The sequence below is a fragment of the Chanos chanos genome, chromosome 11, assembly GCF_902362185.1.
Source record: "Chanos chanos chromosome 11, fChaCha1.1, whole genome shotgun sequence".
Taxonomy (NCBI): Eukaryota; Metazoa; Chordata; class Actinopteri; order Gonorynchiformes; family Chanidae; genus Chanos; species Chanos chanos.
The window spans coordinates 3,674,809-3,785,282 of record NC_044505.1 but is presented as its reverse complement, the minus strand read 5'-3'; the positions used below and the strand labels follow the sequence as shown (position 1 = coordinate 3,785,282).

At 41.5% G+C, this 110,474-nt stretch overlaps 8 protein-coding genes across 9 annotated transcripts; 6 read left to right on the top strand and 2 right to left on the bottom strand.

The window, feature by feature from the left end:
* Nucleotides 1–17,431: 17,431 nt before the first annotated feature.
* Nucleotides 17,432–30,166, top strand: psip1a (PC4 and SFRS1 interacting protein 1a). The gene is made up of 16 exons (XM_030788211.1): nucleotides 17,432–17,510; nucleotides 17,729–17,805; nucleotides 18,043–18,181; nucleotides 18,390–18,485; nucleotides 18,750–18,857; nucleotides 21,590–21,652; nucleotides 21,959–22,022; nucleotides 23,319–23,430; nucleotides 23,721–23,919; nucleotides 24,643–24,722; nucleotides 26,380–26,432; nucleotides 27,779–27,849; nucleotides 28,427–28,528; nucleotides 28,777–28,978; nucleotides 29,790–29,886; nucleotides 30,088–30,166. The coding sequence occupies exons 1-16, from the start codon at nucleotides 17,439–17,441 to the stop codon at nucleotides 30,116–30,118; spliced, it is 1,566 nt and encodes a 521-aa protein (XP_030644071.1). The 5' UTR covers nucleotides 17,432–17,438; the 3' UTR covers nucleotides 30,119–30,166.
* Nucleotides 30,167–31,744: 1,578 nt separating this feature from the next.
* On the bottom strand, nucleotides 31,745–35,112 carry snapc3 (small nuclear RNA activating complex, polypeptide 3). The gene is made up of 9 exons (XM_030788213.1): nucleotides 34,883–35,112; nucleotides 34,650–34,733; nucleotides 34,455–34,536; nucleotides 34,124–34,228; nucleotides 33,766–33,915; nucleotides 33,479–33,561; nucleotides 32,791–32,949; nucleotides 32,139–32,246; nucleotides 31,745–31,989 (listed from the first exon to the last, which is right to left on the bottom strand). The coding sequence occupies exons 1-9, from the start codon at nucleotides 35,110–35,112 to the stop codon at nucleotides 31,842–31,844; spliced, it is 1,149 nt and encodes a 382-aa protein (XP_030644073.1). The 3' UTR covers nucleotides 31,745–31,841.
* A 680-nt stretch (nucleotides 35,113–35,792) lies between these two features.
* Nucleotides 35,793–45,055, top strand: LOC115824173 (tetratricopeptide repeat protein 39B-like). The gene is made up of 19 exons (XM_030788279.1): nucleotides 35,793–35,828; nucleotides 36,536–36,570; nucleotides 37,749–37,853; nucleotides 38,141–38,272; nucleotides 38,382–38,458; nucleotides 38,631–38,698; nucleotides 38,916–38,980; nucleotides 39,310–39,415; nucleotides 39,601–39,666; nucleotides 41,231–41,339; nucleotides 41,821–41,888; nucleotides 41,998–42,057; nucleotides 42,191–42,352; nucleotides 42,813–42,904; nucleotides 43,254–43,374; nucleotides 43,616–43,727; nucleotides 43,956–44,073; nucleotides 44,258–44,374; nucleotides 44,941–45,055. Exons 1-19 carry the CDS (start codon nucleotides 35,793–35,795, stop codon nucleotides 45,053–45,055), a joined length of 1,764 nt encoding a protein of 587 aa, XP_030644139.1.
* A 1,781-nt stretch (nucleotides 45,056–46,836) lies between these two features.
* Nucleotides 46,837–60,274, top strand: dnajb14 (DnaJ heat shock protein family (Hsp40) member B14). The gene is made up of 8 exons (XM_030788021.1): nucleotides 46,837–46,980; nucleotides 49,796–49,976; nucleotides 57,373–57,518; nucleotides 57,667–57,852; nucleotides 58,941–59,029; nucleotides 59,411–59,520; nucleotides 59,729–59,901; nucleotides 60,119–60,274. The coding sequence occupies exons 1-8, from the start codon at nucleotides 46,848–46,850 to the stop codon at nucleotides 60,241–60,243; spliced, it is 1,143 nt and encodes a 380-aa protein (XP_030643881.1). The 5' UTR covers nucleotides 46,837–46,847; the 3' UTR covers nucleotides 60,244–60,274.
* A 1,927-nt stretch (nucleotides 60,275–62,201) lies between these two features.
* pla2g12a (phospholipase A2, group XIIA) lies at nucleotides 62,202–64,538 on the top strand. The gene is made up of 4 exons (XM_030788078.1): nucleotides 62,202–62,615; nucleotides 62,995–63,071; nucleotides 63,210–63,375; nucleotides 63,667–64,538. The coding sequence occupies exons 1-4, from the start codon at nucleotides 62,399–62,401 to the stop codon at nucleotides 63,783–63,785; spliced, it is 579 nt and encodes a 192-aa protein (XP_030643938.1). The 5' UTR covers nucleotides 62,202–62,398; the 3' UTR covers nucleotides 63,786–64,538.
* A 361-nt stretch (nucleotides 64,539–64,899) lies between these two features.
* On the top strand, nucleotides 64,900–68,668 carry LOC115824172 (caspase-6-like). Its single transcript, XM_030788278.1, has 7 exons — nucleotides 64,900–64,927; nucleotides 65,967–66,009; nucleotides 66,100–66,249; nucleotides 66,520–66,596; nucleotides 66,716–66,891; nucleotides 67,215–67,368; nucleotides 68,405–68,668. The coding sequence occupies exons 1-7, from the start codon at nucleotides 64,900–64,902 to the stop codon at nucleotides 68,641–68,643; spliced, it is 867 nt and encodes a 288-aa protein (XP_030644138.1). The 3' UTR covers nucleotides 68,644–68,668.
* Nucleotides 68,669–71,616: 2,948 nt separating this feature from the next.
* On the top strand, nucleotides 71,617–75,787 carry LOC115824171 (caspase-6-like). Its single transcript, XM_030788276.1, has 7 exons — nucleotides 71,617–71,644; nucleotides 72,745–72,787; nucleotides 72,939–73,088; nucleotides 73,359–73,435; nucleotides 73,555–73,730; nucleotides 74,054–74,207; nucleotides 75,549–75,787. The coding sequence occupies exons 1-7, from the start codon at nucleotides 71,617–71,619 to the stop codon at nucleotides 75,785–75,787; spliced, it is 867 nt and encodes a 288-aa protein (XP_030644136.1).
* A 2,604-nt stretch (nucleotides 75,788–78,391) lies between these two features.
* On the bottom strand, nucleotides 78,392–94,073 carry LOC115823932 (calcium uniporter protein, mitochondrial). 2 transcript variants are annotated; one of them, XM_030787977.1, is made up of 8 exons: nucleotides 93,776–94,073; nucleotides 83,012–83,087; nucleotides 82,525–82,695; nucleotides 82,207–82,311; nucleotides 81,738–81,898; nucleotides 79,409–79,612; nucleotides 78,788–78,904; nucleotides 78,392–78,678 (listed from the first exon to the last, which is right to left on the bottom strand). In XM_030787977.1, exons 1-8 carry the CDS (start codon nucleotides 93,884–93,886, stop codon nucleotides 78,601–78,603), a joined length of 1,023 nt encoding a protein of 340 aa, XP_030643837.1. In that variant the 5' UTR covers nucleotides 93,887–94,073; the 3' UTR covers nucleotides 78,392–78,600. The 2 variants fall into 2 exon arrangements, with proteins under 2 accessions (XP_030643837.1, XP_030643838.1); XM_030787978.1 differs by having other exon boundaries at nucleotides 83,012–83,081.
* Between the last annotated feature and the right edge of the window lie 16,401 nt (nucleotides 94,074–110,474).

Below are 110,474 nucleotides of genomic sequence, written 5' to 3'. Positions count from 1 at the left end.
TTCGCACCAAAGGCGGTCAAGGCATACTTAAGAAGATGACTAAACTCGGGATGAGCAAACTCACAGAAAACGTCGATGAATACGTCACAGATCGCTAATCCGTCGCAGCGGCAGACATACCAGCCCTGGTCGGTGAATATTACTGAGGATACGGTTAGGGAGTGGTCTCTCTCATTGACCGCTTCAAGAGAAAATGTGGCTCTTTTCTCATGTGAAATACAATTCCTGAGGGTACATTGTGCAACTACCTGTGAAATATCTGTCTTCTCCCATTCAGTGCTAGTGCACTGGGCGTTGCTCTGACAGAAGAGAGTAGCCGAGGAGCCGAGTCGCGCGGGGGTAACGTTTACAGGAACTGCACTTATGGGAAACGACTCTGTGAAAAAGACGATACCAAGTGAATTTTTAAAATTACCTTTAAATTCGGTAGTTTCACAAGCGCACTTTTTGAGCGCAGAGGAATGAAGCCTGTGTACATACATCAGACACACTTCACATCGACACATAGAACACATGTGCATGAGAGCCACCACAAATCACACCACACACGCAAACACATAGCCTATACATCACACTTCAGACCCACTTCTCTCGCCTCATTTCATCCATTTTAACCCAGTGAACCATACGCATTTGAAATATCTCCTAAAAGTTCAAAGCTACAAGCTATACATTTGGGACTTAAATTTTTTTTGCGAACAGTTGACTTGTGACCACTGAGTCTCCAGGATACAGCTCTGACCCAGACTATTCACAATGCCGTTATCAAGACGCAGGCCTGGCTTTAAATCCGCATAAAGTTAACAAAAATGCCGCTTTTAAGCAAATGCTAAATTATTAAATTATTTTTAAATAGGGCTGGTAGATTAACAGATATTAAATAGCCTAGTTTTTCTTATGCATTATTTATTACATTTATGCAGACTATTTTATGTGAAATTCAAAGAGATTGTCGGTGAAAATGACTTACCTATGAAAAAGATGATAAACTTCCAAACGGTCCTCATTGGAACAAATTCATACCACTAAAATAAACATTTATTTTCGGGTCTTATTAGCTATGCACTCCGTGACACTGGTGAGAAAACCACCGATAACGCCAACTCCCTCGGAATAACACGGAATCGACTTCTTACTCACTGATGTGTGGTCATGTGATCCAACTCGCGGTTGGCAGTAACTGCTTTAAAATCCAGGTTTAAGGAAGTGTTCCTTGCCGATTTACTGTTTTCTTATACCTCAAGCAACTTTCAGTACTGCTGGACGTGCTGACAAAAAACATTAAAAAGGCGCAAACACACAGACAAAGACAGAGAGAGGGCGAAAGAGAGAGAGAGAGAGAGAGAGAGAGATGGTGACAGAAAGAAGTAGATCAGCTCAGATTTTTAGATAACCGGGCACAGAGATTACAAAACTCTTTTTCAGGATAGAACTGGTGAATGGTGCAGCATAAAAGCGAGACAGAGAAAAGAGAAACGGAAAAAACCTGCAGCTATGAGGAGCGACTGTGGAATGACGCCGCTCTCCAGTGGCTCTTCCTGAAAATGGAATTTGTTGTTAACATTCGGGTTCCTTCTGAGCACAGATTTATTGGGTGGTATTCCTGCTTTTCCCTCTGAACTATAAAAACTTTTTTATGGTTCATCGCTTAGGCATGGATCATACAGTTATATACATTTGCATCGTCTTCTGGTTCGTAAATCTACCCAAATTGTCACAACAAACATGAAGGAACAAGGCCGTCAGAAAGGTTTCAAACGGACAGAATGAATTCACGGTAATCACCCTTGCACAGTTATCTCTGCCTAAATAATATATTTGTAAAGGCCGATTTTAGGATAAGTCACTGTATTCTCAATATATAAAGATTATGGAAAGAACCACTACATTCCTGTTCCTGTCTAGTTTCCCAGCCTCTTTTTGTTTTCAAACATCTTTATATTCAGATTGATTTTTGATTACGTTAAGCCTTAGCATTCCGCGGAGCTATCAAGTGACGTCAGCGCTCATTTCAGTGGCGTTGGATCGGCCTCTGTCAGTTCATTGTTTGACACATCAAATTTTAACCGCCACATATCAGTTAACTGCACCCAGGCTCCTTGTTTTAACTTATTCCAAGACAAAAAATAAACTTAATTAACCAATCATTCCACATGTTATTCACATATATTAATATAATTTTACCTTACGCCTCAGAGCAACAAATGACAGAAGTCAAAAATAACACTTTTTTGCCACTTTAATCATTACCAACTGTTTCATTTAACTGTTTAATCATTTAAAGAATTTTACTCTCGAAATATGAGAGTTGTCATGACTGTGGGGTGTAATTCCTTTTTTTTTGCCATAGGGGTCCTCAGTCTTTTTGTTTTGTCCTTGTCATATGTTCAGTTTCCCTTTTGTTAATCATTGATGTATGTGTATCACCCGTGTCTTGTCTTGGCTGTTTATTTAAACCATGGTCTTTTGTTCACCTGTTGCTTAGTCTTTGAGCCATTTTCCCTGTGTTCCTGAGTCCTGGTTCACGTAAGATTTCTGAGTTCTTGTTTTTGGTAGGACTGTGTAGTGTTTTGCTTTTTGGAGAAAAGTTTTTGTTTGCCTTTTTGGATTGTGCCTGTTTTTAACTTTTTGACTTTCTTTGCTTGTTTTTTGAAAAGGCCTTTTTGCCTAAGTTTTACCCTATTTGATCTCATTTTCTTTTTTCCCCTTTTTGGATTGAGCTGCTTTCTGGACTTTTGAGATTTTGTGTTCCATTAAAAACCCTTTTTGAGATCTACCTTCTCTCCTGTGTCTGACTCTGCAACTGGGTTCACTCTAATCCTGGGTGGAGCATTTATTGGTGGTTCGTCTTCTACCCTGGCAAACCCGGGTTCGAAGCCCACCAGGTCTAGCCCTGTGACAAGAGTAAAATGGGATTATATATAGATGTTCAAGACTGAGCAAACTATAACTTTGTTTTTATTTAGTTAGTTTTTATTAATTGTGGCCACAACAGCTCTGATTTATAAGTGTTTGGGCTGTAATTTTTTTTTTAAATAAAAAATGCCTGAAGAGGCATGAGGATGCTGTTGAAGGGGGCGACTCTCTTGGGAAGACAGACAAGGCAACGGTGTCACTCCCATTTACAGGCTTGTCTTTTTTTTTTTTTAAAGCAGCCTGATAATCAGGCCTATCACATTCAGTGAGGAACAGCAGCTCTGACGCATCGTCTTCCAGCCCTTAGCTGAGGGGTCCAGAGGAACATATAGGCCGTAGTATATGCTGTAAATGTAGTTTTCAATGAAGGAGTTTGTGTATTTTCACATCGGTTTCTTCAGTTTATCGGCAGGAACACAGGAGTCAGAAACTTTACGCAGTTTACACTCACAAGGAGTCGGAAATGACGTTAGAGCAGTTGTGAAGACGACCGTGAGCAGTAATAAAAGTACTACCCTGTGCTCACGTAATACTTTCCTTCAGACTTTACGTCAAATGCCAAACGTCTTCTCGCATTGTTTGAGTGCGAAGTCTGTGTGCCGGGCTTTTAAAATCCTGTGTTTAGCCTTAGGAGGTTTACTACTTGTTCTGAGTTAACTAACTCAGTTTTCACTAAAGCTGCTCTCTGGAATACCCCCCAGGACGCTTCTTAAAGGGCTTCTTGAAATCTTATCTTAATATTCTTAATATCCCACCAACAACTTTTCTACCTCAGCTGTGTTTCATAAAGTGTGTCGTTTGTTAAAGTCACACAAACAAACTTCGAAGTTTAAAGAAAAGGCCTCCACTCCGTAATTTTACAGTTCACTCTTCAACTAAACCTCCACAGTAAGACAAGCCATGCAAAGTGATTCTACAGGTCAAAGGCTGGATACACAGCCGAACCAAGCTTTAAAGGGGGAAATTATAAGCCATATGCAGTGTTTCTTAAAAATTAGTAACATAGCTTATTACATAATAATAAGGTATATTACTAATTTTGATTGAACCGTAGTCCCTAAATATCATTGGTAAGTGCAGGTAGTCCTTGGTCATAGGGTTGCTGCCGTCTACTTTGTGCGCGAGTGTTAAATGTTTTCTTAATTTTGTACATGTATTATAAGGGGTGTGTGTGTGTGTGTGTGTACATGTTTTACACGTATTTGAATACAGCTGTATTGTTCTGTGAGCTTGGTAATTGCTGATTTTCTCTTTGATTTTTGCGTAGTTGTTTAGACTTGTTGCTCCTCTAAGGTTTAAAAAGTGTTACAGAGATATTTAGTATAATACTATTTGAACGGTAATACATGACATCTAACAACATGTTATTGACTCCATACAAAAAGGTATCTAAAAGATCGGTTACGGTCCAGATCCTGTCTTGTCTTCATGATGACTAGTCCCTGTTTTTTCCCAGACATATTTGCAGGTTAATGTTTTACAGTGTTAACCCTTAGTGTTCTTGGAAACTATTCAGTGATGTCATTGGTCTGTCTGGTTACGTGTGGTGGACCGCTGTCAGTTCTTGTCTGACGCACTGGTTTTTAAGAGCCGAGTCTGAACCTACTGCTCTGAAGTTCCTTGTTTTATTAATTCCACAACCAGACAAATAAAGTTATTAGAAACAGAAATTAACATGTTATTCTAAATTTGACTTGCATTGGAGCCGCATCTGCTCTTCAGTCACCTTGGCTCTCAAAACCACAAATGACAGAATACAAAAATGACACATTTGGACATTTTGTTTTATTTACTTATGAATAATTGTCTCTATAATTATGAAAATATAAAAAGATCATATGTGTGCGTGTGTGTGTGTGTGTGTGTATGTGTGTGTGTGTGTGTGTGTGTGTGTGTAAATCAGAGTCAAAATGCTGTTTTGACATGCCCATGGGGCATATAGCCTTAATCTCTATGATACACTAACCTATTACACAAAGTATTCAGACTGCTGTTCATCATTATCAAAAATGCCTGAGTACAGGAACTCTTGAAGCTTCTCTCTGTGGTTTCTAGGGGTGTCCCAGACTAAAAATTAACATAGTTGAATCTGATTGGTTGAGTGTTGCCTATTGTCAACCCATCGTCGAATGTTTTGGCGTTTTTTTTTTTTATTATTTGCTTATTAATCCATATTATCATTTGCGACAGTGGCCTCTTGACTTGGCACAAGAATTTATTATATAATGGGACGCCTTCCATCCTTTTTCTCACTCATTATTTGAAAAGTCTGCATTATGGTGACTTTACAATGATAATAAATATGCCCACTTAGAATATAGAAGACCCATAGCTTACAGTAAAAAAGAAGCCAGAATAAGTAGGTACAAAACTTCTATTTTTGTTTTCACACACAGAAACAATTTGATAATGGAACAACCAAAACTGAATCACTGAAGCCACTGTCAAGTGTCGCCATGTCAAACATCACACACAGTGGCATATAAAAAATGACTATAACAAAATACAGGTTTAAATAACAAACAGGGTAACACATGCGAGATTGCCTTGGATTTTTGTCTTTTTAAGTTAAGGTGAATTGCTCCAAGCTATAAATTAAAGGCAGCATGGAATAAACATTCGTTCAACAATTCCTTAACATTAACATAAAATTAACATTCTAATGCCATGAAGTGCAGAACAGCATCAACGTGAAGTAGAATAAAATGTACAACAGCATTTTGGATTGAATAGAATTGGATAAACCTAATAAATAACAAATAAATAATCTATTAGCTAGCTACAAAGATTTGAAGCCCAAAGATTTGAAGATGCGGCTCTAATGGTCCCGTAAAACTGGATAATGCAACTTAGTCTACTGTGGTGATTTAGTCACACACACTAAAGAGACTGATTAAAAACACATGAGTTATTTTCACATTTTTATACAGGCCGATATTTATACCAAAACAGACTATATATTATAATTTATTGGAAGAAACCAAGCTACTCTATGTAAAATCAGACATTCAGCACCCCCATATAGCCAGAATGGAAAGATCCTTGTTTCATAACCACATTTTGCGACGATTCAACTGAGAGACTGGCGGTCGAATCAGGCTCCTTTGGTTGAACCGTCATCTAGTCGACTGTTCGGGGTCACCCCTAGCGGCTGCACCAGCACATTGTGGAAGTAGACGGCTCATTTGGCAAGGCAGGTGAGGTTGAGGCTGTTGCCTTTTACAGGCCTGTTTTTTCATCAACCAAAAAATCAGACCTGTCACTGCAAGGAGAAATGTAGCTCCAGTGATGGCAGCAGCATCTTTGCACAGAGTTGTTTCCCCTTCCTTAACTGAGTGGCACTCTGAGAGAGAAATGAGGAGGGAGATATGAAGACATGAGGAACAGATCAAACCTAGGCTTAAACCATGTTAAAACTTTACCAAATCACCATATGACTAGTGCTTGGCCTTACTACTCAATTGCCTTTAGAGAAACAATCCATTTAGACATTACTAAATTCAAAACTTGCCCCACTGCATGGGGAACCAGCAAATAATGGTTAACAAAAACAGTTAACATTCCATAGTTTGAAATCCATACTGCCTGTCTTTTCTGACTAGGCTACGACACTTGCCACCAACAGTGACGGTTATGGTGCTATACACCTGTCTGGTTGTGTTGTCTAGTACAGTGTAAGTTCCGCAGTCAGAGAGGGTCACGTCAGACAACAAAAGAGAGTCATTCTTGATGGATGCTCTCTTCTCATAACCTGGACTACAGTAAAGTTGGTTTCCCCTCACACTGCAGACTGACACTGTGGAGTTCCCAGAGTCTGTCCTGGTGACCATCACAGCCACGTGTCGGAGAGAAAGACTCACCAGCCACGACTCTAGATGTCCACTGAGGAACTACAGGGGAAAAAAAACAGACATACAGAATTAACACCACATCATTTACTGCATATCTATCTCCACTTCATGTAATGCTCAACAACAGAAATGTACTTTCAACCAAAGCTGTGGAATCTAGGGCCATCTCAGTACCAGAGTGCCATAGTTATAATACAGTTAATACACATTAACACTGATACACAATAACACTTTGATCATTTAATATTTTTGTTAACTCAGAGTGCGGAGGTAAAACTAGACTCACCTTCCACATTGAGAATAACACCGTCAGGTTTTCCTCTCTCCATTTTATCATTGATGCGGCAGGTATAAAGCCCCTGGTCTGACTGTAGCACTGAAGTGAGGTTTAGTGAAAGGTCGCCCTCTCTGTAGCGGTCTTCTGACAGGAATGCTCTGCCCTCAAAATCTGGACTGTACCTCCTTATTCCATGTTTCATCTGCAGTACCAGTCGTCCATCTTTCTCCCATACAATGTCACCAGTCTGTTCTCGAGTGTTCCAGTAGCATGGGAGCAGGACATCACCCAAGACCTTTACTGTCACTTCTGTGGGAACTGAGGGAAGAATGAAATTAGAATAGACTGCTTAATATATGACATTTAGAGCATTAACTGCATACAATACACAGCATTAACACCCACACTGGAAAATACCTAGTTCATTAAGAATATTGTTTTTGCTGTTGTTGTTGTTGTTGTGCTGTTCTTGTTGTAGTGTGGTACTTCAAGATAATAAAAGACTTGTTACACACTATTTATGATCAAGCAAGGCATTAAAACGCAACAGAAAAGTTCAAAATTTAAAATACAACAGCTAAAAGAACAGCAATAACAGTAAGAAAACAACTAGAAAAATGGATTGAAGGAACACTGGGAAGAAGTTTCTGATAGGGCAACCAGGCAATTAAATCAACGAGAGAGTCGAGACAGCGACAACGTCCACATCGCTTAGGCCAAGCTCAGGTTTTACTAGATCAGCTCAGTCAAAGACAAAGTTAGGGGTAAACGCGTTAGTGAGTGTGACGTAATTTAACTCTCATAATATTACTATTTCAGTTACTATTATTAACACATAATACTTTTTCAGGTAGCATGGTATTATAAAAGTTAATGTTTACATTTATGGAACGAAATGACTTTTCAATCTCGAAGTGAACAACGACAACAACTGCAGCGTTTTTCGTAACGCGAGTCACGTGACTCAACTCGTAGCTCACTAATACTCAAATGATTCTAAAGGCTTGACACTCTTAAATCAATCCAACAAATCATTACTTATCCTACGTTAGAGGCAGGCCCATTCCTCTTTTTATTTGACGATATTTCTTGTTTCATTTATTAACTGGAAAGAGCTTAGCATGTCCAAACAAGCTGACATGGTAAAGATTTCAAGATTTTTCCAAGTGTTTGTCTTGCCTGTTTTACGTTCAGTTCTAAGTTAAAGGCGGCGGCGCTCAGCGCTTTCTGCTCCAGCTCTTAACGCGCAGAGAAGCAGTCATCTGCCCGGGAACAGCTCTCAGCGCTTTACACAATACATACACAGTAGACTAAACCAATTATGACAGGGTACTCTGGTCGTAACGACTGATTTGTACAGCATTGTGTAGCGTGAAACAGACAATACAATGCGTGAAAGAGCGCTCCTTTTAATTCATGATAAAGTCATTTACGTTAAATTATCAAGGCGCGTACGGAACCCTTACCCTCTGTATGGGTTGAGGAGAGGAAATGAGGCATGCGCCAGACTCCTGCTCCTGCTTTTAGTTGCACGGAGTACAGAATATACACCACAAGAGCTCCCAAAACTAGTTATGTGTATCCAAGCTCTCTATTTGTTACTCGATATATTTCTTGAACTATAACAAGATCAATGATGATGCATAATCATAGATATATTTACCTATAACTTCGAGCTTTACGTCACAGATGACATCATCATCACAGATGCACTCGTACCAACCACTGTCAGTATACACAGTTGATCTGATCATGAATGACAGGTCCCCGCCGGTTGCTTCACTGAAAAAAGTGACCCTTTTCTTCAGGTTCTCCCGCACACTGCAAAGACCTTGGTGACACTGCGCTACGTTCTGGTCTGGGTGTTTCCTCATCCACTTCACAGAGTTGAGGCACCGTAACTCAGTCTGACAGGGCAAAGTGACGGAGCGACCCTTCGGTACTGGTAAAACACTAAGCGACGCAGAGGACTCCAGAATAAACGCTGAAAGGGGGGAAACGTCAGCAAATTAGTGTTTTGTTGTTGAGTCGACAGTTTACTTTTGATGTGAAACAGACAGATAAGCTCAAGCACTGGAATTTCTGGAACACCAGAAGCAATGTCTACCTTAAATTTGAAAAATCAAAGTAAAACTAGGATAGGTGCGAAAACCAATAGAGTGCGCACATGGACGCACAGAACCGTGTACACAAAATAAAACAGTGAGCTTAGAGCTGGCCGCGAACTACGGGGAAAATCTGGCCCAACTCTACAAGTACTTTCACAGTGCTCTGGCTAACTACGATGGGCTAGGCTAAAGAACAAAACATTTATAATTATGGCATTCAGATTAACAGGCATCACGTAGCATATTCTCGATTTTACCAATATACTTGTAGAAACGCCACTGGATTACGGATTAAAGAACTACGACAAGAAAGATGACAAAACAGGGGGCAGTCTAAAACGCGTATACCGACTCGACGTGAAAAACGCTTAACGCGTTTTAAAGTACCAAATATGACAAGTAGACACTCAAACTGCTCACATTTATAGCTATTCCATAGTACTAAATACAGTATATTCCAAAGTTTGAGAACATAGTCAGGGGGGAAATATTTTAAATATGGATTAAGCGTTTTGTCTGCGCATAACACGCAAGCGTTTATATCTGTTGTGTGTTAACGTTAAGCGGATGTGCGCAAAGAAGACGCTAAATGAGTATTTAAAGTGTTTCCCTTCTAACTACATTCTCAGGCTTTTAGAAATAGTTAGCACTGAAGGACTGCTATAATTTTGTAAGATTTTGAGTCTCTGGTTATCATTTAGGTATGTTTGCGCTCGTTAAGCAGATCTGGGCAAAAAAAAAAAAAACTCTTAATCAATATTTAAAACATTTGTCCTCTGACTACGTTCTCAACCTTTTGAAGATATTTAGTACTATGTAATAGCTATACATCTGAGCATTTTGGAGTGTCTACCTGTCATATTTGGGACTTTAAAGCGCGTTAAGCATTTTTCAAGTTACGCGTTTTAGACTCACAAAAGAGAGTCCACTGAGAGACAACTAAAGAACACTATGATACGTAAATAGAAGATGTACTTACCTATGAGAAACCATACAGTTTCTCTAATAGTCTTCATTGTGAGGAACCAGTTCTATGAAAACATCAGATTACTGTTCCTTGGTCTGCGTTGCTCTTGGTTGAGTGTCTCCTGTACGGGGCAGGTGTAATTTCTTATGATACGCGCCTCGATTACTCCGCGGTGTCCGCCATAGGAATGAATGACGTTCCCCTGTGCAGTTAAGAAAACTCATCAATCGATTATCCTCCATTCAAGGGAGCGCATCAATATATTGATTTTTATGTATTACTGCTGTAAATCACTTTATAAAACGTAATGTATGTAATACCTTGACTGTAGCCTAATTTGCTTGTTGGCACTAGTTTTCGATATGTTCCGCTCCGACTTTGCGTCGCGGACCTTTTTTTCACTGTGCGCCCAATCAGATATCCGGAAGCATGTGCAAGACATGAAATATGGGCCAGCCCCCTTTAGGGATACGAGTTTAATTTAAGACCCGTAAAGCCGCAGTTTCTTAGGCATAGGAGCCTTTTTGGTTGTTCGAAAAGTCGAGGGAGCACAAGGTGAATTTAACAACACATACAGGAAGCTGTCACTGCTGAAGCGTGCGATAAAATTTGAATCCTTATTTTCTGAGCTACTTTTTCTAGCTAAGTAGACCTGCCTTACTTTGTAGTGTGACGTTCGAGTGACTCCCGACCCCCGCACTCTTCGCCCAGGCCATACTGTATGATGGGATTTTAAATGCTTACTGTATTTGGAGAGGATTTATTAAATGGGGATGACTACAGTACGTTCATGTTTTTGTATATAGATTGTATTTTCTTGTCAGCTATTTTTGCGCCTCTACTCCCTCTGTTGCTTTCCGTCTGGACACGTCTAGTGCTAAGTTCCTTGCACGTTTGAGATGTTTGCGATGAAATTTTAAACAGACAAATTTTGTCTCTTTGAATTTGTGTTGAACTGTGGTGTTGATGCTTAAATATTTATTCTGATTTACAAATTTAGTTTACAATATTGTCTGTTCTCTGTAGAGTATATAAGTTCTTGCTGACTTTACCACTTTCTCTGAGTATTTTTTGTGGCCACTGATGTAGCATATCTAGATAACTTTTGTATCGTTTTACTGGGTCTCCCACCTCTTAATTTAGAGTAGCATAATATATCAGCGTCTCATTCATATATCAGGCGAACATAGTGTCACTCCCACTATGCATAATGATAAGCAACAAACCTACACGGCTGTCAACGGAGCCCCGCTGTTGTCAGTTAAGCTTGAATCGCTAAAATGCAATGGAACTACTAATTTGCTAGCGACATTTTGAAAAACAAGCAGTAACATATTATCGCAGAAATAGGGATGCAGGACTAGACTGACCAGTGTTAGTTAACGTAAAGATAATATTAAACAATTTCACGCCGTAGCTTTCGCTATAATACACAAGCATCAGACAATCCGCGGTGTTTCGTGAGCATTTAAACGGCAGAATCTTGCAAATCAGACGAGCGTATTTGACATGAATATTTCCTGACTTCGGGCAGAGAGCGAAAAGTACAAGTATCCACAAATTAAAAGAACGTGTGGGTGTAACAAATGCAACACAGTTCAATGAAGAGAAATAATATTATCACGAAATGGCATTGGTAATTATTTTGTGAATCGTTAGTCATTGATAATCAAGGCAGATTAACGGGAACAGGTTGAAACTAATGATAGATTTAAAGGGGATGTTCGTTCCTTCTTTGTTTCCAGCTCACCAGCCACCATTGGTTCTTTTACTCCATTGCTGATAAATAATGACATTGTACTGGCGTGTGTACGGTAGCAAAGAGAGAGCCATACCCTAAGTCACTAAAACCACTGGAGTGGCTCTTTATTGGCAGCGCTACAAATCCTTAAAGGGACATACGCAGTATCATACAGAGAACACTAAGTCCAACACACAATTGGGGCATAAGCTCGTGAGATGATCATTTTGGAAGGTAAGCACGATGTCGATGATGCAAGGAGCCTCCGACTCTGACTGACGATCGCAGTTCAATGTAAATGTAAATCTCCGTGATTGCACACACACACACACACTGTGAACAGTGAATTTGTCTCTGCATTTAACCCATCCAACACACCAGTAGTGAACACACACAACAGACGCAGGAGCTGTGGGCAGAATTCCTCTGTGCCCAGGGAGCATTAGGGTTAAGTGCCTTGCTCAAGGGCACAAAGCCGTGGATGTTGGGCCTGGGAATCGAACCCTCCAGTCACAAGCCTGGTACTCTAACCTTTAGACCACGGCTGCCCAAAGTTCCTCGCTGGTTTATTCCTCTGTTTGATTAGTGGCAGTTGGTCCTGTTGGACCACTACAGCGCACCTCCTCAGCCCAGTCTGCACTTTGTAACCCACATCAGAGAGCTGCTACAGCACAATGCAAGGTCCCATCCAGCTGCCTGTGAGTTTCAGACACAATCCTTCCTTGCACTGCGGGCAGAGCAGCCACAGCTATGGCAACTCCCCCAGCGGTGCACCCTTGCCCTGGGCATCATATGCTCATTTCTAACAGCCGCCATCATATTGGAGAAGGAGGCATCAACATTGGGGGCATTCACCAGGAGATTGTCCAGGTAGATGATGCAGCAGCCTACATGGCACACCAGCAAACGCTCACTCTACCAGTCTTTTGAAGGTGACTGAGGTTTTACAGAGACTGAAGGGCTATCATCCTAAACTGACATAAGCCCTGGCCCAGGGTGAACACACGTCGCATGTAGCCTAAACGGCTCTGATATATCAAAAGTGTTTGGACTGTCATTTGTTTTCATCAAAAAATGTGTGAACACAGGGAAGTGTCTCTCTGCACATTGACCAGGATCCTGTTGAAGTGGGTAGCTCTCTTGGCAAGGCAGGTGAGGCTGCGGTTGGGCTCAGGCTGCAGCTTGTTTTTTTTTGTTTTTAACTAATCAGATAATTAACTAGATAATCATATTCCCAATGAGAACTAATCCTCTAATAACTGTCTACGACATTGTCTTCTAATCCTCAACTGAGTGGCACACTAAGAGAGAGAGAAAGGAGAGCGACGAAGACAAGAAGAATGGATCGAACTTTGGGATAAATCGTGCAAAACGTTACGATTTTCTGGCATCTTTCACATATTAAAGACCTCTCTAGTTCCACAATGAGCAGGGTATTCAATAACTGTAACACCATATGACCAGCACTTTGTCTTACTTTAATAGAGGTTCTCCATTCAGACATTATTAAATTCAGATCTAGTCCCTTTGAATGTGAAACCAGCAAGTAATGTTTTAGAAAAACAGTATGAATTCCATAGCTTGAAAGACTTACTGACTGTCCATTTCTGACTAGGCTACGACACTTACCACCAACAGTAACGGTGAATATGTTACAGACCTCTCTGGTTGTGTTGTCTGCAATGTAAGTTCCATGATCAGAGGGTCATGTCAGACAACAAAAGAGAGTCATTCTTGATGGATGCTCTCTTCTCATAACCTGGACTGCAGTAAAGTTGGTTTCCCCTCACACTGCAGACTGGCACGGTGGAGTTCCCAGAGTCTGTTCTGGTGACCATCACAGCCACGTGTTGGAGATCTGGCAGAGTCAGAGAGAGAGAGAGACCCACCAGCCAGGACTCTAACTATAGGCCCATTCTGGGGAACTGTGTGGAGAAAAAGGATTGAGAATTTTCCACTAAGATCATTCTATATTGGCTTTAATACACATCTATTATATCTATCAGTTCAGTATCATATCAGTGTCTACCAGTAGCTGTATTTGACTAGACTTCAACACAAACACAGATTGAAATACTGAATTTCTTAAACCTGTTTTGAATTGCTGATACCACACAAATTTGATTATTTGTTGAACTCAGTTTTGAGGAGATTACACTGAATGTAGAAGAAATGTCACCTTCCAGACAAATATTGAAAACATTATCCAGTTTGTCCTTGCTTCCTTTGATATAACAGTGGTACAGTCCTTGGTAAGATTTGAAACCTGATGTAAGGGCTAAAGACAGACCACCTTCTCTGGAGCCCTCTGACAGGACGACTTGGACCTTGAAGAGAGAGCTGCAGGAAATTTTTCCATTTTCAATCTGCAAATGATGTTGTCTGTCTCTTTTCAAGTGTTCCTGAAACTTGGAAGTGGTTTCTTTTCAAACTCGTTTGCAGTGACTTGTCTGGGAACTAAAACGTGGGACAAGTTATTCAGCTCATCATTTGTACAACAGTAGAATTTTGAAAGATGACTGAAAAGTTCATTGAAAACGATGAGTTAAATCACTGACTCCTTTTGGCTCAAGCTCAAGCTCAAGCCTTGAGTCTTTGTTCCCCTGAGGACTTGCTCCCCTACCCTTTGGGGAACAAGTCCGATGTGAATCTAATCACCATCACTTTATGAACCTGCTGGCTCGTCAAGCGCACGTTACTGCCACTAGACGGCACCCACGTTTTACATGAATTTTTGTCCAAAACCATTACATATAATTTAAACACGTATATTTTAATATACTCTAACGCATTACGTTACTACGATATCTGTGGCGTTACTTAATTTCTTGCGAACTTACCAAAAAACATCTAGTTTGTTGTTCCATTACATCGGCGAAAGTACCAAACCTTTTCGTTGTACACAGTTCGCTATTCTCCCATCTGCTTTCACTCCAGAACTGCACTCTTTGCCTCAGGGCCACTGTTACAGTGCAGTTCCCTCCGAGGTGCTGCGCGACACTTTGATTAGGATACTGTATATTCTCACCGACTTGTTACAGTGGAAGTCACACGGCAGGGTGACATACTGGTACAGCGGTACCTCCTAAAAGACGGGCGAAGACTGGCATGCGAAGAACGCTGAGAGAAACAGTATTTCAATCTAATGATCAACGGAACGCTGAATTAATTAATAAATAATAACGAGTCGCTCATATCACGGTAGCTTATTGATGGAAACAGAGCTTACCTGAAAGAAAGAGAATTTGCCCTTTAATCTTCATCGGGACAGTTTAATCATAAAATAGCCTGTAAACAGTTCTCTAGTGTCGTTACAACATCGTAGTTCCTCGATAGCTAAAACAAATATTGCAGGTAGACATCAGGCCATGTAATGTGGTAAAATATGACTGTAGACGTTAAACAACGGAGTCAAGGACTTACTGCATTTTAGACGATCTTAAGGTAGTAAGGACGATCTTATGGAAATTATTAACACGTTGTACAGAACTTTTTGGGGATACGTTACTCCCCCAAGAATTGGGACTGTTTACTAATACGTGACGACGTCAGGTGCCATGTGGGCTGGGCATTTTGGATTCGCGCCAATAGATAGATAACTCACGTTTGCACCATCTGACAGGTAACATCTGTTTGTGTCAAACTGGTTGTGTAATTTACTCATAGAAAGATCTCGCGAAGAAACTTGACGCCGCGTGAGTAACTTGGGTGAATTTTTACGAGGGGAGACTGATGTGAGACTAAGTTCTGATGTCTAATGAATATAACATTTTCCTGGGAGCGACACTGGATCCGTTCCCATAACTTCGAAACAACTTTAAATGTTTACGAATACCTGCCACACATATTTTACAGACTGTATCATTTCAGCTGTCAAACTGTTCAAAGTCGTTTTTTCTCATTTCCGTGCTAACGTGGCAATTAAATGGAAATCATGAAAGTTAATAATTAAAACACGAGTGTGCGAGACTTATTCAGATCAAGAAGACGAATAAAACTGTAAACGGGCAATATCTGCTGTAAACTCTGTAACGCTTCTGTTATTGAAGCATCAGACTTAAGACTTTTCACGTGCATCAAGGAGTCACGGGGCCACCTTTCGGTGAAATTATTGCACACAACTCGTGGGTATGCTTGAATCTCAGAGTCTTAAAATATCTCCTGTCTTCTAAAACTATCGCAACAGCTTTTAGAAAGAGTATTGTGGTAGCTCCACCGACATCAACACGAAAGGTCCTTATTTCACTGAGGGACATCGGCATCACGACTCGTCAATAGATGGGAGTCTTATTTAAAGCCAAACGATCTATTGCCGTTATCAAGCACGCCTGAAGGAAAAGCTACGGTGTGCAGCAAAACGCTTAACCTGACCCTCACTATCACTACCCCTGACCCTCACTAATGGGAGGCAGTATCACTACCCCTAACCCTCACTAATGGGAGGCAGTACTGCACAGGATTGTTGGTTTCCTCCTTGGTTTGTAGATAATTTTCAAATGTCACGAAAAGACGCAGAAACAAGACAAGATAAAAAAAAAACCCTTATCTGCCGTTGTCATGCACCAATGACGACAACAGTAAGATAATATTTTAACACCAGCCAACAAACAACGTAACTTCAATAAAACAATGCAGATCCTTCGCACTGCGCAAGCACCCTTGCTGTGTCCATGAGCATTCCTCATCTTGAAAACATAGGTGGACAAAATAGCAAGCGAAATAGCACACGTGCAATGACAGGATATACAGGCCATGACGTTGAATACATGCTTCATAAAAGACTTAAATAATAACAAACACATTTTTGTCAAGAGGGTCAAGTCTCCACGTTTCCTAAAATGGATTGGTAGTTGCGTACCAAACACCCCCATTTAGAGGCTTCTTGGTATAATCCCTGGGTACCCTGCGCGGGAGTCAGAGAAGGCGTGTTAGTTTTGTTGCTAACGAGTAGCTCTGATTCTGGTAAGCGTGGACTTAAATTATTGGATCTTTTAAATATTTGCATTATACATGTTTCCAGTACCAATAGATATGTCTACCATCTGCTGATTGTCTTTCGATGAATCGCTCTACTTTTGCTTGCCACGTAAAGGTCATGAACAGTCCAATAGCATATCTGTGTGTCTCCGGAAAATGAAAGCCTGGCAAACTGTAGAGACATTCTTTGAAAAGAAGGATTTAGTCTGCGTCGAGGCAAAGTAATTTAATTTCGTAATTTTCATCTATCTCACTCGCACAGTAACTGAGCATAAAATATTAGCATTCGCCTTGGCACAAAGGAATTGCGAGTGACCATTTCCTGACCACGTTTCTGTTTGTTTGTGTCCATTGAGGACTGAATGGTGGGAATGTTGACACTTAATTGAAGTTGAATGCGATGTGAAAGAGTATCTTCGGGTGTTATCCATATGCAATCACTGTTTTTAAGTCCTAAATACATGTCAATTAGTGTAAATTACTTTGTTGCCTAGCTGTTATGTTAATGTAACCTACGTGTATCTAAACCTTAACTTATTCCCAGTCCAGAGTGTAGGTTGGTAATCGTACATTGCCTTACAGGTGTCAGGAAAATCCAGAAATGGCTCGGGACTTCAAACCTGGTGACCTTATCTTCGCCAAGATGAAGGGATATCCTCACTGGCCAGCACGGGTAAGCGTCAAAGTAGCACTGGCTTCCGCCAGTCCAGTAAGTCACATGCCGATTGTTTGTATGGGTTGTCATTTTTCCTCTGTCTGTTTTTTTTTTTCTTGGACTATTTTCGTCTTGTTTATTAGCGCTGAGAACAAAGTACACACTTCAATTCGGGAGTGACTACTAAGCTGCGTTTTAATTTGCTCACTTTCTCCGTTGGTGTTTTGGTTTGCCAGATTGATGAGGTCCCGGACGGTGCAGTCAAGCCGTCCAACATCAAATTTCCCATATTCTTCTTTGGAACCCATGAGACGTAAGTAAGCTGCTTGTCGCCCTTCCTTTGACAGCTGCTTTAAGGCCCACAGCGGGGCCGCTGGCAACTTGGCATTGGAAATAAGTTTTTGTGATTGTGTCCATACCCCTACATGCTTAAGATGTTTGACATGTTCTTATTTGTCAGTGTTCTCCCTCTAAAACAGTTTCAAGCGGTTTCGTGTTAATGAAAACAGATGGTTTAGTTTTGATATTATTTTTATGTGTCATGTTCAAGGGCATTCTTGGGTCCCAAAGACATCTTCCCTTATCTGCCGAACAAAGAAAAATATGGAAAACCCAACAAAAGGAAAGGTTTCAACGAGGGATTGTGGGAAATCGAAAACAACCCCACCGTTGAACTGAACGGACAAAAAGTATGTTTAATTTCTCTTTTCTTCCACTCATTTCTCTCCACAGACAAGTCAAACTCAAAATGGCTTATTGGAGCCCATCTCGAGTTAGCCAGATATTTATAACGTTAATATTTGAGTTCTTCTAAAGCAATAAATAACTGAAGCAGAGTTTTAGTGAAGTGGCAGCGTTTGGCCTGTCCAGTTCTGATGTGTCTGTCTTTGTACACAGGCAGCCGGTCCAGGAACAGAGAAAGATTCAGATAGCAGTCCTGAAGGAGACGAAGAGGGTGATGACAAAACAGAGGAGAGAAAAAGAAAAACAAAAGTAGGCCTTTTATTTTTTGTCGGTGGTGGTGTTGTTCTTCTTCTTTTTTTGTTTTGTGCTGGCGGAACGATGAAGGGCACGTAGTCAATGTGTCTGGTCCCATAAAAAAAGAAAAAGAAAAAAATCTAGCATGGGCCTCCTCACGCAGCTGGAAAGCTGAGTGCTATGTTATCCCAGCCCATAGACTGGGCTCTGTGAGTGAGCTGGGCCGGTCTTTTTAATTCCTGCGCCGTGGGGCCCTCCTTTGTCTTTGGTGTTACCCAGGTGGCAGGTGAGGAAGAGCATGAGGAGGAGGATGAGGAGGAGGAGGAGGAGGAGGAGGAGGAGGAAGGTGACATGGAGGTATCTGAACAGGGCCCCCTGGTGGAGAAAGTATGTACTGTACTCTGCATGAGGGAGCAATGGCCCTGTAGCTGGAAATGTATTTTTATATATATATATATTTACATACATATTTCTATATTTCTGTGTGGGGTTTTTTTTCTTTTTGGTGGTGATAGGCGTTGGAATGATTGTGGCATTGGGTTGCATGCAGTACAGGGCGATGATTCCGACAGTTCGATTTCAGTTTCGCTGTCATAATCATCGTCCGCACAAACTACAGATTTCAGTCAACCGCCGGGGGTGTAACGATGCCTGAGTTCAGACCGTACCACGTGGTGGATTTGAAATAAAATCATGTGTTAATCACACGGTAAAATATTAAGCTCAGCGTTTTACTCACACACAAAGCATACAGATTTTGTTCCTTGATTCTTATAGCTGAGAATAATATTGGAGGTTGTTGTATAACTAAAGTAATGCAACATCACCCCTGATCAATTCAAACAGGATTGATTCGTCAGACGAACTAAGCTTAGCAGAACAGAGATGTCAGTCTTTGTGAGTTGAGAAGATGAAGCCTGAGGAACCTTAGCCAGTTGTTCAAATCAAAGCTTCAGATTCCTTCTGTCCTTTTGAGTAGTTTGTCTGAATAGACCAGCTAGTTTTCTAAAACTAAATCGTCCATATAGCCATTCATTTCTCTACTCTAGATATTAAAAAAAAAAAAAGTTGACCCAAAATGCAAGCGACGGTCTGAGTCGTGAATTTTGTTACACCCCTTTGCCTTTTCAAATACATATTTGACCAATCACGTCCCAGTTACTCTTCAGCATCCTCAATTTGCATTTCATCCTCTCATCCAATGAAATTTGGTCTCAGAGAAATCAAAACTTGAAGAACACTGTTGAAATTGTTTTTAGGGACAGAGTCAATACTTTTTGTACTGTAAAAAAAAAAAGTATGTATTTGAACTATGGCTGGTGGCTTGTGTATGGGTTTGGAAATGTTTGGGTTGCTGTGGTGAGAAGCTCTGTGCCCATGGCCCTGCTCTGCCGCTGATTCTGGACTTCTGATTGGTCCGAGAAGTTTTTATTTGACAGACACCGATGACCAAACTAAATGTAAACGCAAAACCTATTCTGTCGACAGCCCGAAGAGGGCGCTCTTCGCTAAAGTCAGAGCTCGTGTTTTTGTCAGACACGCGGGTTCTCGCGCGATGAACATTTGAAATGTCCGTGTGAAAGGAGTGACGTGTTTCAGTTTCCGTCTGAATGAAAAGATTTTTATGTTGAGGTTGGTTATTTTGATTCTGTTGTCTCTGTTCTGGGGATTTACGTGTTGAATCCGGAGTTGGAATGGGTTCCGTTTCCATCCAGGGCCTGAAGTGAACTTCAGACGATTCCTTATCAATCTCTCTTAAACCAATATACATGTGTTTCCTTATACTGATTTGAATTTTGATTCAGTTCCATGATTGATGGGAGTCAAATCGATGTGAACCTAACTGCAGAAGTGTTTAGGACCGCTTTCCAGAGAATGCTGGGTATTTTTCATTTTATGTCCCGTCGTCTCTGAGCATATCTGTTCCTTTGTGGCGTGTGTGTTAAATCCAGGAATAGCGTTTCTGAAACATGTTAAAAGCCTGTCGTGTTTACATGGGAATCAGAGAAGAAGAAAGGAGGGACTGCAATATCAGAAATGATGAGAGAATTTGTGGAGGTTCTCTCCTGTCATAACCCATTAAATGAGAACATTTTTTTTTTCTCTCTTTTTTTTGTTTTAAGAATTTTTCTTCCATTGTTTCTGTGCCTCTGTCCACGTTCCATGTAATACATAATTATTGTTTTTACCTGAAAGTTTTGACTTAAACTACAGGGATTTTTTTTCTGTCAAATGTTAGTATGACTGATACTCGTCAGTTTATGTTTTGTCATATTGCTTGTTTTACCATTTTTCTTTTTGGGCTTTTTGCTGAGGTAAGTTTTAGAGTAAAGGTAAGCGATCTCATTATTGACGGTTTAGCAGAATCTCAGTTGCTCAATGAGCAACACACTCACACGTACACAAGGCCAAATTCAGCAAACTGCCCATCTGCCAGTGCACTCAAAATTTTTATTATCTTCTTTGTGGATGATAAACTGCATCTAGAATCCACTTCCCTTCATTCTGGCCTGTAGTTCAGCCTCTTTTTGGTGCTCTTGTCTTTTGATTGGCCGGTTAGGTGTCAGTCAATGGCTTTCTGGATTGGGTAGGAGGCACTGTGGCAGTTTGTTGAATCTGAGCTGTAGTGTTCGGAGACGGGGCTCCAGTCGGAAATTTAGGCGGCATATGAGTGAGACATCGAGAAATTCCTGACCTTGCCGATTTTAACACCTCACTAATGTCTCGTTCGGTCCTCTGGGGAGACGCCGTCAGCCCTGCCACCTCTCAGAGACAGGGCAGACTGTGAACGCAGGTGTGGTGGCTTTTGGGGTCTAACTGTCAGACGTTTGTGGCGGAACCCGGGGACTGTTATTTAAACGGCAGGTTCTCGCAAAGTTCAAAATTTAATACAGACGGTGGGTGGTCGACAGCCTATAGAAAACAAGTCACATACTGACACTGGGGGATTTGTCAGGTTATTGAATTGTCTTTCTAAGGCTGAGGATCCAAATTACCGGTTTAAAAAAAAAGAGTGAAAAAGGTCAGGCTTTTCTCTTGTCTCTCCAAGAGTTGTTTTAGTGTTGATAGAATTTGTTTGTTTGTTTTTTTTAAATTTTATGTGCTATTTTGTTTTTCAGGACTCCACACACAAAGATTCGCTTGACGGCTCAGCCAAACCGAAAAGAGGGCGAAAGAAAAAGGTAAACGGGGGAGAGGGGGATTGCCACTCACAAAGACGAAACGGGAAAATATCTCTGACCCCCAGGATATTAATCTGTTTGTTCTCTTCACATCAGTGTGCATGGTTAAACAGGTCATCAGTGATGTTCTTTGCCTCCTGTTACCATGTTTGACCAGCAGTAGGGAGCCCTGGTAGAACTGCTCATCTCAGACGTTTTGTGTGTGTGTGTGTGTGTGTGTATAGTCTTAATAATGCTCAGGCCAGTTTTGAGCTGTCTGTCTTTGTGACCTTTGTTTTGTTTTGTGTTGTTTTTGTCTGTTTTCAGAGTGAAGGTGAACAGGACTCAGAAAAAGAGGACAATGCCACCAGTCCCATGTCCACTCCTCCAGGTCCAACTTCTTATGGCAACTCCTGCTGATACATGATTTTAAAGATTTACCGAACACAAGTTCTGCCCCTAGAGATTTACATCACTCACCCACATACATACACACACACACACACACACACACACAAACACACAATCTCTCTCTCATACTCACTCACTCACTCACTCACACACACACTCACTCTCTCTCACTGTCATACTCACTCACTCACATACACACACTCACTCAAACACACATACGCACACTCACTCACATACACACACACGCACACTCAAACACACAATCTCTATCACACTCACTCAATCACTCACATATACACACACTCACTCAAACACACAATCTCTCTCTCTCTCTCATACTCACTCACTCACTTACTCACATACACACACACACACACACACACTCACTCAAACACACAATCTCTCTCACTGTCATACTCACTAATTCTCACTCGCATACACACTCACTCTCTCTCACATACACACACTCACTCAAACACACAATCTCTCTCTTTCTCATACACACTCACTCAATCACTCACATACACACACACACACACACACACACTCACTCAAACACACAATCTCTCTCTCACACTCACTCACTCACATACACACACATACACTCAAACAGACAATCTCTCTCACTCACTCACATACATACATACATACATACATATACTCAAACTCACTCTCTCTCTCACATATACACACACTCACTCAAACACACAATCTCTCTCTCACACTCACTCACTCACATACACACACATACACTCAAACACACAATCTCTCTCACTCACTCACATACATACATACATATACTCAAACTCACTCTCTCTCTCTCTCTCTCTCTCTCTCACATATACACACACTCACTCAAACACATAATCAATCTCTCTCTCTCTCATGCTCACTCACTCACTCACATACACACACACACGTACACTCAAACACGCTCGCTCACTCTCTCTCTTACATGCATAAGATGCACTGAGGCTGTATGGCTGTATTTAAACCATAACAGAGGAGATTCATTTGCCCTTAATTACTATTATAGCTCTGCCACAGGCTTTCTTTTCCCACTGATACGTATGCTGCATTTTATAAAAAAGTTTAGGAACACATATTTGAATGACTGGATACTTGGGCCAGTATCTGCATTGATGTGAAGGGTGGATATGGTTGAAGATGTTTTCCCTGTATTGGCTGTCAGTAGTGCTGCGTTGTGTCCGTGGAGAGAGGGTGTGCAGGTGGAGGTGGTGGATGAGATGAGATGGTGTTTTTATATCTCTTTCAGGCGGAGACGCTCCCGTCCCAAAACGGCGAGGCCGCAAGTCAAACGCGGAGAGACTCCTCCTCCTACAGCAGCAGCAGGCTTCCCATGAGCCTCTGGGAACAGGCAACGAGATGTAATAAAAGCCCACATACACCTGTCATCCTGTCACTCTCTCTGTGTGCGTGTGTGTGCGCGCGCGCGTGTATGTGCGCGCGCGCGTGTATGTGTGTGTGCGTGTGTATGTGTGTGTGCACGTGTATGTGTATATGTGTGTGCGTGTCCGTGTGTGTCTCTCTGCACATGTATAACCTATGTGCAAGACTGCAGGTGTGTGTGTGTGTGTTTCTTCTGTGTATACTTGGGCTGCTCTTCCTCATGACTTTTTTCATCCTAAATCCCCCCCCCCCTCCTCTGCTAACCCAGGGACTCGGCTGGCGATTCAGAGCGCAAACGAAAGAGAGGCACAGAGGACAAAAGCAGAGCGGCTGACGACAGGGAGGAGGAGAGGAGAATGGAGGGAAGGAAACGGAAGGACGAGGGCAAAGACGGGAAGAAAGAGCCAGAGCCCAAGAGGAGGCGAAACACCAAAGAGGAGAGCTCCTCGGATTCAGAGGATGAGGAGGTGCTGGCAGATTTCCGTCTTAAGCCTTTTAACTCACAAACCTGAACGTTACACATAAGCCCTAATGACAGATCTTAAACGAACCCCAAATCCAAGAATGAACAGCGCTTTCCAGTGTGTGCTCACTGCCCCCCAGCGTGTGTGTGTGTGTGTGCCTTCTGCTCATTGCTCTTCGTGTGTGTGTTCACCACCCCCTCAGATGGGTTAAAACGCAGAAGTCAAGTTTCCCCATTGTGGGACCAATAAAGGGATTAAACTTAGACTCACTGAACCTTAACATATCGCCTGGCGTTTGAGTCACTGGGTCTGTTCTGACTTGATTCTGTTATGTTCAGTGCCCTGTGGCGTCACGTTCAGTGTTATGTTCAGTGCCCTGTGGCGTCACGTTCAGTGAAATGTTCAGTGCCCTGTGGTGTTACGTTCAGTGTTATGTTCAGTGCCCTGTGGCGTCACGTTCAGTGAAATGTTCAGTGCCCTGTGGTGTTACGTTCAGTGTTATGTTCAGTGCCCTGTGGTGTTACGTTCAGTGTTATGTTCAGTGCCCTGTGGTGTTACGTTCAGTGTTATGTTCAGTGCCCTGTGGTGTTACGTTCAGTGTTATGTTCAGTGCCCTGTGGCGACATCCTGTTTTGTGAATTTAACCTTTATTTGAAGTAAAAATGAAGTAATAAGACTAAATGTGGGAAAATGTGTCCTCAGAAACGCAGTGGACCCGGGAGGAAGAGGAATTCCCTGAAGTTCCAGCAGCCTGTGGGGGACGCGGACAGAGAAGATCGACGGCGTAAACCCGAAGAGCAGAAAGAGTGAGTGCCCCCCCCCATCCCCGTCTCACCCCCCCCCTTCCCCCCCAAGTCCCCCCTCTCTCCGTTCACTCAGCCCTTCCTCTCCAACTGGACTTTTTCTCCATCATAAAACTACAAAACATTGCTTTCCAAGCTTTGATCACACACAGTACAAACATAAAGGGTTTTTCACGTTATTACCAATATTTCTTTGTTTTGTTTTTAATTATTTATTTCATTATTTTTTTTAGAGCTGTCAAGCGATTTAAATAATTAATTGCGATTAATCGCATGAGTGTGTGTAGTTAATCACAATTAATCACACACTTTTTTTATCTACTCAAATTTTACCCTAAGGAAAGATTATGGAAGTGTAGTGTCAGATTATGTCTCTAAACTTGAATGGACAAAATATGCTTCATCCCGATTGTGTTTATTATTTTCCAGTAGTTCACAGAAAACCTACCCCACCAACAGGAGTTTACCGCAGCGGTTTAACATAAGACAATTCAAAATCAAGCTGCCAGCATTATTTAGTCTGCTCAATACAAACAACTGTCCCAGTCACATTCATTAACTCCGCCTCACAGCAGGTTGGCCATTTTGGATTTTGTGCATTTTCACAGATTCCTCTTACACGTTATTGATGCGGCAGGTGACTTAGTCAGCTGGCCAGCTAACCTAGCTCTCATTGAACCGCGGGAGAGTCAAGGGGTCATATTAGGATTTGCGTTAAAGACGTTAAAAAAACATTAGTAGCGTTAAAAAAAAAAGTCACGTTAACGTGTTAATTAACATGTTAATTAACATGTTAACTGTGCCAGCCCCGTTATTTTTTTTAAATTAATACTTAAAATCAGTGCCATGCTAAGTGGCAGAGGGGTAAAAACACAGAGTCGCTAAACTGAAACGCAAATGAGCTAGGGTTGAATTCCCTCTCTGACCGCGTGGGCTCGTGTTTTGTCAGGTGATGTTGGCATTTCCACCTGCAGTGTCGTTAAAAGCTTGGCATGATTAACAGCGAGCCCACTGGGATACCCGGGGACATGGCTCTCCGTGTTCCAGGAACACAAACCGCACTCTTAAAAATCTGGTGACAGAATTGACATCTCGAGGTGTTTCTCTGAAAGATCATTATTCTGTCAGACATGAAGTTTTTGGTTTTTGTTTTTTTTTCTCCAAGTATCAGAGATTTTCGTACACTTTTGCATCTTTAGTTCTCTAATCCTATCTGTTGGGTTCTAATAAAAAGGTGCTTTTTAAAGCCTGCGTTTGTCTTGTGTCACAAGGTGGTTCAGTGTTAAGAGTCTCATTCATCTGAACCTGCGCCTGACACACTCTCTACCCTATTTCCACCTGCTTTAAATCAAAGCCCATACCTCACATAGCTCACAGACATGTTCAGTCCCTCTGTTGGTCTAAACAGCTATTAAACAGTCATGAACTGAATGAAGATTTGATTAATCACCTGTTTGAGCTATGGCGCTCTCTCTTCTTCTTTTTTCTTTTCTTTTTTTTTTTTTTTTTAAATCATGGAAGGATCTCCAAATATGTTTGAAAAATGACACATCTTGAACTTTGAACAAGTAATTGTTTGTTTTTCTTTGACATTTGGCTACACGTGTATTTCTTTTTTCCTGTCTTGTTGACATGATTGATTTTGTTTTCTGGTTTTCAGTTTAGGAAAGGAGGATGGAAAGAGAGATGAGAGAAAAGGAGAGAAGAAGAAAGGTAAGAAAAGACCCGACTGAGTGAAGAGTGAAATAACACCTTGCATTTCATCGTTATCGTAGACTCTGGGGATTCCACGCCACAAGATTTGATCTTTTTCTTTTTTAACCTTCAGTCCTCAACTCGCCCTCATCCTGTCATGTGGCAGACACATAGCAGTCAAAGCATTTAAAGCACTGGGTTTATGGTCAGCTACCTGACCATGAAAGATGAAAAAAGCACATCATGATCTTCTCCAGAGAAAGATCATATCTTTAGAGTTCAAAAAAAAAATTTTAACTCAAAGACCCCCTGGGAGAACGTGGACAGAGATGGATCGTAAATGTGTGTTGTGCACAGAGATGGATCGTAAATGTGTGTTGTGCACAGAGATGGATCGTAAATGTGTGTTGTGCACAGAGATGGATTGTAAATGTGTGTTGTAGACAGAGATGGATCGTAAATGTGTGTTGTGCACAGAGATGGATCGTAAATGTGTGTTGCGCACAGAGATGGATCGTAAATGTGTGTTGTAGACAGAGATGGATCGTAAATGTGTGTTGTAGACAGAGATGGATCGTAAATGTGCGTTGTAGACAGAGATGGATCGTAAATGTGTGTTGTGCACAGAGATGGATCGTAAATGTGCGTTGTAGACAGAGATGGATCGTAAATGTGTGTTGTAGACAGAGATGGATCGTAAATGTGTGTTGTAGACAGAGATGGATCGTAAATGTGTGTTGTAGACAGAGATGGATCGTAAATGTGTGTTGTAGACAGAGATGGATCGTAAATGTGTGTTCTGCGCAAGTTGTTGTAAAATCACCTCACGCACAGTCACGTTGTTCGCGGATCTAAGTCATCGAACGCAGTCGTGATCGAGACGACGCGACTTCATCCAGCGCAGTTTTATTCTTGCTTCATTCTCTGAAGTGGAGTGAGAGAACTGTTGAGAAGGTGGTTGAAGACAAAAAAAAAAAGTTTGCATCAGCGTCTTAATGTCAAAGGACTGATTTCCGTCAGCGGGTAAAACACGTCGCGGGAAAACGGACGCTCTGTTATGGGAAGAGTTTCACGCACGGCAACGACAGGGTTATTCCACAGATAATTTCCATGATGCTTACGCTCTCTCATCATCTCCGTATTTATAAATGGGATTGAACTGTTTTTGTTTTTGTTTATCATGATGCACATTATTGCTTTCTTACTTTAAGTAAAATTTGAGCTGTCTGTAAAATGAAGTGTTGGCTGTCTGATGCGTGTGTGTGTGTGTGTTGCGCTCAGATATTCGTTTAATTAATTAAATAATTTATTTAAATATTTTCTTTTAATTATGCGTTTGTTTTTTGTAAATCTCTATATTTCAGAAGTATCCACAGAGTCTAGGCTGCAGAGACTACACGGAGAGATAAAAATATCACTGAAGATTGATAACCCGGTAAAAACATGTCCATTCATCTCAGAATTCTTCTTCTTTTTTTTTTTTCCCTGCCCTGGTTTGTCCAAATGCATTCACTACAGAAGTTTGACTCAGTGTAGTACATTCACTTGAATAACACTCATGGAATTCATATGTAAAAAGCCCTGGAGGAGATCCAGCCGGTCTGTGGAGTTCTGTTACACTGTAACCCACTGAGGTTCTGCCCAAATTCAACTTAATGTTGTTTTGCATTTCAATGCGTGTTTGAGAGGAAGAGCTCTCAGGAACCTGATTAGTTAAGGGCTGTTGTCTGTAGGATTGTGTTCTTAAGTTCTTGGAATTGAATGCTCATTGCTCTGTGGGTTTAGTAAAACTGAAACGCACACAGACAGGCTGTTGATGTGTTACATTTATGTAAGGGTTTTACTCTGAGTCTGAATTCCCGAGGGACCTTAAATGGTTTGACATGGCGGCTGCTTCGTTTTATCAGCTGAGGCTCGCAGTTCTTCGGAAATGTCGGCCGTGATACTCATCCCTTGAGGTGACGGATTTCTCTCTTTCTTTCTTTCTTTCTTTCTTTCTCTCCCTCTCTCAGGATGTGAAGAAGTGTCTTGTAGCGTTAGATGAGCTGGGCTCCTTGCAGGTCACTACACAACACCTTCAGAAACACAGTGAGCTGATAGCCACGCTCAAAAAGGTGTGTGTCTCCTCCATCTCCTTACACAAAAACACTTAGCAACCATAGTCACCGTTCAACAAATAGAGTGAATTCTTTCATTCTGACTGTCTTTGTGTTTAACAGTTAAACTTCTCAGCTTAACACATCTGGCCCTGAATTGAGCTGGCTGATTTTAAGGTCCTGTGCGTGTGCGCTTGTGTGTGTGTGTGTGTGCATGTGTGTGTGTGTGTGACACCCTGCATGTCTGTGCGTGTGCGCTCTGTCAGATCCGCAGGTTTAAGGCCAGCCAGGACGTGATGGATAAAGCCACCATGCTGTATAACAAATTTAAGACCATGTTCCTGGTGGGAGAGGGAGAGACTGTACTCAGCCAGGTCCTCAATAAATCGCTGGCCGAGCAGAGGCAGTACGAGGAGGCGAAAAAAGGAGCGATGAAGAAGGCGGAGCAGGCGAAGGAGCAGACCACAGGTGAGGAGCACATCTTATGCACCGTCGCTCTGTCCGATCCCAGTACTCCACACTGGCCTTTTCTAGAGCTGACTCTAGAGAGGTCTAGATTAGCCTTTCTCTTTTTTAAAAAGAAAATGTTAACATTTGTTGTTGGCATGTGCTGCCTGAGCAATTTGACCGTTAAAGCCCTGTAGTTTGTGAGAGATGTGTTTAAAATGTGTTAAAAGGTTCAGATTGTTGATTACCATTTTTATCTGCGAGTCCAGAGCAAAGCTGCTTCTCAGTTGGTTATCTAGAAAAGTATAAGAGTAAACTGTTTGGGACAGTTAAAACATTGTTCAGAAATCTAAGTGATTCAAAAAGCAGAAGTTTCGTTAAGAAAAAAGAGAGTGTTGAAGGCCAGCGCATGTTTGTTGGGTGTTGGTTTTCAGTGAACTGATTTGTCACTGGTACAAAATGATCTGTGTGTCTGTGTTTGACATTGTGGTTAGTTCTCACAATTTGCATAAGTGTGTTTTTTTTCATATGTTTTTATATGTTTTTTTTTTTTTTATATTATTTCTGTGTGAACAGCCTCTCTGACACACACACACAGACACACACACACACTGAGGGTAAAAATGTAGAATGGCATTTTTCTCACTTAAGGTTCTGACGCTGAGTTTGTGCATCACATGCTTGGCAATCAGAAGCCTCTGTCTTTGTCTTCCGCAGAGAAATGAAAACTGTTACATACACCCAAATCCAAATGGATGCTGTTGGGTATTAAGTGTGTGTGTGTGTGTTTGTGTGTGTGTGTGTGTGTTTGTGTGCGTGTGCACTTTCTCAGATAAGGTCATGAACGGAGACGCCAATTCTGAAGATAAGAACGGGGAAACGGAGAGGGAAAGGTCAGGAGAGGACACAGCAGCCTTGGATACCAACAAGTGAGAAGTTGCTTGCTTTTTGTTTTTTTGTTTTTTTAACCCCTCACTTTCTCTCATAGTTCAAGAATCTGAAGACCAGATAAAGCCACTGGTTTTACTGTTTGGTTTAATCTTTGTCAATTTGATCAAGTGTCACTCGTCAGGGAAATACACCTCAGTTATCTTTAGGATGTTTTGTGGTAACACACTTTTTGCTCGCAGTGTGACGAAACCCCTGGAAGAATCGGCCTGAGGCATTGGGGAGACGCTTAAAAGAATCCCTCCGGTTTAGAGCGGCCTGTCCAGCCCGCCCGACACAGCGCGAGACCCCCAACACCCCCCCACCCCCACCCGAGAGTCCGCAACATTTCAACTCACTGAGCACCAGGCAAGACTAGACAAACTTCTCTTTCGGGTTTCTCATCCTTCTCACACGCCCATTCCCATTCTCTGTGTGAAACAAATCGGAGAGACACTAGGGAATCAGGCCATGTTTTAAGATGTAGAATGTTTTAAAGCCCAAACTAAACTTGTCTGACATGTATTTTTTTAAATGGAGGAGTGCTTTTACAAATGGACACTCATCAAACTCATTCTCCTCTTGCCGACATATCTTACTGCCTTAAAGGGCTGAAGTTACCACAGCAACGGTGGGGACTCCCCCCCCCCGAAATATTTTAATACACCAAGTATAGACATGGTGGATGGAGTCTAGTCAGATGTTTCTGAAAATTCTCCATCTCTTGTCTATTATCCGTCAGTCATCAACCAAGACATTCCCAGTTAGCTAGTTCAGAGAGCCATCTTTCCACGGGAGGACGGATTGTTCACCTCGAGTACCTCAAGTTAACCAGGTCTTCCCCCCCCCCCCCCCCAACTCTGCCAACATTCAGTAAGCAATAGTTAACATTTGTGGGTTTTGTCTTTATGTACCCTAACTTTTCACTCTGTAGTAAAAGATGTATATATTTCTGAATAGTGAGTAAAAGTACTGTTACGCTGCTCAGATAGTGTTTTTAGATAGATGTGCCAAAATTTACCGTGCTTACGATGTTTCTCTCACTTTTTTTTTTTTTTCTTTATCAGTTTTACTCGTCTCTGAGCGTCTCTTGCTTTTAAAGATGTCCCTTTTGTGTGTAAATAAGATAACTGTATTTTTGGTGCCTGTCTTAAACTTTTGTTTTGGCCTCATAAATAAAGCGGCGGTTTTACCTCAGAAATGAACGTTTGTTATTTGTCGTTCAAGCATAAAAACAACAGCATACAACGTCGGTTCTGTCGACGGGTGCGTTTGCACGCCGACGTTTAGCGTATTCTCTAACGTGTTCGTGTATTATTTTCACGCGAAGTAGCTAATAACATTTTGGGTTTTGTCTTCCTGAGAATGACTGAAATACCCGGCGAGTCACAATGCTTCGCTAATCCTGATATGTGTTTTAGCGCTACTGAAGAGGATGGAAGGGCAAGTCCCCATACTGACTGTGCAAACCATACCTTGTCCTGTCTGTGGTTATCGCTTAATCTGACGTTAAGTGTCTGACGTTAAGCTCAACAGTGCATACCTCTCTAATGGGTGGCAATCCACAGGTCATTTAAAAAGAGGCTATAATTTAACGTTGGCCTAGGGCAGTTGTGGTCACGGAAAAAACTGCCAAGAATGGTTAGCAGGGCGCGGCCTCTCTCCATTAGAGACAAGAACGCCTAGTTATTGTTCTTTAACAATCTCTTACTTTTACCTTTAAAGGGCAAAAGTCACTCAATCACTCTGAAATCACAGCATTACTGAAGTTTAATTCAAAACAATTTAAACTGAACTCAAGGGACAAACAGTAGGCACAGGCCGTGATACAAAGCAAACACAAGAGTATGAGTGCAAAACAAAACTCATTTTATGACACCAGGTGTGACACACAACTGTGACATTCCCCAATACTGCACAGCAGTCAATGAGATCCCCTTGACCCGGGTACGAGGTTTCAGTTAAACGCTCCCGGGTCTACGTAGGAGTACGCTTTGAAGTCGCCCAGTTTATTCCCATCTTTGTCATAGTGGAACATGCGGAAGCACTGGTCACAGAACAGACAAGGGTTCATCGGGGCTAGCGCGTCATTGGTCGTTACCCATCTGGACAAAAAAAAAAAAAAAAAAAGTTAGTCATTATGTTATCAGAGATAAAATCAACCATGTTCGTTAATCAAATCCATATTTGATTCGATGATATAATTTAAGACAGACAGACAGATAGGCAGGCTATGCAGGATTGTCACGCTCACCTGCTGATGTAGAGATGACACACGGAGCACTTGCGGGTCACGACCCTGTGCTTGTGGGTAAGGAGAGGATAATGTTTGCTGTCCAGGCAATCATCCCGATGGGCCAGTCTGAACATTTCAAACAAACAAACAATAAATTTAAAAAAATGAAACCGTACTTCACCGCGAAAACCCCTCATATGTCAGACTGTGAAACTTGTTTCTGTCCTGCAGCCTCTTAATCATGGCAGGGCCTGACCATGTTTGCCCCCTCCCCCTTTTTTTAAGGCTGACAAGCAGCTAGGGTGTAAGGACAGACATGTTTGAGGCATAAAGGCAGTGACAAGAGGAAAGGTTTGGCTCATGGGAACCTGCGTCCGTGTCAGTTCCTAAATAAAAGTCCTTCTGTACCACATGTTGTATTCATACCAAGCAGCTCTCCAGGTCTTAAACCACAACTCGCTGAGAATCACTGCTGTCGCCAACCGTGTCAGAAAAACCTGACGACGCTTCTGTAACTTTTTTTTAACAACTTGTCGCGACTTTGTGTTTAGCACCTCCCGCGTCTGAGAGGTCTTCACACAATGTTCGAGTTGGTATGATTAAAATGACAGTTCTTCTAATCGTCATCAAAATAGCATTAATCACTTGAACAAAAAGACAAAGAGCTCACCTGACATCCGTGAGGATGACGATGTGTTCGCAGTCGCCTTGGTGACAGTAGAGGTACGGATAGCCCACCTTCACCTTCAGGTCGTAGAAAACCGTATCCTCCATCCTGGCTGTGTGGAACTCTGGGAAATCATAGGTTTTCGCCCACTCTCTCGTCGTCCTTCAAAGTTAAAAAAAAAAAAAAGTTCTTTAAACTTTAGGCTGTGAATCCATGGTAACGGGCAAACTCCTATTTATCAATGAAGCCCTTCCCTCTCCCCTCTCCCGGTGGCATAACAGTCACACGCTATCAATGACTGCGCTTTGAGACCGAGTGCTAATTAAAGAATTTGGTATTTGGGATTTGATAGGATTTGTTCATGGGCGTTTAAGCTTTCACGCTAGCCTTGTGATGTAAAATTCGATATTTTAAGTACAGAGAAATGGAAGGAAACTATGACCAAAACCAGACAGGGCATCGTCAAATCAATTCCGCTAAACGCTCACAAGACCAAGCCAAGCGCGTATAACGGCAAACCCTCCGAGGCATGCGTGACGCGCTTCTAACATGGATAAGGTGTTCTGGATTAACCCCCCCCCCCCAGGACGTCCCCTTTGTAACAGTGGCATGACTGGCCTGAGGAAGGGGTGTGATGACCATAATTATGTCATGCTTATTAAAATGCAGTATCGAGAAGGGAGGCTTTTACTCGCTGATGTCCCGACACTCTGGGAATCGCATGTCGTTGAAAAAGGTTCCCTCAAAGAAGAAGAAAGCAGATTTGTAGTGATCCTGGAGAGGGAGAGAGAGAGATACATTAAATATGGTAGTGCACAGCACATTGTCCCCACCAATGGATTTGTAGGAAAAAAACCCCAAAAAAACCCTTGCATGTGCTGGCATAAGAACGATTTGTTTGCTTGCAAGAGAGAAACAAAGAGGAAAGGGGAGTGAATGAGAAAGTGAGTGAGCGCTAAGCTTCACTGGCCCTCATACCTTGCTAATGAACTGAGGAACCATGTTAGGTGTTTCGCTGAATTCTCCAAAAACCTGCAGATCATTGACGCAACAGATGGCGTCTCTCAGATCTGTCAGCTTCTGACTGCCCAAGACATGATGCGTCTGATGAGGTCTCACATATTTAAACTGTAAGAACATGCAATAAAAAAAAAATGGTTTCAAACAACAGATATATTAGCCTCTCTCACAACGTTAGTAAAGGTAGCAATGCTTGTAGTCATCCAAAGGAGGACCAAGAGCAGAAACAGGTTGCCAGATGAATTTCTTCCATCGGCTGTGCACTAACCCCTGTACATTCTCCGACAGTGTTTTTGTCTTGGGTAAAATGTCTTACCCTCTCGAATATGACTGGGTACAGAACGTTGAAAGTCAGAATGAGCTCTCCCTCAGGGACCAAATCCTGAGGATCCTTGGGCTTTCTTCCTACGGCGAGAACCTCCTATGGTATTTACGGCAGGGAAAATCAGAAATCAGGTTTCGCTCTCTGTCTCTCACACACACACACACACACACACACACACACCAATGGGTTTGTGGGAGATAGATGGCACATCTACATATGTTGCACATGTCCATGAAATCTGCAGTTGGTACATTCTTGAGCATCACAGATGAATGGTGACTTTAGCCAAGAGGTCTAAGAATCCAAAAGAGGTCCAACTGACCATTTCATTGGCGTAAGCGTCGTGTCTTCCTACGTGGTCCCTCAAAAGAGTCTTTTTGTAATCCTGTCGTCTCTTCCGAAGTCTGATTGAAATAGACAAAATCAAATGAGGTAAACGATAATGACATGTCATGGTTGTGTACATTTCAACACAATGGTGATGTCCCCGAAACCTCCAGTATAATTCCTCACTTACTTTAAGGTCGCAAGTTTGGGCTCTGCGGGAATTTCGTCTGTGTCAGGAGGGTTATTCTCAGAATGGCATCTTAACCGTTCGACACTAGAAACAGAACGAGGGATGAGGTGAATATGACGTTAATGGATGTCAAAATCTGATCATATGTACAAGTCTTGTTATTTGTTTAAAGTTACATTTAAAAGAAAACTATGAACATGTCAGCAAAGTTTGTTAGAAATTAGTTAGTGAACCTGCAAATAGTTTTAAGCTCGTCTAGCGTCTCCTCGTCTATTCTCATCTCCTCAATAAATTCGATGTCTTGTATCTCCTGCGGAGTTTCAGTGTATGAGTAATAATCGGGTTTCAGAGCATCTAACCACAGCTTTCTAAAGGAACCAATATGAAAAGGTTTAGAGTTTACATCTATGTATTCATAAACCGGGACATTCTCCAGCGCCTCAGCACCTCCACTTTCCGCCATGTCTGCTTGATGTTTCAAGATGGCGTCATCGACGAAGGGTTATATGGGAAATGTAGTATGGAATCCAATCCTACCTCACACATATAGACACGCACATATATTTATATTTATGTATATTCGATTTTTCTGTATATTCGATCTAATCAGTACTATTTAATCATTCATAGATCGAATATACATACATACATACATATATCTGTGTGTGTGTATATATATATATTTCTTTTTTCCCCCTCAATTCTAAAACTGAACAATTAAAAATTGTTTTTTTTCCCCCCAGAATGACATGTTTAAATCGTCGCCCCCTCCCCAAAAAGAAATATTTTCTGTTTCGGTTTCTGTTTCCTTATTTATATGGAAAGTGTATTACATGCACGCTATTTAAATATGAAGTTGGGGAGGTGTCAATATCGGTGGGTGTGCCTTTGTCCGCCGGCAAGTCACCGTAAATAAATTCGAGTGTGATGGAGGGCGCCAATAGTACTAAAACTCCACACCAGAAGGTTCTCTGGTATTTATTGGAAGTCATATCTCTGTTATAATATATCACTATAATTTCTTAGATATTTCCCCAAGGGCATGTTTGATTTCAAACGGCGGATAACTGGTATTGGTTACCTTAATTTGTTTGCTTAATTTGCTTGTTACTTTTAATTTGCTTGTGTTTTCAAGTTCGCAGCATGGCTTCTGTGGCGACTGAGGAGCGCGGTATGGAGGTTCGTCCCATCATATTTTCAATCTGCGTTTAAAAAACGAGTATAATATGAAACAACTTTTTCTATTTTAGTCAAAATTAAATCACTTTGAACTTAAATAATAAAACTGGGATTGTAATGTTCTCTTTTATCATTTCATACTGATTATTTGTTATTTCTTATGGCGTTTAATCAGTCACAGACAACCCTAAATGAGATCACCGTAGACGAGAAAATCTCCTGGAATTCTGATGAAGTAAGTCATAAACATTTTTTACCAAAATGAAAAGACAAGAAAACAACATCATTTCAACTTAATAGCATCGTTTTCAGTGTAACGCATTTCCCACGGGGGCAACCAATATTGAGGATAACGAAATTGGTCTTTTAGAATTATCTTTCGTCCGTGACCAAATTTAACCTCCCTCGCTTTAACACGGTCACAGAACTCGGGGTTTAAATTTCTTGCTGCACTTGATTTAATTAGACCTACTCGGCTCTTAATGTGTGGGCAATGGTTTGCAACGTCATTACTTAAATATTTATTGAATTTTGGTCACGGACAATGTATTTTTTCGCGGTTCTGACATAACCCCATACATGTGTCGAGAGAAACACAGATCGCCGCACGGACTTTAGTAAAATCTAACTTAAATCTATTGCCGTATAAGTGGAGTGCTGTTCTGTGAGGTGAGACGTACTGATTTTGTTCATGATTGGTCTCGTAGGACGGTATTGGAGATGCAACGAACGGGGGTTCTGAGTAAGTACAAGATTGTGATGTTTGTGACCTTTCATGTGACATTGGTTCCCTCGCGTTTCTACAACCACATCTTTGAAAGAATTTACAGAAGCCTTTTCATGCCATTTTAAATAAAATTGCAAAACACTAGCTCTAGAGGCAACAAATGGATCAACATAAACAATGTTATCTCCCTCGTCCTTTGAAGACCTCTGGAGGTCATAGACCTGTAATTTGGGCCTCGCCAGGACAGTGGGTTCTGTCTTTTGATGTATCTGTTTGTGCAATGATTAGTTCACATGATATAGCAGAGATCATGCCCTGAATGTTTGAAGTAGAAGTACGTTGTTTGTCACACACATACTGAGCAGTGATCAGTGAAATGCAACCTCCGCATTTAAGCCATCCTAACACCAGTGAGCACTCGCACACACTACAGCAGTGAGACACGCTGCCGCAGCCAGCCCCAGGGAACAACTTCAGGTCTTTTTTTCTGGTGCCTTGGTCAGTGTCACTGACAGGAGTAGTAATCCTAGCATGCATGTATTTGTGTTTGGAAGGTCAGGTGACCCGATGTCCTGTTAGAACAGGTCCTCATTGCACTGCTGAACCTTTTACGGCCTTCGACGGCTCTGCTGGTCGATACAACCTTTTTTTTTTATTGGTTCATGACTCGTTCCTTTACCCTTTGTTGTATCCACTGCCATTGTTGCCTTCTCTGTTTTGTTTCTATTTTCCCCACGCCTAATTTCAAACGTGACACAACATAAATACAATGAATTTTTTTTTTTTTAAGAAGAACAATATTACCAGTCTCTCCAGAGCCACATTAAGGATTTGTGCTGTACGTAGACATTGAAATGTGAGAAAGTAAAATGTAAGAAAAAGGTTTCTTTATGTTTTTTTTTTTTTTTTTTAATTTTAGTTAGACCTCTGTGGACGCTGTCAGCTCCAGGACTGATAAAGTGCATATAAAATAGAAACTCAGTGCGTCGCGGGGCTTGGTTTTGTCCCAGTCATTGGTTCTGTTGACGAAACCTGCCTGTTAACAACTGTGTGGCATTAGCTCTTCCTTGTTCCAGTCACGCTGCGAGCTTTGGGAGCTATTGTCTCGATAATCATAAAATTGCTATATTGGAAATGTGTGCAGCTGGCTTATTTTTTTTAAAAAAGGTTGTGTTCCCTGCCTGTTAATGCAGGATATCTCGGATAGACCTGAGGACAGCTCTAAAGGACTGCTCCACCTCACTTTATCTTTTCCTCAACAACCGATTCTCTGAAGCACTGGATATCCTCAGCCCCTGGTAAGTTACCACACACACACACACACACACACGGACGCATTTAAAACTGGTTCCTAAGAGAAGGATTAACCCTTTATTCTTGACGAAACTGCTATCTGAACCTGGACAGGTCCTATTTTTTTGCACAGTGAAACAAGAGACAGACATATCTATCCCTTTGTAGTCTTTACCGTTGAAGAATGGTAGAACGCACCAAAATTTTGAGCTCCAAATTCTGTTGTGTTTAGAGGAACGAGGGAATCTTCTTGCACCTGCTGTAACTGGTGTGTTCTGTTGTGATGTCACAGGAGGTATGAGAGTGTCTACCATGCCATGGGATACAGCAGTATCTTGCTCATGCAGGCTGGCATGACCTTTGAACCCAAAGACATAGAAACAGCCACGGTGGCTTTAAAGGAAGCCCTCGATACCTGCCAAAAGTTCGTCACTTTTCTTTCATTATTGAAGTGATTGAAGTGTATTTGTGTGTGTGTGTGTGTGTTTAGATGGTTTACTAATTTTCCTTTTTGCTCTCTCTCTTTTTGACAGATTTAGGAAAAGGACCAGTGTTTTTGAGACACTCACTAACATGTTGACCATGAGAACTTCAGAGCAAATGTCAGAAGGTGTGTGTGTGTGCACGCGTGTGTGCATTTGTATGTGCGGAAGTATATGCGCACATATGAATGTGTGTATGTGCCCATGGACTGTGCATGTGTGTGATGGCACGTGCGAATATGTGAACTCTTGCTTTATGCCTTATTGTCTTTTTTTTTTTTTTTTTTTTCAATCCTCTAGAGGAAATGCATGCTGAGCTGTGCTATGCTGAAACGCTTCTCTTCAAGGCTGCCCTCACCTTCATAGAGGTACAGTGAAATGGCCTAACACACACGTACACACTCAGAACATTGTGGCATATGAAGACATTGTGTTAAAGAAGGCACAACTGATCCAAGTATTTTTTTTTTCTTTTGAAGTTTGTCTCAAAGAAACGTATATTTCCACGTTTGTGAGATGTTTTAAATGATTTGTTGATAAATGTGCGATATTGTCATGATTTTCATATTGTTTCAAATGAATTAGGATGAAAGCATGATTGGCTTCATCAAAGGAGGAATCAAGATGCGTACGAGTTATCAGATTTTTGTGTAAGGACATTTTTAAAACACACACACAAACATACATACATATACCGATCTTGGCCATGTGTAGCCTACTCCTCACACTTGCAATTAATTATTTTTTTTAATCAATTGGATTTTGTGTTATATTAATCAGAAATTTTGTTTGTCTGTAATAATGTCATACATGGCTTCATTTTACTATTCCTTTTATTTTGTGATTATATTTCTGTTTGTTTCCTTTTCACAGACTACCTAGATTCAGTCTACCCTCACTCTCATATTGTTTGCATTATGTATGTGCTACATGTTCCCCCAAACACACAGCCACACAACACACTATTCTTTTTACACAGGGAGTGCCAAAACATGCTAGCCTCTAAACAGAGCAAAGGGGAGGAAAGCGACACGCTCGTTCATTTTGCTGGAGGCGTCTGCATGGGAATCGGTTCTTTTAACCTGGTAATGTAATCTATATAGCTTTTAAACACTCCATTTATGTATTTATAACGTCGTAGACTTGACATGAATGCTGATCAATATTAAGTGTGATTGAAGAGTAAATGAGCTGAATAGGTTTATTTGACGTGGTTCATATGGAGAGGGTCCGTGGGTGATCAGGTTTTTTTTTTTTTTTTGTCTTCTAGATGTTGTCTCTCTTTCCCGCAAGAGTCCTCAGGTTATTGGAATTCATGGGTTTCTCTGGGGACCGAGTAAGTTTCACCGCATACAGTTTGGGGTTGGCAACATGACAATATTATACCTGGATTTTACATGTATACACGTCATGCTTTTATGAAACATCGAAAGTACCGTGAAAGAGAGCTGCTGCGCATTGTTTTATGTTAAGAAAAGGTATGATACGCTCACACGCTGTCCCCAGACATAGGCTACATATTTATTGCTCAGGATGACTCCAGAGAACACTAACTCGTCCCACTTCATACCAATAAACCAACAGAATGTATTGTAGGTGGTAGGCCTACCTTTAAAAAAATCTATTTGTTGGACGTGTACTTGACAGTACTTTTGTCCTCGCACACGCGCTAACTTGAATGAAACGAGCGCGCAGCGTGGCTGAAACAGAAGAATTGGTTCCACTTCTATGTGGTAGTGTTTTGGATTTGCCAAATCCGATCAAACTACTTTGATTTGCAAGGTTTGCAAAGAAACCCTTCGTACCGCGGCTGGTAACGCAACAATTGTCTTAGACTCCTTTTAATGCACTCCCAAGGGCATGTGCAATGGTGAGTGTTTTGTCCAGAGCTACAGTTCAACGCAGTGGTTCTCAGTCCTTCTCCGGGGGGACCCCTGCTCTGCATATCTTCTATGTATCCTCTATCTAGCTCAGAACACACCTGATTAGTGTGATTAAGATGCTCTTGATTAAATCAGGTGTGCATAGCCAATCAAAAAATGCTACTGATGAGTTCAGTCGAGTACGTAGAGCAGGGAAAGATGGAAAACGTGGAGAGCAGCGGTTCCTCAGGAGCAGGATTGAGAACCACTGGTTTAACGCACACAGAGGCATCAACAAGAATTACGACCGCTTTTCAATGACACGACATCATGTTATCACTCAGCCAAACGCTGGAGGGAGGTAACAGAAGCAGTAATTTTTTACTTAGCTAAAGATGTGGTCGCAATTAGAACAGTGAAAACCAGAGCCGTGCCCCAACTGTACGCCGAATGCCTCGAAAATATTACGGGTAAAATTCAGAACGTCAACTTTTTTTCCCATGACGAGAGATTTATGGTCAAGTCATACATCGGATCCCAGTTTGAGTCCCACATCCATCTAATTTACGACTGGAAACGCTGCGGTGCAGGCCGTCCTTCAGTTATTCGCTGACTTGTGTTTTAATTACTGCAATGGTGTTTTCTTTTAGTGATAGATGGTCTTGAAGGGTGAAAATGGAGTACTACATAATTTCTAGCTTAGTTGTAGTGTACAGTAAATTGTTTTAAAAAGTCGTGATGCATATCATGGATTGTGATACTCGGAAAAAATGACCTTGACAGAATATTTGGGCTGTGTTGCCCACCTCTATAAACAGTTGAGTCAGAAACGCACAAGTCCTTATTTTTCGGTTCCCTTTCAAACAATTTAAAATCATAAGCATTACTGCAGAAAATAAAATGCGTTCCAACATACCCTTGGTCTAAGGGCTCCCCCATTCCAACTCGTACATCAAAGTCAATTTCAAAATAACGTTAAAGAGTAACATCAACGTCAAAGTAACCCTCGCTGACAGCCCTTTCTCTGTTGTCGGTCAGGAGGTCGGACTCACTCAGCTTCGCCAGGGGGCAAGCAGCGCCAGCCTCCGCTCCATCCTCAACACCCTAACCTTGCTCATGTTCCACACCTACGTCTCTGTTATTCTGGGTAAGTGGCAGCTCAACTCCGACTTTGGCAGTAGGAAAAATTTTTAACACGGTTTAGTGACGTCTGTCAGTTAAACAAACGGCACACTCTCTGGCCTCTATGCAAAAAAAAAAAAGTGAGAAAATGTGCAAAGGACTTATCGGAGTGAAGATGTATAGTTTGACATGCTCAGCCTGTAACACAGCTACATTTCTCCAAAACATGGATTTGACTGTTTTAACTGTGTGAGTAGATTATTCGAGCTTTATTTTATTACTGAAACATAATCTGATAGGTATATCAAGTACTTGATGGTGTTGTGGCGCTAGGTTTTTACTTGAGGCCACAAAGGGCCAGTGTGATTGTCGCCTCGCCGTCTCCCTCTTGTGGCGATCATTAGAATTGCATCCCAGTCATCTGGCATGTAAGCTGTTGTGACATACGGTCTAAGAGTGCAGAGAATCTTTGTAGAGATATGTTCTCTTGGGGCTTTCATTCTTAGGTACTGGTGAGGGTAACCTCAGTGAGGCAGAAGCTCTACTGGAACCATACATTGATCAATTCCCCAATGTGAGTTAGTACTTCTAAATATTTTTTTACATATCTTTACACACATCTGTTTGAAAGGTGCCCTACTCCTAACGTGTGTGTGTGTGTGTGTGCGTGTGCTTTCCTCTAGGGTTCACTGATTCTCTTCTACGTAGCCCGGATTGCAGTCCTGAAGGGAAACTTTGAGATGGTGGGTGCTGCAGCTGCTGCCCTGCCCTCCAATAGCCTTATTCAACAGAGAGTGATTTGTATAAGTTTAGACTATCAACCAACAAAACACGATCACATTGCACTATTTGTGTGTTTGTGTTTGCTTCATGCAGGCCCAGAGCAAGTTCCTGGAATGTATCGCGGCCCAGCAGGAATGGCGACAGATTCACCACCTGTGTTACTGGGAACTGATGTGGACTTACTCGTTCCAGCAGGACTGGTTAGAGGCGTACCGCTACGCTGACCTGCTCTGCAAGGAGAGCAAATGGTCCCAGGTGCTGTCCTTCTCTTCACCAGAGTTTGAACTTAACAGACGGCCTCAGCCTTCCAAACCTCATGATGTAAACTCTGAAAGTGTGACTTTACGTCACGCTAAAGATTAAAAAACATGCAACAAAAACCCCAGTGCAGCACTAATGAAATAATGTAGTTAATATATATGATGCTTCATAGTTGAGCGTTAAATAAGTAAAATGAAGTAAATTTTCTAAACATGATAGTTTAGTAGTATAATAGAATCCACATTACACACATGAAATATTAACAAATCTGAATTAGTGATCATTTCTGCACACACTGTGGCGTAACTAGATTAGGTAGCGGGCTGATATGAGTAGGTCCCCTTGTTGAGAAGAACAAATGAGATGATTTTTTTTTTTTTTTTACAGACATTTGACTGTGCTTTGAGCTGTGTGTGTTCTCTGCCCTGTGCTCATGTATTTGCTTTGTTTGTAGGCTATCTACGTGTTCCAGAAAGCCTCCATTCTCTGCATGCTCCCTGAGGAGGAGGTGAAGAAGACAGGTGAAGATGTGGTGGAGCTGTACAGGTGAGTGGATGGAGTGAGGCCTTTGTTTGGCTTTTTTTTTCTTTACCCAATCATTCACTCATTCATACACACACACACACACACACAACTCTCAACTGCTTATCAATACTAGTTCTAACAGAATCAACACTGAACTCACGAGGACCTTTAGGTTTTGCAGGAGCAGCATATAAAGGCATTGACTTGGCTCAAATTTACATTCATCACATTTCGCCCCTCTGATTTTTTACTTCTGTAGTACACCGCATGCTGGAGAGTGATTGTAAATTGAACAGAGCTTCTATGTAAAGGGGTTCACACATGGAGGTGTTTTTGTGTGACCGTGGGGTTCTCCTCTTCACTCCTGCAGAAAGGTGGAGAGTCTCAGACTGAGGTTCGCTGGGAAGTCTGTGCCGACAGAAAAGTTTGCTGCGAGGAAAGCTCGACGTTACTGCTCCCCAAATCCTGTCAAATTAGTCGTCCCGGCCCTGGTGAGACCCCTCACACACACACACACTCACACACACACACACTTAAATGATGAATTCCTTTTTAATGGATGTGTTTGGGTTTTCGTGATCCTATTGCAGCCGAGTAAAGTAAATAATCAGCTGAACTAAAACTTAGCTATAAGCAGAACAGCCATCAAGAATAACTTGCACATCACTCTCTCTCTCTCTCTCTCTCTCACTCTCTCTCTCTCTCTCCCACTCTCCCATGTTCTGATTGCAGGAGATGATGTATGTGTGGAATGGCTTCACTACAGTGGGGAAGAGACCAGAACTGAATGAGAACATTCTCAGGACCATAGAACATGCTGAAGAGGAGCTGAAAAACGACTCCAGTGAGTCTAAAACTGCCACCTCCTCTACTACTCCCAAACACAGTCTGTAACCGATCATAAATATATTTTATGCCGTTTCTGAATCTTATCAAGCACTCCCTGGACAGTGTACAAATCGGTGGAGTTTCCTGAGTTACCAGAGCGGATTCAAAATGTGTCCTTTTTCACGTTTTTGTGTGTGTTTGTAAACCTTGTTTTAACCTGTGTTTGATTTTTTTTAAATTTTAGACCCATCAGAGTACCACATTGATGATCAGTGCCTTGTGCAGATGCTGAAGGGACTCTGTCTCAGGCATCTAGGGCGCCACCTAGAGGCAGAAGCCTGCTTCAGCCACGTCATATCTAGGTTAGAGCAACAAAAGAACAATAATTACTATCAGTCTGAGAGACAAACCTGTACCTGCTTTTCCAGTAGATTTTCAAGACTAATGAAAGACTGTGTAATTTGAGTGGAGAATCTGTACTCATAGTTAAACGTTGTCTTAGACTTAAATAACGGTTTCTGCAACATGAATTGACTGTGTTAACAGGGAGAAGAGTATCAGCTATGACCTGTACTTAGTTCCCTTCAGTATGTATGAACTGGGCCTTCTTTACCAACAGCAGGGAGACATCGAGAAGGCCATCAAACACTTTGAAAATGCCAAGTGAGTGAGGTTTTTTTCCAAGCTGAGAGATATTCCAACAGGCAGGATTTCTCAGTTAGTCACAAAAAGGTTAGCCAGTCCCTGACACTGTCCAACAGAAAAAATAGCTTAAAAAAAAAATTCTGATTGGACCGTCTTGACTTTTGGCTGGAGTTGTCTGTCAGAAATCCTATATTTGCAGAGTACTCAACTGCTTAGTCTTGTGTATGGTGGACATGCCTCTTAAACTGGAATAAACATCTATTTTACAAAGGGCAGTCTGAAGCAATTAGAGATGCAATGGCCAATAGTCTAAAACTGTTGCTGTTCTATAAAGCTTATATTGGTACTGTTCTTTATTAATGACTGATCCAGGACCTGTTATCATAGATTATATTGCAGTTATATTTCCTTTATGCTCACAATGGTGTCATTTTAAACTGGCTGCAGATCAGAGCTATTTGAATCCTGTTCAAGATCATGAGGGTCAATGGTGGTATGAGACTGGGCATTATGTTTCAGTGTTTTTTTAGAATTTATATATGTTAACCTTGTTCCTGTATGTGTGTGTGAATCTCCTTTCACAGAGTGAACTATAAGGACTACTCCATGGAATCCAGACTGCACTTCCGTATCCACGCGGCCTTAAGCAGCCTGGACGCTGCTGCAAACAAGGGCCAGCAGAACCACAGTGCTGCTTAACAATGACCTGCCCTGCTAGCAGTACCTGCCCTGTGTAAATTAGTATTACATTTCAAGGTCACTGGCCCAAGGGCAAATCCCTGGGCCTAGTTGAGTGTGACAGCAACTTTATTGAATGGTTTTTTGTTTTGTTTGCCATTTCAGGGTTTTTAGATCAGATTTGATAATGCACTAATGATGATGTAACATGATGTAATAAGATCTAAAGATCACTACACAGCCAAGATATATTAACCTTAATTATTAGGCTTGTTTCTGAGCTTTGTGTGTGTGTATATGTGTGTATGTGTGTGTGTGTGTTGGGGGTGGGGTGCCAAAGGAGTTGGGCTGGCTAGCTGGTCACAATGAATGAATGAACCAATAAATAAATAAACAAATAATTTTGACAGCCAAAAGGTTCCCCTACTCTTTTCTCATCCACCACAAACTCTAAGTTAAAGGATTTTGCTGTCTACAGGAAATGGTCTCCAAACCGATTTCTGCTAGTCTCTGAACTGCACAAACATCTGATATGTATATGGTCATTGGACTTCTCTCCTTATATTATGTTACTCTAATAGCCAATGAGTTTTTTTAAAGATTTCACTGAGAGAATGTGAGATGAATCCTGTGAGATGAATGAGGTAAGCTCATACCATAGAATTGGCCCTGCTGAGGGGGTTCACTACTATACACTTGTCCTGGGAACATGGGAAAAATTCATGGGACGAATAGGTATTCTGGTGTGACACAAACAAACAAAATCTAGGTTTTCATTTTAACGGTTGATTTCTATCTCTTTTCAAAGTAAGGCTTGATCCTCTCACTCTCACTCATTATCTAAGCCGCTTATCCTGATTAGGGTCGCGGGGGGTGCTGGAGCCCATCCCAGCGCTCATAGGGCGAAAGGCAGGGGAACACCCTAGACAGGTCGCCAGTCCATCGCAGGGCAGACACACAGACAAACACACTCACACTCACATTCATACTTTGGGGCAATTTAGTGTTTCCAATTCACCTAACTGTCTTTGGAGGAAAGCCATGCAGACTCCACACAGAAAGGACCCTGGCCGCCCGGCCGGGAATCGTGAAGCGACAGCGCTACCCACTGCACCACCATGCCGCCAGGCTTGATCCTGCTACTATAAAATTTCAAACTTAGGCAAGTTATTTTTCACCCAGTTCCTAAGAAAAAAAAAAGCTAGAAAAATCATGCCAGGAACAGCAAAACAAATTAGTGTGGTGTGATGAGCAGTTATGGACTTTTATATAGAGTCCCTCCTCTCTTTCCTGAAAAACCAAAGTCCTGCTGGTTTTCATATAATCCAACCGAATGTGGTCTATAACTGCCTTACTTCGCACACCTGTTACCCCGGGATTTCTTCATGAAGGAAGAACAAAAAGTGGCAGAACTTGCGCCCCCCCAGGAGGATGTTTGGCCCTCCAAAAGCCAGCTTCAATACTTCAATACTAGTTTACAGCCACTAACGATGAATTCACGTTTAACTACTGATACGTGCCACTAATGGTGCTTGCCAACGGAACCAGGCTACCCTCGTGACGTCACTGGTCGAGAGAACTGATTTTACGTCAGAGTTAATAGATTCGTCGTTTTGTTGCAATTTCGTTACAGTAATCTTAATTATCTTATATCGCTGCTTATTGACATTTTCTAACATTTTATATAATGGAAATATAAACACAAGTTTGCAAATGTTGTCTCATTTTTACAATAAATATGGAATGAGCTGGTGTCAAAAGTATAGTACGTAGTACGCTTGCGCAGTTCACCCGGGGAGGAAGAGGAGAAACGATGGAAGGCAACAGAGACGAAGCCGAAAAATGCATAAATATAGCCACAAAAGCCTTGGAGGCTGGAGACAAGGAAAAGGCCTTGAAATTCTTAAACAAAGCTGAAAAGCTTTACCCCACCGAAAAGGCAAAAGGTAACACGGAAACATTTTTCTTTCCACGTAAATGACTGATGTTGCTAAATGGCTAGTCAGGGTAGCTGTCGTGCTAATACTACTAGCCGGCTCGGGACCTACGATACGTTTTATGATTAAGAAAAGCCTTTTTAGCTCTTCCTCTTCATACTAAACTCTGTCGTAAAGGTAACTTATTGTTATTTTTGTCAAACTACCTCGCTGGAGGTTGTTTTTTGAGCTGAGTTTTGTGGTAAAACAAGTGTTTGGGCTGTCAGATCTATTTTTTCTATTGCACATCTTTGTTGGAGATTTCGTTTGAAGCGGAGAGATATGCCTGTTCTGCTTTTAGCTAACTGTAACATAAATGCGAGTCTTACTTAATGTCCGTCTGCGCTGTTCTTTTCTTAATGAAAACGAAATTAACGGTCGTTCAGCAAACCAGTGTGAGTGAACCAAAGTTTGTCCCATTTAAACGCCTTTGCCGGAAGCATTAACAGTAATGGTTGAAAAATAAACGGCTATTCTATTATTTCAGTCGGTCGTTTGTCAGCGGTCGTGGCGTGACCCTTTGGTAGTGCTCTGGTGTGGTCTGGCGATAGTCATTTGTACAGTGTAAGTGAGTTGGCTTTGTGGCTATACAGGATGCTTTAAAGCTAATTTAAATTGTGAACCTAACACGACCCCAACTCTTGCCTGTGATGAAACATGAATCGCTTTTCCCTAAATCGAACTCTTGCGTGTCGAGTGATTTCGTTTATATGTGTAATCATTAATCCATACCGAAATGTTTGCCGTATCTGACATTTTGTACAGTCGCTTGGCTCAGCTAAATGTTCCGCTGGTTTCCGAACTCGCTTGTGAATCAGGTTACTCTGTGATATTCAGAGATAGCGCATGTTACCAGTAGCATACAAAGTTCTAGCTCAGTTCTTGCAAATACGAAACGATGGCGTAGCGCATCGACTCCGTCGGTTAGAAGTACGAGGTGAAGTGACGAGAGATGATATTTGCGAATAGAGGCAATTCTTTTTTCAATGAGTCAGGTCTGTGGGGACAGTTACGTTGGCACATCCATTGCAAATTTGCTATTTTACGATTCGACATTTGGGTCAAGATTTTTTTTTAAAATGTCAATAATAGCTGGAGCTCTGGGGCTTTTTTTTTTTTTTTTACTGTGTATGCGGGTCGTTTGAATTATTTAATGAGTCTGCCAGCAATAGACAAAAGTCCGTGGTAGGAGAGAGAAAGCGAAAACTACAAATAAGAACTGTTTAAAAAAATGGTTCTTCGTTCGAACTTTTTGTTTCGTCCTGATACCCTGACAGACTCATGCCACTCAAAGTGTTTAGTTTGACCGTCACATTGGTGGGTTCTTCCCTTTGGAGACAATAGTCACCTGCTTACTTGCCGTGAGTGCTGCTTTGAGTGTTGTATCGAGTGCTTATGGGTTACAGAAGGGGATTTAAAGAGAAAGGGGGCAGTGGGGATTGTGGGCGGATCAGGTAAGGTTACTGGAACCAATAGGAAGAGGTAAGGGAGCTAAACAGGATTGGCTGTCTTCAATCCTTTAATAAAATGATTGACCCGAGGTTGTCTGAGGAGTAGGAGAGCTTTAGCATTAGATAGCTAATCTTAAGACCCAGTCACCAGTGTCTGAGAAAACACCTGTGTGTTGTACAGTTCTAATTGAGCACTATTATGGTATGACACGCCTGTGGTTCTAACTTCACGTTCCATGTTCCAGCGGTGTTTAGCTCTTGATCTGGCCCTGCTGCATTGATTTTGAGATCAATAAAAGTGATTGTTCTCATCATAAAGACTATAATTTTCATTGATCTCCCCCACACTTTTTTTTTTTTGGTCTGTGCACCACAGTGGGTCTCAGGCTTTTCTGTCAAACCTCGGGAATTGAGTCTAGTCAAGGTAGATCACGTCCAGACTGACTGACCAATCAGGGGCCTGATTTGCACCGCTGAGACTGTTTTGGTTCTGAGATGCAGCGACAACAGCCTCATCTTGTGTTATCGTTTTACATTGATTGGGCACATTGTTGAGTGCCTTACTGTCATTTACTATTGCTTTGTGCCATAATGTAGGCTGCATCTTGGTCTGCAAAATAAGAGGCCCGTTTATGGCCTGAGTGCTTGTCTGTGCAAACTGTGTGGAATAAGTCCGATCCGTAACCGTTGTACAGCAAATTCCAGACTGTAAACAGTGATAGGATAATTATATGGGGTTGACAGATTAACTTGAGCAAATGCTCTAGGTGAGTGACTCATCAATGCAGTTAGAGGGAATATTTTTCTAGTTTTGAAATTTCAGTCTCCAGTGCTGAGCTCTTGTAGCTTTAATGTGAGTTCTGTGGCATTTAGAGATATTTGAACCCTCCTGTTGGGTTTTTCCTTTTTTGAATCCGAATGTCCCAGCTCTTAATTATGTGGATTTACTTGCCCTTACACTGACAGTTGCAGTAGTCCTGTGCAGACAGAGGACTTGGGAGTTGTGAGATATCTGCAGTGCTGAACCTCATTGTGCTTTGGGTCATTGGCTTTGGGTTTGAGGGAATACAGCTGCTGTGTGTACTTGTTCAAAGACCCAAAACATGTTTTGAGCCTCAGTGTTGCTGTGGTAGAGGAGATTACGCTCAAATTCCTGGCAGGTCTTCAGGCTTGAAGATAGAGCTTTGCTTTGGTGACTGTTCCCAGATCTCTAACAGTAGGTACTGCTTTTTCATTCTGTCCACGCTCCCTCCCTTTCTCTCTCTCTCTCTCTCTCTTCCTTTCTCCCTTTCTCTCTCTCTTTCTCTCCCTCTCTCCCCCTGTCTGTCTGACAGTGCTGCTGGATGCTCTGTCGAGGAACGGGAGTTCAGCGGGGAATGGTGGGGCATACTGCAGGAGGCCAGCAGACAGTTCGGAGAACACACAGACCCGGCACGAGAGAGCGAGTCAGGAGGCGGGGCCAGCGGGGGAGTCGACCAAGGCTTTTACCAAGGATCAAGTGGAGGGAGTGCAGAGGTGACAGTTCACCCTTTTCTCATTTATTCTCTCCCTCTCTCTTTCTCCCCCAAGCTCTTTTTTTTCATCTGTTCTATTAAATGTTTTATGGTTTTCGGTTGGCACCCCCAACACCACCCCCCTTTTCTTTTGTTTTGTGGCCTGTCTCACTGTCCTACTTTATGGACTATTTGGATCATGGTTGTGTCATTTACCAAACTGCTGTGTTACAGGCAGGAAAACACACAGCTCACTTTGTGGTTGCCACCCCAACTTCCGCATTGATCAGAAATACTTCCTCTGGACATGTCAGAGCAGTTGTTAGCCCGGTGCTGCTGCAAGTGTTTCTGGCTGAAACGTTTAGAAAATAAGGAATTATTTCTGATTATAACTTAATCTCCAGGCATGCTGATATCAGTTGCTCAGTGATGGGGCAGTTTCCCTTTGCAGCTTCCTTTGAGTCAAACCCGCTGCCTCGTGAGCGAGGCTCTGGCCTAACCAGAGATCTTCTGTATCACATAGACGTCAGCTGTGCTCTCCTACACTGTGTAGTGATGAAACTCACCACCTTCCACCTGCTCCCATCACACTGACTCAGAGAGATTGAACAGATAAACGTGGTCATGTGCACTCGCTCAGCTGACCAGACATGCCAGATGAATAAGATATTCGAGTGAAAGGATGTTCTGGGAGGACTTGGTTTTGGGGATGCCATGACAACAGAACTTTGACAGTTGATGCCAACAGCAGTGAAATCCCATCATTGTCCATACCTGATTCGATACTGTAGCAGAGGCAGAAGGTTCGTAGCCTTCGAGGGAGAAAATCATGACAAGATATTGACTTCAGATTTGAGAAACTGACCGAAAAGCCAAGCTGCGACAGCCAGGCGTATTCTAAACCGGCGGGCTAGTTTAATAACCAGGCGTATTCCAAACCGGCGGGATAGTTTAGCTTCGTTGAACGTTAAGGTTTGGCAGTGCTATCGCTGCAGCCCTGCTGTGTGCCATTGTCATGTTTGTTTGTTTTTTGTTTGTTTTGTTTTGTCTCCCCCCCACCCCCACCACGTGGTGTTGGTCATTTCTAAGTTCCTCCTTGGTTTTTGTAGAATCTCTAGTCAGCCGGAAACAGTTGTGTGTCATGTCATATCAGTACTTGTAACCGTGCAGAAACTGGCAGTGGTTTTGTAACCTCTTTCAAGGCAGCTGGTGCTGAAAATGACTGATAGATCTAGTGGCACGTATTGAACAGGACAATCAAGCCTCTTGCCAAAGGAGAGGAAAGACTTTCCCATAGTTCTTTTCAGTAATGACTGTTGTTCCTTAAAGACTTGACCTGGACGCTGTCCAGTTTTCATCTGTGTTCCTGCCCTGGTTCAAACCGTGACATGTCTGTTTACGGTTGCTTTCACGCCCGCGCTGATTTGTGCTTTTGTATCAGAAGAGCCTGTTGAATGAGCGCGAGCATTCAGCTTGCTAATGAACACACACAGTGTAATATGTGAACAAAGGTTCTAATGAACACGTATAGTGTAATATGTGAACAAAGGTTCTAATGAACACATGTAGTGTAATATTTGAACAAAGGTTCTAATGAACACATAGTGTAATATTTGAACAAAGGTTCTAATGAACACATATAGTGTAGTATTTGAACAAAGGTTGCTAATGAACACATATAGTGTAATATTTGAACAAAGGTTCTAATGAACACATATAGTGTAATATTTGAACAAAGGTTCTAATGAACACGTATAGTGTAATATTTCAACAAAGGTTCTAATGAACACATAGTGTAATATTTGAACAAAGGTTCTAATGAACACATGTAGTGTAATATTTGAACAAAGGTTCTAATGAACACATGTAGTGTAATATTTGAACAAAGGTTCTAATGAACACATAGTGTAATATTTGAACAAAGGTTCTAATGAACACATAGTGTAATATTTGAACAAAGGTTCTAATGAACACATATAGTGTAATATTTGAACAAAGGTTGCTAATGAACACATATAGTGTAGTATTTGAACAAAGGTTGCTAATGAACACATATAGTGTAATATTTGAACAAAGGTTCTAATGAACACGTATAGTGTAATATTTCAACAAAGGTTCTAATGAACACATAGTGTAGTATTTGAACAAAGGTTCTAATGAACACATAGTGTAATATTTGAACAAAGGTTCTAATGAACACATGTAGTGTAATATTTGAACAAAGGTTCTAATGAACACATGTAGTGTAATATTTGAACAAAGGTTCTAATGAACACGTATAGTGTAATATTTCAACAAAGGTTCTAATGAACACATGTAGTGTAATATTTGAACAAAGGTTCTAATGAACACATATAGTGTAATATGTGAACAAAGGTTCTAATGAACACATAGTGTAATATTTGAACAAAGGTTCTAATGAACACATATAGTGTAGTATTTGAACAAAGGTTGCTAATGAACACATATAGTGTAATATTTGAACAAAGGTTCTAATGAACACATATAGTGTAATATTTGAACAAAGGTTCTAATGAACACGTATAGTGTAATATTTCAACAAAGGTTCTAATGAACACATAGTGTAGTATTTGAACAAAGGTTCTAATGAACACATAGTGTAATATTTGAACAAAGGTTCTAATGAACACATGTAGTGTAATATTTGAACAAAGGTTCTAATGAACACATGTAGTGTAATATTTGAACAAAGGTTCTAATGAACACGTATAGTGTAATATTTGAACAAAGGTTCTAATGAACACATGTAGTGTAATATTTGAACAAAGGTTCTAATGAACACATATAGTGTAATATGTGAACAAAGGTTCTAATGAACACATAGTGTAATATTTGAACAAAGGTTCTAATGAACACATATAGTGTAGTATTTGAACAAAGGTTGCTAATGAACACATATAGTGTAATATTTGAACAAAGGTTCTAATGAACACATATAGTGTAATATTTGAACAAAGGTTCTAATGAACACATGTAGTGTAATATTTGAACAAAGGTTCTAATGAACACGTATAGTGTAATATTTGAACAAAGGTTCTAATGAACACATAGTGTAGTATTTGAACAAAGGTTCTAATGAACACATGTAGTGTAATATTTGAACAAAGGTTCTAATGAACACATGTAGTGTAATATTTGAACAAAGGTTCTAATGAACACATGTAGTGTAATATTTGAACAAAGGTTCTAATGAACACATGTAGTGTAATGTTTGAACAAAGGTTCTAATGAACACATAGTGTAATATTTGAACAAAGGTTCTAATGAACACATATAATGTAGTATTTGAACAAAGGTTGCTAATGAACACACATAGTGTAATATTTGAACAAAGGTTCTAATGAACACATATAGTGTAATATTTGAACAAAGGTTCTAATGAACACATAGTGTAGTATTTGAACAAAGGTTCTAATGAACACATAGTGTAGTATTTGAACAAAGGTTCTAATGAACACATAGTGTAATATTTGAACAAAGGTTCTAATGAACACATGTAGTGTAATATTTGAACAAAGGTTCTAATGAACACATGTAGTGTAATATTTGAACAAAGGTTCTAATGAACACATGTAGTGTAATATTTGAACAAAGGTTCTAATGAACACGTATAGTGTAATATTTCAACAAAGGTTCTAATGAACACATGTAGTGTAATATTTGAACAAAGGTTCTAATGAACACATGTAGTGTAATGTTTGAACAAAGGTTCTAATGAACACGTATAGTGTAATATTTCAACAAAGGTTCTAATGAACACATATAGTGTAGTATTTCAACAAGGGTTTTGTTTTGCCCTTGGATCCTGTTTTGTTATGGAGATAAACAGATCAATGTATCCTTAATTGGAGTATCCTGAAGCTGCGAAACCCTTGTTGACACAGTGGTGCCTCAATTCAGTGCGGTTTAATGAAGTCCGTGGCTTTTTTCCCTGAGCATCCTAAACAGTTCCAGGTGGTCGTTTTTTTTTTTTCTTTTCTCCTGGAACCCGTGGGTAATCCCTCGGCCTATCTGTCGGCAGGTTAAGAGCACACGACCCCTGGCCCGCACTGACTCTGACTGACTGAGTCTCTCTGGCTTCCTCTGATCTGCTCTTACTACCAGATTATGTGAAGCACAGTGACATAACAACCTCAAGTTCAAACTTCAAGCACAGTTTACATTCACTGACTGGGCATCTGGACTAAGTGACTATTCACTGTGGATTCACAGTCAGGCCTGTAGGTTTTCCACTCCACTGTTTGGTTTAAATTTTTCTTTTTTAGCGTATTAAACTTTAACTGGTCAAGTCTGCGCCTTGAGTGTGGTTAGCGCACAGTACATTTTAAGAGCTGAGGGTTTTTGTTGTTTAGCAGTGTTTCACACAAACGGGCAGTGTTTTAGTTTGCATGTGCCTCTGAGGTGTCAGCGGAGCCAAAATGGCTTCTGTGTCCAGAGTTGGTGCAATGGCAAGCTGGTTGAAAATGGAGCCAAAATGGCAGCTCTGTCCAGTGTTTGAACATGACATTGCAGAGCCTCTTAATACTCAGTTTGTTGGCATTAATCCAAATATGAGTTAATCTGAAGTTAAATGCAGTTGTGTAGACTCCTGAGTAATCAGCAGGGCCAAGGTGATAGATTTAAAGGAAGGTTAGAGGCAAAGTTTCAGTCGAGCTAGACATTCTGGTATGAAAGACAGCACAGATTACTGAAAGCAAGGTTCACACACTTTTCCCTTGTACAGTGAGGTCACTGGCACATTGTCCAGTGGACCAATATTTCCAGCAAAAACCATTGGATACAGCCACACTCAGACTTGAAGAGGACTCTTACACTAGATCATACACGATTTGAAAGACCTTATTCGAACTTCAAATAGGTTATGGTGTGTGTGTGTGTGTTTTAATATCTGTGACATTTTTCCAACAGTTACTGTGTAACAAGATTTCACTAAGATATCAACCCCTCTTAATGACATTGAATTCCTCTGGGGATTTGATTGCATTTTATACGAGATGAGCTAAGGACAGACATGCAGGGGGCTGTTAGGCCGTGTGTTAAAGAGGCCCAGCATCCCCTTTGCACAGACAGCACACGAGCCTGTTTTTGATTACCGACATCGATCTGTGTAGCTGAGCGTGACAACGCAGGCCTGGCTCCTCTGTCTGAGACGCTAGCTCTGTCCTACGTTTGCATCAGCGCTCCTCATGAGGCTAGCGACCGCGCGCTAACGGACGCCCCACATTCTCTGTTTACACTGACGCAGTAGCGAAGCTAATAACAGCCGCGCTCTCGTAACATGCACTCCCACTGGGCCACTGTGGGTGCTAGCTAACAGCTCCCTCCTCGTTCCTGTCGCGCTCTGTGTTTGTTTAACTGCCGCGTTCTTGCCTTCACCCTCCATAACCAGGGTGTGCTAACACACACACACACACACACACACACGCTCTCTCGGAAGAGTCCTCTAACGATGTTGTTCTGAGACATTGTAGCACCTCCTACACAGGCCGAGAAGACTTGTTGGCAGCTTTCTAAGTTACGCTTCTGTTCAGCTGAACTGACTTGAGGAGCAGAGTGATGTTTTCGCTGGTCTCTCTGGTATCCTTGGGACTGAAAAAGATCCGGTAGTTTTGTCCTAGCCTGATGCTAACAGGGCCTCTACCGGCGTGTCTCTAGTTTATGGTTAACATCTAAAACTCTGCGGCAGAGCCTATCGGGCCTCTGTTGTCTTGCTCTGGGAACTTTCACAGCTCAGCTAAGTACAGATGGTTTGAGGGGTCATTAAGTTTTCATGGCTGAATCTGCCTCCCCCCCTCCCCCATAAAATGTTTTTAATCAACAGGCCAGTAAGAGCACTGCGGTGTCTGTAATGTCTCTCTCTCTCTCTCTCTCTCTCTCTCTCTCTCTCTCTCTTTCTCTCGAACACACAGACACACTCTGCTCCATCACCATGGGAAACCCTGAGAATTGGCTGATTGCCCGTGAGGAGGCAGTGTTGGGGGGGGGGGGGGGGGGGGGGGGGGGGGTTAGGAGAGATGGAGAGTGAGAGGGATGCTAATTGTGTGTGTGTGTGTGTGTGTGTGTGAGAAAGAGGGGTGGAATGAAAGGACTGGTGTAGCCTACATACTAAAGAGACCGTGGAGATGTTTTAACACAGGCAGATCAAAATGCTCCAAATGTTAAACAAAAAAAAAAAGAAAGAAAAAAAAAGGGAAGAAGAAAAGTAGATGCTGTATCACACATGCTGTCTCTGGAAATGACAGTTTGGAACTTCATTGTCTGCACCATGTTCATCTTCACCGCTACCAGATTTGTTTTGAAATCCTTGTCCTGTTGGACTTGATTATTGAAAAGGCAGATTTTACCCTTATTCTTTCTGTTCAGTGCATTTTAGTGACTATGCAGGTCAGGGCACCTCTGAGTGTCCTCTGTTACCCTTTCCCTGTGGAGGGAGTGACGTTCAAATGTCTCAGAAACGTATTGTAATGTGTACAAAAAGCTATAACCACACTCACCCTCATAGTTACACAACACGCGTCCTCAGATTTTTCTCTTTCTTTTCTGGATCCTTCTGTCACCTTTCCCCCTAAGACAGATTGTTACACTCTTACAACCCAGTGCCAGCCAGAGGAGGATGGGTTTCCTCTTGTGAGTCTTGGCTCTGATTTCAACCAATGGGAGTTCACTATTGTTGCCCTAAGCTTGCTCACTGTATATGGCAGGCCCGATATCCTGTAAAGCTGCTTTGTGACACTATCTGTCTTGGAAAGCGCTTTTACAAATGAAATTGAATTGAAAATAAACCCGTCACAGAGTTGCTCATTTATAATAATCATTAGAGCAAGCGATGAAGGTACAGCATGGCTCTACAAAACAAACGCAGTTCTCTGTAAGGCAAGGTGAAATTTGGTTGCCTAAACCTGAGATGAGCAGGTACGTTACAACAGGTGTGTGTTCCCCTGGGACTGAATGTTGCGTTCTGGGGAGATTCGCGCAACTGTCGGTGATTATTGCATCGCAATTCCCAGCCGTCCTCGAGCTCGTCTTAGCTTTAATTTACCCTCTGGAGTTTTCACAATTGCCTGGAAAACTGCATTCTCTCATAACGTCGGAGTTATTTTGCTAACAAGATAGGAAGGTTTATGTACAGATTCAGCAGTGTAATGGTACGAGATGATTTAAAAACAACCTGAATCACTATGCGTGAGAGAAGTTTGCTTTCTGTTTTGTGGAAAGTTGTGGGTTTCTATTTTAGTGTTCAGGGCAGGTGTCACGCCTAATGTGTGGCTTTGTGCATCCTTTTTTTCTTTTTAAGGGCTCTGCGTAGAGCTGTATGTGACATTTTACCAGATGCTTTTGCTATTGAAGGGCGTTTTATATCTGAAATGCTCTGTCTCTCTCTCTCTCTCTCTGATTAGGATAAAGAAGTGTAAGGACTACTATGAGGTACTGGGGGTCAGTAAGGAGGCCAACGAAGAGGAGCTGAAAAAAGCCTACAGAAAACTAGCGCTCAAGTTCCACCCCGACAAAAACCACGCGCCGGGAGCCACAGAGGCTTTCAAAAGTAAACACGCTTGACACCGCCCTCGTCAGTCAAAACAAAAACGCCGCCTTTTTTTTTTTTTTTTTTTTTTTTTTTTAACATGCGCTAACGCACCTAGATTGCCCTTCTCTCATTGGCTGCCGTTGGTCTTCTGTCTCGTGCGTTTCAGAGATAGGCAACGCGTACGCCGTGCTTAGCAACCCAGACAAGAGGAGGCAGTATGATGTCACTGGCGGGGAGGAGCCTAGCAGTCCTGGACACAGTCACGGCGGCTTTGACTTCCATAGAGGGTTTGAGGCTGACATCACTCCTGAAGACCTCTTCAACATGTTCTTTGGCGGAGGGTTCCCTTCCTGTAAGTGCTCTTTAAAGAAAAGAGATCTTCACCAACCTTATATGGCCTGACCTCTGTTACTCTGTGTTTACAAAAGAGCGTTTACTAAATAAAATTGTTTACACTGCTTGTAAATACACAGTAAGTCATGCATGGGGGTGTGTTGTCTCACTGTGCTGTGAAATTCTGAGCAATTAGGAGCTGGTTGTTGTTTTCCATGGTGAGTGGTTCTGTGGTTTAAAAACACTTTCACGTGTTTCGTGTCATGTACTAACACTTTCATCAGTCGCTCTTAATGCCAACTTTTATCGTAATAAATGACTTTTAAACACAGGTTATGTGATAAAGAAAATTTGTCTGAATTAGTCATTTTTCCTGCGGTGAAACTATAGGTGGGCTGTTGTTTTTTTTTAAATGATCTGGGATTATTCCTTAGTCAGATTAACAGATGAGTTGAACCTCAGGTCAGTGAAGAGCCGGAGTCTGTCATGATTGTGCGTTTGTTATTTGTTGCTGTGTAAGTGGGGGGGGGAGGGGAGGGGGCGAATTCGGTGAAAGTTATGAGATTCTGTGGATCATGGCGGGACTGGGGGGTAGTGGAATGTGTTTTAGGATCCAGGCCACGGCTCCTGACCCGTAGCCTCTTCTGGACCACTTAACCGCATGAGTGGTATTCTGGGACAGGAGGAGACTCCTACACTGCCAGGAGAACCGCACAACTGCTAGAAGAAATGTATAAGAGAGTAAAGCATTATGAGAGACATAGGCCATATCAAACCATCATATTACTGATCATCAAAGTCCTTTCAACTCTAAGGCTGTGTCTATCTGGAAAAACCCTGAGTCAGTGTTGAGTAAGGTCGTTTTCTTGGGCTGTTGCTGTTCATTTGATGTCTCTGATTGAACAGTAAGTGCTGTGAGGTCTCTGTTTAAATTTGTGTCTTGTGGGCAAAGAAGCAAAAATAGGTCAATAGCTCACTGACACAGTATAGAAATAGTAACCCTCAAATGGGCATGTTGAGATGAGTCTTTAAAATTGTCTTTCTCCACCCCCCCCCCCCCCCCCCCCCCCCCCCCCCCCCCCCTCTCTCTTTGTCTCACTCTCTCAGCGAGCACACACACGTTCACAAATGGAAGAGCACGCTACAGCCAGCAGACGGACTACGCCAGACGAGAGAGAGCAGAGGAAAGGGGAGATGTATGTAAAAGCACCGTTTATGACTTTACCTCTCACTTCCTCTGCTGTGACACTCATCTCCTTATCTCCTCATCAGCCCTCTGTACTCTGGCACTCTCTGCTTTTAAGTCCCGGTCTCCTGGTTTAACTCAGCCTCGCTCTCCACAATGTGTGTTTTGCGAAGAAGGAATATTTATAATATTTAAACATCTTGCTCTTGGTATCACTGTGCTGAGCAGAGGCAAAACTAGCTGATCAACAAATGAAACATGCCTGGAAGATTATGAATAATTGATTCAAGTTACAGTCAGCAGTAAAGTCCCCAGTATCATCTGAGGACACAGTATTACACAGACATTAACATTTTTTGTACATTTTTTTTTTTTATGTAATATCCTGCAGGGTGGATTTTCTATGTTTATCCAACTGATGCCCATCTTGGTGCTGATACTGGTGTCTCTCCTCAGTCAACTCATGGTGTCCACACCACCCTACAGCCTCTACTCCAGACCGTACGTCTCCAACCAAACCCCACCCTGAGCGACATCAGGCTCAACATGAATATTGTTCTCTCTCTTAATGCCCCTAGCACGTTCCTGATGTTCACTCTCAGAGTTCACATTGTCAGATGTGTCTGGTAACTGTTTGCTCGCCTGCGTGGTTCAGCAGTCGTACTGTTCTGAGATCAGTGTTAAAGTGAGTTGTCTCTGTGATTTGCAGGTCCACAGGCCAAACCATAAAGCGACAAACGGAAAACCTGCATGTAGATTACTATGTCACCAGAGACTTCAAGTCTGAGTACAAGGGCTCCGCCCTGCAGAAGATAGAGAAGAGTGTGGAGGAGGACTACGTCTCTAATGTGCGAAACAACTGCTGGAAAGAAAGACAGACAAGTACGGAGCCCACCTTTCTCTTCATCCACTGGGGTGCTTCATAGTGGTGCTTGTGTTGAAATATCATAGGGTCAGAGACAGATACCATAAGACATAGATACATAAGCATTTGTGTTGTTCTCTATGTTTCTAAGAGTCCTGTCATGCACATTCAAACACACCCACTAACTCTCACTCTCTCTTCCTCTCCTTTTTTTCATTCTTTCTCTGTCATCAGAAACAGACTTGCTGTATGCAGCTAAAGTGTACAGGGATGATCGTCTGAGGAAGAAGGCGGAGCTTATGTCTATGGATAACTGTAAAGAACTGGACCGACTAAACGACCTGTTCCGCGGGGGCTGAGCCTCAGGACTCTTTTAGAAAAATATATATATATCAGAGAACATATAAATATATATATATATATAGATGTATATGTAATATGTAAATGTTTTTTAAGAAAAAAAATCACTGACGAAGGAGAAATAAGGAGATATAAAAAAAAGAGAAAAACAAACAAACAAACAAAAAATCATTAACTGTACTGTGACTGTTCTTTTGCTTCGAGTCCATTCCCCGTCCCCAGCAGTCACCCCGGGAAAATGCCGAAATCCGCGCAGAAAGGTGGCAGCTCTCCCCGCGACCAAGCACCACAACCCTCTCCCGTTTTTACGGAGCGGACAGCGAATCCAAGGCGGGGGGGGGGAATAGGAACACAACACTAAAGACAGCCGCTGGCATTACGCTGTAAGGAACAGGGCTCTGGTGTCAACAAGACTCTGTAAAAACTTCATCCCAAATCTTCCTGTTCTGCCACACACTTTGCTCACGCGCTTGACTTGCTCAGTAACAAAAAAAAAAAAAAAAGAAAAAAAAAATTAAAAGACTTTTTTTAATGCTCATCTGGGGATGTAGATTTAAAAAGAGCGATTCATTAGCGGTACTAGCAACGCGAAGAAAACCACCTTTTTGCTTCCCTCAACTCTTTGCCGTAAAGGTCATGGATGTGTGAACGGTAGAGTGAAGGCCAGGGACCAGAGCCTTGAAAAAAAGGACAGTTTTAAACCAATCACAGCTCAAGAAGCTCTCGGTCAGAGCCCTGCTGGGATGGACCTCTGAAATGTTTGACTTCCATCAAGTTGTTGTACATTTTAAAAAAAAATTCTGAATGTTTGAATTTATGAAATTATTTAAGTCTCTAGAGAAACAAGATATTTCCTCATTGCTTGACTAATCATTTGAATAAAGGATAAATTATTATCTAACTCTGTCACCTCATTACTCAAATTTGCTCTGTTTGCTGATATTATGGAGAACTCCCTTGTGACAACAGAACACTGGTTGTCTGCAGTGTGCACATTAAATCAGAGCAGTAACAAAGAGAAATATTTCAGTCGGAGTGTGTTTATGTTACTTTAGACTTCACCCTGCTCTTATCGGTTGTTAGGCTAATGTGGCAGAGTCGTAAATGTTTGGTGAGTTGTAAGATGCGTTTTTATTGATAAGTCGTGTTGTACATGTGTCAGTTTGAATTTCAGTGATCAGTAAAAAAAAAAAAAAAGATAATGGCAATGTCCAATGCCCTTAGGAAGTTGGCACCCATCATAAGGGTGTTTATTGTTTCTGTTCTGAAACTTTTATTCTTAAACTTTGCTCTTAACAAAACAACTATCTCACTATTTGACATCTAAAGGATACTAGTAAGAAAATCTTCAGTCTAAGCAGTAAGATTGCTGAATTATGTGCACGCCCAGAAACTGAAGAGAAAGAGGGAGTTCTTACTGAGAACATAGTGTGGTATGAATAATTTATTACCTTTAATTCGCTGTCATTTGGTGATCACGTCCTAGGGACCTTATCAAATACCTGATCTGTTCTGCCACTCCAGCAGTCTCTACTGGTGCTCATGCAGTAGTGCTATGTTCTGTGTGTGAGTGATTTGGTATATGCAGTATTGGGTCAGCTTTTGGCTGAGCTGTAATGACATTACATTTTTACACTTTGGCGCTATAATTAGCTCAGTATCTGAACTAGGATGGATTTTAACCATGCGTTGGCACTTAACAGCCTCCAAGATGGTCCACTTTAGGGGGACAGAGAAAAAATATATCTTCAGACATACGTACACACTCACACTCAAGCACAAAAGTATGCACATGGTTTATATATTCCCTATATATACCATTCCGTCGCAATATAGACCATTAAGTCGCAAGTCGCCTGGAGTTGTGGGTATTTCACGTTCGGAGACTTTTATTTTGATACATCAGTGGCATCCGGAAGCGTGACTGTTCGTGAGTGGGAGTAAGATGACAACATGACAACTTCAAACGCCAAGTAATATATCTCGGGACTGTATTTCAGATTGGACTGCCGATTTTCCTCTCTCGTGTACTTCTGGTCAGTCTGGGGACGTGAGAAAAGTTAAAATGAGCAAGTGACTTGGACTTATTTAGAAAGTAACGCTCATTACAGAAGAAGGAGCTGTGTCTTCAGTTCTTGTTGCATCAGGTGGACTATGCACCTCAACGTTGGTGTCATCGTTGTGTTAATTTCAGGAGTGTTTACTAACTTGGTTTGTGGGTATTCAGATGACTCGGAGCCAGAGACCCCAGACTGGAGGACCACTTTAAAAACCATTCGGAACGGGATCCATAAAATAGATACTTATCTCAATGCCGCATTGGACCTGTTCGGAGGAGATGATGGACTGTGTCATTATAAATGTAGTGATGGTAGGTGTGTCCTTGCGGGCCGGTGGTTCTGGGCTCACACGGGACGACTACGTTTTAGTCTATTAACTAACAAGAGGTGGAGAGAGACGTGAGAAAGAGGCAGAAAGAAAGGCAAATAAGAAATACTTTGTTTACATTTTTTTTTAGTGTTTAGTGTTGTAGATCAGAATACCCATAAACATCTGCAATTCCAATAAAACAGCTCACAAAGACTAAACACTGTCTTGTACCTCAGGTAAAATGAGAACAGAATAACACCATCATATCAGTCAAAACGTATTTTATCTCAGGACAGTGCGACCTTGTTCTGATTAGAACAGTGGATTATCTGTTGAAATAGTTGTGGCTTTCAACTAACCTTTAACTTTGATCTTTTCAGGGTACAAACCTTCTCCCAGGCCAGGTTACAAACCACCGCCTCCCAATGGATGTGGCTCTCCACTGTTTGGATTTCATGTAAATGTTGATATAATTTAACATTTCATACAGCAGTTATGTTTTACATTCAATTAAAAACAGATCTGCATGTGTAAGGAAGCTGCATGATGTATTCTGTACCATGTATGTGTACTCATGTATTTCTGCTGCCCACAGTTTGATATTGGAATCCCATCTATGACCAAGTGCTGTAACCAACACGACCGTTGCTATGACACCTGTGGACAGGAGAAACACGACTGTGATGAGCAGTTTCAGTACTGTTTGGAGACCATCTGTAGGAATGTTCAAAGGACTTTGGGACTTGCTCAGACTGTTCAAGGTTTGGCCCAAAAAAATAATTTGATATAGATATACCACTTGAATTTTTGTGATATTTCTTTAAAATAAGAGTATTAAGAATAGACTGAATGAGGTACTATAATGTTATAGCAGAAATACAGTAATGTAATCTCCTGTGAGAGCCAGTAGAATGTTCAGTGTTAGTAGAATCAGTGGAATGTTTTACTGTCAGAACTTCAGAACATTACTATACAGACTCTATTCTGGTTACTTTCTGTTACTCCAGTATTTGCAGTTGCACTAACATTGACCATCATGCTTGTTTTGACAGCCTGTGAATCTGCAGTGACTCTCCTGTTCGATGCTGTCATGCACTTGGGCTGTAAACCCTACCTGGACAGTCAGAGAGCCTCTTGCATTTGCAAATATGAGGAGAAAATGGAGCTCTGAGAGCAGAGGAGAGAGGAGAGCTTGGTCTCAGAAAGGCTGGAGTTCCATTTTTAATGCCATAAGGCCTCTCAGGGAGTAAAGAAAGTAGGGATTGCTTATGTGTATTTGTCAGAAGTCAGAAATATGAGGTAGAAGTCACGTTTGAATAGAGAATGTAAACCAGTTCAAGTTATGAACTTTGCCATTTGTTTTTTTTTTTTTAAAGAGGGTTAAAGTGTTGGAATGTTTCAAAATGTAATACATCCGAATTTAGAAGATTTCACAAGTATGACACACAGAGGGAGACAGTAACTTCACAATACCGCTGGCCTTCGAGGGGTTATGGGTGCGCGAGCTTGTTCAGTTAAATGATGGCTTTAAATATTATCGCTAAATTCAACTTCCTGAAAAAGCGCCCGATGGATTCGCCAGTTGTAGGAAAATGGGCTCTCAGTGTAGTGTTTCTCTCTATACATTACATTTCTAACGGCGATTAATAGGTTCCTGTTTTTTATATACTCCATGTCAGACCTAAGCTGCTAATTATTTCATGGCGTAGACTTCAAGTGCAAGCAGAAGAGGGCAGTAAATCTCTATATCAAATGCAGCTGAGGTGCAGCGCTCTGATTGTTTAATACAGTTGTTTAAAATAAAAGTTAAAATGCGTGACTGTGTAAATTCGAAATTGTACAAACAGCTGTTTAACTTGTATAGACATTTAAATAGCGTTTACGTGATTGTAGTTGAGTAATGAGACTGACGTTTTAAGCGACGCTAAATAAAATGTTTTCCAAGTCCTTGCATTCCTTGTGTAATATTTATACTACATAAAAATACATAATCAAGGTTGTTTTAGAGTCGTTTTTCTTGACAGAACGTTGATGCTGGTGGTTACAGATCCAGGTATGGTGTTTCACAGTAATGATAAAAATATATTTGAAAATCAATACGGAAGCGCCTACTATATGCAACCAGCGTTTGACATACACAGCAGCCAATGCGTTTCCTTCTGGATTATCATGAAGCCAATCAATTTAAGCGGGCGGTGCTTTTTTTCCCTTCTGAAGTCGGACAGTATTTTAGGCGTATCTGATTAACATTTTAGTACCTTACGAAAGTTCGAAGGAAAGGAACGATGGCAAGCACGGACGGAACTAAAGCAGGTAATTCAGCCTCACAACGACTGTTTATGTGTCAGCTAAACAGACAGTGACATGCCTTAAAAAATGTAGTTTTATTCACAGAGGTACTAAATACATGGAGATGGTGCATACATGTTACATGGAGTTCCTGGACATGTTTGTCTCAAAGTTCTTTCTTATTCTCCAGTCCGTTTTAATTGCCTAATTTCAGTCATCTAAACTCGTGACGTGGTTGTGCTGCTTATAGGCTAATGCATCTAATGCAACAATGACAAGACTCATACCTGATAATTGTAAAAGATCGTTCAGTACGATCGTTTCCACACAAAAAGTATTGATGCTTTTCCGCATCGGGGCATTGTTTGACACACTGATTTGGACTGGTCCAATGTACAGCTAGCGATGAGAGACGGGTGTTAGGGTATTCTGATTTCACTTTACACTTGCCCTAGCTCACAAAGTTACTCACACCAAAGTCTTTTCACAGGAAACGTGGAGACTGACTCACGAATGGCTAATCCAGGTCAGTGTCTGTATTTCTTAATATACCGAGGACAGAATGTAGACAGAGATCTTCTCTATAATGTTGCGTATCAGTGTAAACGCAAGTGCTTTAGGATCAAATGAAAACTTAGCGGAGACTTTGTCCGGTTACAAACTTGTGGGCACTCTGTTGTCGGTGCACATTTGCCCCATGTGCTCACTGAATGGGACATTTTTTTCAGTAATTCCATTCCTCCTTCACAGAAAAAAATAGTTGCTTGGCTTTGTTGGCCACACCATTATGCGAAAAGATGACCAAACAGAGAAACTCTGTCAAATTTGACTCCTGTCCTGTTTTCTGCATTATCCTAGTCTGTGTTTGCTGGCCTGTTGAAACCCATTAGGACTAGGTGCCTGGTGAACAATAGAAGGTTGACCTCTCTGAATGTGCATTGACTGAGAAATCTCCGTCCGACAATAGTCCCCAGAACCATAATCCTGTTTCAGTTTTTTAACGATTTGTTACGGAGTCTAACGCTCGGTTCAGTAGTTCTGATTTGACCGTTTTGTTTTTCAGCTCTGAGTGAGAACGTAACAGAAGTAGATGCCGTTTACAGCAGGTAAGATCTCACCGCTGAGTTAGCGATATGTCACTGCAGCTGTCTAACTACAGTCTTTCAACGTGAGTCCTCTGAACATGTTCCTTTTAGCTCTTCGTCTCTGGATCCCGCTGAGGAGTACTGCGTGAACAACAAACGACGAGGACTTGCCCTGATCTTCAACCAACAGGAGTTCTTCTTTGAACTAAGGTTGAGTTACCGTGGTGGCTCCAACACTGATAGACTCAACCTCATTGAAAGGTACAGATCAAGTAAAGGTGGTATACAAGACTGATAAATACACATGCAAGTTTAATATCATCACAAGTCTTTTTGTTTATGTCCAAAGCGAAAAACAAACTGCTGTCATTTCAAATGTGAACCTGACTTAAGACCAAAGCAAAACCACACAGGTCAGGTGTACAGCACAAGAGCTTGACTCCATGGTTTTGAAGAGGTATCTGTGTTACATTTTCAGTTGGGAGGAAGTTACGAAACTCAGTTTTAAGTGTTTTGAATCCTTTATTTCAGGTTTAAGGAACTGCAGTTTGATGTGAAGGACTACACCAACCTCAGAAAAGAAGATATGTTTAAAATACTGTCCGAAGGTTTGTGGGTCAATGGAACTGAATCAGAAAGTCCAAATAATTCAGAGAAATGCCACTGAGCAAAAATCATTATGTGGCATTTACTTTGGTTTTCACATTGTTTCAAACTTTGACCACAGCTGCCGCAGCCAATCACGTGGATGCCGACTGCTTCGTCTGTGTTTTCCTCAGTCACGGGGAAAAAGACTACATCTATGCCTATGATGAGAGGGTTCCAGTTCAGGATATCACAGATCTTTTCAAAGGAACCAAATGTCCTAGCCTTGTGGGAAAGCCTAAGATCTTCATCCTGCAGGTGACGTATTACAGAGTGTTCTCAGATTCCACCAAAGTGTTTTACCGTAATGTAGCATTTCTGGCCTTAGCTTTCTTCCCAACTTTCACTGACCTTCAATTTTTTTTGTGTGGATTATGCTAGCTCTTCAAACGCCAATAAAAAAAAGTCCAAATAAGTAACTGTGGTAATGAATCTGAATTTTTCCTTTTTATACCGTTGACCTTTAGTCAGATAATTTCTCTCTTCACCTTAGATGCAATTTGAGTTTGAATGGTTTTAAACTCTGGTCCTAGTTAAGCTTGCGTCATTGGTAAATGGGAACAACTGTGTGTGATTACCAGGCGTGTCGCGGTGATGTGCACGATGACCCCGTGAAACCCATGGATGTGGTGGATTGTGACAGTGAGATGATAAACGAAGTGGTGGTGGATGCAGGGGCATTGTACACGCTCCCGGCTGGAGCAGACTTCCTCATGTGTTACTCTGTGGCTGAGGGTGAGTCCCAACTGCAGTCAAAACACGTTTTTTCAGGCCTTAGTTAACAAAGTGTGGTGTTTCGTCTTGTAACTTGTTTTAAATTGTTTTCATGTCATTATCTTACCTGCAGTAGCAGTGATAAGAACTATGAACTCCTTAATCATATTTAATTACTGAATTACTACTTATTATTTCTCTTAAGGCTACCCTCTTACAGCGTCAGATAATAAACAGCTTGGTAAACTACACCCCAACACTGGAAAAGTTGAATGCCAGAAACAAAACTAGGGAAAACCAGCTTGTTTGGAACGTAGGCCCTTAAGGGTGTGTGGTTTGTAAATGAATAGAGGATCTTCCACACTGGTTTATTACAGTGACTCAGCAGAACAAGAGCACAGTGAAATATGTAAAAAAGCATTTTTAGATGCAGTCGCGTGAAATCAAAAGGATTCTTTCACCTGCATCGTTTTCCTTTTGACAGTGTTTCATGTATCCTGCTTGGCTTGATGTGATTACGCTTGATAGCCATAGGAATGAAAATAATAATGCACAGTCTTGGATAACACTCCACTCTAATAGGTGGAGACTTGTCACATTGGTGTGTATATTTGTTTTGCATAGCCACACCAACTTGTGTAAATCTGAAACACTTAACAACGTCAGCAAATGTACAACTTTGAATACGGCACAGTTATTGGTTCAATAGTTAAATCAGTTACTGTGAAAATAAGTGTACTTGTACAGGAGTGGATGGGCTAACTGTTTCAGCATCACTAGTTCTTGCCACCAACTATGGCAGTTACATTTACTGTCCTACTGTCCTGCGACATCATGTAATAAAATGCTTATTTCAGCAGGATGCTGTTAAAGGCCTCCTTTCCTTATCGCTGGCCTCCATTTTTCCTACACATCCTTCTAAGTTTTTCCTTTTAGGATTTGGATGTGAAATCTATAATTGATCATGTATGATCGAATGGTTCTACCTTTGTCCATAAATCATAACGAACAGTGAAAAAAAAAAAAAAAATAATATGAATTGTCTTGCTTTGGACAGGATACTACTCCCATCGGGAGACTGTCAATGGTTCCTGGTACATTCAGGACCTGTGTGAGGCTCTGCGCAAGTACGGAACATCTCTGGAGTTCGTGGAGCTTCTGACGCTGGTGAACAGGAAAGTGTCCAGACGCTCTGTGGGCAACTGCAGGGACCGGGAAGCCATCGGCAAGAAGCAGGTGCCGTGTTTCACCTCCATGCTCACCAAAAAGCTTTACCTCAGGCCCAAGAGGAAGTAACTTTGGACTTTTCTGTACACGGATGAGGCTTTGTTTTCAAACACATGGACAGGAATATGTTAAACAGATGAATAGATTTGTCTACTGTATAGACTGCTCTCAGGAAACATAGAAATAGTAACATTCTAAGGGTTTCGTTCGCATTGGTTTGTTTTGTTTGTTTGTTTGTTTGTTTTCGTGGTTGTTTTTTTTTTTTTGTATTGACCTGAATAACACTCTGCAGAACAGTACATGTAGCTTTTAAAATCCCCTCAGTTCAATGATTGTTTCTAAGGATCTCAGACCTGTTGCTCACGACCAACACACAGGTCTCACAGCATGCTTCTGAGTAATTTCATTTTGCCATGTATAAATGATTTCTAACTGACTGGGTTGAGTAATTACAATATTGGCTTTAGAATATTGACAGGAATCATTTGGTGACAAGTGTTTGGTTTGCTGCCGGAAAAACAGGTCTACACGGTGTCGCTTGAAACGCCGACGCCAATTTTCCAACAGACTAAGCTTCTCAGGTGTTAAGTCAATTATTTACTAGCTGATGTGTTGGGTTTTTTTTTTTTATTGTTGTGGCTGTTTGAGCAATGCTTGAGCCTTGAATGTCACATGTGCTCTTACAGGTGGAATTGTCAATGCTTGCTTTTATAATCTATTCAGTTCAGTGATTGCTAACGAACGTTTCAGGTGTTCCGCTCACGAACAAAGCGCGGATTTCGCGTGATGTTTCAGAGGTAATTTGAATCGTTTAGTTTGCCATGTTTAAATGATGTCTAATTAAGTGGGTTGAGACATTAGCATATTAACGGGAATCGTTTTGGCTTCCCTCCGCACACCTGATCCAGTTGTGCACCGACACTATTTTCCTACAGACTGATTTTTAACTTGTTTTTAGTATGTTTCCTCAGTTCAAGTTTTTACATTGTGAGTATCCTTTTATAATAAACCAGAGCCATAAATGAGAGTGTACACTGTCTGTTCCCTCTGCCTGATTTATACCAACACAGCAAAATGGGAACAGCCTTTGTTTTTCATTTACTCAACTCAGGACAGACTTCGGCCGGGTTTAATCCTGTTTGTTCACTTAGTTAAATACTGTTTATTGGGTTTAATCAATGTGTATGAATTTCTATATGTATATCATGGGAATATATTGACATAACTTGTTTAGTTTTTCCTTATAAGAATGTTACTAGGCATTCGATTAATCGCAGGTACATTGGGGAGAGTGATAAATGGTACAGGGGAGTAGCAAGTTATATTATACAGTGTGTGTGTGGTAGTTAAGCATTAACAGCAGAGTACTCCACAAATGGGTGGCATGGGTGTTAATGTGAAAAATTGTCCTATGATCGGATATTGATATACACAGAACAAATATCTGCTCTTTATGAAACCAAAACAAATGCTTATGTGAATGATCTTGGTAAAATTTGACTGTTGATTGTGGCATGTACAAAATGTGGAAAAAAACAACCCCAAAACAGTTTTACTTGTCTTTTGAATTCGAAACCATGTATCAAAAAGATCTTAATAAATGTGCTCTCAAAATGTCACAGTTCTTTCTGCATATATACTACAAAAATTAGGATTGATTTATCCTTGTTATGGTTTGTTATGACTGCAAACTGTGTCTATGGTAATTATATGATCTGATAAAAATGCACCACTGTCAAAAGATGACAAGATTACATATATTACGATGTGCAGTTTCTTAGTAGTGTGTGCGTGTGCGCGCGCCCATGTGCGTGTCCAGCCCATAACGCCTTGGGCTGGATCTGCTCCAGAGGGAATCGTAATTGATTTGAGGTCTGTAAGTTTCTCAGATCTTCCATCTGACTGAGAACATTAAAGAGGTGTTAGAGTTCTAACAATAAGGGAAATTCGCTTCTTCCCAGGTTTAAAAACAAAAGTAAACAAAGAGTTCAGATGCACAATCATGATTGTATTGTGTTTGTAAATATTGTATTTTGTTTGATTATTCAAGGCTAGATATAGCAGTGTATCTGTTTGGTCAGCATGTCAAACGGTTCATGTTACGAGTGGAGACCGGTTCACGTCATGAAATGTGCTTTTTGTTTTGTTTAGAAGATTTAAGTTTTGGGATGTTTCTAAATTTAATGCAGAGGTTTCTCAAGTATGACACAGACGCAACAGTAACTCCACAGCCATAGCTACGGGCCTGCAGGGAATTACGTGCACTCGCTCATGGTCGGGTAGATAATGATTTTACCGCTAAATTCGGCCTCTTGAAAAAGCGGCTGATGGATTGGCCAGTTTAAGGGAAATGGGCACTCATTTCGTGTTTCTTTCTGCTATCTCTCATCGTCAGGTTAAGGTTTTGTTTCATCAACGGTATTTCGCACAGCATACACAGTAAATGTATATCGCCAGAAATACGTGTCTCTTTTGTACATGCTGCATGTTAGACATAAATTGCTAGTTATTTCATTTTATACTTTTTGGTACAATGAGGGCAGGATAAACTAGTTGCTGTACAGTTCTCTAATTGTTTCATATAGTTAAAAGCGAAATTGTGCAAACAATTTGATAATTTATAGCCTGCAGATATTTGAATGCCATTCCGTCTACGTGAAATCAGTTGAGTAATGGGATCCTGAGGTTTTAAATTGACATTAAATAAAATGTTTTCCAATACCCCATTTTCCACGAGTAACATCTCTTCTACATAAAAACGCATACTCAGGGTTCCAGTCGTTTCTCAGCTTGAGAGAAACATGAGGCTGGTTACAATTCCAGGTGAGGCGTTTCGAAAAAACCCACAGGCTTACGGTGTATTTAAATATCAATGCGGAAACCCCTGCTTTTCAGGCAGTGTGACATACACAGCAGCCAATGCGTTTCGTGCGGGCTGAAGCCAGTCGATAGGCGGGCGATACTGTTCCTGACGTCGCAGACTTTTTTAGTCGAATCTAATTAATGTTTTTACAGTTTGCACGAAGGAGAGGAAACAGGACGATGTCCAGCGCAGACAGTGCTCACGCGGGTAATGAAGCCGCACAGCGAATGCTTTTATGCTTATGCCGGCATATCGTAACATGCTTTTAAAATGTAGTTGTTATCACAGATGACAGAATAGACAGAACATGTCAAGACATGTTTCCTTGTAGTTAGGCTACTTAGTCTTCCAAGACACGTTTGTCACGAAGTCCTTTTTTCTTTTCTTTTTTTCTACTTTTTACTCAGCGCATATTCATTATTTTTGCTTAAGCAAGGTTGAATAGGTTTAATTAAACCTAAAACTCCCTGGTCGTTCTGTTTCGGTACGCGAGGACGGCATCTGATGCAACCGTGGCAAGACTCAGTTAATTGTAAAAAACATTCCAATACGATCGCTTCAACACAACATGTATTTACGTTGTGTTATTTAGCGTGCTTATCCGCACCTGAGCATTGCTCAACTCTTGGAGTTGGCACAACGTTCAGTTGAATTCAGTGAGACAGTGATGTGACGTGACAAAAACTCCTCATACTTTACACTGAACATGGCTCGTCAAGTTACTCACGCATTGTTTTTTTCACAGCCAACGTGGAGAATGATGCAGGATCACCTAATCAAGGTCAGAGTGTTTGCATTTCTTAACATAAGAAAGACAGAACGTAGACACGCTGTTTCAGATTGTCTTTGTTATACTGCATCTCGGTGTAACATCCTGTTGTGTCCGACCGTTCAATCCAAAACTTGTGGCCAGTTTTTGGTGACTGCAAATCTGCTCAGTTTGCTTACTGAATACATCATTTATTTTATACAAATTTTCCATTCTTCTGCATTGACAAAAATTACTTGCATGGTTTCCGCCATTCACACCACTGACGTGAAAAGAACAGGAAACTGAGAAACTGTCAAATTTGACTCCTGTCGTATTATCTGCATTATCCTAGTCTGTGTTTGCTGGCCTGTTGAAACCCATTAGAACTAGGTGCCTGATGAACAATAGAAGGTTGACCTCTCTGAATGTGCATTGACTGAGAGATCTCCGTCCGACAATAGTCCCCAGAAGCATAATCCTGTTTCAGTTTTTTGACGATTTGTTTCGGAGTCTAAGTTCGGTTCAGTAGTTCTGATTTGACTGTTTTGTTTTTCAGCTCTGAGTGAGAACGTTACAGAGGTGGATGCCGTTTACAGAAGGTAAGATCTCACCGCTGAGTTAGCGATATGTCACTGCAGTTGTAAGTCGCTTTGGCTAAAAGCGTCTGCTAAATGCTAAATTGTAAATTGTAAATTGTAGTTGCCTAACTACAGTCTTTCAACGTGAGTCCTCTGAACATGTTCCTTTTAGCTCTTCGTCTCTGGACCCAGATGAGGAGTACTGCGTGAACAACAAACGACGAGGGCTTGCCCTGATCTTCAACCAACAGGAGTTCTTCTGGGAACTAAGGTTGAGTTACCGGAGTGGCTCCAACGCTGATAGACTCAACCTCATTGAAAGGTACAGGTCAAGTAAAGATGGTATACCAGACTGATAAATACACATGCAAGTTTAATATCATCACAAGTCTTTTTGTTTTTGTCCAAAGCGAAAAACAACCTACTGTCATTTCAAATGTGAACCTGACTTAAGACCAAAGCAAAACCACACAGGTCAGGTGTACAGCACAAGAGCTTGACCCCATGGTTTTGAAGAGGTATCTGTGTTACATTTTCAGTTGGGAGGAAGTTACGAAACTCAGTTTTAAGTGTTTTGAATCCTTTATTTCAGGTTTAAGGAACTGCAGTTTGATGTGAAGGACTACACCAACCTCAGAAAAGAAGATATGTTTAAAATACTGTCCGAAGGTTTGTGGGTCAATGGAACTGAGTCAGAAAGTCCAAATAATTCAGAGAAATGCCATTGAGCAAAAATCATTATGTGGCATTTACTTTGGTTTTCACATTGTTTCAAACTTTGACCACAGCTGCCGCAGCCAATCACGTGGATGCCGACTGCTTCGTCTGTGTTTTCCTCAGTCACGGGGAAAAAGACTACATCTATGCCTATGATGAGAAGGTTCCAGTTCAGGATATCACAGATCTTTTCAAAGGAACCAAATGTCCTAGCCTTGTGGGAAAGCCTAAGATCTTCATCCTGCAGGTGACGTATTACAGAGTGTTCTCAGATTCCACCAAAGTGTTTTACCGTAATGTAGCATTTCTGGCCTTAGCTTTCTTCCCAACTTTCACTGACCTTCAATTTTTTGGTGTGGATTATGCTAGCTCTTCAAACGCCAATAAAAAAAAGTCCAAATAAGTAACTGTGGTAACGAATCTGAATTTTTTTTTATACCGTTGACCTTTATTCAAATAGATAATTTCTCTCTTCACCTTAGATGCAATTTGAGTTTGAATGGTTTTAAACTCTGGTCCTAGTTAAGCTTGCGTCATTGGTAAATGGGAACAACTGCGTGTGATTACCAGGCGTGTCGTGGTGATGTGCACGATGACCCCGTGAAACCCATGGATGTGGTGGATTGTGACAGTGAGATGATAAACGAAGTGGTGGTGGATGCAGGGGCATTGTACACGCTCCCGGCTGGAGCAGACTTCCTCATGTGTTACTCTGTGGCTGAGGGTGAGTCCCAACTGCAGTCAAAACACGTTTTTTATGCCTCAGTCTACAGAGTACAGTGTCTTGTTCTGTATCTCTAAGTAAGTACTGACAGAAGTTTGTTACCTGGTCACCGAACCATTGGCTAACTGATTCAGTTAATGTCACATTTAAGAATGAATAGAAAAGAAGGAAATTCATATATCAGAAACTTGCATCTTTTACTGTTTCCATGCCATTACCACCTGTGTAATAGCAAAGATAAGAACTATTCAATGCTTAATCCTCTATAACGACTTATTTGCAAAGTATTTCACCTGAGGGCACCTTCTTCTAGTGAAAAATACTTAACAGCGTTGTAAACCACACGCTAATGTTCATTTCTTTGTCACGAAGCCCTCGAAAAGTTGAATGCCAGAAATAAAATAAAAAAACAACTTGTTTTGAACCTCGGCCCTTAAGGGTGTGTGGTTTGTAAATGAATTGGGGATTTTCCGCACTGGTTTGTTACAGTGACTCGTCAAAACAAGAGCACAGTAAAATATGTAAAAAGCATTTTTAGGTGCAGCTGTGTGAACTCAAAATGATACTTTCTATGCCAATGAATAAACGCATGCCCTTGGACAGTATTTCATTCTGATAGGTGGAGACATTTCACGTGGGTGTTCCTAGTCGTTCTGCATAACCACATCACTCTGAGCAAGTCTGAAAAAGAGGATGATGTTAACGCACTTACCTTTGAATACTCTTTATTGGTCTGACACTACGCGATGCTAAGATGTCATATCCGGTGTGATGATAAACAGCAGTGTCTAAATTTATCATCACAAACAGACGGGCACTTTGTGTGGCCAGCCAGCTACAAACATTTTTCTTCGGCTGGTTAGCGATAGCGAGCAGGCTAGCTCTGTTTTTTTTTGTGCCACATGCTTTTGTTTTTCTCCAATGACTGTCCTCGTTGTATTTCAAGGATAAAGTATGAATTGCTTTGGCAGGTCAGCTCTTGTATAAGTTGGGCTTTGACCAAATCAGTTATTGGAAAAGAAGTGTTCTTGTACAGTGGTGAATGGGTTAGCTGTTAGCTCAGTATCGCTAGTTCCAAGCCACCAGCACATTACCCTTTACGTTTATCGTCCTGTGACTTTATGTGATGAAATGCTTATTTTAACAGGATACTGTTAACGGCCTCCTTTCCTTATAGCTGGCCTCCATTCTTTCAACACATCCTTTTCCTTGCTGGCTTTGTATGTCACATATGAAACCGATCTTATGTGATTCGAATAAATTCATAAATAATAACTATTCAGGAAAATACTGAAAAAAAAAAAAAAATTTCATTGATGTGAAATGTCTTGCTTCGGACAGGATTCTTCTCCCATCGGGAGATTGTCAATGGTTCCTGGTACATTCAGGACCTGTGTGAGGCTCTGCGCAAGTACGGAACATCTCTGGAGTTCGTGGAGCTTCTGACCCTGGTGAACAGGAAAGTGTCCAGACGCTCTGTGGGCAACTGCAGAGACCGGGAAGCCATCGGCAAGAAGCAGGTGCCGTGTTTCACCTCCATGCTCACCAAAAAGCTTTACCTCAGGCCCAAGAGGAAGTAGTTCAAGACTTTACTCCAGAGCCACATTAGAAGAACATGTATACTGAACATGTGTCACGAAGATCTGTCTTATGCTTTTATATTTTTTTGTATTTAGATAAATAGGTTTGTCTACTGTATATGCTACTCTCAGGGGCCACAGTGATGGTAGCATTGTAAGGTTTTTTTTTTTTTAAACTGACCAAGGCTTGGGCTTGGGTTAATGTTACTCTGCCCTTAAAGGCAGAATTGTCTATGATAGCTTTTAATATCTGTTAAGGTCAGTGACTGTTTACAAGGATTTCAGGCATGTTGCTCACTACCCAAGCAAAGATTTCACAACATGCTTCTGGACCAGTTATTTCTGCCATATTTGAATGATTTCGGTTGAGTCATTATAATGTTAACAGGAATCATTTGGTGACAGGTGTTTGGCTTACTGCCACAGAACTGGTTTAGCTGGGTCACTTTAGAAACACTGACACCATTTTTTCACAGACTGAATGACACAGTTTTTAAGTTAATTATGAACAAGCTGATATGTTTGAAGTTACTTTCACTCTCTGTGTTTATTTGCAAATGAGGGTGCAGATTTCGAAGGTAGGACTGATTTGTTAGAAAGATCAACTGTAAAAGAGTCTCCTTTGCTTTTTAAAAGGACAAAATCTCAAAGTTAGCCTTTACTTGATAAAAAAAAGAAAAGAAAGGTAGACCTCAGGAAGTATCTTTCACATGTCGATATTTGTCACACCAGCAGAGTGCTACTCCCATTATGGAACAATTCCACTCTTTTCCTGTAGGACAGGCTACACACATTTGTATTGTAACTCAGTTCTGTGTAACTGATTTACATATCACTCATGGTAAACATTGCTCCCTTAGCTATTTCCCCGATCCATTTGCTGACATTTGATAGGTACAGCAGGAGTTAAGGTAGTCTATAATCCCGATTCCAGGTCGTGTTCCTAAACGCCCAAAGCCTCGCACGTTTTACGTCTCTCCCCGAACTATCTCGCCCTCTTCAGCTAATCAAGGTTTGAAAATTGGTTTTAAAACTCATTGTGATTGCTGGGCCAAAGAGGAGACACAGCCAGACTTAGAAATGAAACAAAGTAATAAGTTAGCCTCACTCACTTGAACAAAAAAAGCCCATCACTTTAAATGAGAATTATGGCATGGTGGCGCAGTGGGTAGCGCTGTTGCCTCCCAGCAAGAAGGTCTCGGGTTTGATTCCCGGCCGGGTGGCCAGGGCCCTTTCTGTGTGGAGTTTGTATGTTCTCCCCTCTGGGAGCTCCGGTTTCCTCCCACAATCCAAAGACATGCAGGTGAATTGGAGACACTAAATTGCCCCTAGGTATGAATGTGTGTGTGAGTGTGTTTGTCTGTGTGTCTGCCCTGTGATGGAGTGGTGACCTGTCCAGGGTGTTTCCCCGCCTCTCGCCCTATGGGATAGGCTCCAGCACACCCTGCGACCCTAATCAGGACAAGCGGCTTAGATAATGAGTGAGTAGGAGAATTATGTGACCACTTGTACCTGCTTAGCTTGAGCACTGATGCACTGATGATACGGGTTTTACAACATCTAAAATACCTCAGGGAAGTGTGTGTAAACACACAATAAGAAAACCCCATGACAAACCAGTAGTGACTTTCAACTCTATTGTGTGCCTGCATAGTTTACTGACTTGACCAGAAAGGGAATCTGTTTTTTTTTGTTGTCGTGGTTTTCTTCTTTTGAATGGAGCCAGTTGTTTTGTTTTGTATCTCTCTCTAGCTATCAGTCCAGGTGAACTTTGTGATGTCATAACTGGACTTGTTACTTCTATTTTAAGCCTGCTACACTTTTAGTATGTTTCCTCAGTTCGTTTTTTTTTTTTATAATGGGAGTATCCTTTTATAATAAACTAGAGCCATAGACAAGAATGAACATTGACTGTTCTCTCCCTGCCTGTTTTATGCTAACACAGCAAAATGGGAACAGCCTTTGTTTTTCATTTACTCAACTCAGGACAGACTTCGACCGGGTTTAATAATTTCTGTTCACTTTGATTAAACCCAATAAACAGTATTTAACTATGTGTATGAATTTCTATATGTATATCATGGGAATATATTGACATAACTTGTTTAGTTTTTCCTTATAAGAATGTTGCTAGGCATCAGATTAATAGCAGGTACATTGGGGAGAGTGATAAATGGTACAGGGGAATAGCAAGTTATATTATACAGTGTGTGTGTGGTAGTCAAGCATTAACAGCAGAGTACTCCACAAATGGGTGGCATGGGTATTACTGTTAAAACTGTTCTGGGATCAGATATTAATGTACACAGAATACATTTTTTGTGTATTTACTTGAGTCATTCTACAGTCAAATATGCTAGAGAGAGGGTGATGTTGTTTCCTGTATTCCTGTAATTTGTTTGTGTGTGTAGGTTTTCTTTGAAGATTTGTAGTTTTTTTTCTGTTGACTCTGATAATAAAACATGAATAAAAGTCTTGTTTGTCTTTGAAATTTCTGAAATTATTTACAAAAAAATGACAATAATATGTTTTTATGGTGTGAGTTTTTCTGCATATATTTACCTTTGTTTTGATTAAGTGAACACATTACACATGACAGAAGTATTCCAATAAGAGCTTTATTCCAATATCATATTCCTTCAAATGGTTCGTATAATAATATAGCAATTCACTGTAATTTGTGTATCTGGTAATGATCCGACCTGATAAAAAGGCACCACTATCAAAAGATGTGAAGATCACATGTATTAGGATGTGCAGTTTCTTAGTATTTCCAGTATGTGTGTGTGTGTGTGTGTGTGTGTGTGTGTCCATCAATTCTTGGGCTGGATCTGCTCCAGAGGGAGCTGCAGTTGATTTGGGTTCCGTAAGCGTCTCAAATCTTCTTCCACCTGAATAAGAACATTAAAAAAAAAAAAATTGAGAGAGAGTAACAATAAGATGCATCAGAACACAACTGTCTTAACCGTTTGAGTGACTTTGTGTTAGCGACAATGTTACCAGAGCCAGTTCCTCCTTCAGCCTGTTGTATCTCTGTACGTTGAAACGATGTCTCTTTGCACCTTTGTAGAAGTAATGAAGAAACTGCCGGTCCTTGGCCTCCGGGTAAACGTAATCCTGTGAGAAAGACACAGTCTTGTCATGTTACATTAACGGAAAAACTTCCGTTACTCCAAACAGGCCTGTTTTCCCTTGTAATATGCGTGACACATTTCGCTGGTACTCAAAGACAGTTGTAGAACCTGTGATAAGAAGAAACTGAAAGCCCTGTAACCTCATGGGGGTGACTCACAAATTGGGACGACAGAGAACAAAACTAACTGGACGCTGGATTAAATCCCAAACTGGACGCAAAAGAGGGAATCGGCAGCCGTGAGGTTAAAGGTCAAACTAGCTTTGACAACACTGCTGTTGTGCCTTTCCACTTAAAAAGCGTTTCGCCCGCGTGTCGTCCGAGAGTTTAACGGCACGGGATCACGTTGCACGCAAGTACTTCCCAGTGAGTTTCCCCAGAACAGAACAATATAAAAAAACCCATCGCTCAGACGTAACTTTCAGACTCTACTGTGTTTGTAAGGGTAAACAGAGCTGGTTTCTTCAACGCCGGCCGCGGCGGCTTACCTGCTTGGTGAGGACGTAGTACGCAAACACTCCTATGCTGGTGGCGTAAGTGATGAAGTAAGTCACAGGTTCCATGACATCCCAGGAATACACCCACCAGGTGAGCCATGCCAGAGCCCCGCCCTGCACCGACAGGAGAGCCAATCCGTACCACAGAACCCGCGAAGACCTGAACTCAGCCCGAGAGGCAATCTCATTCTTCATCTAAAACACAAACACAGGACATATTGATTTACATTGTGCTTAATGAACCTACACGGGTTACGCTGAAGCGTCTTGGTTACAAAGCTGGATTCTGAACTGAGAGGAAGCTTCGTCTCAAGGTTATTTATAGTATGTTGTTAAGGACCAGTTCATTAACAATATGTTTACTGTATAGTCATATTACGTTACATTCAATTTTATTTGTTTGGTGCCTTTACAAAAGACGCTACACTGAACAAGCTTGAAGTAATAGTGGTGAATGAAATAATGGGATAATGGACTTTTTTTTTTGTTCAAGTGAGTGAGGCATTGCTGGCTTATTACTTTGTTTCATTTCTAAGTCTGGCCGTGTCTCCTCTTTGGCCCAGCAATCACAATGAGTTTTAAAACCAATTTTCAAACCTTGATTGGCTGAAGAGGGCGAGATAGTTCGGGGAGAGACGTAAAACGTGCGAGGCTTTGGGCGTTTAGGAACACGACCTGGAATCGGGATTATAGACTACCTTAACTCCTGCTGTACCTATCAAATGTCAGCAAATGGATCGGGGAAATAGCTAAGGGAGCAATGTTTACCATGAGTGATATGTAAATCAGTTACACAGAACTGAGTTACAATACAAATGTGTGTAGCCTGTCCTACAGGAAAAGAGTGGAATTGTTCCATAATGGGAGTAGCACTCTGCTGGTGTGACAAATATCGACATGTGAAAGATACTTCCTGAGGTCTACCTTTCTTTTTTTTTTTTTATCAAGTAAAGGCTAACTTTGAGATTTTGTCCTTTTAAAAAGCAAAGGAGACTCTTTTACAGTTGATCTTTCTAACAAATCAGTCCTACCTTCGAAATCTGCACCCTCATTTGTAAGTAAAGAAAGAAAGTGAAAATAATTTCAAACATAGCAGGTTTTTAATAATTAACTTAAAACCTGCTTCATTCAGTATGTGGAAAAATGTGACCCAGCTAAACCAGTTCTGTGGCAGTAAGCCAAACACCTGTCACCTTACGATTCCTGTTAATATTATAAATAACCCAACCGAAATCATTCAAATATGGCAGAAATAACTGGTCCAGAAGCATGTTGTGAAATCTTTGCTTGGGTAGTGAGCAACATGCCTGAAATCCTTGTAAACAGTCACTGACCTTAACAGATATTAAAAGCTATCATAGACAATTCTGCCTTTAAGGGCAGAGTAACATTAACCCAAGCCCAAGCCTTGGTCAATTTAAAAAAAAAAAAAAACCTTACAATGCTACCATCACTGTGGCCCCTGAGAGTAGCATATACAGTAGACAAACCTATTTATCTAAATACAAAAAAATATAAAAACATAGGACAAATCTTCGTGACACATGTTCAGTATACATGTTCTTCTAATGTGGCTCTGGAGTAAAGTCTTGAACTACTTCCTCTTGGGCCTGAGGTAAAGCTTTTTGGACTTATTTATAGTACGTTGTTAAGGACCAGTTCATTAACAATATGTTTACTGTATAGTAGTATTATGTTACATTCAATTTTAATTGTTTGGTGCCTTTACAAAAGATGCTCCACTGAACAAGCTTGAGGTAATAGTGGTGAATGATAACTCCCCTTGGCAAGACAGGAGAGAAAGAAATACAGACAGGAACAAAGACTCCAAAAGAGGAAGTGGCTGTCCTCTGACTGGCACTGGGTTATTACTTGACAAAAGAAGAGTTGGTCTGTTTTAGGGAATGGAGGAACAGAAAGAGCTAAGAAGATTTTACTCTAAGACGTGTATGTTTCAGCGCGGAGACGCTGAGGCTTGCAGTTTATCAAAGGGTCATGCAGTCAGAGCTGACGTGGAACTAAACTTTGAATGAGCCTGTTGTTTCTTGTGCAGTACACTCTGAGAGGGAGAGGCACTGAAAGAGACCGAAAGTGAAAGATATCCACCACCTACTGTGTCAAGAAACCACACCAGCTGTTTGATGAGAATACAGTGATGGATGTGCATAGTACAGACGCTCTGTGCTGAGGTAAACAGACAGACTCTCGCCCTGCGGGCATCAGCCGCTGTTTGTGCCCTCTCTGGGAAACGTGCTTTGTTTTACCCTAACATCATGCTCTCTGCTGGGCATTGTATAGTAGTGCTAGAGTAGATAAGTGCCTGTTCTAGAGGTGTGAGCTCCTGCTGGAGCCTGTTCAGTCTCTCCAGCAGTTCCCTCTCCTTCTGCAGGTGGTGCCCGGGCAGGTGGAGCGCAGAGTGGAGCAGTTGCACCATGTTCTTCATATCCTCCAAATTCACTGCATGCTCGCTGGCTCCCACTCCTACACACACACACACACACACGTATAGACAAACGCGTCCGAGCGCACACACACACACACACACACACACACACACACACACACACACACACACACACACACACAGTCAGAGACAGAAGGGGGCAGGGTGCTTTGTTATAAAGCCTTAGATTTCTGCTAGATTTCTTACGCATGAAAATGATGAAAGTTATGCAAGTTTTGCAGCTACATCCATACATCAGCAATATACATATAATCAGAAGTATACGTGCTGAAACAGAAACAGGAAGGGAGAGAGAGCAATGGGGAAGTTAAGAGTGTATTCTCACCATTTGGGGCAGAGTGGACGTTATATATGACATCATTAATGCGAAGCTGGAAATCCTTGTTGAGGAGAGTGTCTATGGAAGTAGTGCATGCCACTGTTTCACCCTCTGGAGATATGAGAAACAAGAGAGGATGTGATTTCACACGCTGGCTCAGACGGACTAAGAGTGTGTTTGTGTCTGGTTTCAACTGTCAGAGGAACCTAAAGTCAAATCACATTGAATGTACACACACAGTCTCTTTCTGTTCTGTGCGTACGTGTGTGTGTGTGTGTATGCGTGTCTGTCTGTGTGCGTGCATGCGTGCGTGCGTGTGTGTACCTGTGGACAGTACAGCAGCAGATGTCACTCCAGGATCTTCTCTCTGAATGTCTTGTATTAAATCTCTGACACTCATGAGCATCGGCCTCAGAAAAAACAGACACTGCTCCCTCCTGGACGGCAACCTGAGGGCCAGCACTGGCCGCCCATGCTTATACTCTACATGCACGTCTGAAACGCAAAGGGGTCACTGTGTTTCGTCCCATGCACCTCTACATCTGAACACTCTCTCTCTCTTAATGCCTGATATATTAAACGATCATTAAAGACACGCAGACAACTCTTTTTCAATCATAACGTTCAGTCTGTATTAGTGCTGAAGTCACCATTTTCAACATGAAGAATGGAAACTATTTGATATTAACATTTTCCATGTAATATCCAATTGGTATTGAAACTCAAAATGCGTCTTATTCAATAAATGGTCTTCCAATATTTTCCCGAAATAACTGAGTGCAACGTACAAGTTGAAATGTGAACGTCTTACCAGTAGAGGGAGCCAAAGTGCTACTGAAGGCTACTCCGTGACAACCCCATGGAAGCTTTCGGGGCTGAGCCTGAAACTGAGCAGAGACGACACAAGTAAAACACAGGTACTTGAGGACACAATTCCAACTGCTTCTCAACTTCACATAGTCAGCTCTTGATGATTAACTTTCAAAAAGCAGTGTGCATTCCTCAGAGAAATGCAACAGCTGGTAGGAACAAACTCCAACGGACCGGAGGGCCTTAGAAAATAAATCATTTTCAATAAATAAGTGTTTTTCATTTATTTCATAACAGTTTTACTTTTTCCACACATAACAGGACCAGCTGTTCACTGGAATGTTTTCTCTTTACTTTGTCTGGGTGTGGTGGTTGGCAGTGTTGACAAAAAAAGTTATTTGTATACCTGATACCCAAACACGCAGTTAACAGAGAAGGGAGTGGTATGGGCATTGGGACAATCATTAGAGAGCATCTGGATTTGACATCTGTCAAAACTTACACCATCAGATAACATCATAATTCCACCCCAAACATGAGATTCTCTCCATGGTGACCATAGACCAATGGTTCCATCTAATATTCCTGGAGACTTTAAGAATGGAATTTTCAGTTCCCTTTTCATTATGTTTGCGCGTTACGTAAATCCTGCACAGAGCCATCTACATGGACGTCCACTTCCTTATAGTACCTTTCAGCTAAAAGCGCCATCTGACTTTGTGAGGGCAGTTTTCTAAGCTTGGATGATGCTTTTAAAGACATGCCCATTTGCTGTTAGTTAAGCGGAAAGGGCATGTGAATCTTTTTTGTAATAGCCTGAATTGAGTGAGGACATTAATTGGACCTTGGAGGCACTTCTGTGAGCATTTGTCTGCCAATTTTGGTATCAAGACATCAGCGTTGCCATGAAAAGAAGAGTGGTCGTAATCGGCCGTGTTAAAGTGAAGGGGTCATCTATCGCTATGACTGCTTTTAGAAACTGACTGTGAGGTGGCTGTCTCTGAAGCAGACAAGAAAAAGCACTTGTAATTTCAGGGCCATGTTTGTGTGTGTGTGTTCATCTCAAAAACAAAAAAAGAAATGACACCAGCCAATTTGTGTGTGTGTGTGTGTGTGTGAAGGAACTGGGAGTTTTTCCCTTACTAACAGGCTGCAATGTAAGTTGGTCCCTATTGCATGTCAGTGCATTCACAGTAATGACAGAATTCTGCTTTTGGCATAAATGGTTGTCTGTTACAAGTGCTTATCAGCCCTTGTGATATGCAAAATAATTCAAATTTACCTTTAGTCAACAAATGTAAAATGATAACCCAGTATTCCTTAAGCTGAACGGTACTTGACTGATGCGTTTTTTTTTTTAATCAACTTAACAAGTACAGATTCCAGTTTGCTAAAAGTACGAATATCTGTCAGAGTAGACTGTGATACCAGTCGTCCTTGTTCTGCAAGGGCAAAACTATATTAAAGATATCAAACAGGACCCATCCAGATCCAACTGCTCAAAGCATGTAGATGAGGTGAAAATCAAGGGTGTTGTTAGGCAGGACCATCTGGCTTTTACCCTTTAAAAGTCCAGTTGTTTTCTGGTTTTAATCAATCAATCTGTGCACAAGTTTTCAAGGGTTTTTTTTGCTTATTTTGCTTTTCGGATCATCAGCTGGACTTTTAGGAGTCAAGTGAGGACTGTTTGAGTAAGTTGAGCAAGTCCTTTCCCGACCTTCATTGCAGTGCAGTTGAAGTATAGATTTTATTTAAGTCTACAGTGCCCAATCGGGAATTCCATGAAGAGTGTTGACTTGTACAGGAGAATCTTAAGTCTCACATCAGCCTTACAAACACAGCTATTCAACTCCGACCCTCCAAAACTCAGACCCTCCAAGGCAGACGTGTGCCTGCTCGTGGCTCTTTGTCGACGCTAACGGCTTTTAGACCAAAAATAAACGTTGTGAGTAATATGAATTCTCTGTAAGTTTCGCTGGGCAGTGGACCGCAGCTTGCCGTTAAGTAGGATAATAATTTTGTGATTTACATGTGTGACAGTGTTAACTAGGAAATGAAAAATGAGTTCTGTTACATAAGTAACGTTATGAGAGCTCAACACGCTGCACCTGCAGTGGTGGCAGCGGGTTGGGGTTGGGGTTGGGGGGTCCTGTCTTCCGGAACCGTGACATGAGACCGTGGACGTTTGTATGTGCAGTTTCTGTCTCAGTTTCAGAACCATTACACTGTTACCACATCACAATGCCATGCAGTCTTCACAACAGGAAGAGGTGCTTTTTCCTCTTGCTAACTGCACACAGAATGATTCACAAATGAGTCATTCAGGCCTACACCGGAACACTTTCAGCTGTTTTGCAAACGAATATGGTTGCCATTGGGGGGAAAAGCCGTGAAAGAAAACAGTTCGTCTATTTAATTTAGGACAAATCCAAATGCCACTCAGCATCAGACTTTGTCGGGCGTTCGTGTTGTTGATGCATTGCTCGAACTGATGAAGCCAGTGGGGTACAGTAAACACAGCCAATTCAGTTCATGCAGGCTCAAGCTGAATAAAGCATGGAAGGCTTGAATCAGACCAAAGGCCCTCAGACACAGTCTGACAACTGGTGTGTGACTTCAGAAAGGACTCATGTCCCAAATGGTGCATCTCCCTAAAGCACTTTCTCATAGTGCTGAGTTGCATGTTGGGTTCATGATTTATAGTTTCAGTCTCAGCTCTATCATACTTGTCAGTGGTGGCCAAGGGAATGGAAAAGGGCAGTGTTCCTCTGGGTGGTTGAGTCCACCAGGGTCTTTCACTCTCCTGCTCAGCTCAGTTGCGGGTATTGTTACGGGAACAGCACTTTCTTCCACAACTGGAGCTTGAAAGGCAAACGTCAGCATTAGGGCTTCACAAAGAGTGGCACATGTAAAGTCTGTTTGTGGTTTAACAAGCTGAACAGGTTAGTGTTCGACTCTAAAAGACTGGAGGATGTTTGCGTGTTTAATGCATCAGCGGTCAAGCTCATGAAATTTGTTTACATCTGTTGCAAGTCCTCGAGGGATTGTATACCAACAGAGCATAAGCAAGTGTCCTATCCTGTGCTGCCCTGCAATCTTCTTTATGCAATTCGTTGGGTGACTGTTTCCCGCGTGAGGGAACGGCATCGGAACGGGGCGTTTGTTCAGTGCAGTGCTGAATACTAAAGATGCGGGAGAAGCTAATGAGTGCAGCTAGGAGGCGAGTCGGGTCAAGTGATTTGTCTCTCTGCCCGAAAACACCGTCGTCATTTCACAAGCCAGTGAAGGGTTCATTCCGGAACCTTCTCCTGACTGTCTGAGACCAACCGCACGTTCCTTTGTTTACTCAGCTCGACAGTTTTAGGGTCAGAGCACCGCGGTCTGCAATATGACCGGAGGAGAATTTCAAATGATAAAAGCTATTTTTCAAATTATTTCAAAACGTCTGATGAGAAGAAAAAACAGGTTAGAGATATGGGTGAATATCCTCTTTGCAGGATTTAAAAAAAACAAACAAAGAAAACAAAACAAAACAAAAAAAAAACCCCAGAAACGAACAAAACTACTTTCCCAGTACACCAGTTAGGCATTTCAGTATCTCTGAACTGCAACTAATTTGCAAATGCATTCATCTTCTCTCCATCTCCATGTTAAGTCAGTCTTGAAAAAACAATTACCTGATGACCAATGTCTAAAACATTTGACCAAATAGTGATTGGCAAGGCGTCGTGACTCATTTTGTCATCTTCAGGCTTCAGTCTGTGAGACACAGTGTAAGACACACTTTTTTCCCCCCGCAACTGTCCTCACAGTAGGGAAGTGACTGGGGTGTTGATAGCTCCCATTATTGTCACGGGTGGTTTTCTGGATTCATTTCCTCTAATAGCTGTCCCACTGGTCTGGACATTATGTGTTCTGTCACCGCTGAGTTACAGCTTGGTGCTAATACCCAAAAATCTATCCTTTCTCTGCCCCCTTCCCCCCACTGCGTCCCTCTTTATATCCAAGACCTCCATCGCCACTAACTACCGCGTGGAGACCCGCTGTATGTGCGACAAGAAGGATGAATTATCGGTGGGTGTCGATAGAAGCCAGAGGGCGGGAGAGGGAAATAAACTGGCCAGATAGGCCCAGTCTTCCTGGGTTCTCCCCCATCCCCCCACTGAGTGAAATATAGCTATGCCTGGCTGGAACCAAATTACAACAGCCATCATGGCCTCTAGCCCTCTCCTCTCCTCTCTCCCATGAAAAGAGATTTGCATGAGGGCGTTTGGTCATGTGTCTCTCCTAACACTCAGTTTCTGGAGGACAAAAAATGATAAATGAAAAGAAAACCCTACTGGATGGATGAAGGGAACAGTAAATTGGATACAGGCACAGAGAGGAAAATAGTCATGCCATGTTGACAGATATAAGACTTCTTATTACAAAGGCTGTTTGGAGTGAGGGTGTGGTTGTGATGGAAGAGAGGCTTTGGCCAGTATTGATATCTCTGTTGTATCAGACAATGCTTGGATTCTTTGTTTTATTCTGGGTTTGACTTATTCATCTTTCTTGGATCCTGAAGGCATTCAATGTCAGTGGACCTAAAATGAGCAAATTTCACAGAGAGGCCAGAAAAAGAACGATTGGAGGACTTATTTCCACAGGTCAGCATACAAACTGAAACAGACAGATGTATGTACAAACACATGCAACATGCCACACACACAAAGCAGCCACATACATGTGCTTATACATACTCGCAGAGAGACACAGATAGATAGATACATAGATAGAAGTCTTTAGTGCTGTGATGCTGTTGGTACTGTCGTTCATAGTCACACTGCACCGTCACTGGGACTTCACCGGCCTACATCCAGCTCCGTCTGATCTAACAGCAGTCTGCATAAGTTGTGACAACTGCTCATGTTACTGTCTAAAACTCGCAAAGTTCTGAGATAGCAGTTCTGAGATAAGAACTTATGACGTTTACTGAGAAACGTTTCAACTGCATTCCGCTCACGTTCGACAATCATTTCAGTTGTCAGAACTGATTTGTACTGGGTCACAAACTATTCCAGATTGATTTATCGCTACAGAATACTCACTTTATTAGATACGCCCTGTGAACGTCTTGTGAATTCCTTAATAGATGGAGGTAAAATCTGGAGTTTCTGGTGTTACAATTTGCAATTTCTGTGCAGGTTCTGTTGCTCTTAACTAAATTGCACCTGGATTGGAAATCCCCCGCATAGCCTATCACTAGCAAATCAGACACAACTTCTTGCGACATTTAGTGGAGCCGCCAAAACTGTCACATGCTTCTCCACGCGCTGGCATTCTTCTCAAATTTTACAGCGGTTTACAGCCGTTTTCTTCAACTCAAAATGGACAAAAAATATCAGTCAGACTGCATTAATTAAGTGGTAAGCTTGTAGCTGGTTGAAAAGTGAATAAAAGCAATTCTTCTCCTGTCCAGTCAGAAGCTAGGTGTTGTAATTATAATGAAAATATATTTGAATTCTAGCTGAAAAGCTTAGCTTTGACAGTTAACAGTGATGGCTAATGTGTCTGCTAGCTCAACACTCTCATACTGCTTTAGCAAGCAGGTTACAGTAAAAAATAATCAATGTCCATCGAAGGACTACACACGCCTTCAGTAAAGTGTATATATTGTTGAATATTTTGTTTAGAAATCATATCAAACTTCAACTAACGTTAAGCAAACGCTACTTGTAGAAATTAACCTACTTTCAACCTTCACGGGTTACGGTTCGTTAATATACAATACGGTTCTAAAACTACACTCACTTGCTCGGTAAACGCGATGCTTTTAACGCCCCTTAAGTGAAGAGTGGTGTATTCTAACCGCTATTTGCACCTGTTACCCGCAGACAGACAGTAATGACTCTCACGTCTTTTAAACTACACAAACCAGACAGTTACAAAATATAAAACTCCCTGCGCTCTCTTACTACCATGGGGTATCCGAGCCCGTTAGTTAAATTTAGCTAGGGGAAACAAAACCATTTTAACCCTGTGTTCATTCAGCTACGGGTTTCGGCTAATTCTCTGTTGTATCTTAATGTGCTAACATTTAGAGATGTCTCCTTAACTTTTGTTGATGAATGCTCTGTAACAAGAGCAGTGTACAACAGGTTTTGACTCACTTTGAACCCGGTTTCATCAATGAATCTTGACAGGACTCGGAACTCATATTGCTGCCCCCCGGAGATCGGACATCTTTCCCTGCTAAGCAAATCAAATGGCAGCCCAATGACCGATTTCCTGGACCTGATAACTAATCCTTCAAAACTGATGTGCGCTCTTACTCAGACAAGGTATTCACTCAGTCTGCAACCCCAAAATAATGCATATCGCACAGTGTAGTCGGGCATACATTTCAGGTTATCAAATATTTTCAGCTTTATTTTATAAATACATGTTCCAGTAATCTGAAGTTACAGCAGTTTTCTCTCAAATTTTAGAGGAAAGCAGTGAGACCTTGTCTAGCTTTGTTTGTTCACTCTCAGCAGAAGGAGATATAATTTAATTATGGTATAAAAAACAATTTTGTTCAGAGAAAATTGATTTGAAGTTGTGCAAAGAGTCTCTCTGTGTACATATGGATTAGTAATAGTTTTAAATTCTGTTCTTGACAGGGTAAAATAAATCGATCCATTCATAGGTCTCCACATGTGCTTTTCCTCATCGGCGATGCCATTCATCTCCCGGAGTATGCACTCCACAGTGGGAACAGGTAGTGTTATTTATTTCTCAGATCCAATCCAAAAGACCCGCAGGACAGCATATTTTTGTTCTAGTCCAGCTCCATTACATCTGATTCAACTGAGGCAGCTAATTACCAGGCCTTTGATGAACTGAATCGGGCATGAGACTGCTGGGAAGGAAACTGAAATGTGCAATGTGCAGCTGAAGTCTTTCATGTTCTGAATTTTTTTCATTTTTAAACCAAATCCATTGTGGCAAATTACACAAAAAAATTCTCTATTCCTGTAAAAGAGGAAGAGAATGAGAAAAAAAAAAAAAAACCCAAACACAAATGGGACTAGATGGAACTACATAACAGAAATAATATGGGTGCATATAGTGCAACAGCATAGTTTTGTTATGCATGAAGATCTTTGGCATACCGCAGGAAGGGCTGCCAAACTTAGATATAGAACCTCCTAGCATGAACTTAGTTCTCTTCCTGCTGCAAATTGTAATTGTTATCTCTAATCCAAAGTGTAGGGTTTTGTGTACACGGTCTCTATTTCAAAAGTGAGAGACTCTGCTCTAAGCAAACAGTCACAGCCTCCATCACAGGGCTGTCCTAAGTGATTTCTGGAGGCCCCGTGTGCATTCAGGTATTTCGGGTGAAACTTTCAATCAGACACAAATGAAGGCCTGGAAATCCAGGTCAGAGTACTCTCAACTCAATCAGTTCCTTTAACGAGTCAATAAACTACTTAATCACAAAACAAAAGGCTGTGTGCACATGGGCCTCTGGGAATGACTTTATCCAGCCCTGCTTTAGGACAGCAGCATCGGTCAAGGCTAGCCAGAGCTGAAACCCTGGGAGATCTGTGTTAATGTACAGTGGGTTACAACGGATGGTAACTGATGGTATGGGCAGGCTGCCTGATGAACTATAGGCAGACCACAATGGTGTGACTATATAGCCCATGTGGTTACTACCGTAACCTCAGAAATGCTTTCTACTCAGCTGACCTTTAGTTATTCAAAGACTTTTACAGCACACAAGATACATTTTGATGTAATACAAAAACACACAAATACTAAATTTGAGACACCTAGTGTTTGTCTGCTAAAAGAAATTATTTTAATGCTGATACTGTGTGTGAACACAAAAACAGATCTTATCTAAAGGTAGCCATGGCACAAATTCTTTTAGTTTCCCATGGAAAGAAGGACTAACACATTCCTAAAACCTGATGCTGGACCTCAAGTGGGAAGAAGTAATGAACATTTCTGAAGGGCTCTGTTAACTGGAATACGAGAGCCTATATTTCATGACTGAAAATCACAAAAGTACCTGAGCTGTATTTCAGCTTTGACCTCCGATATTATATTTTCTCCTATTTTCTTTTGTGTACTGCACGTCTAATCACCATTATAATTTAAAAATGCTGTCACAAGCCTAAAAAGCTAGCTCTTACGCCTACAGCAATGTCTGTTCTCCAAGCACACACTCACTGTAAAATAAAAACACTCTCCATGCCTGGATGATTACCGATAAGGGAAGACCAGTATTTGTGGCCATTCATCAGGCTGAATGGCCCATTTCAGAGAATAGACTTGAGCCATCCATGCATGAGAAAAAGGGGCCCTATATTGTATGAAGGGCAGGTACAGTTCAAGACCTTTTGCGGCAGTGCATAGCAATGAGTATGATTTATCTAGTGGATCTCCTAGTTTTAGTGTAACCCTGTCATACTGGGGTGAAATATGACCCCAGATTTGTGCTATGTTGCAGTGGAACAGAATGAAATCCATCAATGCAGTGAAGTGGTGGTGACACTGAGCAATGCTTTTACCATTACTGCAGAGCCTACAGTGTCTCTCCACAGCCAGGGCTTTCTGATCATTTGGTACTGCTGGTCCGGCGCTTTCTGTAACTAAGCATTTTCTACTAGAGAATTGTCCAAATTTAGCTTAGTTTCACAATAATAACCTTGCCTGAGTAGTGACCTCACACACTGTTGTAAATACTGTGCCAGCAAACACGTACTTTGAATATCCAGCTGTACACTTTTTGTTGCTCACCGTGGAAGACAGTATCTGCTAAATAACTAACCTGAATGCAAATTCTGACAGAAGTACAGTCTAGGACAGGGTTTCCCCAATTTTGCCCTTAATGTCCAAAGCATTGCTGTGTCTCATTTCTACCAATCATACTTGTCCTTGGCAGGCAGAGGACCACACACACTCATTTTACAGGTAGAAAAAAAAAAAATCAGCCTATAACTATGAGGAGAAAGCAAAAGCAGCATTGCTGTGGCCCTCTGGGATTGAGCTGTGTTTGAGTGAATGTGTGTGGCAGTAATTCATCTACAGTCAAAAGCAGGGTGAACTTGTGCATTGCTATCACAGTAAATCCTACAGACGTGAATAAAAATGGATGTTTGCGTAGAGATTTTTGTTTTGATATTTTTAAGGATTCGCATGACTGAGTGTTTTTAATTTTCCCCAGGAAGCAATTAGGAGCAGTCTTTTAACAAAGATGTAGTACTTTGTCAGCAGTCCCACACCCACTCTGACTTAAGTGATTTGCTACTCTCACAAAAACCCTCTTGTGGTACATTTACCAATAATGCGGTCTCTTTCAGCCCACTCATACAAGCAAAACGCAACCCAAACTAGCACAACAGCACTTTAAACCTTTGCAGCTCATTGCTCAGTAAACAGAGGCCTGATTCTCTGTTAGTATTCTGAGGTAAAATCATCAAATTAAGAAAACAGGACAGTTTCAAAAAGCCTAAGGAACAGAAATATAGGGATCTAATGATACTACTTAGCGTCACCAGACATGTTCATAAACCCACTTAATTACAATGACTCACAGCCAGACAGACAGAAAAAACACAGACAAGGAGGCCCTTGGCCAACGTTCACCATGGAGACAAGAGGACCCATTGAATTAACAACAGCGTTGTGATGCTGCATTTATTCTCTGCATGTCGGCAATGCACCGTTTAGGGTCTGTTGTCCCAGTAGAACTTTACTTGGTTAATTTGCTTCTTTTGACAAAATTTCTAAAAGCTCTGTAAATTGTAATTTGCATTGTACAACGACACTGATCCGAAAATCCATTTGTGGTATTGGAATCCAAAGGTTTTGCTCTATGTATGGTGAGCAAGCGCAAGAAACACTAATCACACATTGGCAGTATTCTTTTGATTGGATTTAAACCTTTTTGGCTGTGACTGTAAAAGTACATGGTCTAAATTTGCCGGACAACAAGTTCTGATGTCCCGAAGCAGTGTGAGGTATCTTTTTATTCAGTCATTGCATCTTGAGTCAGACTAGTCCAGCAGTGTTTCAAAACTAAAGAAGTAATGTAGTGCTTCTCGTGGGAAAGCGTAACAGTCAAACGCCTTTTTAAACAGCTGACCTTTGTGATAGCATCTGAGAAATCCACAGACTGGTTCACGCTGCCTTAAGACAAGCCTGATTTGGCCCGTTACTCCTCTCCTTTTAAGAGTTTTTGTAAAAAAAAAAAAAAAAAGTTAAAGTAATGTTTAAGTAATGCTTTTGACAAATTAGTTCATAAAATAGCTTTTCAGTGAGTCACAGAGTGGAAAAACCTGAGAATTGCGAGTTACATAGTTACATCAGTAAGTTAGCGACTCAGTAGTTTCTTTGTAACCTTACGGATAATTAGAGCAAGTTTTTTCACAAACTCCTTGTGCTTTGTTATCGTTGTCTATGCATAAATGAGCGGTCAGGGGTTACGTATCCGTTGTGTAATCTTCTGTAGAAATGTGCACACATTCCACCATCACAAGGGCAGGGCTTACACTTGGGCAGGAAGCCGAAAAAAAAAGACCACGATGACGGTTTTGCACATAAACTGCGCTCACACCGAACTCATAAACCACAGTGAAGTCAAATATAAGTTATACAGACTAATAAGACAAGAGATGGAAAACTAAAATCAGTGATTTACCGTAAAGAAACAGACGAGGCGCCGAAACACTGGCAACACTGTCGCGCACACATTGTTCATATTACAGTCAACACAAAAAAAACGGGTTACCTTAAATCTTAATCCAACCGGAGTACTAGTTCTTTTTAAAGCGGAGTGAATCGGTAAAATGTGCCGGGAAACTCCAGTCCGCAGTTTGGCGACCAATCCTAAAGAAGCCATCGCCTCAAAAGAATTCCGCTCTTTATGGCATACTTCGAGAGACAATCCTGGTTTGGTACTTCTATCACTTTTGAAAGTTCCACGGCGGTTTTCTTCTGCTCTGATATCTCTAGTATTGTTAGAATGTTGCAGAGGCAGCGTCTGGTGCTTCGACAAACGCTGCTCTACAGGGACGTCTGTATGCAGTTTGCCTCCGTTAAGAGCCCTGCGTTGAATTCTTCATACTCCTCCTATTGGTGAATGTCAGTGTTGTTTGGGAGGAAAAACAACACGTGAGACATAAACTCAACACAGACCCGTAAACTGAAGAAAAGCAAAAAAAAAAAAATATATATATATATTATATATATACACACACACACACACACATATATATATATACACACACACACACACACACACATATATATATATATATATATATATATATATATATATATATATATATATATATATACACGTATTTTTGTTTCTTTTTTTAAGCATAGAAACTCTTTGTTAAAGCCTTTGTTTATGTGTGTGTGTGTTTCTCTCCAATGGCTCATAATAATCCCACAGGGTTATTCAGCCACCTGTCAGTTGTCTTGCCCAAGGGTCTGTGTGTATTATTACAGGCAACGTAAACCCTAACTGATGGCTTGTCTGTGTCTTTGCTTTTTCAAATCTCTCATCTGCATGAAGAGATGGTTCCACTGTAATCAGTGAACTAATGTTAATGATCAATGAATCCTATAGCAGAGATCTATGCCACAGAGTTCCACTACCTTAGACTGAGCGAAGAGCCAAACTAATGTAACTGCTGTGACCGGGATCTGGCATTGTGCCTGCCATGCTGAACAGGATCTGCAGGCACCTTATGAATATTTTAACAAGGCCGATAAAAATGTACACAGTTAGCTGATTGAGTAGTGATCTCTTTGAAGAGACTGACATGATATTTGTGATTAATCTGTCATAGACTGTCTCTCAGGGGTATTCGATCTTTGTCATTGTTTAACCAGCTGAAACCTGATGCAGTTACGTTTTTAATAAAGGTTGTTGCGCTCTGATGAGCTGTGCATATGCATTACAAACTTACAATCAACTGGGACATACCACTCAAAGTATTAAATGTTTTGTGCAGTACAGTTTAGTAAGACATGCATTTCAAATACCGATCAACAGTTGGATCAGAAGTTATCACGTTTTGCTTTAAAACATTTTAAATGTAATTGTTTGTTACAGAACCAAAATGTTTAAAAATTGCATAGAAACAGCAGCACGCATTCCTCTAGGCAGTGTGTATTTTAATCAGTCAACATTTTGGCCAGTTTGTCTTCAGCCAGAATATGCAGATATACAGGCACATATTCTGACAAAGGTGAAAATACTGAAGAATTGAAATATGTTCTGTGTGACATGATGCATACCGTTCTTTTTTCTCTTAACTTTGTCCTTCCATTTAGAAGTTGACACTTGTATTGTAAGCGTACATTCTTGGATTAATGAGCAAAATGCATGAAAAAGATATGAGAAAATGTGCCCTTTTTCCCCTTTGTGTAACCTGCAAACCCCTGGGTTTTAAAAACAATGCACTCGCTGTCTTTTGCTTGTTTTGGAAATGGTTTGTATACTCAATGGTCACAAAGTGTATTCTGTATATCTGTTTTTTTAGCGCACCTACATATCGGGATGCACCATCAGTCTTTTCCTTGTTGACGGTTGCTCCTGAAATGAATCAAAACCCAGTCATAAAATTAGATTAACATTAGATGGCCCTGTGCAAGCTGAGATGCTCTTCAAATGAGAAATGTTCATACGACTATATAAAATAACTGGGGAGACAGCCTCGTGCATTAATATGCCTCACAGCTTTCCAGTGTATAAAACCAACCAACCAAGATAATGACCACAAAAACATTATCAAAAACAAACCTCAATTTCTTCTTCAGTTATACACTTTCACAACTGGATGTGCTTTGAATTGAATCCTGATGTAAGATAGTGTATTATTGCTACTCCCATATTTGAGTCATAGTGTTTTAAGTTGTATGGGTGCATCAGTGAGACCAACAACATAATATGTTGTTTAATTTTGCATTTAATTTGCATACACTACAAAAGTATGCAAAACAGTCCTTTATATGTCCTATGTGTAAGAAATGGTTGCAGAATTTATCTTAATGATTCTTTTAATGACAGTTTCATCACAGTATTACAGCAAAGTTTTTAAGGGCCGTGTGTGTGTCTGTATGACACAGTCATAGACTCTAAGTCATTTCTTTACAGTTTAAGTTTTGCTTTGACTTTTTTAGTTATGCTCATTCAGAGCCAAGTCTCATAGAAGGATTTAGGCAGCCAGTATACGAGGCAATAAACTTGAGGCTGCGAGATCCTCAAACGCACTGAGGTTGTGTGCAGACAAATGACAGTATATGATGACGGTAATGTCCTCTTGCTTTGATGACCCAGTACACATGACCCCTGAGATCCGAAATGAAACCGTCAGTGTTTTTTTTTCTGGCAGTCTACATTTCCTTGGCAACAGACAGAGACTAACGACACTGAGCAAACAGATCACGGACTCACGCTGCTTCGTCAGCAGTCTCTACCCGCACCAAGACAGAATTCACTTATTAGTGCGGGAGTGGATGCAAAGACGCACCTTTACTCAGCAGATGATGTCTTTAAAGCTATGTATGCGTTTCTTATAGCTGACTGAATACTGCCAACAATCCTCTGATCTGCGATGGAATCAATAAAGGACTTTTCATTGCTTAACATGAAATGTGCTTGGTTTTTTTGGGGTTTTTTTTTGTCTCTCATGATGAAGTCTGTCTGCTAGTTTGAGCTGTTCAAATAATTGTAGACTGTGATATTAATCACTTGCAAACACTGAAGTAATCTGCGAGATTTGCTCTGAGATATCTGGTGCTGAATGCAGAAAATTCATTCATTAGAGAAGAAGAGCTGGGGAGGCATATATGACCAAGAGCTGAAAATTAGTTCACAAACGGAAAGTGAGTTCTGCACACGTTTGTTCTGTGTACTCTCATTTGACTGAGATTTCACTGAGAGTTATTCTTATGTGACATATTTTTGACTTTACAGAAGGAGTGAGAGTCTTTGAGGCGTTGAGTGAGATCCTGGCGGACAGAGGGAAGATTAAAAGCATGTGAAGCAGCGGTGGAGAGTATGGTCGAGGTGAGCTCACTGATAAAGCACTGCCCTCAGTGGTACACACTGCACACTCACCTCTACTTTCACCTGAACTGACTGCAACCAGAGTTTAAGAGCACCATGTGAATGATTAAACATAAATCACAATGTTCAAATGAAACTGGTTGTACTCCATATGTTCGTCATAGTAACATTTATAATACAGAACTAACAAATACCTCAGCTGTCTCTCTCTGTTACTGTAAATAGTTGCTTCCTTAGACTGAGTGATTTATCAAAGCTTTCCTGCCCCCTGCTGGACATGAGTAGATAATACATTCAACAAAATCCCTTTCCATATGAAAACAGACAGGTAAGTTGACCGACAGACAGGCTGTCTGGTTTGTCGAAGGTTTTAACCAGACAAAAGATCAAAACACTGAATCACATTTAAAGGAGGAGAAAGAGAGAGACAGAATAAAAAAAAACCCATTATTTTGATAACTTTCCCAAATGAACCTCATTCCTTTTCCAGTACTGTTCATCTCAGCTGAACTGCTTGTAAATGAGGTTATCCACTGGAAAACAACAGTTGTAACATAATTAGGGCCTTCCTCACCACACTGTTTTTTTAAAATAAAATAAAAAAAAAAACAAACAAACACATCCAACAGATGATAGGAGCAACCTGAAAATAGGTATTTCCCTCAAATGACGGAAAGATTGTGTGTAGTGTAAAAAAAAAAAAAGGCATGGTAGCTTCAGTAAATGTGTGATCTGTAAGTCTGTGCTTGTGCATCATAGAGCTATCTACTGCCATCTTGTGGTGGTTACATGGTTCCCGCAGATCCTTAAAAAGTCTTACAAGGCATTGAATTCATTAATTTAAAAATAAAGCTTTAATTAATATTAAAAAGTCTTAAATCAATCTTTCAAAAGTCTTAAAAATGCTAAGCCATGGGAAGTAGGATTGTATTAATGAATTTTTCTGACATTGTTATTTAAAATCTCAAAATAATTGGCAAATGCCTCTTGCATTAACGCCACGCAGATCAGGATAGCGGAAGGAACAACACACATTTTGTTTGTGGCCTGGATGCTTAGAGCAGATGCACTGTCCGCTAGCTACGACGACATCACGTGGGGAAGTGCAAATTCATTGAAAATGGACTATTCAACCAAGATTTTGCAGCATGGCTGAAACCGGTACCAGGCAACAACCATTAACAAACTTTATATTAAAGGGACGCATTGATACAGCCATGTTGTCCATTTGTGCACAAATGAAATGAATATCTAATTCCAAGATACACATGTCATGTTCTAAATTATTCAGGTATTACTAATATGATCAAATCGTTATTTGCATAACATGAGAAATCAAATTCATGATTTATATTTCGAGTATTTTTCGTACATTAACTATAGCCACAGCCTGTATGAACTGATACTATTGACCTGATCTCAAATGCGCTTCACTGTAAACTAGCAGGCTTATCATTTACACACACATGTGTAAGAATGCACAGAATGCCTTTTGGCTGCTCAGTGATGTGTCCAGACCTTGAATAATATGAATGTTGCATATTTTGAATAGGCACCATAACATCTCAACAGTGTCCCAATATTTCTCAGCTTGATAAAGTCGTACAAAAGATTGACTAATTGACGACAACTCATTTTTGAAGGCATTCTGTTTTCCTCGGAGGGACGGTGATAAATTAGTCCATTTCTGCTGCTTTTATCAATGAGAGGGAGGTATCAAGCCATTAAAAGGGGAATGGGAATCCGACCGCACACGGGGAAAAAAAAGGATTTTGTTCTGCAAGTCGGACCTGTTAAGAGCCTATGCAAATTAGTTACACCACACAAAACATACTAATAATTTAAGTTTAAGTATGCAGAATACACTTTATTCATACTTTAGCTATTGTAAAATTGGTCTTAAATTTCATTCCAGGTGGCATTAAAAAAGTCTTAAAAAGTCTTAAATCTAACTTGCATCAAGCTGAAGGAACCCTGGATTATGTTACAGTACATCCAGTGTTGACTCACTCAGGTGTAAGATTTTCTGTTATTAAAAAAGATGGGGATTTAAACTGTGAAACAGTTAACAGGAGACTAGTGCCCCTTTGCCACTACATCCGTTGGATTAAAAATGCTGGCCTGTCTTAGTGCCTTCTAATTGTTTTAGCACTCATAAAGAGCGTTTTATGTGCCTGAAAACAAGGGTGTCTGGACCTGGAGGGCTGAGGTATCTGCAGGTAGGGGCTCAGATGTAAGGAGGGAGACTTAGCAATCCCAATCTAAACCATATGTCTTTGAGTGTCTGCTCTATGCAATAGCCAGAGATGGCTTGTTCAGCCATACAGGGGCACTGCAGCACTGCAAACCATACAACACGCACACTTTCTCAACTAGCTGTACATACTAGTTGTGGCATTTTGTTTGTTTTACTGTCCAAAACACCCCTGTGCTGTTAAGGGACTCAAAAGAGCTGGGATTCAGGAGCATGAGGCATGCACATGAGTTAAATTGTCTGGCCCCTGCGTAAGCCCGTGTTTGCTCTAATATGTACACGCATTGATCCACACAACCCTCCTCTCCTCTCCCGCTCTTGCTTATTGATTCACCACCAAGATTCCTAATTATATCAGACTGATTAAGTACATCAAAGGCACTCAGTGAATCAGAGAGAAAACTACACAACAAGTAGAATTCTCTTCACTTAGCCTGAAAACAAATGAGAGACAGAGAGACTTTTAAAAGACAGCTTCTGGGCTTACCCAGGAAAAAAAATGGTTGAGAGATAGAGATAGATAGAGAGAGAGATAGAGAGAGAGGAGTGGAGGATGGAAGGATGTCAAGCTGAGGTGTGGGATTGTTGGCAGTGCGCGGGCTGTTTGAAGTTGGCCTTGGAGTTGCGGGAGAGGGAGTGGGTAATTGTGTCTGACAGCCGAGCGGTAATGAAGAACGTGCGAGATGTCTGCTCCTTACGTGCTGGCCCCCCGCTGCCAGTGTTCACACTCTCCTCTCTTAATTGACCAGGCCCCCGCTCCCTTGAGCCCCGTGTTATTATTTATTAATAATTCATCGTTAAATAATTCACGACCTGGGAGAACATGCATGTGTGGATGGGCGCTGCTAATTGAGCATGTGAGGATGAACTCGAAAATAGTGCAGAGTGCGCAAAGCCAAGGTTCTGTGTTTATCTTTTTTTTTTTTTCCTTTGTATTTTTTTCTTTCTTCTCTTTTTTATCTTGCCACCATCACCAATAATGAAGGCATTATTCTCAGAGTAGGTAAACAACAGGACGGACATAGACTAAGGGGAAAAGTTACGATATATAGGACTTTTCATGACTTAGCAGCTCCCAAGGAACGTGATCTTGTAGAAAATCATTATTTAAAAAAGTATCTCTCTGGTTCCTGGTCCCATTAACTCCACTGAAGAGTCGTGTTCACTGATTCATCTCAGACTGATCCAAGCCATAAAGAGAGAGAATACTTATTGTAGTCATGTTATTTAAATTGTAGTATCAAACAGACAGTCCACAATTATCAGTGATCTCTCATTCATTGTCAAGCATTCAAGGTCAAATTTATTTTAAGACCAAGCTCAGGCCTGTTCTACTAGTTTTCCATTCTGTTAACTGATCAGATAAAATCAGCAGTGTTCCTGTACCTAGTGTGACGATTTTTTCCCAAAACACTGGGTATAAATGTGAGTTTTCTCTGCTGCTTCTGTGCATGCTGGTTTTCTCTGTGTGCACCAAAAGCTCCAGGAGAGGTCAGCAATGTCTCATTCACTCTGCATTCACAAGCTCTCTGTGCAGAACTATAAAGGCTATTCTTATGATGTTTGTTTATTGCATTATTGATACACACCTTTTATGATGCCCATAAACAAACAAACAAACAAAGAGTGCAGCACTTGTGCAACGTCTGCTACGCCTTATTTACTCAAATTAACATCAAATCTCGTCGTGTCAGAGAGAGTCTTGTGTTGATCAGCTGAATTCGTGCCACTCAAGTGTTTTAAAGGCGTTTTTTTTTTTTTTTTTTTTCTTTTTTCTTTTTCTTTTTTTTTTTTTGTATCTTCCAACAAAACATTTCAATATGATCAGAGTTACTCAGAGCACGAGGAGCACGTAAAGTTTTCTTTGCTATATTTGAAAATCTGTTTTATGTACCCAGAAAGTAAACACTTACACCACTTAAGTGATTGGATGTTGGAATTTGACAGAACACAAGCCCAGGCCACCGCTGCTGCTGATGCCGATGATAACGACGATGATTTTTAGTAGTAAACATCGCTGAGGGTGAAAGTTTGAAATACATTGACCTCAAGAGTTTCAGCTTGTTGATACATTTTTTTTTTTTTTTACATATCAATGATTCAAAGGAATAGTCTGTGAAACTTAAGTCTCTGTTGAAACGTGTGATTTCTGTTGGGAGAAAATAAGTTAAGGAGAAAATAAGGAGAGAGAATTTTATTTTATTTTATTTTTTTATCTCTCTTATACTCGCTTTGGTTAGCTGCTCTTTGGGGATTGGTTTATCAGAAGTTGTCGACAAGGTCCATACAAATCTCCAGTTACCACAGCACAGCAGCCCAAAGTCTTTCATGACTGAAGGCTCAGAGGACTTTGAAAGGAGGGAGGGCGGATAGAGGGAGAGAAAGAGGGAGTTTTTAGTCGTTTACATGCTCCGTATATGGGTTTTTTTTTTTTTGTATCTATCACTGTTGACTTAACTTTATGTAAGAGTACATCAAAGCATCCAGTGTCTGCTCAGCTAGAGCCCTCGTCTGTTTTTTATTACCAAAGTGATCGTAAGTGCCTATGGGGAGATGTAGGAAAGAGAAAAAAAAACGTAAACAAAAAACAAACATGTTTGCTTTTATCTGGCAAATAACTATTTATCTCGCTACAAATGAGCATTCAGCGGAAATATGAGATTGTATCTATGGACTTGACGATATAAAGATTATCGCCCTGGAAAAGAAAAACATGAAGAAACACAAAACATAATGAGAAAAAAAAAATTGGTAGTGAGTCTCTGAGAAATCTTTTGGAGGAACGTTTGTTTCTTAAGGGGGAACTGATTGAGCGAAGTCTTTACATGTTGCCTTTAAAAAAAAACTGTTCAGAACGTATGGCTACTGAGCTTTACTCAAATCCTCCGTCATCCAAACATGGGGCAAAAAGAGCATTAGTGAACATTGTATTAACAAATGACTGACACCAATGGCTTTTGATTCATTTTTGATGGGCCAGCGTTGTGAACATGGAAGGGAGGCAATGTTGCTTGTGTACTCCAGTGAACCGGGAGTAAACAGCCCCGCAGTGCCCCTTTTCTCTTTCTCACTAACTATCCATCTATTTCTCTACCCGTCCCTCTCTCTCGCTCCCTCTCCCTCCTTCCCACTGTAAGAGGAGGGATCCAAACCCGTGGAGAGTGGGGCGAGTTCTGAAGCCCAGGCTGGTGAATAATAGAACAAAGTCAGGACAAGCCTTCTGAGGTTCCACAGAGCTTCAGCACCCCTCAGTCAAACAGAGAGAGAGGGAAATAGAGAGAGAGAGAGAGAGAGAGAGAGAACAGTGTTCCTCACTCATGAACTAGAGTGAGAATGTATTAACAGAAATGGAGACACATTCCTTTCCTAATCGCTAAGTGGCTGTTAATTGGCTGTTCATTATCATGTCTGATTATGATGTCGTGAATCATGTGATGTAATGTTCACAAACATTGCATAGCATGTTGGCAGTGTGAACAGATGAAAGACACCAGCCGCGTTTCACTTTATATGTTTTCACACTCTACGCTATCCCTCTACACTTGCTGACTGAAGAACCTCAGCTGTCAATCATTATCAGTCGCCAGCTTGTTTGAAGAACATTTTCAGAAGGGGTTGAAGTGGGTTTGTCCCATGGGGGGATCTGTTTACCTTGGTCTGTCACAGAGGAGAGGGTCTGAACCTTTGGTTGTCACACAGACCAAATGAAGTTTTGGCAGCGCTGATGCACCCCAACCCCGATGATTGCACGCTTCATTAGGGCTGTCAGTCAAATGGGCCCGGTGACGGAGCTGCGCCGTGAGCCCCCCTCAGGGCTTAATCAATGCGGCGTCCCGAGGAACACACCATCAAACGCACAATGGGGAGAAACACTGACGAAAGCATTCACTCACAAATGCTCAGATGGCTCACCATGTATCTTGTGATAAATAGCATATCTCTCTCTCTCTCTCTCTCTCTCTCTCTCTCTCTCTTTATCTCTTTCACTTCTCTTCCCTTCTCTCCCTCTCTGCTTGAGCTGAGCGAAAGCAGCTCCCTTTTCTTCTTTAAGCTACTCGCTAATGGTGAACCATGCTGGAGGAGCAGGATTTGGAAAATACCTGTTTTTAACCCAAGCATTTCCAGTACCAGAGGTGGGATGGTTTTCCTGTGGAGAGACTTTGACTCAGGAGCTCATCATTTCAGTGATACATTTTGAGCTTTTAGTTTGAAGAACTTTCAAAGACCTTCTCTCTTATTTATACACTCATACCTTTTTGTCAAAAGCCTGATCATCTCTCCCACATCTCTCCTTGCTCTGGACCACCTGACTCCGTGAATATGAGTTCGCATACCACACCTGTTATGCAGTGTGACTACTCTGGCACGAGTGGCTGTTTTGGACGATCTCTGTTTCTTCTCAGGGTGTTTGAATCACAATGAACATGAAAATAAATGAACAGATGGCCCTCTCATCCCTGACCTGAGTCTTAGAACAATACGATATCCTCGATATTGTGTTCCGCATTTCAAATACATGGGGGAAACACCAAAAAAATAAACCAAAGCAATACGAAACAAAACACAGAATGACTTTGAAGGAGAAGTTGTGCTGCCAGAGTTCCTTTCAACAATATACAAAGTCTAGCTTTCTCAGTACCTCTGTGTTATTCCAAGCATTTCTATAAATATTTAGAGAGAAAGAGGAGAGATAAAAAGAGCAGAAAACAATGAGGCCACCGCGGTGTTGTGGTGTTCGTGAGCCCTGCCCCGTCCCGTCTTTGTCCGGTCTTGAAGCACCTTAAATGGGCCCAAACCCCGTCTCCTGACTGTGTTCTGCAATCCAGACCCGGGCTTCTTATTGCGTTCTGGGTCCAAATCCGGTCTTCTGAATGTGTTTTGAGACAATACCTGGTCTTATTAATATGCCAGGCTGAGACCTAGTCCTGTTCAGGACCCAGACACTGTGATCTGATTCTGTTGGAATTCACACCCTCTCCTCTAAAACCGTGAGGCTTAAAACCCAGTCTACACTAATGCTGAGTTCATTTTTTCTTCATGTGTTTTGTATCCCCACCATGTCTTTGTTATACCATCTTGGTCCAAACCCAGTCTTTTCACTCTGACTGCAGACTTGTTTTGGCTAATTCTTTGTTTTCACTGCTACTTTTTTTTTTTGGTTCTTGTTGTTGTTTTGGATCAGCGGTAGACTGATTTGTTCTGAGTCGCTGTCCACTGCCCACACCAGCCCTGACTGGTTTCCTGAGGATGATGGTGACCAGGTGTTCCCACATTCCCAGATGAACCGCAATTCTAACAATATCCACATGAGGTCGCTGTTTATGGCAATGAGGTTGACTGATGAGAGAATACAATAAATACATTTGGATACTCTCTGACATTGTCCATAAGGTCTGTTGCGTTTTAACTCAAAATTCCATTTATTTGTTATATCTGAGGAACTTTGCAAACTCCTAAAATTGTTTTCATTTTTGCATCATCTGCAAAAGGAGCATTTGACCCACTGACACACAGCACAAATACTGTGAATATAGTCCTAAGAAATGAGAGTCCAGCTAGCTTTCAAAGCAGCCAGTCTGGAAGAAATTCAAGAAATCCTCTATCTAAAATGATGCCTCATCACCAACAGTCATCATTCTGACCAGATTAAGAACAGCGTTGTTGACGATCCTCCGTCTGCTGCCAGATTACGTTGTCTCACAATGGGGTTAAAGCTTGTAGTCAGCAAGTGACAGCAGTGACGTTCAATATTTTGGTGAAAAGCAGGACTTTGAGGCCAAACATGTGAATAGAGAGGACAGAGTTAATACCAGGGCCTGGTCTTGGATTACTGCTCTAAACAGCATCAGACTCAGCAAACTAACCCTAAAGCGCCAGTCACTGACAGCACGGTATCAGAACGCCTCAGAGGACCGTAAGGCCGCAACATACAGCCCACACAATACGGGGGATTATCTCTCTCTCTTTCTTTCTTTCTCTCTCTCTCTCTCCCTTTCCTTCTCTCTCACACTCATTCTCCCTCTCTGTCTCTCTCTTTTTCCCCCTCACTCTCTTGCTCTCCTCCTCTCACTCCTCCTCTCACTCCTTCTCTAACCTCTGTATCTCTCTCTCCTTGTGACACTTGAGGAGACCGTAAGATCATGTTCTGTGAAAGGAAGCGGACCTTTTGCTATTCATTTGGTGGAGATAGAGGGAGAGAGAGTGAAGGAGAGAAAAAAAGGGAGTGAGGGATAAAGTGACAGGCTGCAGAGAGAGAGAGAGAGAGAGAGGGGATGGGGAAGGCTACACTGCCACGGCTCACGGTCAGTGTCAGGAGGGCTTGGTTCAGTGAGGGTAATCCAGAGTGATCTGGCCTAATCTGTCACAGATACACTCCTGAGGAGAGAGAGAGAGAGTGAGAGAGAGAGAGAGAGTGGGCTGTAAACTGGATTATAGCGGCACGTCTGCATTAACTCCACAGCTTTATCTCTTAAATGCCTCCCCCCAAAACAGCTTTGGCATGTATGCAGGAAAGCTGGCTCTATGTGCATGCACGTGTGTGTGTGTGTGTGTTTGTGTGTGTGTGTGTGTGTGTGTGTGTGTGTGTGTGTGTGTGTGTGTGTGCATGTGCGTGTGTGTACATTTGAGAGAGAGTGAGAGAGAGTGTGCATACGTGTGTGAGTGTGCTTGTGTGTGTGTGTAGGCTATAGAGGGAACCAGTAAACATCTGTACAAGCTGTTTCCCCATGTTAAGGGAAACAGAAGACAGTCTTCCTGTTTCATTCTACCCTCTGCTTAACGTCTGTGTGTTTGTGCACCTTTTTCAAACAGCCGTAATGGCATTCCAAAGGACTCACTCCTCAGTACATCTCATTTATCCATGGCTGGAACACCACTCTGGTGGTGAATGATTGGGTTTTTTGGTATCTGTGAGATCAGAGCTGTGTGTAGTAATATGATGCTACCACAAACCTCCTTCCCCGAAAAGCCAGCCATGATTATGGTTTAAACGATTAGTGTGGAAACCGAACTAATTGACAGTTGTTCTGGACGAGATTGTTTTTGTCTCACACTTGGTCCTGCCCAGCCTGCCAGGGATGTGTTACAATGCACACACACACACAAATACACACACACACACACACACACACACAGGCACATACACACACACACACACACACATCCATATTAATACATGCACACCCACTTACACTCATATACAGACATACACAAACCTGCAGACACATTCTGAAACACACACACACACACGCAGCAATACACATATATACGTGTGAACACACATTTGATCCATGCCCTCCTCTAAAGACAAAAACACAAGAATTTTTTTTTTTGGTACACCTCCTCCTCATTGATCTGTCCATTGATATACTCAGGATGACTCTCTCAAACATAAACAAACAGATCAAGATACTCACGCACACTAACCCCAACCACAGCCCATTGGGTGAAAGGAAAGAGAGAGAGAGAGAGAGGGAGAGAGAGAGAGAGAGAGAGAGAGAGAGAGAGTCGATGTAGATTCTGTAATGTTTATGTTTTGGAGATTAGCAATGATGAAAGAATGCCTTTTCATGTCTAGGCTTGAGTCCCCTTTTGACATCTGCCTCCACCCTTACACTGCACACACTTACGATGTTACACACACACACACACACACACACTCACATACTCACATATGTGTGCGCCTGGGTACGAGAGAGACCGCTCTGATATCTACAGATCTTCTTTTTTCTGTCCTGTTTGCAAACTACACCCTTTCTGCTCTCTCTTTCTCTGAGCCAGCTTGCCTCTTTCTCTCTTTCTCTCTCTCTCTCTCTGTCTTTCTTCCTCTTTCTCTCTCTTCCCCTCCCTTTTGCTGACATTTGAGTTTTTCCTCTCTGATGGCACACAGTGGCAGAGGCACTGTGTTGATCGGCCCTTTGAAATGTCACCCTCATCCTTCACAAGCTCATCCTCTCATCTGTGCTTATCCCAGTCCATATGAAAGACTTGTATTGTTCCCCCAGCTGTATGACTGTGGTCTCACTCACTGTCTCTCTCTCACTCTCTCTCTCTCTCTCTCTCTCCCTATCTCTCTGTCTCTCTCTGTCTATCTCTCTGTCTCTCTCTCTTTCTCTCTCAGTCTCTTTCTATTTGTCCCTGAGCCATATGCTTGGCCTGATTTCTCTTTTTTTTCTCAGTCTCTCTCTCTCTCCCTGTCACTGTTCTTCTCGTTCTCAGTTTCTCTGTCTCCTCTCTCTCTCTCTCTCACTCATTGTGTTGACAGGGATCAGAATGTGATTTATTCATCATGTATGGTTACCATGCCAGAAACCAGTGCTATCCTTCCCTCCCTTGTCATTCCTGCTCGCTCTCCCTCTGCCAAGCCAGGGAAGTGTTGCTCTGTTTCTCAACTGTGGCTCCAAAAACACTCGCAGTGCTCCTCGGTCGATTTTTTTTTTCCGTTCTCCTCTTCCTCTCTTTTTTCTCCCCCCTTACGATGGTATCTCTGGCAAATTTGGATTAGGGAATCCCATGGTTAAAGGAGAGACATGCTTGGGCAATTTGTTTCCCATTATTTTTCTGTAAGAGAGACTTCTTCCAAAGAGAGCATTATTACTCACAGTTAAGACGAGGCCCTAGGCCCTTGCTTGGCGCCCACAGAGTTGAGATCTAAGCGCTCCTTGCCGATTCTCTGACTCACTCCCAAACTGGGATATAACTCATCGAAGACATTTAATAATTATCATTAGCGCTTGATTCCAAATTGTTTATAAATCACTCATATTAAAACTCACTCTCTGCGCTTAGCTCTCATTTTGGGTGGGTAAAGATTCTTTCTTTCCAACTCTGTGGATTTTAAGAACATGTAGTTCAATACAGGATGAGAAAAAAAAACACTTATACGATGTGTCATCTGGAGTCCCTTTGGTTTGGATGTGTCATATGGAGTTTTTTGAGAGATTCTCTGTCGGTGTCTTTGACCCTAGTGGATTTCCAAAGCCGTACAGAAGAGTAATGTTTGACGATAGATGTTTGTGTTTCTGAGTGATTCATGCTTTTCTCTGACTCTGTGTGCCTTTGACTTCCTTCAGTCTTTTTTTGCATTAACTTGACACATTATTTGTCTCTTATTGTAAATTTTCTCTTTGGGAACCACTTTGTTGATTAAATGACATATGACTTTTCAAACACATTTCCACAGAGGTAGGTAGGCACTTTGAGTTACTTCTGGGAGTTCTTCACCGTGGTGGGGCTGTGTTTTTTTTTTTTGGTGCCTCAAGGGGAAAGAGGCAAGGTGTGTCGGAAGATCGTGTTCTCCTGAGAGCAGGGCGAGTTTAATTAAGCATGAAGCCAAAGGACTGTAATTATCTCCCGATTGTCTGGATAAGCTCCTGGAGGGCAGGACGTGCAGGACTGCCGTCGTATTTGTCCAACTCTCCTTTGCTCAGCGGTGAAGAGGAACGCGTGTAGGTTGAAGGGAACAAGGGGAGACACCTCTCCTAGTGAACACTAAGTTCCAGGGACCCCTCAGCAGAGTGAATGTTCTCTGTAATAATGCACAGAGGAAAAAGAGCACTGACTCACAGTGACCCACAGGCCTGACACACAGGTCTACGAGTTGTTTAGACAACATTGTGAAACACGCCATCGGGACCTGTGATTCATGCTCTTGGGATCCACAGCGTCAGGTTACAGAGTTACTCCGCGTGTCCCTTTCTGTGGTTCTCTGGATAGCTGAGAGAGGTTGGGTTGAGGACTGGCAGAAACAGTAACTACAGAAAGCAGAAAGAAGACATAAAAGTTGGATAGACAGCTCTGTCTTTACAGTTGGTAAAGCAACAGAATTAGACTTTAACGGAAAACTCTGTCCATGTGTGCGTGTATGTGTGTGTGTGCATGTGTGTTTGTGTTCCTGTTTTTACTCAGTTCATGGTGTTCACATGTCATCATGAGGTTAAAGAATATATGTACAAGCTGCTCTTGTGTGTGGCTTTATGCAGGTATAGCTTCTGTTATGTCTCCACAATATCACCCCTTTTTTAAACAAAGCTATGTCTGTTACTGTCAAAAGAAAAAGTGCCAAAATGCCCCGAAAATTCAATCTTCAAATACAGTAACATGACAAAGCTGTGCATGTATTTTTGTGTGTTTGCGGATTGAGTAATACAGAGTCAAAATGATGCTAACCTGTTAAAATATCCCATTGGGAGCGGCCAGTTTTGTGCCCTTGTTGTTGTGAATGGACCTGTGGTGTCAGTGGTTTGTTTTTAGTGATATATCACTGTCTGGAAATCTCACCCACAACTCGCCCACAATTTCCTAACTTCATTCACGATCCCTGCACGTAAATCCACTGGATGCATATCAAAAGCCATCACTCCGGATGCATTACACAGTATATGCGTTTGTTACACACAGTGTATACGACCCTATGCCTCTCTATACCCGCAGACCAAACACAGGCCGCTCTGCATTCACAGAACAGAAGCCGAGGGCGGCTGTATTTGTTTTCCTGGCCGCGCTGTGTGTTTGACGTGTGTGTACCGCGGGCGTTGGTGACACGCCGTTGACCTTTCTGTGCGTGTTCCTGTCCGGTAGCTGAACCGTGGCCTGAGAGCCCTTATCTGGTTAAACAGGGTGGCTTTGAACACACACTGGGGTGGCGATGCAATCAGACGGGCACCCACAGGGCCCTGCGAACAAAAGTCTTTCAACTCCTGATCCTCCGTTCGGAGGAGCATCCTTCCGAGACTTCGCGGACACGGATAGCGTGGGAGAGGCTGACGGAATCTTTCTCCCCAGAGGTCCCGGGAACGTTCCCCAAGTTCCGATCGGAGAGAACATCAGGAAGAGTCTCAACCTGATAACGAATGTATTGACAAACCCTTGGGATGCTTCGTAAATATTCCTCCCCTGGACAGGCAAATAAATCCCTCTATCTGAACAACAGTACGATGATGATGATAGTGTAAACTACTGTTACTGTTACTGTTAGGCCCACTGTTTCTGTTTCTGTTACGAGATTGCAAAACGCAGCAGAGTTTGAGACAAATCTGCCCAAAGTCTAGCTTTGTCTGAAGTGCTTCAAACATGGAACAAGAACGCAGAGACTAGGAAAAATTTTGATTTTATTTGTGTGTTAGAAATGTGTGTGGGTAAACAGATGTATAT

Coding starts and splice junctions, on each gene's coding strand:
- psip1a (XM_030788211.1), top strand. CDS start 17,439: ATGGCTCGGGACTTCAAACCTGGTGACCTTATCTTCGCCAAGATGAAG. Junction 18,486..18,749: donor AGAGAAAAAGAAAAACAAAA/GTAGGCCTTTTA, acceptor GGTGTTACCCAG/GTGGCAGGTGAGGAAGAGCA. Junction 24,723..26,379: donor AAACCCGAAGAGCAGAAAGA/GTGAGTGCCCCC, acceptor TCTGGTTTTCAG/TTTAGGAAAGGAGGATGGAA.
- snapc3 (XM_030788213.1), bottom strand. CDS start 35,112: ATGGCGGAAAGTGGAGGTGCTGAGGCGCTGGAGAATGTCCCGGTTTAT. Junction 34,229..34,454: donor ACGCTTACGCCAATGAAATG/GTCAGTTGGACC, acceptor TAAATACCATAG/GAGGTTCTCGCCGTAGGAAG. Junction 32,950..33,478: donor GAGTGTCGGGACATCAGCGA/GTAAAAGCCTCC, acceptor TTAACTTTGAAG/GACGACGAGAGAGTGGGCGA.
- LOC115824173 (XM_030788279.1), top strand. CDS start 35,793: ATGGCTTCTGTGGCGACTGAGGAGCGCGGTATGGAG. Junction 36,571..37,748: donor GCAACGAACGGGGGTTCTGA/GTAAGTACAAGA, acceptor CTGTTAATGCAG/GATATCTCGGATAGACCTGA. Junction 42,058..42,190: donor TGAAGGGAAACTTTGAGATG/GTGGGTGCTGCA, acceptor TGCTTCATGCAG/GCCCAGAGCAAGTTCCTGGA.
- dnajb14 (XM_030788021.1), top strand. CDS start 46,848: ATGGAAGGCAACAGAGACGAAGCCGAAAAATGCATAAATATAGCCACA. Junction 59,521..59,728: donor TACAGCCTCTACTCCAGACC/GTACGTCTCCAA, acceptor TGTGATTTGCAG/GTCCACAGGCCAAACCATAA. Junction 59,902..60,118: donor CTGGAAAGAAAGACAGACAA/GTACGGAGCCCA, acceptor CTCTGTCATCAG/AAACAGACTTGCTGTATGCA.
- pla2g12a (XM_030788078.1), top strand. CDS start 62,399: ATGCACCTCAACGTTGGTGTCATCGTTGTGTTAATTTCAGGAGTGTTT. Junction 62,616..62,994: donor TCATTATAAATGTAGTGATG/GTAGGTGTGTCC, acceptor TGATCTTTTCAG/GGTACAAACCTTCTCCCAGG. Junction 63,376..63,666: donor ACTTGCTCAGACTGTTCAAG/GTTTGGCCCAAA, acceptor TTGTTTTGACAG/CCTGTGAATCTGCAGTGACT.
- LOC115824172 (XM_030788278.1), top strand. CDS start 64,900: ATGGCAAGCACGGACGGAACTAAAGCAG. Junction 66,892..67,214: donor CTAAGATCTTCATCCTGCAG/GTGACGTATTAC, acceptor TGTGATTACCAG/GCGTGTCGCGGTGATGTGCA. Junction 67,369..68,404: donor GTGTTACTCTGTGGCTGAGG/GTGAGTCCCAAC, acceptor TGCTTTGGACAG/GATACTACTCCCATCGGGAG.
- LOC115824171 (XM_030788276.1), top strand. CDS start 71,617: ATGTCCAGCGCAGACAGTGCTCACGCGG. Junction 73,089..73,358: donor AGACTCAACCTCATTGAAAG/GTACAGGTCAAG, acceptor CCTTTATTTCAG/GTTTAAGGAACTGCAGTTTG. Junction 73,436..73,554: donor GTTTAAAATACTGTCCGAAG/GTTTGTGGGTCA, acceptor CTTTGACCACAG/CTGCCGCAGCCAATCACGTG.
- LOC115823932 (XM_030787977.1), bottom strand. CDS start 93,886: ATGGCTTCTTTAGGATTGGTCGCCAAACTGCGGACTGGAGTTTCCCGG. Junction 83,088..93,775: donor CGGTTGGATTAAGATTTAAG/GTAACCCGTTTT, acceptor GTCTCTGCTCAG/TTTCAGGCTCAGCCCCGAAA. Junction 78,905..79,408: donor ACTACGTCCTCACCAAGCAG/GTAAGCCGCCGC, acceptor TCTTTCTCACAG/GATTACGTTTACCCGGAGGC.